The sequence below is a fragment of the Pyrgilauda ruficollis genome, unplaced genomic scaffold (assembly GCF_017590135.1).
Source record: "Pyrgilauda ruficollis isolate IOZ18807 unplaced genomic scaffold, ASM1759013v1 scaffold31, whole genome shotgun sequence".
In the NCBI taxonomy this organism is placed as follows: Eukaryota; Metazoa; Chordata; class Aves; order Passeriformes; family Passeridae; genus Pyrgilauda; species Pyrgilauda ruficollis.
In genome coordinates, this window is record NW_024524489.1 from 3970016 (window position 1) to 4091911 (window position 121896).

General features: G+C 42.7%; 4 protein-coding genes across 9 annotated transcripts; 3 read left to right on the forward strand and 1 right to left on the reverse strand.

Annotated features, from left to right (window-relative positions):
* Positions 1-6150: 6150 nt before the first annotated feature.
* EFEMP1 (EGF containing fibulin extracellular matrix protein 1) lies at positions 6151-51861 on the forward strand. Of its 2 annotated transcripts, none has more exons than XM_041474103.1 (11): positions 6151-6489; positions 6949-7036; positions 9962-10010; positions 10189-10449; positions 39362-39484; positions 42888-43007; positions 45183-45302; positions 46821-46940; positions 48387-48510; positions 48631-48826; positions 50641-51861. In XM_041474103.1, the coding sequence occupies exons 2-11, from the start codon at positions 6956-6958 to the stop codon at positions 50797-50799; spliced, it is 1353 nt and encodes a 450-aa protein (XP_041330037.1). In that variant the 5' UTR covers positions 6151-6489; positions 6949-6955; the 3' UTR covers positions 50800-51861. The 2 variants fall into 2 exon arrangements, with proteins under 2 accessions (XP_041330037.1, XP_041330038.1); XM_041474104.1 differs by lacking the exon at positions 6151-6489 and adding an exon at positions 6768-6832.
* An 18479-nt stretch (positions 51862-70340) lies between these two features.
* Positions 70341-85920, forward strand: PNPT1 (polyribonucleotide nucleotidyltransferase 1). The gene is made up of 29 exons (XM_041474183.1): positions 70341-70551; positions 71933-71993; positions 72310-72384; positions 72823-72928; positions 73272-73321; positions 73784-73847; positions 73933-73980; positions 74663-74776; positions 74971-75157; positions 75329-75380; positions 76146-76203; positions 76352-76448; positions 76544-76646; positions 77450-77520; positions 78136-78172; positions 78931-78997; positions 79100-79189; positions 79497-79550; positions 79657-79763; positions 80336-80407; positions 80504-80567; positions 81125-81208; positions 81677-81760; positions 82399-82505; positions 82597-82652; positions 83188-83266; positions 83638-83685; positions 84039-84197; positions 84921-85920. Exons 1-28 carry the CDS (start codon positions 70361-70363, stop codon positions 84192-84194), a joined length of 2382 nt encoding a protein of 793 aa, XP_041330117.1. The 5' UTR covers positions 70341-70360; the 3' UTR covers positions 84195-84197; positions 84921-85920.
* A 3470-nt stretch (positions 85921-89390) lies between these two features.
* PPP4R3B (protein phosphatase 4 regulatory subunit 3B) lies at positions 89391-109221 on the forward strand. 4 transcript variants are annotated; one of them, XM_041474184.1, is made up of 16 exons: positions 89391-89849; positions 91179-91234; positions 97001-97099; positions 97589-98209; positions 101171-101248; positions 101440-101556; positions 102177-102293; positions 102633-102764; positions 103181-103283; positions 103908-103949; positions 104205-104363; positions 104582-104751; positions 105366-105505; positions 105975-106159; positions 106598-106800; positions 107505-109221. In XM_041474184.1, exons 1-16 carry the CDS (start codon positions 89708-89710, stop codon positions 107598-107600), a joined length of 2460 nt encoding a protein of 819 aa, XP_041330118.1. In that variant the 5' UTR covers positions 89391-89707; the 3' UTR covers positions 107601-109221. The 4 variants fall into 4 exon arrangements, with proteins under 4 accessions (XP_041330118.1, XP_041330121.1, XP_041330120.1 ...); XM_041474187.1 differs by having other exon boundaries at positions 106676-106800; XM_041474186.1 differs by having other exon boundaries at positions 105996-106159.
* Positions 109222-110493: 1272 nt separating this feature from the next.
* On the reverse strand, positions 110494-120603 carry CFAP36 (cilia and flagella associated protein 36). 2 transcript variants are annotated; one of them, XR_005955689.1, is made up of 11 exons: positions 120457-120578; positions 116867-116931; positions 115897-115998; positions 115381-115495; positions 114361-114448; positions 113670-113721; positions 112679-112805; positions 112273-112433; positions 111703-111855; positions 110860-111004; positions 110494-110738 (listed from the first exon to the last, which is right to left on the reverse strand). XR_005955689.1 is itself a non-coding variant. In XM_041474189.1 (10 exons), the coding sequence occupies exons 1-10, from the start codon at positions 120569-120571 to the stop codon at positions 110918-110920; spliced, it is 1065 nt and encodes a 354-aa protein (XP_041330123.1). In that variant the 5' UTR covers positions 120572-120603; the 3' UTR covers positions 110494-110917. The 2 variants fall into 2 exon arrangements, 1 of the variants encoding a protein (XP_041330123.1); XM_041474189.1 differs by having other exon boundaries at positions 110494-111004; positions 120457-120603.
* Between the last annotated feature and the right edge of the window lie 1293 nt (positions 120604-121896).

The following is a 121896-nucleotide window of genomic DNA, read 5'->3' on the forward strand; positions in this document are numbered from 1 at the left end:
ATTAACGTGCAGATATTGAGCAGAAAAGTTGTGTCTCTGGACAATAATTAATAAGTTAACTAGGCAGGTTGTTTGCCAAGTTCACCCCCACACAATATAAACAAGAAATGTTCCTGCTCTTCCCCTATTACTAACTTTTTTTCTCAAAAGAAAGAAAGGAAAATTCAGAAAGTTCAGAAGATGCTTATGGAACCAAATTATTGTTAATATATCTACTGATCCTGATATTCCTGAATTGTAAAAAGTAAAATGGTCCTTAGCAAGAGCTCTGCCTCACAAATCAGTTCCTCTAAGGCTCTTCTTCACCACAGCTTTTCTGAGAGGTATCAGTTTGGTTGTGCTGAAAGATCACAGCACTGTCACACTCGGGTTTAGGCCACGAGGCTCTGCAGAAAGCTTTGGGTTAAGGGTTTCAAACATGAATGTATGCCTTGAAGGTCTTTGGCACTTTCTGACCATCAGGAATACTCTAAATCCTCTTAAGAAAGTTTAAATTATTCAAATTAATTCCCAAAATCTGGAGCTAAATACAATGCTGGGAAATTGCAAAAAATGAAAACTAGGGCTTGAACAAGCTGATGGATTTGAGCTGCCAGTCAGAAATCCATGCTGGTCACACAAAGGTATTCCATTCATATCAACACACACCCTTCTCAGAACTGAGAGAGGAAGGGAAATGGATTTCCTACATGGAGGGAGGATGAAGAGAGGGCACAGTTTTTATTTATCCACACCCATGAATGTTGCAGTAAATGAGTTCTGCCCGATTCTCCTTTCAGCTGAGGGGTTGCTGAGATGCCCACAGCAGGCCTGAAGGCAGCCTCACAGACAAGCATCCAAACTCCTGGACTTGGAATGGGATCTGAGCATCCAAGACAATCAACTGTTTTTGGAAATCCCAGAGAGGTAAGTGAATGCACCCACCCCACTCTCATGGGCAAGAGTCACATCTTTTCCTCATTTCAGAGAGAGTATACCAAGAAATAGATTAAATGATTTGCACAAAGCTTCACAGAAAGCCAAAGCTAGAGTTGAAAGCTGTGTCCAGCAAATTCTGGGTGATGCTGGATTTGAATTCTGGCATTTCTATGTTGCCTCTTAGCCAGAGCAAGGAACTGCACTGACACAGTTTAATCAGAACAACAGTATATATTCAAGCTAGGATTTTGAATATCAGAAAGGCTGTCTGCTCCTCAGCTGGGTTATATTTCTGGGTAAAAGTTCTCATTTTAACCAAATTGATTGAAACCTAGTACAGCATCAGACTTCAACTCCTATGCACAGCAATGCTGGTTTTCCAGAAGAAAAAGGAGAAGGAAGGAGAAGGAATGAGAACTCCAGTGCTACAAAAACCATACATTGACACTGATGAATGCTGTTTCTCTTATCTGGCATGAGAAAGACAAAAAAAAATAAAAAGAAAATTACTGCTACAGAATGGAAAAGAGTTAAAAATGCACAGTATAAAAATGGAAGAAGTCAGAAATACAAGCTAAAGAGAGGAGGAATATTTAAACTGCAGATTGTCACAGTGCAATTTAAGCTACAGCCCCGATTTGCCATATCTGAAATTCTTACCACATCGAAGAGTCTTTACCTGTATGGTTAACCCATAAAAACAGATATTCTGGGGTCGTCAGTAAACTTGTGTAAGACAGACCTCAAAGTTACAGCCTTGAAAACACTGAGAAAACACCCACTAACCATATCACCAGGAGAGATTTGCAGTCCTGGAAAATCCTCATTCCCTGAGATGCAAGAAGTGATGAACCACACATGGAAAATGAAATGGGCTCATCCTTCCCACACACCATCACCCCCTCATTTCTTGTGTTGTTTTCAGCTGCATCTGCAAATCACTCATCTTTCCAAAGCCCTTCAATTCCCAGTTTATTAGGGCTGCACAATTGCCCCAACAGAAAAGATGGACAACCTCTGGGAAATGCCTTTCCCACTCACTCACTCTCTCCCTCATGTTTTTTTTTTACTGACAAAGGACTCCAGTGGGAATAGTCACCACCTTATCTGGGCATCCAGATTTCTGCTGGAGTCCACATAAACACACAAAACACAGGATCACATCCCCATAAAATGCAGCAGACAAGCAAATTGCATGCTTGACAAATTGTATGCAGACCACAAGCTTGATCTTTAGCAAAAATCAAAATAAAAAATGGCAACAACATTATACTTTCATATCCTCAGAGCATTGTTAGACATTTAAAAATGAAAGCACCGGTTTGCCCAAGCTAGCCAGAGGCCTCAGCAAAAAAAAAAACTCATGCAAGATCTCTCATACAGGAAATAACTTGAAGAAAATAAAGGCTGAAATTCTACTACTAGATTTTTCTAATCCAGCTCTCATATCCTTTCTTTGTCAGTTTTCTCTAATTCTGTGTTTGCATCATCTGTCACCTATGAACTCTACTGCAAAGCAATAAACAAAGAACAGCAATAAATATATGTTTAGATTGAATGGGAGGATTAAGCAGAAGGAGAGAATTTGTTTTCTGTCCCTTGCTACTGACATTTTGGTCCTTATTAATTTTTTGTCATTTCAACACCTGTGATAAGAAACTGATATGGTGAATTTTTACCTCCATGTCACCTTTCTATGAAAAGTGAGAGTAATTTCCTGACACAGACCTTCTTTCAAATCAAGTTTAGAGTTCAGTAACACTTCATGGCACATACAATATACTCAGGATACCTCCCTTGAAGATAAATAAACTTGTAAAATATTACCTCAAATAAAAGTTTAACATTTGTCATGTTTAATCGGCAATAAAAAATCAGACACCTAATTCTTCACAGTTTATCCTTCACCAACATTATGTCACTTCCAAGTTGAAACATGGAAAAAAAATTTGACATTTGCAGGCAGCGTGGCAGAAAGGCAGCCTGCCATGTTATCAAAATAATTTATGTTCTGAAATTCCTGTGAGTCCAACATGAAAATAGCATCTCCACCATTCCAGCTCTGAGTTTAGACACCTCCAGGGTTACTCAATGTGACACAGTCAGGGACAGAAACCACCTTAAATTGGCACCGATGGTCCCCCGAGCTGACAAACACGAGTTGCTTAAATTCTCCATGTGCTTCATTTTCTGTCCTAGGGAGTGATGTTTGAAACAGGAAAAGGGGGTCAGATCTGGGAGTAGAAGAGATTAAACTGTAATTTTGTTTTCCTCCTTTTTGGGTTAGCCTCTAGTATCAATCTCAGCCTGCTCTAAATTATGTCCAGCTGTCTGCTGCCCCCAGGGACAATTCTAGCAGCCAGAATTAGTTGGGAGTGCAGTGACATTTTAACCACACACAGTCTTCCTTCAGCCTACCTATCCTTGGGTTTTTGAGGACAATGGGGGGTGGCAACACATCCTGCCAGGAAGAAAAAATGTGAACACTGAAGTTGTAAACACATTTGAGCTGAAGAATTTATGAAAACTGTGGGGTTTAAAGAAAGCAAAAACTGAGATGTGGCAAAGAGTTCACTAAAACTGTAGGGAATAGAGTGCACAATTTTCAGAAGGAGCCAAAAGTAAGGAAAAATAGAAAAATTAGGGACCAGCCTGACAGGGCTTCTCCAATTGTTGTAGGGGTTGGCCTCAGCAGTGCCAAGCTGCTCATGGTCAGCATGGAAGGAGGGATGGTTTGACCACAGGGACATCTTCAGACACCCCAGATATGTAAATAAGTTGTCCTTCAGCTCGTTCACATACCTCACACTCCCATCAGCATTTCCAAGCGTTTAAGTTCTGCTCTCCCACACCAGGCAAGCTTCCAGTTGTCTCAGCAGGGAATATCTGAACTACCAAATCATGGACTGAGTCTCCTACCTCCATTTAAAGGACTGACAACCATCCTTGGCAGCACGAGGCATTTCAGTAAATGTGTAGCGCTGGCTGAAGCCAAGGGAAGGGGTCCCTGCTCAGCCAGTGCTCAGACACACTCCAAAACAGTGTTCCTGCTCTTCTCTGCTTTGCAGAACATCTTTACAGGGGGAAAAAAACCAACTGCAGTCCTGTAAAACAGGCAGTCTTTTCCTATGTGGTAGCTTAAGGCAAGAATTTTAAAATTTTTACTTAATCCAGAACCAACAACTTAAATTTTGTTCTCCTTGCGTGGCATGGATGACAATGCCACAATTCAAATGGCAATTCAATAGTCACTAAGTAGTGTTGCCAAGTAGATAAAAGCAATTATGATGTTATTTTGCATTCATTAGATTATTAGAAACACCTTTCTATTCTTCTATTCTTTCTGCATTTCTTTCTATAAGCAAGAAACAGTAAAGTTTGAAATACATGAGGGACCACATCACAAACAGGAATCCAATTTACACCAACAGAAGCGAACAACTCCGAGTCAATCTAACACTGGGAAGCTGTATTCCTAAATAATGGAATGTAGGCTTTAAAGGAATCATTTTGGAGCAGGAGAACACATATCAAAAGACAGCCTGTTAAATATGAAATTAATATGCATACAAAAGTACATGCAAAATGTCCTATCATGTAGTCAACTTAGATTTTCTTCATTACACCATGTTGTTGCTTCTGTTCTTTATTTACCAGTGAGGTGTGTGGATTGCAAGTACATTTTCAGGAGTCCCACTTATCTGTAAGCACAGAAAATGCAAAGAGGGAGAGAAAATCCTACCTTCTCTCACCTAAAAAATAAAAGATAGGCAACATATGGTTACAGCTACAAGTATTCTAAAACTACCAGCTTGCTGATTCTAGAACAGATAAGAAGTGATTTGATTCAGAGACAAAATTAATGAGCACTGTATGGCTGTCCAAAAAAGAACTCATGCTTTATGTAAGATCAACTATAATTTAATGTTAAGAATTATGGGGTTGTATAGGAAAGCCATTCTCTAGGCCAGCAGTGTCAGAGGTCTGCAGCATAGTAAGACATTTTTTTCAGATTTCTAGTTCTCCAGGCCCTTCAAGGTCTACATTAAGGAGGCAAAAACTTATTTCAAAACTAAAGACCTCTTGTTGAACTACAGGAACAGAACAGAGCTGCTCTACTGTGTCCCCCAGAAGCAAAACTGGGGAATTAAATAAAGATCCAGTGAACAGGTTCCTGGACACCTTCTCCTCACCCAAACCCACCAAAGCTTCTAAACCCCTGCAAAACCTCCTCATCCTTCTTTCTGTTCGTGAGCTTTCCCCCTGGGTGGGGAAATAACAGCATTTCATAGCCTGGGAAGGTTTTTAGAAGTGATGATTGCTGAACTTAGGTGGTGTCTGAGGAACAGGCATTGCCCTGTGGAGGGCTCCTCACGGCTTTTAACTACTGACTTTTGAACAGCCACAACACATCAATAGTCCTGCTATTTTAAATTTCCATGGGACATTTAGATCAGATATTACCGAAAAAAAATTCAAGGAAGGAGTTGCAAAGCACTGAAAGGGACTACCCAAAGCAGTGGTGGAATCACCACCCAGGGAAACGTCCAAAAATGCGTGGATGTGGGACGTGAGGGCAAGAATATTGGAAGTTCTGTTTGCAACCAAGTGAAGGGCAAGAGATCTAAAGGCCTTCTTGGGAGTTTATTTTCTTTTAGAATCTGCTTGTGTTCAGTGTTTGGCTTACATAATGTATGTCATGGAAGGAGAGGAAATTAAACAAGCTTGGACTGGGGAAAAACCCAGTTTTCCATTCTCATTTCCACATCTGCTTACGGTTGTAATTGAGAACACGGTAGCGATGGACTCGATAGTCTCAAAGCCCTTTTTCCCCAACATTAAGGATTCTACAGTCGCATGACTCACGACAGACGCCAAAACGATGGCCGTGCTGCTCTTCCTCGAAGATCCCAACCGGGACACCGCCGCCGCGGGGCTGGGGCACCCGACGGGCGTGAGGGAGCGGCTCCCGGGGCTGCGGCCGCCCTCCCCTCACGGCTCCCGGGGCTGCGGCCGCCCTCCCCTCACGGCTCCCGGGCTGCGGCCGCCCTCCCCTCACGGCTCCCGGGGCTGCGGCCGCCCTCCCCTCACGGCTCCCGCCGCCCCTGCCCGGGGCTGCCCTCACGGCCCCAACATGGCGGCGGGGCCGCACCTGCCCCGCGCGCTCCCGCGGGGCCGGCAGGGGGCGCGCGCGGCGCCGGCGGGACAGGCGCCCGTTCTATTTAGCCCGGGGCCGGCACCGGGCACGCACCGACAGCGGCGGGCGAACGCCGGCCGCCGGGCACGGGCAGACAGCGGCTGACGGCAGCGGGAGAACGGGCACCGCCGGCCCCCGGCGCCGCACGGCACCGGGAAGAAGGATAGCGAGCGGCCGCCGGCACCGCACCGACACCGCGGGAAACGGAACGAGCGGCCGCCGGCACCGCGCCGGCACCGCACAGGCACCGGGGGAAAGGGAACGAGCGGCCGCCGGCACCGCACCGGCAGCGGGGCAAGGGGAGCGAGCGGCCGCCGGCAGCGCAGCGGAGGCGCGGGACGGGAGCAGAGACCGGCGCTCGCCCGGTCCCGCAGGTAGGAGCGGGCACCGCGGGCGGCTCCGTGCCCGCCGCCCCCCGCGCACGGCTCTGCCCGAGCGGGTCCCTGGCAGAGCCCGGCAGGTGGGGGGTGTCCCCCATGCCTTGCTTTGACCGAAAAATTACTTTTCCGCCCCAAAGCGTGCGGCGATCGGGCAGTGCCGCTGCCCGCGCCTTGTCCGGCGCTGCTCCCGGTGAGCGCTGGGGAGTTTTAAACTCCATTGACTGGTTATTTCCGCCCCTCTCTCCCAGCTGGATAAAATCCCCGGGCTGGGAAGCACGGCCAAGCCTCACCCTCTCCTTGCGGGAGCGAGCGGGCAGCGCCGGGCCGCCTCTCCCAGGTAGGGGCTGGGTGGGCTCCCCCGGCAGGAGCCGGTCCCAGGGGGGCTGCAGCCTCCTCCAGCAAAGGAGAGCGCTAAAAGCATTCCTGCTTGATTTGTTTTTCCTTTCTTTCAAGGTTCACGATGTTGACAGCTATGTTCTTGGCTGCGTTCGTTCTTATTACAGTACGTTCGCAGGAAACTGAGGAAACCATAACGTACACGGTAAGGTTTAATAGACTTGGAGATAATTATTGCTTTGCGGGGATTCTTTGCTAAGTGACCCTTAAGAAAAACCGAATTTCTTGCCAATGTGTAGCATGTGCTACAGAGGTCGCTGAGTTCGAATATTAACCATAAAATAAGCTGTTCCTGCACTCAGTGTTTAAAAGTTCAAGATGACAAGACTGAGCAAAATGCATTACAATTGCTTGTTTGGAAAAGTTTATCTGTGTACTCGGTTTGAGGGACTGAACAAAATTAGGAGGTTTTTAATATTTTTTTAATCCATTTTCATAAAGGCAGGGTCCTGGGACCTTCATTTGAAATATATGGAATTTGACAGATAATTAGGTCAAACATTCTTTTGTGTTTTCTTATGGATGTTTCAAGCTGTTTTTAACAAAATGTAAGTCCTTCCAAATTTGGGGCTTTTAATGAAGCATCTGAATCCCGGCGTGATCATGGGACTGTTCTTTTCTGAGCTGGTTTTGAGCAGTGGTTTTGCATGGCTTGATAAAATTGTTCAAGAATACTGGGAATAGGTTCTGCTTGCAGCCAAGTGGCAGGCTAAGAGATTTAAAGGTCTTTTTGTCAGGCTTTTTCTTTTCAATCTGCTTGTGTTCAGTGCTTGGCTTGCATAATGCATGTCATGGAAGGAGTGGCAATTACCCCAGCTTGGGCTGGGGAAAAACCCACATTTTCACATCTGATTACAGCTGTAATCCCTGCAACTTGCTTCATATGGGTGGACCTCTGGATATGTGCACACACATCAGCCCAATGCCACACAAGCAGAAAATTCTGCACACATGCAAAAAGTTAGAGAACCACAGCCAAAGCCCAGGATTGTGTCTTATACAAGTAATCCCACTGAAGTCAGTGGGATGGCTCAAGCAAGTAAATATTGCAGAGTTGGACCTTCTTGTAGAAGTCAGGGCTTAAAGAAGCCTCAAGTGAGCATCAGGAAGTCAGTAATAAAATACTTTAACACTGGGCTTTAGAAGCATTAGGGTTTTGAAGGCTGGGAGTAGTTTTATTTAGAGGCTTCTGTGATTTACTTTTGTTTTAAAGTCCCTGTTTGTAGTGGAAACTGAAGATGTTAAGTACCTTTTGAAAATCTGGACTAAAAACAGGGATCCCACCCTCCTCCTTTCCCACAGTTATTATAGAGGGGAGGTTTAATTATGCAGCATTTCACATAATTCTGTTTATGCCAACTGAACATTTCTAGTAAGCCTATGTGACTTGGGCACCTATGCTCCATTTTCAAGGAGGTCTTAGCCCTTAGGTGCTTCACTGATGGTTAAATGCTGATCCTGTAAAATGAAACAAAAAAACCCAGCTTTGGGAGATTTTGCTCTTGGGATGCTACTGTTTCTCATGCACACATTGTATCCATGGAGGGCCAAATCCTTTGCTATTGTAAAAGCCTTTGGCTGCAGTAATAGATGGACTTGGCTCCTTGCAGTTAAACAGACAGTACTTCTGTTGTGCATTAACAGGAATTGGGTGATTCAGTAAATGCATGAATTAGCCGTTTTCCTTTGGGTTTGCCTTTTCATAGCTACAGTAACTTTGGAGTTGTCAACTCAGCATGTAGTCAATCCTTTAGAGAGTGTCCACTTACCCCTTGGGGAGAAAAACCCTTCCAAGCTACAGCTCGCTGCCACATCTGACAAATCACTGGTGTCACCTGCAAGAGAAGAAAATATTTTCAATCCTCCTGCTGAGTCAGAGTCCGTCAGTAACAAGTCCCTTAAAATAACTTGAGGATAGGACCTGCAACAAGTGGATCTTGGCATCAGAAAGTCAAGTTTGCCACTTGTAAGTCCCTCAGCAGCAGAGGAGTTGCAATAAGATTTAGCTTGCTTGACTGTGACTAATTACATTAGTCAACTCCATTCCTTTTTTGTGTGGGGCCATTAAAGTAGTACCCTGAGCAGCCCAAGATGCACCTACACAGCACAGTCTGGTTGATGCAATGATATTTTCATATTTTAAATGTTCCTGCTGCAGTTGGTAGCACCATGATACTTTGTTAATCAGTCTCTGTAACTGTGACCTGCGATTAAAATTACTGCCCTCTGGATAATTTAATGTTTTTGGGCAGAGAAATAATGAAGATGCAGAGCAGACTATTTAAAATCTTTCCTGAACTTGCTGGTGTGCATTGATATGAATAGCTGCTGAGTATAGCCTTGTTTGAATTCTGCAAAGTCTTGTATAAATAAGTAGTCCTGCTGTTATAAACTCTAACCGTTTATTGTGTGTCTCACAATATAAATTGTCCTTCCTAGACTGCAGTTCCTGGAGTCATATGATTAAAAAGCATGTGAATGAATTTCCAGCTGTCATGGGATCCTTCCCCATTGCTAGAGTGCTAATGGGAGAGAGGATGAAATCCAGGGGCACAGAGTCCTCTTGGTCCCTCTGGCAAACAGAGTCTGAATATGAAAGAGGTTCACCTGTTGGAAGGCAGGGAATGAGATCCAAATTCAGAAAAACTTGCTGCTTTTCATAAAGTGATTTTCATTCTGGTTCAGCTTGGTCACACCAAAGATCATCCAAGGATTCAGCAAGGAGAGATGGTATAACACTGGGACAAGGGAAGGAGAAAGCAATGATTTTGTCACTTTGCTCCCCAGTCTGCTCACAGCAAACAATATCTTGGGAACTTCCCGAGACGGAGGCGCTCTCTGTGTTTCATAGAGCATTCCAAATGGGAATGCTCTATGAGCATTCTTGTGGGAAGGGATCCACAAGTCTTACTGTTCCTGCACAGCAGTGATGTACCAATTGCCATTTTTCTAGCCTACCAAGGTATTGCATTCCCTTTGTGTGACACTTTGAGTTCACTGAATACACTCGACTGTTTTTCCAAAACAAAGAATCCCAAGTAACCAAATTATTATATTTTTTTCTCCACAGCAATGCACAGATGGCTATGAATGGGATCCTGTTAGGCAACGGTGCAAAGGTACAGTAAATAATTTTCAAAGACAGACTTGTCACTGGTATTCTTTAAGTATTCTCACTGCACACCCCTGTTTTGGACACGGAGGTGTGCGTGCATGTCTCGTCGTGTTCTTTGTGTTAATGGCTGTTGCAGAAGGTTCGACTGTTAAAAGCATGACTTGTGTTGTTGCTAACCACAGATATTGATGAATGTGAAATAGTCCCAGATGCATGTAAAGGTGGGATGAAATGTGTTAACCACTATGGAGGATACCTCTGTCTACCCAGAACAGCGCAAATTATTGTAAATGAGCGAGAAGAAGCAGCAGCTGAATCCACAAGTGGTCGAAACAGCGTCATTCGCCGGACCCCGGCCGACCCCCAGCGCGCCCCTCCCAACCCAACCCACCAAATCCAGTGTGCAGCTGGGTATGAGCAAAGTGACCACAACGTGTGCCAAGGTAAGCCGGTGCCTGCCTCGGTTCTGCTCCCGGTGCAGTTGCAGTGTGGGTGACCCCAGAGCCAGGGGATGACAGCCTGTAGCCCTTGCACTGACTGGAAGGGACTGGTGCTCCATTAACACCTTTAAAGATGCAAAAATAAAATACAGAAATGTCGCTGTTGTTGTTCGAGGCATCAGAATGTGAAGTTTGTTGCAACTTTTACAGTCTGTTCCATCTGCTTTTGGGCTAAAAAATTGAATTCATTCCATTGTCTGTAGCTCCTAAAAAAAGTCTTAAAATTACTCTAGTGAAGCATTTTGTGTTGTATTAAGTACGTCTAGGAAAGAAAATGCTCTGAAAAGAGTGGGCAATGCAACAAGGCATAAGCAATTTGGAAAGGTTTGCAGAACTCTGTATTTTTCAGTAAGTGAATGCTGAATGAACAAAAAATAACCACAGGATGAACTTTTGCTTAGAGCAGGCTGCAGTGCACAAGGGTCCTGTATTTTTATTGTGGATAAGGAATATTCCTCCTGCAGTACCAACTCCTGAACAGCCTGTGCTCTTCTGATCTCTCTGGAAGTAGCCCTAGGCAGACCCTGCCAGTTTACTTCCAGTGCTGGCCTGGGCACTCTTGGAAACTATGGCAATGAAGAGCTTTCATCTGAGTGTACATACACCACACACAGTGCCAAAAATTCTCAGGGCATTAGCAATGTTAATTGTATGCATTCAGGAACCAGCCTCACAAGCACTTCTGTAAACTAAGACTGTTTCATTTATTATTTTATATAAACAGTTTACTCTTCTACTTGCTGAAGTAACAAATGTTTTGGCCATTGTTTTGTTTTCTTTCATAGAAATATATTCTAGCCCTTGCTCACAAACTTGCTTTTCAAGCACATTGGAGGGACACCCGTGCAAGGAGAGGGCAAAACTTGACCCCGTGGTTCATCTTTTCCACTTTGTGGCCTGTAGCAGTATAATCACATAAAATAGTACTTTAGGGACTGTAATCAGGGCAGGCTGTAATACACAGTGGTAGTTTCCTTCTCCCTGGTATTCATGTACACAGGACATTATTTATCACTAGTAAGTAAATTCCCTGTCATTCTGGACCACAGTAATCATCATGGAGGCTGGAGGAGTTATTTTTGTAGGCAAAGCCTCAGAGTTGCATTTCTGGCTTATCTGCTCATGTCCAACATTTCTGTCACTCTGATTCAAGAATGTCAAGTACAGAACCTACCACAGAAGGTCAGATCTCCTTAACCCTGGGCGTTCACTGGGGGTCATCAAGGGAAAATCAAAATTTTCCTTAAATGGAAAATTGGCTTTTTCCTTAGTTTAACTTGGCAAAGCAGCAGCAAAACCAGGAGCAGAACTGCTGGGTTTGGCCTGGTACTCCCTCCTTCAGGTGATGCTGCTGGCACTACTCTTCACTGGTGAACTGTAATAAACTGTTCCAACTTCAGCACATAACATTTTTATTTTGATAAAAAACGCAAGTTATGCTAGAAAATGTCAAAACATGACTATCCCTTTTGCTATGCTGGCTTTAGATGTATAAATTTGGGATACAGTATGACAGTTTGACAGCATTTAGTACCCATAGTTTGTGCTCCAAACAAAGGTCGAGGGTTAGGTTTAACTGAGAGACTGACAACTGGTTAAGGTTTCTGTTTTGTTGAGGAGAAATTGGTGGTGATAGATTACTATTACTCCATGCTCTTGCTTCCTGGAACTTGCAACTAATTGTTTCTATTAAATTCCCAAATCTTTGGTTAATTTATAATGACAACAAGTGTTGTTACAGTACCAGAAGTTTTAACCAGCAGGCACAAAATCTGTGGTGAAATCTTGGGCTTGACTGCATCAAGCTACTCATTTCCTCATGCCAACATTTCAATCTAAATGCAGAAAGCATGGAAATATTAGTGTTTAAAAGCTGAAATGTATTGAATGCATTCCAGCTGGAAAAAGGGTAGTGGACAGTGTGCTTGAAATGAAGGATAAAAGAGTTTTGGAGCACTTAAAGCATGCATTCAGCTTCATGATCTTCATGCTTTTCGCTGCTGAAAATATCTTATAAAAGATAATCTTGATCAGCAATGGTCCCGCTGCGGATTTATTTAATTATGGTTAAAAGACTTTGCTATGATAACTGCTCGAGGCTCCTAGGGAGTGTAACTTACAGATATAGTCACACTTAAGCTTGTTTTATTGTTTAGTAAATCAAATATGAAGTCCAGCTCCTTCTAATTGTTTGCAGATGTATGACATTTTCCTTCCAGTCCAGCAGCACTAAGTATTTTATAACCAATGTGAAAGTGTGGAGACCTCTGTTTCAAACAATAACATGCTCCAAGGAGCTGAATTGCTGACATCATGCTGCAGTGTGAGGGGCCTTCTGTTTTAACACAAGTGTCCACTCCCTTTTTAAGCATGGAGCAGTGTGGGAATGACAGGCCAAGCACACTCCTGTGGTTCCTGTGCTTGGAATAAATGCCCATAAACGACACTGGTCCTGGTGGATTTCACTCCAGTGATGTGCTGATACATATTTTTATAACTACTAGTGAGCAGAAATGTTCTAGTGTGAATGTGAACCACATTGCTGTTAGAAGTGGGGGTAGCAAACATTTCCTGGGACATTCTTAAGATGCTCCTTATGAGCAGTGATGCCAGGAACCCCCAAACTGAAGCAAGGATGAGGGAGGTTGTTCTGGAGAAAGGTCTCTGTTGTGGAAGAAGTTGTGCTTCAACATAAACACTTGAACTTTAAATTCTGAGTTTATGACTTTGCCTAATCCCCTCCATCCCCATCCCAAGCAGTTCCCACTCCACTGTCTCTCCTAAATTTGGTCCCTAAGGGAGATTCCCATATGTGGCACCTGGTCACACTTTCAGGAAGCCACTTGGATGTTCAGCCCTGTCCCTGTGAGGGTATCACTAATAGGGAAGAGCAAAAAATTGAATAAGAAATAATTTGAAACAAATTACTGAGTTAACTCAGGTTCCCAGGCATTTTTTTCCTCATAAAAACAATGAATAGCTGCACTCTGTGCCTGCACTCAGGCCTGAGTTTTATTTTACTTTGTTGTTAGGCTCTCTGTGATTTGAGTCTGCTCCTATTGAATTCAAAAGAAAATCACCCAATTAATTCAATTTTGTCAAACCTAGTCTGCAAGGTTTGTACCTTGCAGAAAGTACTGACTTCTCCTAGAATGTTAATGACATTTGAATGAAAAAAGGGACCAAAAAAGGTACCAATAACCTGTAAACTTGAGAAAGGAAAAGAACTTATTTTCCTTAATTCCTATCATGTTGGCAATGCAAGAAATAAAGTAAGCAAACATTTTTGCTCCTCAGCTAGATTAGCTTTTGATATTTCTCCAACCTGTTTATAACCCTTTGTGCTGCTGCAATGTCGAGTACAGGAGGGAGACATTGCAATACAAGGGATCACTGCTTGCTTCTGTGGGAGAAAGACATTTTTCCAGAGTTCTGTCCAGACTTGGTGGACATTGGTTGCTTTTATCCTCCTCTGTGGAAAGAGGAAAAAAACGAATTTGTTTTCTGTGCTGTGGTTATTCTTCCTCCTGCAAAATCACTTGAGGTATCCTTATGCTGGTAAAGGTTAAGGGTTTTTTTTGTTTTGTTTTTGGTACTTTTCAAAGTAACTTATCATACTCGAGCTATGCTTTTGACTCAAGTTAATTGTGAATAAGTCAAGGCTAAATTTTGCATCTGGAGAATCCTTTTTGTTGTTGTCCTGTTATAGAGGAAGGGACAAGGGGGAGCAGTTCATGATGTTTTCCATAGAAAAATCACTTTGTATAATATATATTTACAAATGTCAGGGATGTGCAGCTGGCATGCAAAGAACATTAAAGGTGTGTGAGTGCAGGTGCACTTGGCTGCCCTTGGCAGAGCCTGGCAGGAGGCTCCTCCTTGGCATTTTGGCTGGGGCACTGCAGCTCCTAATGAGCTCCACTCACTGTGCTTTGATTCCCCTCCCTGAGAGCTCCTGGAACGTGCAGCCACATCCAGCCCAGCTGAAACTCAACCTGAAATGCACCCCAGGGGTGCCACTAATGTGCCACAACCACTAACGAGCACTCAGCCCTCAGGGCCAGACGCCAGGGAACTTCAGAAGTGCATGGACTGGGATTTTGGAGACTCTGCACGAAGCTGGGATCTGCTCCTATGGGCCCAACCCATTTTCTAAGACACACACAACCTAAAATACAGCTATAGATGTTCCTTAGCCATGGGAATGTTTTTGAGAGCTTTTTGTAAAATATTGTACCATCCCAAGTTTTTCCCCTTCCTGTAGGTAAGGAGTACTTTTAAAAATGCTTCAAGGCTACTTGTGGCTGCCTTATCCCTGGAAGTGTCCAGGGCCAGGTTGGATGGGGCTTGGAGCAACCTGGGACAGTGGAAAGTGTCCCTGCCCATGGCAGGGGTGCAACAAGGTGATCCTCAAGGTCCCCTTCCAACCCAAACTATTTTGTGATTCTGTGAACAGCACTAGGCCTGTTGAGTTTGAGGACAGGGTGAGGACAGAGCCAATGGCAGGAAAAATAAGGCCTGGTTAGGTGGTTTAGGATGGCAGTAGCTCCAAGTGCTCCCTCAGGCCATGTGTTTGTGCAGCACTCCAGCGAATGGGGAACACTTGTTGCCAGCTGTAGCCACTCTAAGACACTGACCTGGTTCAATGTGCCACTACAATACTCATTACTGGGACAAGCCATAGGAATTCTGCAGGTCTAAGAGGATCCACAGCAGGTCAGAAGCTGACACTTTCACAGCTCTTTGTTCACAGCCTTCAATTAATTCTGTGTACACTTGGATACATCATGCAGAGATAGATCATCTTTCATCAGCCCATCCTAAACCAACTGTTCAAGCTGTTAATCTGTGAAACTGATGCATTCCGCTGCAAAGCAGCATCTCTTTAGTAACCCTGAGGGTCCACAGGGGCGTTCACAAAAGCCCATCTTGTTCTGAGGGCCTGGTTTTGGGCATTTTTGAAATCAGGCCACTCTGAATCATCTTCCCATCTGTGCTATTTGCACAGCTGTGGGTGTCAAGTCAAGACCTTGGAGAGATATTCTCTGTTCTGTCTGACCATTTTACTGTGAACATCCATCACAAGCATAAATACTAGCAGCTGCTTTCCTTTCCTTTCCTGAGTTAGTTACTACTTTCCCATTGTCCTGACCCCTGCAGGAATACGCTCAGTGTGTTGCAGTTAAAGATTCCTCCCATTTGCTCATCGTGCTAAGTGTGCTAGAGGCAAGCAAGCTTCCCCGAGTTGTATTTACCTTAGCTTCCTGAATTGGGATTATGCAGGCAAGCACTGGACTTCAAGTTTAAGTAAACTCATTAGCAGTTCTCATGGCTTCTTGCAGCAGAAGAATGGGATCACACAGTAGTCACCTCAGCTGTCATCCTTGTGGGCTGCATTTGTTGATTTTAAAGCCTGTTGCCTTAGTAGCTCGGAGGAGGCTCATGTTTTGACAGACAAAACACAGCAAATGGATTCAGAAGGCACATGGCCTGAAGAAAGTCCAAGCTCCAGCCATCTGTCCTCCTTCAGGATTCCTCTCTCTAAGCCGGAGGTCTTTTTCACAATGCAATCAGGAATAACACCAGATAGCAAAGGGGAAGAATGTGCTCATGCCTGGTCCTGACTTGGCATCCCACAGTACTTGGCACCCCTTTAAACAGCTCAGAGCACTTATTTCTCTGTTGAGGAATCCCCTGTACCTGTTGCAGACACTCAGATCTGTGCATCCTACAAGTCAGGAAAACCACACCAGGAGCGAGGGCTGTCACCTGCTGCACCCAGAGGGCACGAAACAGGACTTGGAGCAGCACGGGCTGTGCTCCCTGTGCCAAAACCTGCTCTCAAAGGAATATATTCCACAGCGTCACAGTGATACAGGCACTTCCCCCACCAGGGCCAAAGCACCCTGCAGCTTTTAACGCCTGCCTCAGGTAATTTTATAGTGACACTACTGCCACTGGGATGTTCTCATTGTGCTTGCTCTGAGCAGTTGTTTCCTCCCAGTCTCTTGCACTGTCACTCCTCAGCCTCCTGAGAAAGATTCTCTGCTCCTTTTCTCCCCAGTTTTTTGCTCAGGATGATTTTCTCTCAACCACCACTTTTTTTCCTCCATTTTCAAACCTGATTCCTACTTCAGATTAATTAGTGAATAAAAGAAGTGCCCTTACCTGTGTTTTATTTTCACTCTTGTAGTCTGGGTTACTGAGTCACGTTTGTTAGAACATTTCTGAAGGATCTCAGCATTACAGACACATTTTTCAAAGGTCCAATATCTTTCTTGAGCATCTCCAGTGATGGGACACAGATTCAGGAAGCTGGAAAACTAGTTCAAGAGCTGAAATTTGAAACGTATTTTCCTCATTTTATTCTCTTTCCAAGTGATATCTCCCTTCCCATTCTGGCCAGGGAAGATGATAGCTGCTGATTCTGTGTGCCAAAACAGCCCTACAGGAAGAACAAAGCTTCCTGCAAAGGCAGCAGAGGCCTGTTTGATTCCCTGCACCACCCAGGGATGTCTGTGTTGCTCTCCCTGTCCTTTGCAAGGGAATCCCATCTGCTGCCCTACAGCCAAGCACACCAGCACTGCAGGAATTCATTCAGAGTGGTGGTTAGGCTTGCTGCTTTGCCATTTTCCTACTGTCAAAACCAGTGGGAGTGTTACAGGACTCCCTTCTAGTGAGATATTTTTGGTCTGGTAGAAACCACAAGGAGAGTGTAATTTTTGAGTTCACCTACCAGGTTGCATCTTAAACATTCCACATTTTTTGTGGTGTAGTCAACTTCTCTTGTGCAGCACTTTGTCATGGCAACCCCTTTGTGCTGTGTCTGTGTTAACTGGGATTAATGTAAGCTGAGCTTGACCACCTCCTTTCATTACACTTCAAGAATATTTATTCTTTTCTTCCCCTCTGTGATGCTTTTGAGCTCCTTTTTCTGGGCTATCATCATTTATGCATGGTCTAGAATAAGTCATGTGAAATGTAAGCCTCCCTTGGGCTGAAGGGTTCTTATCAAAGGGAATTTTGCCACATACCTGTCAAAGGGTTTAGATGCTTCTAGCCACAAGGTTGGAAGATCTGAACTAGACTTGTAAGATCTCTGTTCTCTGTATGACAAGACTACAGGGGACAGGTAATCAGACATATAAAGTTCATGAGTAAAAAGTACAAAATTTCACAAAGAAATATCTGTTTCATCTTTAATTTGCTAAATTTTGTTTTCACACCAGCCAGATAGCAACAGTTTTGGAAAGTTATTTGCCATAATTCAATGGAAAGCAAAATGTAACCTGAAAAAAAACTATACTAAATACAGAGGAATGCTGCATGTACCTTCTTTCATCTACCTTTTAACTTTCCTAAAAATACAAGAGGGACTTGCAAATCACAGAGCTCTGAACTATTTTAACACACATATAGTTATTATAAAATACTTTAATGCTCAGTCCCATTTGTGTCTCATTTGTTAATCTGAAACCATGTTAAAGGTTGGTCCTGTTGTAAGCAGAGCAGAGAAATGTCTAATTTTTGTTAGGTATAATTATATGATCAAAGCTGAAAAAGTGACTAAGAAAACATTTGTTACACACACTTTTATAAGCTACAGGGCTAAGAAAAAGTTCTTGAGGCTCAGAAATGAATTAGACCTTTCCTGGCAAAATATATCCCAAGCTCTTAATTAAGCATTTTTAAAATTAGATATTCAGTAGCCCTTTGCCTGTTGCTGTTACTGAATGGCTTAAATAAATAACTCCAAAGGAAAATTCTTCAATGGAAAGACAAAGGAGTCAGTGTGTGAAGGTCTATCTCCTGGGAAGAGATGTTTCCTTTGGGAAACTCTCAATTTGGCTTTATTAACTCCTGCTTTTAAAAATTCATGCCTTTGAGTGGACATTAATTAATTAAGCCTGTTTTGATCAGCTCTGAGAAGGAGAAGATATTGTTGAGCCTTCCTTTATGAGCTGGATTTAACCAGAAGGAAACTCCTGGTCTGGTGCGTGACCCGGTGTGTGAGATGGTTTAAGTAAATCTGACCCTGCACTTGAGCATGTTCAGCCCATGCCTGAACAGCTGCTCCATGGAGATTCCTGGGGACAAGCAGAGCTTGTTCCAGGGATTTTTTGTGCATCTGCCTGCACAGGTGGGATTCCTGTGACCAGGTAACTGGGCAGAATGCGTGCAATCCAACCAATCCCGCTCTCAGATGGAACCCAGAGACAAGCTCTCACCAGGTAGATTGCTGTGCAAAACTGGGGCTTATACCAAGAGTTAAGTTTGGGTTTCAATTTCAATTAAAATTCACCAGAGTTAAAGAAATTCAAGGAGAGAAAAAAACCCAAAAAACCAAAAAAAGGGTATCCTATGGGATATAAAGCCCCATAATTCCAGAAAAGCAGTAATTTGGACAACTGATTCCTGAATATCTTCTAGCTTTATAAATTTAGAAATAAATCCTTATCAATACTGTAACTGCCTAGTGTTGTCAGAAGTACTTAGAATTGGGAAATACAAGAATTTTTGACAGGTAACAATGTTCTGTGTGGTTTTAAAGAGGTTGCCAACAAGTTAACATTTAATAACAATCTTACACAGAGCAAAGGAATCAAACCTGGCAAAGTGAGCAGAAATGTAAGCGTGATTTTTAGCTGACATGACCTATCTTATAAAAATAAAAACCAGGAGAAACAATCTCTCTCCTATCTAAACTTACTCTGGGGAGAATTTTGAGTGTCTGATATACAGAGTAGGTAGAATTAAATACACTTTTAGAGGCAACAAATACTTGCCTGTAGTTTTTAAAGCACTTTCTTCATAAATGAATTTGCTCTCAAGGGACTTTCTTATCAGGAGCCAGTTCTCCACAGAACTTGGAGATGATAAAACAAGGACTGGATAAAACAAGGACCTGTGTGTCATGCCTGGGGTGAGTTAAATAAGGAATATAGGAGTATTTCACAGGGCAGTGAGCACAGAATCACATCAGAAATAAGCAGGGCTTCGGAGCAACCCCTGCTTTGCCCCTGTGGGCTGTGGATGACACCTGACTTCATTCCTCCCAGAAGTTGTTGGAGTCTAAATCAGGAAAGAGTGCAGAATCCAAAAGTCATTCCCACTTCCCAAGGGGAAAGAAAAAATATGTTCTTCTCTGACATCATCCTGCCTGTATGTACTCTGCATCCAGACCTTCCTCAGTCTTATCTGGCTTAACTTGAAGCATCAAGACAGATTTTCTTTCCCACTCTCTCCTTATGTGTTACTGGAGTAGAAAATAATTTGGGAATGGTTGCAATACCCAAAGATATTGCTGATATTTCCAGCACTTTTTCCCTGGAGCAGAAAGCACTGCGAGCAGATAAAAATTATAGACTTAACACCACTGAGCACCTCTTGGGTTTTTAGTGTTTGCAGGAGCAGCAGAACTTTCCAGCTTGAATTAGCTGGAAGAGAGTTAGAACTACACTCCTGAGAGCATTTGTGCAGGAAAAGTTGGGTGCAGGAAAATTTGGGTGAAGGAAAAACACCCACCCATTTTCTCCATTGCAAACACTGACCATTATTTAAACAATCCAGAAAATCTATTAATAGATTTTAATCTATTAATCAGCATGTGAAAAAGGATGATTTTGGAGAAGCAAAAACTTTTTTGTGTGTGTTCCAAGGCAAAGTATTCCTCTCTTAGAAACTGTGGCTCTCTATGCCTATAAAAAGGAAAATTCCCCATTTCTAGACAAGACATTTTTACGAAAATGTTGCTTCATTATGTATTTAAATCAAAACATTCTCTCCATTCTGGTTACACTCAGAGTTCAGTATCCACTGTGAGGAGAATCTCTTCCTTACTATGTATGCAGATTTATAAGGCTCCAGGCACCTTTGAAATAAATTGAAAGCACAGCCATGTAATAGAGCCAAACCCCAAAACCAGCCAAGGAGATCCACCCAGCAACACCCTCGAACACCCTCTGCTCTTCCCCTGAGCACAGCTTTAGAGCGCTGGTCTTGATCTTGTCTCTGCTTTCTCCACCCTCCTAAAAGCTTCCTGGGGGATTCCCCAGCTCCAGAGCCATGCAAGGGCTGTTTGGGATGCAGGAATAGTTCACTTGCTTGGTTTCCTTCCCTCTCAAACAGCTCAGGAGCAGGGCAGCTGTTTGCAGAGCCTGAGACAGGGGGATACTGAAAAACAGGAGCAGCAGAAGAAATCAGCAGCTTGGGGATGAAGAGAGGTTTTAACATAGATCAAAGTGTAGCAAAACCGTGCAGAAATAATCAAGGCAGGTTTGTAGCTGCTTTTTCCCACTTTGAAATTCACAGTTTGAGTATTTGTGATGCTGGAAGGTGGCATGGTTGGAGAAGCCCCTCAAAAGGAAACACTTCCCAAAATCTCTGCCATGGCATAGGAGTGAGGCCAACAGTTTAGGAACTTGATCAAACAAAGGTCTGGACATTTTATACAGTGAGAGTAGAAGTTAAAAAGCAGCAACTTTTGAAAAGGTTAACAAACCTAATTTATGCTTAGGGCAGTCCTCAATCCTTAACTAATGTCAGGATGAAGTTGGTTGTTGAAAAGCAGACTGGTGATTTTCTGAGTATCTCTCAGTGCCCAGTTTGAGAAAGCAGAGCCAGTATGTTTTCCATCTTTCTGGATTTGGTGGCTGTTATCTGTGGTTTGAGCACAAAGCCAATTCCCCAAAGCTTTGGCTAATCAGCCTGGTGGACATCAGATGTTCAGTCCCATAATGGAATCACTTCTGGCCCTACAGGCTGCAGAAGGCTGAGTCTGTTTTGGGAGAGCAGAGACCAGTGTAGTTTTGTTAAAAATTAAAACCATTGAGAAATTCAGACAGAAGTTTCTGTAATTCTGACAAAGTGGTATGTAAATCTGATTGTTAGCTGTCAAATGCTATTTCTATATCAAAAAGAAATCAGGTATTGATATCAGAACATTGTCATCATAGGAATCAGTGTTTGTTATTGTGGGGCAGACCAAGCAATACTGAAATTCAGTGACACTGAGTACTGGCACAGCTTCCAGGGACCCTCCAAGGTCCCATTCTCCTGAACAACATGTGCATGGAGAAGGAACTGTCCACTGAAAACAGCCTCATGGGGCATGCACCTCCCTACCTAAGGGCTGGACTCAATGGCCCCTTTTAACTCAGAATATTCCATGGTGTGTGACTTAGCCAGCACATCACGCCCCACAGTTGCTGTGTTCAGTGGTGCATTTGGGACAAAAGCAGCAGCAGGAGCAGCTTATATCATTCCTTGCATTTGATTCTTTGTTTTAGTATCTGTCATGTCCAAGCCAGCCAAAAAGTGGCCTCAGCACATTCTGGCTGGTGGAGGCTGAGGGAGCCCCGGGGGCTCCATTCACATGCCTCGTGTGTGACCAAGCAGGGGCTGAGGAGCCACTGCACAGCCTGGTCCTCAGGGTGGGGTCCCTCTCCTGCTACGGCCCCGAGCAGGAAGCTGGAAGCAAAGCATTAAAGACACCAAAGGGACTGGTTGGGATTTTCACATACTCATTGGCCATTGGGGGGTTCAGCCAGCAAGAAAAACCCCAAGTGTGTAAGAACAGCAAAAAGGCAGCAGGAACCAAAAAAGGGTTTTTCATCTGGCTGTAACATTCCGTGGGATGTGCCTGGATGGAGCCCATCCCCATGGAATGCACCATCACACACAGAGCCCAGAGCTCCAGAGCTGCCTCTGTCACACAAAGCCAGCTTCAAGACAGCATTACTGTCCCGTTGGGATGCACTTGGGATGGGCTGCACAGACAACAGCCCTTAAAAACTGGAATGATAATATGCAGGTTTTTCCATCCCTATCATTTGTCCTTAATTTGAAAAATTAAATGCTTATGTCCCATCGTTAACTGTTCTTAGCACTAATTTCACAGTTTAGCCCAGTGGTGATCAACTGGTTTCCTTACAGTTCTTCTCTTAATTCACAGCTGGGCTGAACTTACTTGGTTTGAACTTACTTACTTAGGTTGCATTAAAAAAAAGAAGTTGTGTGACAATCTCCACATGATTTAATCAGAAACCTCACTGCACTCAATTCCTGCCTGAAAAACACTATAAAAAGTCAGAGGAAAGAAAGGTAGCAAAGTTTTCCTTTCTGGTTAGTAGCTTAGAGTATGTTTACTGCAGCCCAATTCAGGTGAGAGGGAGCCTTGGAAGGTCTCCAGCCTGACATCCTGCTTTGCTCTGAGATCAGACCTGGGAGACTTATCCAGTCAGGGCTTGAAAAACCCCATGGAAGTAGAGCACAGAATTTTTCTGGGCGCCTGTTCCACACCTTGACTGCACTAATGTGAAAAAAGTTTTCCCTGTACCTAGAATCCCTCCTTACAATTCACCCTGGATTGACACACACAGAAGAGATGTGCTAAAATTGCAGACTTGGGGGGAAAACAGGTTTGTTTCCTTACAAATGTGTAAGTGAAAAGTGAGTGTTCTCCATAAGGGGAGGTAACAATTCTGGGCAGCCCTAGGTTTGAATGAAAACATTTTCCTGAGGAGAAGACTGGCTGAATGTCATTCCCAACTTCCATGACCCAACTCCCACTACAAGTGAATCTCTGCAGCTTTTTAATTTCCAGTTAAAAACAAAAAACAAACAAAAAAAAAAAATCAATGTGTATCCACAAACAATGAAAGAAGGGAAGTTTTACTGATCTGTGACTGTGCTTACTTGAACTCTGAATAACTGCAGATATTTTCATAGCTAGTGCCCATCAAGCTTCTCAAAGTGCTGAGAGAATATCAAGACTGATTTTAATAAACAAAACCACTGTTTATACTTTGAAGTGTCATATTAAGACACCTTCAGTTGCTTCCAGCATTTAAAGCACACATTTAGATCCCAGTATTTTCCCTGACACCTCTGCACATGCCTCAGTTTACACAACTGCTCACTGCTGGCTTCAATCAGTTTGTTGCTAGGAACTTTTATTTTAAAACCCCTCACTAAAAACTTGCCAGAGCAAGCCTGCAATACCAGGCACACGCTGATCCTACTCATGGGTGGGTAGGAAATGCTTGAGAGTATCGGAGGGAGTAGCCTTGATCTGGAGGAATTGGCTGTTTACTCAGCTTGCAGTTCCATTGCTGGGACAGTTTTCAGATCCCTCTGCTGAATATCCCAGTTTGTCTCACATCGACCAATGCTGCCCCTTTTAGATACCCTTCAATTCTTGTTTCTCTTTAATTCCTTACTCTCCCCTCTTTATTAAACTCTTGGCAACGAGGGCCAAAACCTGACTGAAAACAGCAGTTCACACTGTGGTCCTGGATAAATTACGGTACAATTAGCAACGTCACTTTCAAAAAGTTAATGAAATAAAGCTGTTCCTTTAGGAAACCAGATACTTTACAGTTGATGATTTATGGTGACTCCAAGCAGGACTGTGAATTTGCAGTGCCAGATGAGGCCATGCTGTCACTTCTGCTCACTAAATACGTTCTGCCACTTCTCTAGGAAATGAGGCCTGGCTTGGTTACAAGAACCAGCTCCTCAGTATCTTCTCTGTAAAATCTTATCCTTTCTGGAAGCTGAATTTCCAACTTGTTGATGATCTGCAAACCAGATCAGTTTTGTCCCTTCTGAGGAACAGATGGATGCAGGGGCTGGTTTGGGACACCATGACACGTAACTCTGCATCCACAGAGATCTTTCCAGGAACCTCTCAGATTGCTTTTCTGGCTCAAGGGGCCTTGCTCTCCACCACTGAACATTTTGGGCAAGTACATGTAGATGTAATAAGTGTGGAGCCTTGTGGGGTAAATAAAAATTCCTGCACAAATAAGGGGAATAATAAATCAAGCCCAAGAGTTTTAAGCAATATGAAGAATTAACCTGTTTGCTGAACCTTCTCTAGATAAGAGGTCATTGTTCTTTGCTCTGAAAAGATTTTTGTTTTCAATATGTATTTAGCCTTACTTATCTATTATACTTTGCTTCCTTTTTATTTTCCTTTCATTGAAAACAAGACCTAACTCCTTAAAAATTGTTTGGACTTGATCCTAAAACACACTGAACACTTCCCAGTCAAGAAAAAAACAGGGTACAAGAGCCTTCATGACTTGGATTTCATTTGTCAGAGGTGTTTTTGAACCTCTGAAATCCCTTCAGAAGACCCTGTGGTTATTAGCTGAGACATTTTTTCTTTTGTGCTGATTTTTTTGCCTGTCCATGAAACCTCCAAAGCAAACTAACAGTCTGTTAGAGCCTAAATAAATTTAGATACAGATCTCACTACAGAGGATGTTCAATTAACTGCTAGAAACCAGTCTTGTAATTAGTCTTCCACTGGTGCTTTGCATATTTATTGGGAGCATCTGATTAATTAAACCCAGCCTCTAAATCAGGGCAGTTGGTTAAATGCTATCTATGAAAGTTTTCAAGCTACTGAAGCCCACATGTTTTGAGTCTGCTAAAAAACTTCCCCTCCTCTTTGGTAGTCCCTGTCTGGAAACCTTGTATCTTGAAAAAGCTGTTAAAAAAAAAAAATCTTTACAACCCACAACTTTCATTACCTGGTTTTGCTGTCCCCTGAAATGCCCCCTCTTTCCTCTGTTTTCTGCTTGTACATTGTCCTGGGTTTTGGTTCAGGGCTTGGAACAGCACAACAAGGGAATCCTTCTCCACAGCCAGAGCTCCTGAAAGCCAAGAGCAGAGAGAAATCCAGGCTGAACCTCCCAAACTCACACAACAAATTTGAGGTTGATTAGCCTGGGAGAAGGCTGAATGTTGCACACATTGGTTTGGGTTATTCCAGCTAACAACTAAAATTGCACAAATAATAGGATTAGTAAATTACTTTTAAAAGTTATTTTAAATCACTCCAACTTTAAAATTTTAAGCAATCCCTCCCATTATCCTATAGGTAAGAAATGAATGTGCTCATAGATCATTTATTCTTTCTCCACTATAAACAGACTATCTTCCTAGTACTCAGCTACATGTCTCTTTCCTTCACCTTTTCAATCTATTCCTTGCTCTTGGCATTAATTACTTGGATATAATTAGCCTGCCCTAGATTCATGTTTTGCCAGTTCACCTCTTGCCTCATCAGTTCCTGGAAGGTTGCACTTCCATGAGGAAAGAGCCACCAGTCAATTCTGTTGCCATCCAGCAGCTCAATGAGGATGGCATGGACCTGCCTTTACCTGCTGCACTGCAAAGCTGAGTGGACAATCAATGCACTGGAATTAAATCCATCTGGAAGGCATTTGAGGCAGGCAGGCATCTCTGGGAACCCTAAGTGTGATTGACTGCTTTTTCCAATAGCTTTGATGAAAGTCTAAATTGAGAAATCTCTTCTCCCATCCTGCAAGAATTTATGAGCAGAATTTCTTTTTGACCAACCACCATTGGCCTGTGTTCAGCAGCATCTGAGGCCCTCATGTTTCCCTGTGGATCCTGCCCAGCCATTAACCTCTGCAGTGGATTTTAATCACACATTCATGGTTGTCTCCTTAAAGCTCCAGACAGCAGGCAGTGCCAAACAATGTACTGACAATGTCCTGGGCATCCCTCAGATGTGCCAGGATGCAGACAGGCATCCCTGGCACTTGGCTCATACATTCCATTTGCAAGAGCATAACGATCTGGGATCTCATGCCTTTTAAAGATGGGAACAGAACACACAGAGAACCGAGCAAAAAACTTTTGGGGGGGGAAAAAAGAAGGACTAAAAAGGTCCTCAATGCTTTTTCAGGAAGGATGGCTACAAGAAAGATGGAGAGGAGCTTTCTGCAATTTATTTCTTTGCATTGAGAGAGTAGGTTTACATCAGATATCAGGAAAAAAACTCTTGGCTTGAGGTGAAGCCTGGCACAGGTTGCCCAGAGAAATTGTGGCTGCCCCATCCCTGGAAGTGTCCAAGGCCAGGATGGGCTTGGAGCAACCTGGGATAGCGGAAGGTGTCCCTGCCCATGACATGGGGTTGGAATTGGATGAGCTTTAAGACTCCTTCCAACCCCAGTCATTCTATGATTCTAAAGCTTCCCACTCATCTTTCTTCCTGGGGCCAAAAGCAAGAGAAGCATCTCAAGCCACAAACTATTAAAAAAACTTGTCCAGTGAATCTGTCAAGGCTTGTTCCTTCCCTTCCCCCGGTAGCTGCAAAGCCAATTCCTTTTATTCCTGCTGTTCTCCGGAGGCAAAAAGCTCAGTTTGGACAAGCATCAGCACTAATGATTGTCCCACAGATCTTCTCCTTGTGTCCTGGACTCTGTGCTGCTGGAGCTTTCCAACCCCTGCCAGAGTTCCAGGACTCTCCTGAGGTGGAGCAATGGCCCAGGCCAATGTTCCCTCCTTGGAGCCTGTCCTTGGCTCTGCTGCTCACAGAGCATCAACACGTTCTGGGGAGCACCCACACTTGGTCACAACCGCAAATGGCTTCAAAAGCAACAATTTTCTTTCATTTGGTTCTAAAGTGCTCTTTCAGGAATTTCATCAACTTACAGGGAGTAGCAGAGATTGTTGGAAGAGCTGCTTTTCCTCTCACAACCACTTTGCAAAGGCTGATTTTCTCACCATGCTGTATCCTGACAAAGCCTGGTTGTCTCTCTCTGCTCCCTTACCTGTGTTCTGTACATTTTAAGATCATCTGGAGACTTGCACAGGGCTGTATCTATTTTAGAGTGTTTTTATTGGCAGCTGGTGTATACTACCATGCACCCACGTGAACAAAATTACAGAGCCCGGACAACTTTTGTACAGAATTCCTTTGGCCACAGTTTCTCTGCGGGTTTCATTTGGCAGAAGTGATATCAAGCAGAAGTCTTTCCCTCAGCTTCTGATGTAAACTAAAATACACCTTATAAATAGAAAACACAGGCATTAGGAGCAGTGCCTTTGGGCAATCAGCCACCTTTGGGCTATGGGAAAAATTCAGCTAGATATGATTCATAAATATAATGAATAGGGTGCCATAAACTCGCCTTGCTCTTCACAAACAAAGGCACATCCTCTGCCTTGAAAAATTAGAAGGGCAGAACCCAAAGGAACAGGGAAAGAAAAACAGGAGAAGAGTGGGAGATCTAAGGGGGAGAAGGAAAAATGGGGCTTCAGTTGTCAGTGGAAAGTATAATTTTGAAGCCCACCAAGCAATGTGTGGAGCAAAACTCCACTGCATCCCTCCATGCCCCGCTCCTGCTGAGCTCCAGCCTTGCTTACAGAGCTCACCGTGTAAGACATTTCAAAAAGCACTCAGTTTGTTCTTCAGGCTCTGGTTTAGCTGAAGGCTCCTATTGATTACAGCTGGAGCTGGATCAAGCTGGGGCTGCCTGTGTTCTGCTGGCAGCCTCTGGTTTGTAAATACCTTTCATCTCATCCAGCAGTGATGATGATGTGCTGGGATGATGTGGCAGCAATTATTTATCTGCTGCGTTGGGTTTTCTCCTCCACGCTTGCCAAGAGCCCTAAAGTCAGGCCATAGAGAGGGATGCTGACATCTTTACATTTCCATTAAATCTTCCTGCTTCTTCTGCAGGAATTCTAACAGCTCTATTGTCGTTTCAGCAGTCATTTCTTTCCTCACTCTCACACTGATAGATTTGGAAGCACTGAATCTATTCCACCAAATTTAGCAAGTTTAAACTTGTCACAAATAACCTTGTTATCTGATAGCACTCCCCAAAGGAAAACCCCTCCAAGCCTCCCTTTTCCTAGGTTTCTGAGCATCCTGTCTATATCCAAAGATGAATCAGGAAAAGCAGGCAGGATAGGCCTTGGTTACCCTCTGAATGGATTTACACACTTGCTTAATACCACATAAATACTGACAAATAAAGCATGGATCTTGTCAAACTTAAGAACTTAGCAAATAAGGAGCATTAGAAACAGCAAATAGAGCTGAAGTATCTACTGCCAAGTCAGTGAGAGATCCCACGTCCTGCCTGGCAATCACTCTAAATACATCCTTTCTCCCACTTCATGTGACCTTTCCAGGTCAGCAATGTTGTGTGTTAGTTTAATATTTTAAAACTGGAACTTTACTGGTATTTGGCCTACTTTTTGCTATTTATTTTCTAAACAAATGATAGCCACTCCCTTCTCAAACTAACCTTTTAAGCTTCGCCAGGAGTCTGTGAAGATCACAAGGTATTTAAAAAAAAAAAAAGAAAAAGAAAAAAAAAAATCACATGCTCAGGCAAACAAAGCAGGTTACTGCACTTCCCCCTCCCGCCAGCCCTGCAGCTGGATGTTCAGAATGCTTCAGGAGTTCTCCACTTACTCTAGGAAACACTGCTGAAATCTCATTTGCAGTGAAAAGTGCCAGGATTATGGTAGCACAGCATCTATTCTGAGGCAAACCCATGCAGCTTCCCAGCCAAACACCAGGGGGAAAAAAAAAAAAGAAGAAAGAAAGGAGCAAAGCTGTCCCAATTGCTACTTCTACTCGATTGCTTAAAGGCAGCTGGGAAGGCAGATCCTCAGCCTGAGAGCAGAGCACATCCCAATTTTAAGGCAAAGGAAATTTGGAAGAAGAAATAGCTCTCTCTTCCCAAGGAAACTTCTGGTTTTTAGAATGTTCATTTTTATTTATTACTGACTCATTGAAAGAACAAAGTATTTTTGGTGTCTTTTTTTCTTTTTTTATGTTCCCGAACACAGAAAAAAAAAATGTGGCTAAACCCCAGAAAAATTTTAGAGTGGGGCCAAAAATAATAATAATTTTCAGTTTTCAGAATTTTTTTGTCAGGTTTTTGAAAGAACAACAAATACTTCCCAAGCACTGTTGTAACTTACTAACTCCAGTGGACTGCACACCCTCAGCTTATTTCAGTTACCCTTCTCATCCATCTCCCCTTTTCCAAAACCTCCCCTGGGCTCCTGTCTTGCTTTTCCCATGTTCATTTTCCTTCTTTCATTAGTATCCATACTGCCTTTTCTTTTTTTTTTTTTTTTTTTTTTTTTAAATCTTACCTTCAAAGGATTGATTTCTTTTCCCCTGGTGCTTCTGCCTCACTTTTGATCCTGCCTGGCTTCACCTCTTGTATCTATTCTCTTGCAAACAAAGCATTTTTAAAACTTCAAACTTAATGTTAAGCCCTCTTCATGTGAAGAATTACATGGAAAATTAAATTTTCCACTTAAGTTCTAAGGAGGAGGCAGTTAATAAGAATTCTTAGGGAAAAACAGACAAACAAAAATTTATAAGATCCAGTTCCTGATGGTTTTGTTAGATCAGAACTAACACTGCTTGTTTTTGGCATAGTCAAATTTCTATTGCCACAGAAACCTTAACTTCTGCACACCCTTTCACTTCACTTGAACTGTGCAACCTGAACATTGTGTTTTTCTATCCCAGCTCTTCCAGTCCCCTCCCATCCCTAGAGTATATTTTGGACCAAATCAACTGATGTGTCTTTTTTTAAGTACTATTTCCATAGCTTGCTTTTATTCTTCTATCATTCAGGAGTTGTAGGAGGCGTGAAAGTGAGAATTTCTTTTAACCATTTCTATTTCACAGCCCAGTGCCTGCCAGTAACACTTTAAATAGGTTTTAGGTACATTCCTTCAAAACAAGGCATCTGTGGGTGCATCCAGCCACATGCTAAAAGTATCACATAACCACATAGGAAAAATTCAGAACTAAATAATGCCTTCAAAGGCATTTCTGAAGCTGGAACAGCATCAGGAATCTGCTTATTTACGTGGGGAGCTGTGGAGATTGCAGCGTGTTGGTACTGCCAACAGATAGGGTGATTAGTGCTAAAAACAATATCATCATTTAGATAAGCCCTCTCCTTTGGAGAGTTGCTATTGAACTCAGCTTGAACTTAAATGTTCTCAGCTTGGAAACTGGAATTCCTAAAAAGGCTCATTCAGCCTGCAAAAGCTGAAGGGGAATGAGATGGTATTGATAAAATTGGGCTCGTATCAAATATTCTAAGTCACTTGTCCTACATCTGAAGTTCCTTCTAAAGGTCCCTTGTTTCTTGTGTCAGCAGAGCTGCTCTGATCAGCGACACATCCACTACCAAAAAACCCCCAAAATCAGGTTCCTGTACTTCTGACTGGGACTAAACCAGTGGAAGGCATGCCAGCATACAAGATAAGCAACATTTTTTGCAGGAGCTGTTTTCTGAGCTCTCTCAGAATGAAAGTTGATTTTTGAAGTGTGCCCTGAACTCACTTTTTGGGTAGATATTTATATTTTCCTTTGCAGGGATCCAGCAGCTGCCAGTGTCAGTGCTGTGAAAATGCTTGCAAAGCTTTAATGAGCTTCAACTTCCTAATTAAAAACCACAATGAGCTTCCAGGCCTTGATTTCCCCAATATTACAGGTTGTAGCAGTGATATTTTGTTCAGTCAAGCCTAGCTAAAGGAAAATGCTTACGAGGTTTCCAAGGAGAGAAATAAACAAAATGGAAATGAAGAGGGAACTTGGAACTTTCAAGTGTACGTAATTAAGAAAAAAATACATCCTTCAGATAATTCTGGAAAGTATTAGGAGATATTCATAATTCATAAGCAGTTGTTTGGTTTTCTTTCAAGCAAGGGGGCAGCTTTACATCAAACACTGACTAGCTTTTCCATTAACTTAAGTAAACAAACCAGTATGTTTCAAGTTAAGTGAACATCCTTTTTTATTTTTTACTTTTTTAATAACTGTGTGAATTAGAAATAAGAACAAGACATTTACTTTCAAATAGGAAATTAGTTTGCATGCTATTTCTTCATGTTAAAAATACTTTGGAACACTCACAAAAACAACGTTAAGCTGAATTTATGGAAATGTTCCATATCAGTTTTGAAGATGATATGCCAGATGTCGGGGAGAACTCTTTCATCTGCAATAATGGAATAGTTTAATCCACCCTTGTTGTTTTTGAGCACAGTCCAAGTGTATTGGTCATCATGGGTGGGTGATCCCCACTTGGGCAGGCATGAACCAAAAAGCACAAGTTGTTAGACCTCTAGCATAAAATCACAAGAAAGCAACAGCAGGAAATACTCTACTGAAAGTAAAAATAAGCTATTGCAAAATGTAAATCAAAAAGTTTACCATTATGACAACTCATGTTCTGAAGCACTCAGGGACTCACAGATACATTGCTCTGAACTAGTGCATTGTAGTGACTCTATTTATGGCTCCTGCAAAAATAAAGCCAAAAATACAAATTTTAAATTGATCTAGATCCATCAAAAGCATGGAATACTTTTCTTTTTCATGAGTGGGAAGACTAATAGTTAAAAATGTGGTCTTCTAATGGGGGATTAAAGTGCTCTTCCCTTTGAGAAACTTTAAACACAAGGACACATTATTGTCCAGGTTCTTATTTTAACAACACACGTTGGAGTAACATTGGATAGGAAATCCTTTTGGGAGCACTTTGTGGCCTCACACTAACACCATATCAGCCATACCACTCTCACTTGCAGTGATCATTTTCATTCCTGTGTTACCAATGTTTTACGTGTCACATTCATTTAATTCGCTGTGGCTGTGGTTGGATAATGAGGTATCCATCTAATATCCATCTAATTCCAAAGGATCTTGGAATTAGGAGCCATTTCCCATGTGCAGTGCACCTCCCAGAGTACTTAGTGTGTGCTGGAGAGGGAAGGAGCATCTCACACAGAGGAAAAGAGCAGGAGAAAGGAAGAAAAGCTTTTTCAAATGCATCAGTTCAAAGCTTCATTCATTTTTTTCTCCCTTCTCAGCTGCCTGCCTCTCACAAGCATGTGGGAGATGTTCTAGTGCTGAAAGCCATGGTTCACTCCTTTATTGAGCTGTTCTGGGTGATAAGTCAATTTGCTTTGGACATACCAGAGACAATAGATAATTGTGACAGAAAACTGCAGGGCAGGCTCGCTTAGGCCAGCTTGTTAACTCTGGCCTGTTAACAGAAGGATGCTTTTCCTGTACCTTCCTATTCCTGGAATCTCTGTGCTTGAGTAACTTGCCCAAAGCCACAGAGGTTGCTCTGGACACTTTTTCGGTCCAAATACAAAAATCACACAATGAGTTGTGGTGCATTCAATTCTCTTTTTGCACATTTACCACACCAATGCTTTGCTTTGCTTGTGTTCTGCCACGACACCCAGGAGCAGGAGGAGATGAATCCACAAGGAACTTGCTTTGCTGCACTCTCAAATGGGAGAGGGGAAATGTTTCAGCACACCAAACGGAGCGCAGTTTTTCAGGAAAATCTCATTAATTTAAACATTCTACCTCATCTATTTGCTTTAAATGTAGGTCTTGGCTCTCACATCTCTTTTTCCTGTGCAAACAAGTATTTGTGCAGGTTACCTTTGCTCAACTGTGAAAACTTGTTACCAGGGCAATCAGGCCAATATACCTCACATGAAAGGGCGAAGGAAAATTTAAAAGGGAAAAAACAGCAAAAAAATGGGAGGTTTTGGGCTGCTGCAGAGCTATGTAGAATTAGAGAGGGTCCCTCATGACACCACTGGAAATTGACAGCACTTGGAGTGAAGGTCTCTGCATTAGCAGGTTTTGCCACTCCAGGAATGGGAAATTTCTCAAGATATTTCATCTCCTGCTGCCTCCTGCCCTGATGTTATGTAACAGATCTTATGCTGGGCTCTGCCACCACAAAGCACAACCTCCCAACACCAATGAGTTAAAAGCTGTCTGGGCATCCAGCCCAGATGAATAACATTGCAAATGTTGAAGGAAGTAGCAAGGGAAATAGAAAAGCCTTTGACAGAAATTGTTGATAGCTTGCTAAGGCTGGGGAGGGAACCAGGGAATTTGGAAGTTGCTAATGTTGTTCCTATGTGTAAGAAAGGATCAGGGAGGATCCAGGAAACGACATAGCAGTGAGCCTGGCTTCAGTTGCAAGAACAATATAAGAAACATAAATAAGGGACAGAATACTTAATTTGGTCAAATAAAATAAGCCCATACTCATGGATGAAGTATAGAAGTCTAATTCCTCCAAGTATGTTATCTTCAGGTGGTTCTTTCTGAAAGATGCCAGTATAAAACATCTTACAGACAGAATAGAAGTTAATGAAGTGGTCAGAAAGGGAAAGTTTTGACAGAGCCCTGAGGTTAAGTAAATTGTCAGTGATGCTGCAGCCCCGTGCAGATCACTCTGTGTCTGATATCAGACTGTCTGGTGCCATTGCTGACGTGGGAGCTGATGTTTGCTCTTCAGATGAATCCATTAGAAAAATAGACCAAGTCATTTTCTGGCCTCACTCACACTGAGAACTCAAAAAATTTAAACCCATTAAGTAAAATATTTATGGTTTACATTCAAAACAAATTGAGAACAGGTTCACTGCAGCCCATAACAAGTGGAATGCTGACATCAGTGAGACCATCATGGATATGGATTTATATGAACCATTCAGGAGCTGCTCCACTGATGCTCCTCAGTGGGGACAGAAATAAGAATTTCAATCCTATAAAATATTTTAAGAGCTTTCTTTTTTTATATCGTGGAATATTAAGATTGCTATGGACAGGATAGAGAAAAGCAACCTGGAAACATTTTGTTTGGACAGAGGAGGATGTACACAGAGAGCAAGAGGATGCTGTAATATATTGCAATATTTTGAGAGCCAGTGAGCAGCAAGAATCTGAACACTTCAGTCACAGGAGCAAGACACACTCGAGTTAGTTAAGAAAACATTTCTCCAGCTCTGAGCACAACATACAGGTATGTGCTGGAAAGGAGGAGAAAAGCTTCAAGTGCCCTAAATAAGATGAAGGTGGATGTGGATAGCATTTTTCCTCTCAAAGTCCGAAGCCTTGGTGAAATGCATCTCCTGGTTTTATGTGCTGCTTCAAATGATACGAAGCAAATTGCAGAGATTAAGCTGTTGCATAAGTGAGCGAGCAGCATGAGTCAGGGGGTTTGGGAAAAGTGAGTCACAGCGGGAAGGAAACGGAGCCAGGGCTGGAGCTGAGAAAGAGAGACTAGCAAGAAAATTTTAAGGATCTAGATAAGAGCCTGAGAGAATGAAGTGCAGGAGAGAAGCAGAAAAACTGTCTCTAAAAGAGGGAGCCATACACGAGGGTTAGGGTAAGCTATAGCTAAAAAGCAGGTCAGGCAAAATTTTTGTACTCAACTGGTGGTTGAAATACAGAGCAGGCTGCCAAAGTCAGCAGTGGAGGGACAGAATTGTGCAAATCACTTCAAGAGGCAGTGCGGGCACATTTTTGGAAAATGAGGGAATCACTGGGTATAGCCATTAGTGAGGCTTGTGGAATTAAAAATATGAAATGCCAGTTGATTTATATTTTGAAGGAATACAGGAGCGAGCTCTGCTGCCCTCCATGGTTCTCACACCATGGCTGTAGCACCCTGCAAACGTCAGACACTCGCCTGTGCAACTCAGAGCATCCTCTTAACTCACAGAGAGTTATGGATGGCACAGTCTTCCAAAAGGAGCTTTCTAGAACAGCCCTGGAAATTGCTGCAAAAGGCAGCATTTACATCAGGGTGACTCACTGGGGTCTGAAGGCCCCTATATGCATCAATACAGCACAGTTGAGGACTTCCATTCACATTTCTGGAGGAGCAGTGGAGCTCACACGTCACTTAATTGACTTAATTGAGACATGGTGTCCCTAATTGTTGTGTTTCTGCCCCACTTCTCCTTAGACTGACCTTGACTTTAATTTAAGGCTTTTATTCAGCAACTTGATAAAGGCTCACACCACCCAACCCATTCTGGGCACAGCAAGGTTTGACCAAGCACAAGCCTGCAGGAAAAACAGAGTGAGATTAGAGACTCTGTTATGATGCTTTATGGATGTGAATTCAAAGTGTTCAGAGAACCTGAATTCTGTGCTTTGCAAATCCTGAACTTCAGAACTGTCACATCCTTCCAGTGCAGTGTTCTGGATGTAACACTTGCAACAGAAAGAAATTGAAGTACTCAATCTGAACCCATTTTGCAAATAGCTTTTTTAACCAAAGTACAAATAAATCCCTTAATAAGTTTGATTTTGGGTGGTCTAATGAAAGACTACATAATTCCCTCAGTTCAGTTATTACAGTGATCAAGACACTGAAGGTAACCCAGCTCCATTTTTAAGTAAGATTGATCTGCAAAAGGATTGTTAGAGACACCCAGACTATTTCAAAGGAATTTTTCCACCTACACAGGATGTAACTGTCCAGAGGAAAACTGTCTGGGAATAAAAAAATCTGAGAAAGTCATCAATCAGACTCAGACACAGTGAGTTTAAGAACTAACCTGTGTTTCACAGGATGCATGCATCAATAATCAAACACCCTTCAGGTTTTTTAACTAACTAATACAAACTTACAGCCCTTGCTTATGTGTAGTGAACAGCATAACCTTGAGAAATATATTAGCTGAGATTAGAAAACAAAGAAAAAACAGCAGATCACTTTCATTAGTAGTTACTGGTGTAATTCATATGGATTACCTAGACAAACAAATGCTTGTACAACAACTAGAAATGAAATTTAAACAAAGTTGATGAGGAATGATTTGGGAGTGTTTTCAGGTGTTTTCTTATCAGGCAAGATATTTGCCTAAGGCAGAAGCCTCAGTTATGGAATGAGCTGCTGAAACAGTTCTGGAGATGAACTTTATCATTATGACACTAAATTTGGAAAAGAGGATGTAGAGGAAAGATGCTCAAGAATGAGCTTGTAAAAGCCCCATATTTTCTTTCTAGATCTGTTTCTTATACTGCACTCATCACTGTGGTATCTTGAGTGCTTTCCAGTAGTGCATTAAGCATCATGACAAACATCTGTCACATGTTTGTTCTCTCACCCACTCTCCAGAGGGACAAGTGTGTGCAGTGGAGAGCCTTGTTTTAATTTTTTTTAATTATTATAAATACACATGCACGTAACACATTATTAAACATTCATGCTAGAGAGGAAAGGTCAAATAAATTTATCTTGCTCTCAGGATTAGAGCTGGTGAGCTCTGTGGTGTTCATGCATCACACCCTTGCCCCAGATTGCAGTGTCTTCTCAGAGAAAAATCATTTCTATGGGTGTCTGCACCAGGCAGAAACCAAAAGTTTGGATTCCCAATGCCCCATTTACTGTTCCCACTTAAGCCCAGGGATTCTGTCAAGAAACATTGAATGGAATGAGGTAGTAGAACTTAGGGAGGATGATGGGCTTCCCATATTTGATCTAGACTAGAAGCAGGATTTGACAGAACCTCAAAATCACTGTTAGGTCAGAGGGCACTGTGAGAGTCATGGTAAACCTGGGAATTTCATGGATTGCAAAAGTCTGATTTCAACAATGGAATGAAGACCTGGGAGTGAATGATTTCCCTACAGGGGGACATAACTGGGAAAACAATCTGGGAAACTTGAGTTTGGTCAGACCCTGAAGAACTGCAGATAGACAACCTACTCACTCAAGAGCCACAGACTCATTGTGGGAATCCAAAATCAATCCCCAGTCCCCAGTGTGTTGTGGTGCCATTTCCCACGGGTAGAGAAGTAGGTGTGCATCAGTAAATAAATTACTCTGCCTCTACCACCTCAGAGAGAAATGGAGCCTCTCTGCCACATGCCAAGGAAACTCCAGTGCTGCTGTTGCTTCCCTCTGATGACTCCCACACCTCTATTTCTCCAGTAACTCTCTGGACAGTTAGGAAACAGACTATTTCTGTAATGGACAGTGATCTGGGTCATGCTGAGTGCCAAGAGCTGGAGCCTCCTCTCTGGCCTTGCTCACAGGCAGAGCTGCAGCATCACTGCTAAATCCACCAGTGCTCCTTCCCATAGTCCACGAGGGCTGGGCTGCTCTGGGATTGCACCAACCCAATCCACATTTGGCACTGCTTTCAGCACGGAAATCCTCGCTCACTTCCTCACCCCTCTATCAGTCACAAGAGTAGGACACATCTGTAACCACTGCAATACTGGAGATGCCAGCACTGAAACCTTCCCAGGTGCCTGCTGTTCTCCTCCCAACCTATTTCCCTCAAACACAACCTTTAGGCCACCTGCCTTGCTCTACCAGCACAGATTCCCCTGCCAGGTGGGAGCAGACCCACTCCAAGCATGGCAACCTTACCACCCTTCCCTAGGGGAGGCAGGAGGCTGCCTCACTTTCCACACCTTTTACAAACCCAGATCTTGGCCAGAACATCAAAACCCTCCAAGGGTTTCCAGATGGGGAAGCAGCAAGCAGGCAATAATAGTTTTTCTGTCCAGCTGAACTTACCATCAGGAACAGCCAAAAACCATGAGTACATAAGTAAATCTATGAATCATTTTAGCTGGAGTAGCTCATTATTCAATACATTTTAACTAATCCATCTTAAAAGGCAACTTCATGTTTACTCATATACGAAGCTCCTAAAGATCAACTAAATCTTCTTTGTTCTGGCACAGTCTGCAACAAAAAGGATTGGAATTGTACAAGTATTTTATTTCCAGCTTTTGTAGGAACTGGGAGTGCAAAGCTCATGAGGTCCCCGCAAAGACTTGCCTTGAGCTGCCTGATGTTGGGGTGGCAGGAGGTAGCCAGCTGTAGTCCCAAAAAGTCTTCTTCACACCTGGGAATTTGCTTTGCAGTGTCAGGACAAAACAGTGAGCTCAGCAAATCCTGCACCAGCACAGCAGCTTCAGGACTGACACTGTGAGAAATGCAAAGAGCAGCCTAACATAAGAGGCTTTTAGCTTCTCTGTAGAATAAAGGGAAGATGTATGTAAAATATTTGGACATTTGGGGAGAGGGTAAACGTTGAGAATTAATTCAAACTGTTGATGGTTTATTTTTTATTGAATCTTGTGGTTGAAATTGTTTTCATTTGTTATGAGAAAGAATCCATCATTTTTTCCAAAGCACCACCCAGAATCTGCCACTGGTGATGTTCTAACATCCCCAGTGCCTATACAAATAGAGAGGTCAGCTGAGATTTGTAAACTAGAGATCATAAGTTTTAAGGAATTTGTTTATTCAGCCTAGAGTCTCCAAATTGTGTACGATGCCAAAATTAAAAATTCATCTCACTGTACTGTGTCATGTTACAATAAAAAGCTCTCCAACATTTTGGATGTTCAGATGAGAAAGCAAATTGTAATTCATTTGTCAGCACATGCAGTTTAATTATAATTAAGTACCTCCAGCAGTCATAATAAGCAGGCAAAATGAAAATGCTGTTTTTATACTTGTATAAACCTGCAGTGAGTGCAAACTAAAAACTGCCTGAATTACTCTGAAAAGTATCGGGCTAGAACTTGCAGTTTGAGCTGTACTGTGCAAATACAAACACACATAAACTGTTTCCAGAGACTTGAACAGATTGACTGAATTAGGAGAATTTTCATGGGAATGACAAGGGGCAGATCTCTTCCTGATGAGAAGGCCACCACGTACCAAGTTCCAAGTCCCTGTCCAAAGCATGGAGCACAGGAACCATGCAAGAGATCAGCAGAGTCCTTTTAGTACCAGCAAAACAACATATTTCTAACTCCTCTCCTTGAGAAAGAGCTGAACTACATTTGCTGAAATTTTCTGGAGTAATTCAGCATGAAACATCCAACCAGCGTGGGAAAAAAACCAAAGCAAAACAAAACAGGCAAATGATTCAAATATGATGAAGCTGCAAGAAGTTCACAGAAAACTCTAGACTGACAAGTACAAAATATTAATGGTATTTGACAAACAAATGTTTAAAATAACCTTATCTGAAAATATCTACAAAGGCAGTGTATGAGAATTAAAACATTACCAGATTTCTGATAGCTGCAAACATTGAGATGACATCTTGGGAGTGCATCTGAACTTTTCTGTCTGCACTCATAGGTAGCTTAAAGCTACCTATGTAAAGCGTTTCCACAGGCTAAATACTTTAAGTAAATGTATTGACTAATTTTGCACTTGTTTTCTTTTTTATAAAGATATAGATGAATGTGCAACTGGAACCCACAGTTGTAGAGCTGACCAAGTGTGTGTCAATTTAAGAGGCGCCTTCAGCTGCCAGTGCCTTCCAGGCTACCAGAAACGAGGGGAGCAGTGTGTTGGTAAGTGCTGCTTTCCATCCAATGGTTTTCTTTCATTATCTACAGTTGCAAACTTCATATTAGTCATAAAGCAGAAGGGTATGTGTGGTGTGAAACAGCTGTTTCACTTTGGAATGCAATGGAATAGTCACTCCACCACAGTAATTAATCACTAAAACGTGGGAAGAGGAGCTATTTTAAGGATAATCAACACTTGGAGTTCAAGCGCTGAGTTCTGCTAATAGTTCCCATTGTGTGATTGTTTGTGTTGGGGCATTGCCCAGTGTCCCAGAGACTGCCACGGGTCCCTGATGGCAGCAAAGCACACCTTTCCCCTGAGATTCAGCTCCAGGTCCGTGGGGCACAGCACTCCCGCTCCAGGACTCGGCTTCCTGAGCACAAATTAAAGACATGGAAACTCTGAATGCAGGTACAGGAGAGCTGCAGCCTCTAAAACCCACCAGGGCTTTATTCCCCATGCCAAGATAAGCTGTTGGCACCCTTGGGAGCCATGCAAGCATAGCATGGAATTAAATCCAAGTGCAGGGCAAGCATCACATCTCTCCTGTCCCATCCTCAGGCCGGTGAGGCCATCATGCCAAAGTGTCATCCCCCTGTTCCTGCATTTGACACCTCTTTAATCACCATTTCAATGGATAAATTGATTCTAGAACCACTCCAGCCATAAGCCTTGGGTTTGTCAGATAATAAAAACAACTATGAAGGAAGAGAGTCACATCTACACATCAGGAGGTGATATTCAAGACAGCCTCTTCTAAGACACTGCACTGGTTTTATGCAGCTTGGGAGAAAAGCATTTGAGGTTGGGATTTTTTCCTCTTTCAGGGATCCTGCATTTCAAAGTGTATAAGTATGTTTAAATTTTTATTCTTAATTTGTTTTTATTTTATTCTTAATCTCTTCTCTTCTCGCTAAGGCTCCAGGTATAAAAGTGGGAAGATTTTAGCACAGACCTAGAATAAGTTCAATTTCTGGGCATGGCTCTTTCTTCAGGATTCCAGTCCAAGGACTGTAGAAATAATAAGAATAAAAATTCTTATCTCTTTCCTAAGAGACATAGATCAGGCCTCAAACTGTCAAATTGGTGTAAACACAGGTGCATCTGATTTTTCTCAGTTCTCTGTGCAGGAGTAGGATGACTAATTTGGAATGTAGGTAAATGAATAGTTTCAAAAGGTCAGGCTTTTTTTTTTAATATCTGAGGTTTATTTGGATTTTTTATATAGCAGGTAAATTATATTACTGCCATGCAATAGCACTTCTGATATCAAGACCCATGGTCCTAAATGATAGTCAGGAAACAGGACAGAAGTGAGAAGAAATGGGAGTGATAGACCCTTACACCTAAATGTGAACATATTTATGCATCTAAATCTATCCATGAAGAGGTCTGGAAAGTAAAATTTCCCTTCTCCTATTTAGGTCAAAACCAAGAATAACACCTGTGTTACATATTACACACTGACCTAAATTACAAGTACATCCCAACAGTTAGTACTGTCAGCATTTCAGAATAAAGCCTGTCTTTAGGGATTTTATAACAGCTTAGCCAGAAAATGTTCTTGGGGCCAGATCTTGATAGAGGTTCTCCATATGGGAGGAAATGTTTCTCAAATTTGAAAGAAATTTTTCCAGACTATTTTGGCTTGAAGGTAGAAAGAGAAAAAGAGACATTTTTAACAATTGGTTGATTTTAATCTAAATTCACTAACAATTTCTGACTTTTTTTCTATTTTTTTTTTATTTGCTTGTTCACATACTGCCAAATGAGTCTTTTCTGAAATGCAGTACAGCAGGGAGAATTAATTGTTTTCCAGCATCACTTCAAACAGATTTGGCCCAATTGATCAGATGAATCTCAGCCCTTAGATCTGCCCAGAGCTGATGTGCCTAATCCCACAAGGAAAATTCCCACTGAATAAGAGCCAGATCCTGAAAGCATTTATGTGTATAAATGTACCAAAGCATTGCTCATATGTATAATCCTATTTTTTTAAAGTTACTTATAGGAGCTTAGTCCTGTAAAAGTCAAGGATGGAAATCTACTGTGCCTCCTTAATTTATTCCATTTCAACTTCCAAATTTCTCTCTGCAACAAGAGTTACAGTGACAATTGCTACTGTATGGATTAGCCAGGAATTTTCCAGCATAAGCCTTTTCATTCAGAATCATCCAAAACACTCCACTAAATTCAGCCCTAAATTTGACAAAGAAATGGTTAACTTCTAAAGATTAGTTTTTCACTTGATATTAAAACAAACACTTTCCTCATTATTAAAAAAAAAAAAAAAAAAAAAAAAAGCCTTGGCCCCTTTTTAAACACATCTATGGTGGAAACAGCTGGAGGTAGGAAATGCAAGATCTGGCATGGATGTGGGAAGTGCCTTTCTTTGTTCCAGTGAATACTGGTCTGATTTGTGTGAGTGTTGATCCTTTGAAATGTCCCATTGTGTACAAGCCCAGAGCACAGCGCTGGATTTCTTCACCGAGCTGCAGCCGCCACGGCTCAAGGCAGCCACTGCACTCACACACACGATTATGGAATAATCAAACATGTTTTCCAGGCAAAGCCAGAGCCACTGTCTCCTCCAGAATACAGGGAAGCCTTTTGAAATGCAGAGGGGTAAGGGAACGGGGTGGTGCACGTTTTGTGTGGCAGGCAGGTGAAAGCCCTGCTCCGATGCACACCAGGAATGCTGACTCTTGGAAAGGCAGACTGCTCCACCTCAAAAGCAGGGCTGACCTGCAAGGAGAGGCTATGGAAGGCTCTCAGTGCCCGAGATGCACAGCCAGGGGTGGTGCTGCTGGGTGGGAAGGGATCCAGGACAGGCAGCCAGGGGAATGGGAGCAATGGAAAACCCTTGGGGAGAAAGGCAGTCTGGGGATCCCTGTGGAAGCACAACCACCTGTTTCCTTTTCAGGCTCATTAATTCTCTATCCTTGCCTTTCCCCTGTACTTGCATAGAAAATCTGGACTGTTCCTAATGGAGCTGAAAAGATTTAGTATGTGCCAGAAGTGCTGCATGCGAGTTTTTGGGAAAATGAGCTCCAAGCCACATTGGCTGTGTTGGTCAGCACCGTGTCTGACCCTGAGGGATCAGGGAAAGCTGAACAAAACACTGAGTTTTACCTACACAAAATAAACCAGAACAAGCACTACTGCAGGACTGAGTCAATAAAATAAAGTTGGAATGCACAGAGAAGACAAGGAGCATAAAACTTGTTACAAACCAGTCACAGGAAAAGTTCAAGTGTATCTTGTAATATCCAGGGAAGCAGTGCCCAGCTCACATAAGCTTTCCTCCTGCTTTTAACCAAGTGCAACTAACTCTCCTCAGAGATGAGAGCAGCAGGGAAGTGCTGTGCTTCCATGTGAACTAACTGGTGTTTCTTGGTGCCCCAGACATCGACGAGTGCACCCTGCCCCCGTACTGCCACCACCGCTGCGTGAACACGCCCGGCTCCTACTACTGCCAGTGCAACGCTGGCTTCCAGCTGGCATCCAACAACCACACCTGCGTAGGTAAGGACTGCTGAGGACTCCCCTGCAGCCCCCCAGGCACCAGCACACGACTGCCGTGCACAAACTGAAAGGAAATCAGCTCCAACCAGGAAAAGACTGCACTGAGAGGCTCTCTCAGAGAGTTACAGGAGGGTTGGAGAAGAATTTAGAGCTTTCTCAAATGTCTGTTATTTTGTTGGCATAGCAGATTTCCAAGTAACATCTCAAGCCTTATAATCAGTATTTAATCCTAGATTGAATTATTCTTTCAGTTCTGCTTAATTATTTCCTGATATTATTCCCAGTTCATACAACACAGAACTGGGAATCAAAGGAATCAGTACTGTACCTCTGCAGTTAAGGGTAATTACCCTCAGCACATGGTAAAGAAAGTCTTTAGGTCACATTTGAATATCTAGAAAAAGTTAAAAATTGAAACAAGGGTCGCTAAGAGCGACCTTTCAGCAGTGATGCTGCCCTTAGAAATAAAACATTAAGGGAAGCTGCACAGTAAAACTTTAAGACTGATGTCCAGTTTGAAATCATAACATCTGTTCTAGAAGGATGAGAGGAATAATAAAAGGTAACTCTGTCTGCAGAAGCACAGAGAGAATGGCTATAAAATCAAGAGACTGGTGATGGAGATGGTCAGCTCTTTAAAGATGTAATTTGTGTATATAAAATGTATATTATATACATAGAAAAATCAGGCTGTGTTTTCCAGCTTCCACCATCCTTTCCAAGCACTGCCAACCCTCATCAAGCACCCTGGCACACTGCACAGCTCTGCACTGAGACAGGAATTTCTTGGTTCTGTGATTTTTAAAATCATAGGTTTTTAAAAATTGCCCACGGACACAACAGAACCACGTGACAAAAGTCACTGACTTGTCCCTTTCCATGGCTCAAATGGAAGGTAGATTCTTTCAGCACTTCACCAAACACCCCCTTCCTGCCTTTCCAGCCTCCCAGCCTCGTCAGGCACATTTCTACCAGGTAAAGGGGAGGAAAGCTTAAGGAGAAGATTTATGAATGGATGGTTGCTGCATCAAGACAAACTCTCCCATCTGCCACAGCAGCACTTGACAGCTGTAGCTATTACATTTGTGTCACAACTTCTGCCTGTATTGAAAATGGGTCAATATTTCTTGGAAAATGAACAGAACTGGGGCTTTGGCCACCGAATTCATTCCTCCTGGTAGTATTGGAGGAGGAATGATGTACATCCTTTGCACTGTTGCCAGAAATGAACTCAGAGGGAAAAAAAGACTTTGTGATGAGTTTTCCCTGTTATCATTCATTTTCAGGACTAGGAGGTTGATTATGCAGAGAATTCATATCCTCTTCATTGGTTTCATTTTTCTGAGTGCCTCATCTCTGTCAGTTTTTAGGTGTATCTGTAAATTTACAGTGTTGCTGACATTTATAAGCCACGAACTCAAAGGTTTTTCTCCAAGCACAGCTCTCTGCTCATGGAGATATCTGATAAACACAAACATGAATTGAAAACATGCAGGATGGAACTATAAGGGAAAACACTAAAATCCACAGACTGACAGGAGCAGCAGTTAATCAACAGTCTGTGCCAAACAAGGGCTATAGATTCCAGAGGTGATTAGACTTATATAAACTTCCCATTAAAAATTGCTTCTCTTCTCATACCAGTGTCCTCAACATGTTCTTGGGATGGGCAACACCATGGAAAATGTAGCACAGAAAAATACCTTCCCCCAATATGGTCTAGGCCTTAGAGCTCTGCAGAACTCTACTGGCCTCAAAGGCTCATGTTATAATTGCAATGGAATTTAAAAGAACAAATTTTCAGAGTAATAAATAGCTCAAATAAATCTTAACCACTGCATGCTGAGAGGTCTTATCAGTATGTGTTCCTTATATCAATTATTTATAGAGACTTGGCATTTCATACCTGAAAAAAAGGCGCTGGAATGTGGAGCTTAATAGCCACATTAAACATTTTTGGGAGAATTCATCACACATTAGAATAACTCTCATTCCTGGAAAAATACTGATTTTTACATGGAATGTAAAGCACAGATCTAACATTGCTCCAGTGTCTGCCGATCTACATTGACTGAGCCAGCTGAGCTTCTGCTGAGCAACAGGCCCAGCCTAAGGTCTAATCCACCAAGCCTAATTACCACCTACACAAGAAAAACATCTCATTTTTCCTTTCAGACATAAATGAATGTGATGCCAACAACCCATGTGCACAGCAGTGCTACAATATCCTGGGTTCTTTCATTTGCCAGTGTAACCCAGGCTTTGAGCTAAGCAGTGACAGAATCAACTGTGAAGGTGAGACTTTTTATTTGTCTTGAAAAAGCAAATTTTTTTGGTTTTGTTTGCCCTGAAGCCTTTCTGTGAACTAAGGGACAGAATAGAAGTGAAGACACTCTGTGGGTAGAGTTTGTAGCCAAAACCCTTAATATATTTATTTTTTATGGTACAAAGGAGGCTAATTCATACCTGAGTAGCTGCAGCTGCTTTCGGGTACAGGTAGGAACGGGTCTCTCTATAGCAAGTGCAAAACAAGACAGATTGCTGCAATTCAGATCCCAAGTGGGAAGAAAGAGTTTCTGAACCCTGATTGCACAAACTCCCTGGAATTGTGGGTGGTCTAATGCTGATGATCATTAAATGAATTGGAAAGGAATGCACACCAAAAACAAGGGCAATTTTGTGTGTTGTTAGGCTCCTCTGAAAACAAAACCTCCAATTCCTGATTTTAAGGGGGCCACCAGTGTGCTTTTGAGGTGCTTTGCAGCCTGTGTACACAAACAGCATGCCTCCTGTGCTATTATACAATCAACACTATTTCCCCTGCCAGAGGCTCCACAGGGGTGCCTTAATCTCCTTTTGGACACATGATGACCTCACCCTTAGAGCCCACATCCTTTCTACCAGCCTTGAAGGCAGAGAGGTCCCTGCTTCAGCGCTGCCCTCCCCAGTGAGCTGGAAGAGCTGTTACAGATGCTCCCTCCGCTAAGCCAAGCTGCTTAACCTAATCCTATTTGAACAGAACAGGGAACAGCAAGCATGCAGCCTCCGAGGACATCCCTGAGCCCAGCCCAAGAGCTGGGCTCAGCTCAGAGGTAGGAGGAGGGAGGTCTGTGCTTTCCAAGCCAACCCCTCCTCTTGATGGGTTTAAATTCATTTCCTGTTGATGGCATACACTGCTCAGTTCTGTTTCACACCAGGCTTCCCTCACAAGGGACTGATGGATGCACAAGGATAAAGAAGCAGGAGAATGGTATCCACTGCTTATTATTAGAAGAAAAAAAAAAAAAGATCTTTCCCTCTTTCCCAGAGAGCTATTCCATGAGTATAGGGCACAAGCACAAAGGCAACATTTTTGCCTTACTAACTAATCTCACAGCTGTGGCTTATTATTAGAAGAAAAAAAAAAAAAAAAAAATCTTTCCCAGAGAGCTATTCCATGAGTGTAGGGCACAAGTACAAAGGCAACATTTTTGCCTTACTAACTAATCTCACAGCTGTGGGTTTTTTCCTCAAAGTCATCACATTTTGGAATACTGCAAGTATACACAATTTCAAGAGTTATTTTCCCAAACCTGTTCTGAAGTCTAATTTAGCTTCTACTTCCTCAAATCCAAACTTCTTTTGGAGGATTACTAACGAAATCCCAGCAGAGCTCACCCTTCCATTCTCAAGGTGTTAAGCAGCACTTTTCAGGTTTTGGATAGTTCTCTTTAGATTTTTTTTTTTCCCCTCAAGCATTTAGCTATTATATTTAGTTCTGTAACAAGGTACACTTTAAAAGCCAATAACACAAAGCTCTTTTGCTCTCTGCAGACACTGACGAGTGCAGAACCTCAAGTTACCTATGTCAGTACCAGTGTGTGAACGAGCCAGGGAAGTTCTCCTGCGTGTGCCCTGAAGGATACCAGGTAGTAGGAGGCAGGACATGCCAAGGTAAGTGCCCTCCCCTTGGCAGGCTCAGCCCTGCATTATTTACACCACTTCAGGCTAAGGGTGATTGCTAGCTAAATGGTTGTATTGCATGACAGGATTACTGTGCTGATAGCACAAGATATGTTGATAAAGCACTTGATGATTCATTAAATATCTTCTAATCTCATTTGAATCCTTCAGCTCAAACACCAAGTCCTTTGGATTCCTAGGACAAAATTTCAGTTTTTGCAGCTCTCAGGTAAAACTTGCATTGGATGTCAAGGTAGTGGCTCTAAATTCGAGATCAACGTCCCTGAATAAATCCAGGTCATTTTTTTACAGACATGAAACGTGGCTTTATATCATGTTTCTTTTCAGAGAGATTCCTAAATCCTGTCACAGTAAAAATTAAAGATATGTTTCTTCTGATAAAGGAGAAAAAAAAATGCAAGCCTTCAGCAGCTTAGATAATTCGTGTGTAGAAAAATAAATGTTCTGGCCAGGTGCCATCAAATGCCAGGATTTTCAAGTTTGTGTTTTTTTTCTCAGTGGTGCTAAAAGTCTCTGCATCTTACTAGAGAATATTGCAGAACAATATATTAAGTGCAAGAACTATTGCTTCTGTAATGCAGAACTGGATTGAACAGAACATATTTTTAGAAATAAAGAGGTGTGATAATTAGGGCCAGGAAGCATGAGAAAAATAACTCTTCTTTAGCAGTATTTTGTCTAACAAAATCCTGGTTAACTTCTTTCCCTTTTGAAGAACAGCAGCTGACACTGAGCATTGCAGGATGGTTGATTTAAGCATCTAAAAACCTGTTTGTGCCTTCCAAGAGATTACATTTGGACAAAGCCTTTCTGTGCCTGTATGAAATTTAGGAGACCATGTGGGTAGACAGTGGGGCTCTGGCACTGACAAGAAATAGAGCATTAAAACAGTGCAAGGCTCACAGTCTCCACCTCCCTTCAGGGTTCTTTTCGCAGGCAAAAGAAGCTCTACTTTGAACAATAAACCAGTTTTCACTATTCCTTCTAAAGCTATTTTGGTGAAAATGTAGCCATTAATGAAGCACTTTAGACCATGAAACCCAAGTTATAACAACTGAGAAGCTGCAAAAGGCAGGTAATCACAATTCTTCCTTGAGACTTTTTTTCTGTCTCCAGGACACCTTTGGCTGTAAAATCATTCTTTGCTAATTATAAACTTGACAGCACTTCCACAGTTGCATTATATATGATTAATGTGCATCTCCACTCAGCTAAAAACATTCAGTCTTGTTTAACACCCAATAAGCAAGTTTATTCCACTTCTGCACAGAGAAACCCTTTATAGCCAGGTCCCAGAAAACAAGGCAAGGACAAGGAAAGCTGATGGGTTTCAACAGACAAGCAGGTTTTTTGAAGTACCTTTGTAGCAACCCTGTTTCCATCTCCTTTGATACAGTCTTTCCTCCTTCCTCCTAGATATAAATGAGTGTGAGACCACTAATGAATGCAGAGAGGATGAAATCTGCTGGAATTACCACGGAGGGTTCCGTTGTTACCCCAGAAATCCTTGTCAAGAGCCCTACGTCCTTACCTCGGAGAAGTAAGGGGAAAATTAAATCTTGTGTTTTAGGCTCATCTTCAAGAAGGGGCACGATGGAATGAGCCAGAACATTGTATTTTAATGCCTTTTCCTGTGCTCCTCCCCCTGTTTGTGTGGCAGCCGCTGCGTGTGCCCGGTGTCCAACGCCATTTGCCGGGAGCTGCCCTACTCGGTGGTGTACAAGTACATGAGCATCCGCTCCGACCGCACCGTGCCCTCCGACATCTTCCAGATCCAGGCCACCACCATCTACCCCAATACCATCAACACCTTCAGGATCAAGTCTGGCAATGAGAACGGAGAGTTCTACCTGAGGGTGAGTACTGGGGGCACTCAGACCCTGCCTCCACACCAACCCCAAAGGTCCCCATAAGGCTTCCACAACACCCCAAAGTTCAGCAGCTTTTTGGTGTTTCCTTACCAAGTTTTTAACAAGGCTTTTACTTTCCTACCTGAAAACCCTAAACTGTGACTCCAACTGTTTCTTTCAACTCAGGAATATTTAGCAATCCTGGGACACCTATGTCAGATCCACACAAAATAACTCCCTGCCTTCTCCTCTCTGTACCAACACCTCAGATAAATTTATTTAGGACACAATTATAGAAAGATTCCTTGTACAACTACATTAATTACATTTATCATTTTGCAAAAGAAGAAATCAATAACAGCATTCTAGAAATCATTGCCCCATCCCAAGCTAAGCTCAGGCCAACTTAGAGTGGTGTTGAGACATAACTAAACCTTGATTTCCCACAGGAAAAAACAAGGAAGTTCAAAATACTTGGGATAGTAGTATTAGTGGGATACATTCAAGTAGATACATATGAATGGGAGTGTCTAGAACATCTGCTTTTTAAGGGTTGTTTTGGGAAGAAATCTCATTTTCTTGAACCCCTATAATATTTACAAATTCCTGGGAAATCCTTCCTTCATATGTGGCTTGACACTCAGTAGAACAGATTCAGCACAAAAATCTTCTATCAGAAATACAGTAATTGGGAGATTTTAATGTTCCATTATTTTCCTTCAAATCAGGAGATTATGGGCATTTGATAGCACAACAAGTGTACCAAGCTGTGATATTGCTGTTTACACCATGTTTACCCAAGGTGGGAACAGGGAACTACTCATCCATATATCATTTGTTGTGACATAACAAATCCAGGGGAAACACTGGATTACAGGTTACACATCAAAACCCCCTAACTATCCCCAGAATACAAACATCTATTCACTTAAAAGCAAGATCACTGCAGGTCCTACTTGGGTTAGACCTCAGTGTGGCCCTCAGACTGACCCTTGGAGTAACAATTCCCACCTCTTGTTGCCACCTAACAAGAAATCACAGGCCTTAAATGAGGAAGCACGTGTGTATTTCTGCCAGGGGACTGTGGTAAACAAAAGCTTACTTGGAAGTTATTCCTACTGTTTACTGTATTTACTACTATTTTACTGTAGTAAAATGCTGAGCTGGATGCAGCAGATGGATTGGATTCATCTGTGCACCCAACTCACGTGACATGGGGAGAAAATATTTGTAGTAGGCAAAAGGAGAAATGGAGTTGACCCTTTTATCAGCATCTGGAAAAGACAAAGCTGTTTGACAAAGCAGCAGCATAACCCCAGACTGGGAAAAGAGCTTTGAAGCAAAACAAGATGGGGATAGCAATAGGCACACACCAGTAACAAAAATTCCCAGCATTTACAAGGACAGCACAACTTCTGGAGTATGAGCCACAAGACAGATTTTCAAATTTCCTTCCACTGAACAAACTACCTCACTGTTAAAGACATTAGGGCTCTTGTTTTACTTGTTCTCTCTCTATTTTAAAACCTGGTAGATGGGGGTTAAAACAAAGACCGTCTTGGGATAGATTACCACTTCCCACATCCTCTGGGGGAGTCAGCATAATCGGGAACAGATTCTGCAGCACAGTTTATTCCTGTGGGCCTCGGTCAGGTGGGGTTCTCCCTGCAGCACAGCCAGGTGTGAGATTAGTCATGGCCCTTTGGAAGTGTTAAAAGCAGCCTGTGCTGAGACACAGCAGTGCCAGAGCAGCAGGGACGCCGCTGGGAGTTGCTGCGGGCTGCACTGAGCCGGGCTCCGCTGTGCCGTTGTTGTTGCAGCAAACCAGCGCGGTGAGCGCCATGCTGGTGCTGGTGAAGTCCCTGTCGGGCCCCAGGGAGCACATCGTGGACCTGGAGATGCTGACGGTGAACAGCCTGAACTACCGCACGAGCTCGGTGCTGAGGCTAACGATCATCGTGGGACCCTACGCCTTCTAGTGCCTGCGACAGCGCCGCTGGCACCCGCCGCAGCCAAAGAATATTACCGGAAAGAAAGCACTTACTATTTTTATTTATAGATTTTGCTCTCTTTTTTAAAAGAATTTGTTTAGTAAGTTGATCTCTCTTATTCACACATTACACCTGTAATTCCAAATTAGTAGATGTGTTCCATAGTATAACATGGGCATTGTCACTTTCTGTATAAAGATTTAAATCTTTTTTTTATTACCTTCCTTGGACTAGATACATACTATGCTTTTATATGAGAACTGTATGTTCATACTATCCTGTAAAGCTTCACACACCCTTCCTAGCCAAATAGGTAATGCAATTTCCAAGTGATCTTCTGTTTTGTTTTTATTTTAAATTCTAATGCAGCTACACTGAATCTCAAAAAAAGAAAAAAATTACGTAGTATGAATGATACACAAAGTAACGGTTATCTGATAAGCTAAAATATATTTCTCATTTTTAACTGCTTTGTAACAAAAGGTAACAGTAAAAAATCTATTTCTGTAGACATTTATGTGCTATCACAGTTGGTTTTTCTAATCTGGGTTGGAGGTAAAGTAACATTGTGAGAAATGCTTTGCATCAGGTTTTTGTATGCAGATTGTGTTAACCATACCATGGAATAACATTATGCTCTCTCCAAGAAAAACAGACCATAGGAAGAAAAAGTCTCCAACAAAGACAGAAATTCCAAATGGGAAATCACCAGGCAGGGCACAAATGTCCATGAGAACACTGTTGGTAGTTACTGCTCAAAGGGAGGCAGCATTTCTCAGACTGAAGTTAACATACTATTTTCCAGAAATATTATGTTGTATACTAAGAATTGAGTGCATTTTCTTATTAAGTTATATCACTTTCAGGCACTCAGTCCTGTTCTTGCTCTTACAACTCAGATGTATCATGTACAGTGTTCATAAAATTTATTTCTAATTCAAGAACTAATAGCATCTTTTGTAATATGTAAAATCTTATTTCTTGTTTAAAATGTAGTAGTTAATCCTTTGATGTACAAAATTTTTAATAAAGATCTCTTACCATATTGTATTTGGTCTCTTTTGAGGTAGTTTGTTACTACTGCTGTTATTGTCACGTACTGTGGGAGATGGCAAAGCAGCGTTGAGGTCTGAACAGTCAGAGGGATCCAGATCTCAGCCTGTACAGGATGAGTTCTTGGAAGACTCACAACACAATTCCTTTGTAGGAGAACAAGCCTGCTGCCTATTAAGATTTAGTTTTACTGACAATAAAAGTTCACTCCAGAACAAAACTTAGAGCAGGCTACAACCACTGTGGTTGAGGGCAACACATCCCCCTGCCCGGGCAGACTGCAGAGCAGGACCCCATTATCCAATGATCATTCCTTCAGGAAGTCATTTGTGGCTTTAAACAAACACTTCATCTGCCAAAAGGCTCTGAGCACGTGGCTGCAGCACCGGCCAGGAAATGGTGCTGGTGCTGGGTCACGTTCTCTTTGCCTGGGGCCCAAAGCAGTGGGGTGAGACCCCCAGCACTCCACACTCCTCCCAGCAGGGAGGGGCTCACCAGGACAAAAGTTGCTCTGTAGTGGGATCTAACTAGGGTGTGCCATGGTGAAAAGTCTCTGCTACAGAGTTTGGCTTGTAGGGAGCTCCTTTCTCCCCCATTCATCGCTGCAAATCCACTCGGTCTGAAAGGCATGCTCACCTCTACACATCCTTTAATTAACTTTGCCTCTCAATGTAGAGCTCACGAGCTCTGCCGCCCCTCAGGCACCCCCCTCCACCCCCAACATCAGCACTGTTCTTTTACACCAACTTTTAACTTCCAAATTGTGTGATTCAGCATTGCCCACACTCCAAGAAAATCCATTTTGATGCTTTTATGGGCAAATCTCTCTTGAGAGGTACCCAGAGGAGGCTCAAGTGGCTTTGCCTCCTTAAGACCCCAGACTTGAAGGGCATCAGGCTGGTCCCTGGAGCAAATAAAGGAATCACAAATCATCCCTGAAGTCTCCAAGCCACTAGGCTCTGCCCCAAGGATTTACTCTACCAGTTTTTATATCAGTTTCACCAACAGCCCTTTTAAGCCTTCCTTTTAAAACTCTGCTTATCTGTAACTCAAAATTGACCATTATGTATATAAATATTTATACACCTCTCAAGGGCAGAAGCAGCAGAGGCAGCTGCACCTCACACACGTGCCCAGGTCATCCTCAGCCTGCACACCTCACTGTGCAGGATACTTGGCTCAATCCACTTTTACACACAACTGCCCTGCCCCCTGTCTGTTTGCAATATCCAGGTGTCCAGCAGACCACTGAGAGCCCAAAGTGGCAGAGGTTTTCACACAGCTCAGGAGTGCAGATCCAGCCACGTGTCACTATTCTGCAGGCTGGTTGAGCCTGAAGGAGGTCACAGGGTGTGGGCAGCACTTCCATGAGAGCCAGGAGCTGGAAAAACAGCAGCCCCTCCAAACCAAAACAGGAGCTGAGCAGAAACTGGCAGGGGGTGGCTGGTTTTGTTTTGGGTAGGGGTGGGGTACATGACTGAGCATGAAGGAGCCCACGGTCAGAATGAGAAGACGGTTCAGAGCCTGAACAAGGAGAGCTTTTGTACACCAAAAAACCTGCATGTTTTTAGGAGGGAAATCTACAGGTCCTCTGGTTCTCCAGGCAAGCAGAGCTTCACCTGTTCCCTACAAATTGTACAGAAGTGCAGCAAACATGCAACAAGAGTTTGAAGAGCTACTTGGATTATAAGAGACTCTAGAATCCCAAGAAATTATGAGAGCAGAGTGTTTGTTCAGCCTTCTCTGTGTCCCACTGCCATGACCATTACCAAGAGCACACTCCAGGAAGGATTCTCATATAAATCTGTCAATGTTGGAGAAGAATCTAAATCAGGATCACATGCAAAGTTTAGTATCTTCTCAGAAACAGAAAACAGGGAGAAAAAAGAGGGGGAAAAAATGGGACTGAGGAAACAGAACTTAAGGAAATCAAAATGCAAGTTCATTCACTTCCCCAGGACCACCTGAACACAGTGCAGTGGGATTATTTTGCTTGGAAGGCTCACAAATGCAAGTTTGTTGTTGAATCCCGTTTCCATGGCTGCAAAGAGTTGCTTGTGTTTTGAATGATCATCCGTGTTTCTAACTTTATAAGTCTCCTAATAAAATATAGAACAGCTGCTGGCCCAGTCAGCTGTTGAGCATATGGAGCCCACCAGGGACAAAGCCCACTGTTAACACAGAGAATTATTTTTAACGCCCTCACATATCTAAACCTCCCCATCATCTCAGCAAAATGGCACAATTCCACACTTCCCAGCTGGGGGAACACCTGCGTCATGCAAAACTGAACTGGGCTGCATCTGCTACAAAACCCAATTTTATTTCATCTGGCCAGCAGAAAAAAGTGATCAGCCTCAGTGAATAGGGCAAAAAGTTAACTGTGTTCTATATCTGGGGAAAAGCAGATGTCTAGTTAAGATGTTTATACAGCAAACATTTCTGTATATATTAGGAGGAAAGAGAGCTGTTTAATAAAACAGGGTTGGGTTAGAATTGCCAAAGCAAATTTGAAGGGCAGTACAACAGCTTTTGTAATTTTTGCATGGGAAAAGATATGAAATCTTGTTTTGTATTGATATTGATTACGTGCATTGAACAAGTTATTTTTTTGAAGTCCTCTCCAAATTAACTCCTTAAAGTCTCACACTTACTGTGTGTATTTGTTCAGCAGAAAAAACTGCAAATATCATGTCACTGAAATACAAGGTAGCATTGAAGGCACCCCTTATTTGTTCTCTGCTATCTCAGCAATCACCTTGATACTGGCTGAGGGACCAAGACACACAGCAATACTTCCTGCAGACCAAAATACTGGAATCAGGTGAGCTCCAGGTTTTGTTTGCAAACACCTTCACTCTGTCAGTCACATGCTTTCTCAGGAGATCAATTATTTTGTTTTCTGATCCAGAATTGGTCGCAGAAGCAACATGAGCCCTCTGCATCCCTGCTCCTTCACAGAAATGCATCTGAATAATTAATAATTTTTAATGTTAATAATATTTTTGTAACTTTTACCTAACTACAGAGTACATTTATATTCAAACAGGATAAACATTCAAAAGGTGCAGCTCTCAGCTAAGCACTCCAGCAGCCCCTGCCCTGCAAACACACTCTGCTGCACTTCATTGCATTGCTGTAACAAAACATTCTTTATTTTTCTCTCCCCCCAATCCTAAAGACACCCACTAAAGCTTCTGCAAGTCCACAAAAACTCCCAAAGCAAAGACATGGCCCATCCCCATCCATACACCTGAACAAGCATGCAGAAAGGCTTTCAAATGGAGCAGCCTGCCAGCTGGGTTGACAAAAGCAACACATTTATGCTGTTAAACCCTGAAACCACAGCCATGGAAGTTACACAGGCACCTCAAGGTTTAAATCCTGCCAGTGCCACTCCAGAAACATCTGAACCTGTGACCACCTCCTCTGGAGGGTCACATTTTCTTCTTGTGCTGGAGTTTTTCTGAAGTATCTCTGTGCAACATACAGGAATGTTTCCTATACAGAATATATACAACAAACACCCAAGTGGGAAGTCAAAAGAGCAAAATTCCTGCAGGCGGCATGGAAACTAGGAAAACAAACAAATTTTGGAAGCTCGGAGCAAGGGCTGCAGAGGGGAAGCCAACATACCAAAACAGCAGGGTAAAAGGCATTATTAAAATCAATAAGTCATTCTCTGAGAAGCTGAGGCTGTACATGAACACGGCAAATGGAAATGTTCCTGAGCTCTGGAAGGTCAGGGGTGAAAACAAACACGGCAGGCCAAAGGAGCAGCTTGCAAACGCCTGCACTGGCAAATCAAAACTCTCCCAGTCACAGCAAAAGCAACATCCCAGGAGGTTGATGGGGCCAAGGGGGGACCCATACATCAGGGAGACAAGCAGAAAACTGTAATGCCACGGCAAAAAAAATGAAGTGAAACTTTCTGTTGCATGCCTGGAGGAGGAATTTGGCACAACTGCACTGTGCCAGAGCTGCTCTTACAGGCAACATATCAAAGGACCTGCCCCAGACTAAGAAGTGAATAAAAGTAGGGGAACAGAACATTTTGCTAATGATATCCAGTTGTTCAGGTAAAGATGAGCATCCTCTGGAAAACAGAGCCCTTACAGTGCTCTGAATATTGAGCAGGAAATGCCAAATAAAACCAAAGGAGATAAATGCAAAGTGATGCACATGCAGGAATTTATCCCAGCTTTATTTGAACAGCAAAGGCCTGTGGACTGACCACCACCTCCCAGGAGAGCATCAGGGTTATGGCAGACCATGCAAAGAGGAAACCACAACTCCACAAAGCTAATCCAGCATCAGGAGTAACTGGGGATCAGAGCAGGGAACGAAGCTGAACCTTTGCACACTTGTGCAAATGCACTACAGCATAAACACAGCTTGGAGCTTGGGTCCTGTCCCCCTCTTACAGCAGGATGGTGGGAATGTTAAAGCCCAGAGCAGGCTGAGACTTAACTGCACACATCCACAGCAAAGCCTCCCAAGAGCCGTTAAATACGTGGCTGTCCTGGACAGGAGCCGCTCCCCTGGCACCCGCAGGCACAGGGGAAGCATTTCCCGTTTGCCATCGGCAGCTCCGGAGCTGTTGCACGCCCTTGCCAGGAGCTCTGCCGTCAGCACCAGCTCTTATGATGCCAAATGCCCAAAACTTGGAAATGCCACCAAAGGAAGAAGGGAGCAGCCTGCACTGAGCATGTTGGTGCTGCCTCCATGGCCTGCATTAGTGAGGTTTTTATGTAGTTGCTGCCAGCACAGGGTTCGGTGCCCAAATATCACACCCAGCTCAGCAGCGGCCACAACTGCATCAAAGCCAACTCAGCCAGCAGAAAATGCTTGCAAAAAAAAAAAAAAGTCACCTTCAAGGGAGAAAAATTTCTCTTCTGCCCAGTTTAAATGCACTGCCTGGGGGAAGGCAGCAGGAACCAGAGCACTGCAGACAATGGTGTTTCCAGGAAAGCTGTTTCTGCACACACTAATCAGGCATGAATTGATCCTTGGAGTGATTAAAACAGATTTGCATTTGCTGCTTTCTCTCTCCAAAATAAACCTGCTTTCAGACAATTTTGCAACCCAGTATCAGTCCAGAGACTGCACCCCAATATTCAGTAGGACTGTTTTGTTTCAGGAGAGCTCTACAAGTTGGCAGAGGTAGGTAGGCAGAGGAACATGAACCAACATGCCAAGAACTCTCTGCAAGGCCTGTGATTCTGTACTAAAAACCAAATCACAAGGATCAAAATAGTAACATGAAACTTTAATGGAGCCAGGAGATTTCTGCCTCTGCTCTGGTATGCTGAGGAGGAAAGATTTGAATTGTACAGTGAACATGTCCTGTAAAGCACTGACATTCCGTGGACAATCAACCACACCAGGCTGAAAGCTGCTCAGTTCTAACACAAGTAAACATTCCGCAGGAATAGGTTTCCTTACTTGTTTTAAATTTTTTTTACCTGCATTCTCTGGGGTGACAGAACTTAACAGGCCACAGTGCCACTCCTGTGAAGCTTCACCTTGTGCTTTGCACAAAGGCTGTTTGCATGTGAGTGTAAAGAAAAGCTGGAGAGGCATCACACCCACAGCAATCAAAGATGCAGATGAAGCTCTCCTGAAGGATTACTCACATAGCTGCTACAGGTAGGATACAGAAAGAAATGAAGATCCACTCAGTACCAACATCCCACCCAAATCCACCTGCCGCAGGTACCCAGGTAATGGAAACACATCTCTGGCAGCTTGTTGGCACAAAAGAAAGCACATAAGTCACTATTCATCTTGTCAGAATTTGATGCTTGTACCTAGGCCAAAATCCCTAAACCAGGCTATTTGCAAATGTTAAGTTCAGTAGCTTGGTATGTTTCTCTTCCCCAGACTGGGATAAGCATTAACCAGCTCAGCAGAAAAAATAAAACATACTCATAAAATTTCCAGATTCTGGTTTTTAGCCTCTATTACTGAATTTACAAGATTATTTTGAATTTGAGCACTGAGTGTTCAAGCACATTTTGGAAAAGGGTGGAACACCCCCAGCCCTTCTTTACTCTGTCTTTTCAATGGGCTTTGGGCAGCATCACAACACATCCTCCACCACAGCACATTCTTATTTGAATTTAACCCTTCCACTGCTGTTATACTGCTGCAGGGATATTTTTTAGCTCTGCAGAGCAGAATATTTCTTTGCCCCTGGGGTCACCCAGATTTGCACACACTCAGACACTTGGGAGCAAGGCTCTAGGTCTGCTTGCTCCTGACCACCGTCACCCAAAATGAAAATACTGTGCTTCAGGCGGGGGAAAATACTTCCTAGAAATTTACAATGATCACCTGTCCTTGAAAATTAGACAGTGCTTTCGAGCACTAGAAGGTATTTTGTGATGAGAGGGTGTTGCCTCACACCACAGGCCCCAAACCCCCTCTGACTTTAACCTGGGGTATTTCAACAGCTGTCTTCAGCAGAAGCTTGCTGAGGTTGCCTGGAGTCCCCAAAAGGACGTAAAATATTTGTAGTAATTCCCCGAACAAACCCAAGAGGCTTCCTCGAAGCAGAGCCCTCAGCTCTGTTGACTTGAGTTTTTAAAAGGTAATATAAATTCCACTTACGCTGGTTTGTTTTGATGTTGAAAATTGGTCTCCATAGACATGGTTGAAATCATGCCCTGCAGCGCCGAGGCTGGAGCCAACAACCACACAGCCCTTCGCCAGTGCAGAGCTCAGGAGGCTTCAGAGGTGTAAATGCCATCCCACCCAGCACAGCAGCACCAGGAGAGTGCAGGGAAAGGGACAGGGTGCCCCATTCCACAGGGAAAGCCCACAGCTGTGGCCACCCAGGCACTGGGAGAAGTCTGTGGGGTTCCCCCACATCACCCTCGACTCGTGGCTCACACATCTCCTTCACCAGGCACTGACAAGCCTTAAAGAGTGCATGGGAAGCCTAAAATATTAAATTTTATTAATTTTTAAAGCCTCATTGCCCTGTAGGAGATCCCTCAAAGGCTGACACGCAGCTAGGACCACAGCAGTGTTGGCCAAGCAGAAACAGCAATAAAAAGAAATCAGGGTGAGACAAACAGGGGGAATATATGGAGAAACAAGAAGTCGAGGTTTTTATATGGAAATTTATATCGAGGGTAACATTCCTCTCTAACACAAGCATTTTAATACTTCCGGATGCAAGCCCCAAGCCAAAATCCAGTGAGGTCTGATGTTACGATAGTGTTTAAGCTCAGGGATGCTGAATGTTTTGCAAGAGCTACAGGTTTCCCCAGTGCCAAAAACCATGCAGAAGAACAACAAAAAAGCTTTTAATCCTGCCCCAGTGACCCCTCCACACTGTCCCAGCACAGAGCAGAAATGAGTCCTGAGGCACCAAACCGCCCAAGCAGATTTGAACACAGAGGTGCTGCAGAGCCTGCCCACCCCATCCCCAAAAAAGGCAGGGAATGGCCTATATTTGGGAAAGCGTTATTCCCATGACACTGGTTTCTTCCCTTCTCTGAAGCAGCTCTAAGGCTGCTTCAGCCACCTCCTGCACCGCCCTGGGGTGGTTTTGCAGCACTCCCTAACACCACAAATCCCAGGCAGCAAAGAGGAATTCCCTGGAAAGCTGGCTCAGGCTGGGATAAGGCACAGGATGGCCTGGTTGAGGGGGATATCAGGCCAAGATCAAACCAGGAGACATTGCCCAGGTCAGCAGTGCAGCAAGCGTGAGCCCACGAGCGATAAAGTGTTCAGAACAGCTTGTCCCGGAGCTGCCGCTGCTGCTCTGCGGCTGCCAAGGCCCATTTCTGCTTGGTTTATGCACCATGCCAATTCCTGCCCTATAAGATTAAGCTGCCTTGAGGCAATTTCAACTTACACATCTGATATTTGGAGCATTTGCTATGCTCTGCAGCTCAGGAGCCGGCACAGCCCCTGCGCTGCCACTTCCCCTTTTCACCTCACGTCACCCTTCGCAGAGGCACTTGTTCCCATTTAAGGGCTCACACACCTTTTGTGTGATTTTCAGACATCAAGGGAATAACATTTCTCTGAAGAGCAGGACAGAACCATCAGTGCCATAGAGATCAACATTTCAGGGGCATCAACTTGACAGTAAAGAGTGCAGGACCTGCTCACTTGGATATATCCATTATCCTGGAGAAGAGTTTCCCCCTCTTAAGACTGTTCTGAGCTCATGAAATCCATTAATTAATCACAAATACTGAACCTAGAAACAAATAAATGCTGTTTGAAGCCTAAAAGCTTGGTTTCAAGACCATTCCGAGTGGTTCCAAGTTAAAAAGGCAGATACCCTATTAAAAATATTCAGTAATCTTGAAAGTCTCCAAATTCCAAATTTGTTTATTTATCCAACTACACATGAATAATTTTAGTCTAGCACAGGCCTGTTTGGGTGCCAGATCATGTTTGCAAGTCTGCCCTGTGAAAGGCAAATGTACAGTTGAACTTGGATGCTATGCAAGTATCAGCCAGCTATTAGCAGTGATTGCTAAACAATTTTTCCAAAAATTAGATCAAACAAAGCTCAGTGCCTGTGGTTGTTGCTGGTTACCTCTGTGAGGAAAACAGCTACTAATACACAAGTGGTTGGGCTCAAATGATAAATGCAATTAAAATGCTGCATTTATCTTGCTAGAACAGTAACTCTACTTTACGGAGATTTCATTTTCCAGCATTAAATCCAATTTCTGTACACACCAACAAGATGGACAGACCTAAAGGGACACTTGTGTGCACAGGAACCACCATCATCTTGATTCAGCTCACAAAACACCAGAAAATTTTGCAGATGCACCTCCAAAACCATTGGTTAAACCACTCAAATGAAACAGCTGTGTAACAGAGTTATAAAGAAGACCATGGAAAAGCAGAAGAGGAAAGAAACTTCCTGAGGGTTTGGCATTGTTACTATTAGTGATGGCTGAATTCATTTTGCCTCCTTTCCAATGCAGTCAGATCTTCAAATAAAACTTGAACACCATCTGTTTGCCGTGATCCAGAGACAACAAGGGTTGGAGACCAGGAATCATGACGATGGCAATAGTCATACACAGGTTTTGCCTACCAGATCCAGTCTGGGACCTGTGAGAAAGGCTCTACCTGGAACAAGGGAAAAAGTTTCCTCTAAATGCAAACCCATTTCTAACTGAATCAGCATTGGATGTGTGGAAAGAATATACTTACAAGGGAAAAGATTTTACAAGAAAATTTTGCAAATGTAATCAATTCCTGCATGGAAAGAGTCTCTGGAACAGCAGGGCAGAAAGCACTGGCTTTACAGCAACTGGGCAAGAATGGTTTGCAAAACCTCTGCACCTCAGTCTGTGCTATAATTATACAGCTCATTAGTTTAATCACTAACAACTCCAGACTCTTCATGCTGAAATCAAGAGTGTTGTTTCTCTGATCTGGGAAGCTCTCAGAAACCAATTTCTTTAAAGCTGAATTTTTTTAGAAGGTTAACAAAACTAGGAACATTAAAACTCTATACATTCAGGAACTAAAGTAAATCAACTAAATAAACACCCAAAAAAAGCACCAAGAAAAGCCTAGAGCAAACTTAATTGTGATAACTGAGTTTAATGATGTTAAATGGCAAAGCTCATCATAAAAAAATTACAACTGAAACTTCCCCCCAGTATTACTTAGGGCAGGTTTCACTCCACTTAACTCGGACAACAGGAACAGGATTCACAATTCATTTAGTCAAGGAAAACCTGTGGGGAGCAGGAGGGCTGAGGAAGCAAATCCATAATTAACTCCATTTGGAGACCCAGCTATGATATGAGTGTGCACTAATCCTTCATTTTCCTTCCTTCAAATATTTGTGCTCCTAAATTTGTAGCCAAGATTTGCACATTTCCCCGAATGAGAATAAATCTGTGCAAGGCTTTGCTCTGACATTTGCTTAGTGTTAAGCCCACTCTGTCCCAGGCAAAAGCAGCCCAAGTTGGCACACAGGGTGTCCCAGCCCCTCCTGCCAGCAGCAGCACGGGCCAGGGGACACAGGCAGGCACCTCAGGAATTCAGGGATTGCAGCACAGCCATGCCAAGCTCCAAGGGTGAGCTTAGGAGGTGCCATGGGCAGGTTATGGAAGGGAAATACCCTTCAGGAAGCATCCATTAACTCCCACTCAGTTCAAGGCAGGTGCTGAACAGCCCCCAAATTGCCACAAAAGCACCCTCAGCAGTATTGCACTGCAATCCTCAAAAGCATATTCCCTCTTGCATGTAACCAAGGCCACCGGTGCTCAGGGCCAGCCCTGGCCAGGGATCCCAATGCAGAAGCCAACAAACCCCAAACCTTGCAGAGTCAGCCAAGAAATTGGGTTTTATTCCAGCTCAGCCACTCAGGGCCAGAAGCTCACAAACCTCAGAGGCTCCCAAACCTCAGAGGCTTCAAATTCTTCCCAGGGTTAAAAAATCAGCCCTGGCCTGAACATTTTGTGGCATGGCAAGTGAAAAGAGGATTTTCTTGGCATAGTTTTTTTTTTTTCTTTTTTTCACAGCCTCCTTAGAGATTGTGAGTTAGCTGGTGCCCATCAGCATCTTGCACTGTACCCCTGTTATAGCAGAAATTGCTGTGCAAGTCCAGCCATGTGCCACTGCTCTCAAAAGTATCAGGATGAAAATACAAGATTTTTTCCTTCCTTAGATTTTTTTCTGCCCATGGCAGGCTCAGAATTACATCTGCTTGAGGATTTCACAAGTAGAAACTACCCAACAATTGCTTGGAATTGGAAAATAGGTACAATACTAAAGGAAAAAAGTCACTGAGGGAAGATTCAGCACAGAGCTCAGAGTTAATGATACCCTGGGTATTGCTGCCCTGGCTTTGTGTTTCTATTTGCCTGTACACACAACCATTTTTAATATCCTGAAAACACCAATAACAATTTAAAAATCATTTATTAAAAGGTGTTTTTTTCAGAACTGTGTTGGGATCTCTGAAGGCAGAAGGATAGAGTATCACCTGTCCTGGGAATAATATGCTGGGAGTTGTTGATAAAGATCATTCCAGCAACACAGCTAAAGATCAGGGAGTACCACTGTGAAATTCCTGGTTTCCTTCAGATGCTCTTTCCACCCACCACACAAACACTTACAAACAGCTTATAAAGATCAGGCTGGGGATGCTCTGAAGACAACACCTGAAACAAGATCAAGGCCAAACACACAGTATGAAGTTATGAGACAATAAAATAAATCAAAGGTTGCAGCTGAATCACTGAACTGTTACCAGCTGTGGAGCAAATACCTGTTACTGGGAGCAGCTGCTACTACCCTATAAAAATTTTACATGTTCTGAACATTTCAGACTCCAAACAGGGTTGACTATAGTTTTAAAAGGCAGACAGCCCTATTAATATAAACCATTACCACACTTCTGCTGCTTTTACTAACACTGGCATTTTTCAAGCCAGTTGCAACTTGTGCAGGTAACAGTGTGAATTAAACACCACTCTGAATTCTTTACTAACTTTTCTTTCAACAAGGTAGCAACGTGTAAGTATAGCTATAGTAAGTGCTGATGAGATTTATAACTGGGTCCTGACTATAAATCATATTTTTATCATCCCCAGAAACTTTTTATTGCTGTTTTCATCCTTCATTTTATATGTCATATCAGGAGGACCTATATCAAGGTGTAGCTCTTACTTCATACCCCAAAAAATAATACAGATTTTTTTTTTTTTTCCTCCAAGGAAAAAAAAAAAATTCAAACATTTGGGGGTTTCTAATGAGTCATTTTGAGGAAATAAGTATTTGCATTCATGGTAAAATTTCAAACCTCCATACAAAGCTTGACCCAGGCCTGGTGAATCCAGTGACATTTGTCACAGAAAGAGGATGGAGCCAAACACACTGGAAATGGATCAAGGACATGGCATGGTTTGACAAACTGCTTCATCATTGGCTCTTAATTTAAGCTTAGACCTCTTTTACGAGGCAAGTGGGTGAGAACAGCAAAAAAAAAAACCCATATCAATCACCACATCCACACAGTTCCCAACTCCTATTTATAGTTTTGCTTTGAAATTGAGGACAAAAATGCAAAGCACCATGCCAAAGGGGAACAGCCATGATCCACAGGACTTGGAGCTGCAAGGCTGCTGCTTTATTTCAAGTGTGCTGTCCACCACACTCTGCACTGCTGCAAGTTCAGACCTCATCAACATCCAACTTCTAACAAGATTTCAAAGGCTTTTCCCTGGAGTTTCTCAGAGAGCAAAGATAAACAGGATTCAGTGGCTGAGATGCTTTAATGATGGACAAGTTGTGGTCAAACAAACCTCTCCTGTCTTTCTCCACTATCTGGACCTTTCTGCTTGGCACCTCCAGCAGCTTGGAGCTTTCCAGAGCTTTGTTCTTTGTTAGAGAGGCTCTATGAATCACTGCTTTGCTTTTGCTTCTCTTACTTGAAAACACCTCTTAAAATTAACACACTAAGTTAAAAAAAAAAAAAAGCCCAAGTAACCATTAAATAGCTGTTTCAAAATGTCACATCCACAGATAAATAATCACAACTTTTCAACTTGGGGTTTGCAGAGCTCCAAATTCACCTTTTTGGACTGATTTTGTGCCATCACCCAACACACACCACAGACCAATCACATTTTGCCCTTCATTCACTCAAGGAATTCAGGGACTTGGGTCATTTCAGGCCTTCTTGTAGTCCTTGGTATGTACCATAATTCCCATCATATGCATTTAATGTTAGAGCTTTGGCTCTTCACAGCCAACAAAGATCTGCAAGGCCTCTCAGGGTGACACAGAGAAGAGCCCTGAGCAGTGCTGAGCCCTCTAATGGGATTTTTGGAGTGTTTTCTAGACAACAAATCATTTTAACTTGGGCACCCAAAAACTGACTTGGCAGAGAGCAAGCACACATATCAGGAAGTTTTGTGCACTACACATGATTCACTTACATTTTTTACACTACAGATCAAAGTCCTTTGTAGTGCTAGAAGTGGTGCTAGTTCAGTTTAGAAAACAGGAATCTGAACATTATCCCACACATGCAGAGTGCTCTTGCATTTAGCTTTGCTTGCTCCTTTGTTAAAGGTACAACATTGAATGGTCAGAGCTCACAGAAATGCCTGAAAAGGCTTAAAAATTGCACCTCCAGGTGCTCCTCTTTAATCCATGAATCTCTTCATCCCTTCTCCACTCCCATTGCACACAAAAAGGGAAGAGCACTGTCCATAGTAAATTCTGTAAAATTTACTATTTCTATAATCTATCTCTTCGCTTCAAGTAAAAAAATGCTTTCTGTGCCAATCGCTCACCCATGCAAATTAAGAACTGACACGAAAACCAAGCCGTTGTTTTCTATTACTCCACAAATATTCAGGGATCCTCGGAAGTTTCCAAGCGAGCCACGGAGGAGTTGCGTGGGCAGGAGCTGCACCCTGCAGGCAGCACCAGGAAAGAGCCAGAACGGAGCCTGGAGCGCGCCGGGATCAGCGCAGCCCGTGCCCGGCTCACCAGTGCCACCGTATGGCAGAGGGTTATTGTCAATAAAGGCACACCAAATCACGCATTTTGGGGTTTTACTCTGTCCAGGGAGCTTCCTGCCAACGTGGGCACATTATTCTCAATTTCTGCACTACAGAAAAGCCAGAGCATGGTGAAGACCCCCCGAGAAAAGGGCTAGACTCTGGAATTAAAATGTCATGTGGCACACTGCCTTGAACACTTGTTATTCTGTAAAATGGCTAAAAAAACAAAGTAACTCTCACTGTTGTTGTTCATCCTTCTGATTTTCTGGTGCAGCCAGTGCTCCAGGCCCATCTACTGATTTCTTCCCTCTGTCCAGTGCCAGGAGCAGCCCCCAGCACACACCTGACCCCAGCTCAACACCCAGTACCAAAGTATGTTAACCACTCCAAATAAGGCACGTTTACTCCAAAGCCACACTGCAAATAAAAGAAACACTTGCAGAATCTCACATGCTACAACAAACAGGCCTGTATATTTAATAAGTAAATATATACAAGCAGAATCTCCCTGGTACCTGTCCCACTGACCTGGAGCATTCCTGGGGAGGTGGTGAAAGAGAAAGCAGCTCAGTAAAGAGGCATAAAATACAAAGGTAACACCTTTAAAATGACAGAGTTTGTTAGAGGGAAGACTTTTCGTTTCATTAGATAGAAATACACACTAATACAACCGTGCAGCACATGTAGGTAATTATTTCAGCACAATCCAGACTGAGCAAGGAAATTCTAGTGGTTGTAAGTGTCCAAAAACCCAAATCCACAGCTCCCAGAAAGCAGAGTACCAGGTCAAGGACATTTAAAACTCCTGGAAGGAAGAACAACATAGAGTCTCTGTGTCTGAGTAATATGGAGGGGTTTCAGTCAGAATATACAACCACTGCCCACTACCCTGCAGAACTGCCCTTGCCAGCTCACAGAACAGGTTTGAGTCAAATCCCCAGCACAGCTACAAGGTCCCTGCAGCTGAATAAAGAAGTTTCCACTACAGCCCCTCAGTTTCAGAGGCTGCCTCACCCTTTGCATCTCCTGAGCCTGAGAAGTTGCAATTGCCCAGGTCTGGGGTTTTCCTTCACGTGAACCCCCTAAAAGCTGGCTATGGAGCCACATTACATCCCCTACACCAGCAGGAAGGCTTGGTTGAACCCAGTTTATTGATTTATAAGACATTTTAGCTCTCAAGATAATAAATAGGACAAAAGAGAGATTCAGAAAACACAAAAGAGTTGACTCCAGCAGTTCTAGTAAGGAGCTCATATTTTCTTTAGTGTTATGCATCTGTTGTCTCCTACCATAAGGAGGGAAAAAAAAGCAACCACTTTCCTGAAGTCCTTCACTAAGTTTAGGCTGCACAGCAGTAACAATTAGGAATCAAATGGTTTCAAAGTTTGCTGCTGAAAAGAAAAGATCATACCTTACATATCTATATGGTGTGGACATGATACACAGGCTTTATATACACATGCACTTTGACTACTGACACATCCAAATAAATCTGGAAAATAAAAGTTTACTCAGACAATTATTCAACCCTCTGTCTTACTTGCTCCTTATAGAGTGCAAAAATAAAATATTAAAAACCCCAACACACCCAGCTCACTTTAGAAACCACAGCACTGGTTTGGGAAAGGGGATGTGCATTTTCAACTCCTTCTCATGTGTTCAAGCAGTCCCATAAAACAAATGGTTGTAGAAATCTCCAGCTTACTTGGCAGGACAGCACAGCCTGGGATGAGCACAGGCTTTAGTTTACACCTCCTGCTCAAACCCATCCTGCATTCCCAGGGAATGCTGCAATTTCACACCTGCTCAGGGAGCAGAGCTGCACAGAGACCCCAGAACCCGGGAGAAAAAGGAAGGGGGTCTGGTACCACCCTAAAATAGGATGAGATACAGGTGCCCCAAAATATCCAGGAGGCAGATGGGCAATTTGCTAAATGCAATCAGCCCCCCTTTTTATTTCACTCAAATCAAAGATTACACCCCCCTGCCACAGCCATTGTGATTGCAAAGTTCATCCAGGTGAGTTTTCTGAAGGGCACTGAGACACTGGAGTTATACCACCTAAGGAAACCTAGTGGCATCTGAAAGCTATCCCAAGAGATACAGCAGGAAATTAAATCAAAGCAGAGCTAAACAGGACAAGAATAAGGAGAGAAAACCAAGTGAAAATAAGCTGGTTTAAAGTCATGCAATTTCAATGGATTCTGCCAAGGCTTCTTTAGAAAGTCAGGATGAGAGATCTGTATCCTGCCAAAACAAGTCTATCAGTTCCAAAGAAGTTACTTGCTCAGGTGCAGCATCCCAGGGCTCCCAGGACTATTTAATGATGCCATAATTGTTCTTCACAGTTTGCAATAAAACCAGAAGGGGATGTCCCACCTGGGCATGGTGGAATGGCTAGAACACCACTGGGAATCTTTCCTGGAACAACTGCAGGTACAATTCCTTATCAGCAAAGATGGAAAAAAGGGGGAAAGAAATCACTGTCAGGCTGTTTGTTGGGTTTGGTTTTAATTTAAGTTCTATATTGAGCTGCTTTTATAGAGCTAGCTCTGTACAATGGGTTCCTCTTTAAAATAAAATTATAATAAATCAAATAACAAGTGTTTAGAGCTTTATGCCAAAACTATGTAAGGGGCTCAATTTAATCTTTTTTGATATAAAAACTTGAGCCCAGGAAAAAACAGAGCCCTAAGAAGCCATCCAGTGGAGGAGTGCATGGAAAATGGTCACAGCCTCTTCCTAGGGCAGTTGGTTGCATGTTTACCATTCCTTAAAATAGCCACACATCATTTCTTTACAAGTGCCTGTAGCACTTGAAGTGAGAGATTTACTGAGCTGCAGGATGGAGAGAATTGGGTGATCAGCTGCAGATGGACCCTGACCAAAATAAACAAACGGCAAAATAAATAAATGGCTTGAGGCTAAGTGGATCATAACTAATTCTCTCAAGGAACTTGGAAAACTTCAGTGCAGAAGAGTTCTGTGCTGCACCAGCACACCCAGTGAGCTGGAGAGGAGGGGGCACAGGCAAAGTGGCCAAAAGGGAGCTGCTCCTAAATAAAACCCCTACTTTTATTAACAACCACTAGGGCCCATAGAGCATAAAACCCTGAAATAACGTCACAGGGAGATATTAAATGTGTCTCAGTGTGGCAGAGGCTGCTAGAAAAGGCTCAAAAACTACTGCTGCTCTCCTGAAAGCTTTCATGATGACCTTTTTTTCCTTTTTCTTTTTTTTTTTTCTTTTTTCTTGTTTGGGGGGTTTTGTTTGAATTTGCAACAGTGGAAAAAAAAAAACAGAGAAAATTTAATGAAGAGGGAAATGAGATGCAAATCTTTCTTAATAGATGAACCATAGTTTTGCTTTCTTTCATGATGTTAAACATCAATTTTGTTTGCTGCCTGGTATCTTGAATGAAATCCAAGCTCTGGTACCCTTTTCCTGTGGCAGTGGTTCTATGGCCATAGTCTGTTAGTCCATGACAGGGGTGAAATATTAATTTCTCATCCTGGTGAGTGTGAGAACAGCAATTGCAATAATTACATTAAAAATATTCCAAACAATTGTCTGTTTGTCAGCAGCGAAGTGAATGTGAATCCAAGAGAACACGGGGAACGTTTCTGATTTGCCACCCAATACATTCTTGTACCAAATAAAACTGTACCAATAAATTGTAAATCTGGATAAAGTTAACAGCCCTTTTGCCCAGGCCAAATCCCAAGTTTCTGATCATTTTACTTCTCTCTTTTGTGTCTTGCCAAAAAGATAAGAAACATGTTGGCACAAAAGAAAAATTATTGCTTGGACTGTTCTCCCAGTCTTGAATCTGTTTCCTATAAAATCAGCTTGGACAGAAAACTCCAGTTAAGTCAACAAGCAACATCAAAATAGCTTTAGAAATAAAATAGCAGTAAATTATTATGTTTTTAAATTAATTCCTTGCCAAATTTAAATTGTTAAATGCAGGTGGCAGATGAGTTCAAGGTGATGTGTGACAGATACGTGCGGGATTAAATGAATATAAACTATCTCACTGTTGGTGTGATCAGATCTCCACAATCACATCATTGTTCGCTCACCTCAGAGACATAACCAGCACTAATTACCAACCTATTTTGCATTACAGTGAGCAATAATTAATAAAGTAACAAAACCACTGTGCCCTGAGTGACATTCTGATGCACTCTGGGCATGCAAGAGCACGTGAAGTTTGTGACAAGGGATATCTGTGTTCTGTTATTCTTGCACATTGCAGATGATTTTGGTGTTCTTGGCTTAAAAGCATGTTTTGATGGGGGGGGTTGGTGATTTTTTTGGGGGGTGTTTTGGATTTCTTGGTTGATTTTTTTTTTTTGTTTGTTTGTTTTTTGGTTGGTTGGTTTTTTTTGGAGGGGGGTTGTTTGGTGGATTTTTGTTCGTTGTTTTGTTGGTTTCTGGTGTTGGGGTTTTGGTCGGTTGGGTTTTTTTGGATGGGTTGGTTTTTTTCCCTTTGTTTTCTTTCGGGTTTGTTGGGGTTTTTTTGGTGGGTGTATTACAGAGCTAGGTCTGCAGAATAAATTAATTCCAAAGGCAGGTATTTTTCCCCTCACGAACTGAAGCCGGCCGTGGGGCCTGCCCCTCAGGCAGGGTCGGGCCTTTGGGCGGTGACTTTACCAACTCTCCCGGCGCCACCCGGACTCCTGAGGCGGCAGCCCGGTGTCCTCTTCCTCGCTCCGAGCCCCGTTCGAGCGCCTTTTCCTCAGGTTCCAGCCCGAGGTGGCTCCAAGACCTTTTCCTGCCGCTTTTTACCTCAGGATTCCAGAGTGGCGGAGCGGCCGCACTCGCGCGCTCTGCGCTGCCTGACCCTCCTCAGCCGCTGTAGCGCCCGTACGGAACCGAAACCGGCGCGGCATCGTCTCGGCCAATCCGCTCCGCTCTTACTGCGCGGCGCCGCTCCCCCGAGCCAATCGCGCGGCCGCCCTTTCCTGCCAGGGGCGCTATGGCGGCCGCCACGAGCTGCGGCCGCGCCGCTCTGGGCGCGCTGGCCCGGGATGGCGGCGGGGCCGCGGCGCGGTGGCGGCGAGTCCTGCCCCCGGGCCGGCCCGCCCTGCCCTGGGTGCCCGCCCGCGGTGCCGCGGCGGGGCCCGAACCCGGGCCCGGGCCGGCCGTGACGGTGGAGGTGGGCGGCAGGTGAGGGGCTCTGAGGGGTGTGGGGGGGCGGCAGCGCAGAGCGCTGTCCCGGCTGGAGAGTAAGGCAAACGTGAGGGAAAACTGGTGCAAAATGAGGGATGTGTCGAGGTTATCCTCAGTCGGGACGTTCTTTGATGTCGGATCAAGCCCGATCAGCAAGAAGGGAGCCCGGAGCAGTGGGATCAGCCTTGTCATGGCTGAGTCAGGGCCCTCCGGGAACTGAGGAGCCCTAAGGATGTAGCAAATCAAGATGTCGATGGATGTCTATGTGTACATTGCCAACGTAGCAAAATGTTCCAGGCCACCAAGTAGATCCGAGAGATTGAGACCTCTCCGGTGAGGAAAGGCTGAGAGGATTGGGACTGTTCAGCCTGGAGAAGAAAAGCTTTGGGGTGCCCTAATTGTGGCCTTCCAGGAGTGAAGGGAGCTGCCTAGAAAGGTGCAGAGACTGTTTGTGAGGGTGTGCAGTGACAGGACAAGGGGAACGGGTTAAAATTGAAAGTAAGTTTAGATGGGATATTAGGGGGAAAATCTTCCCTCTGAGGTCCTGGCACAGGTTGCCCGGGGGAACTGTGGCTGCCCCATCCCTGGATGTGTTTAAAGCCAGGTTGGATAGGGCTTGGAGCAGCCTGGGGTAGTGGAGGGGTGGAACTCAATGATGTTCAGGGTCCCTTCCCACCCAAAGCATCCTGTGACTCTATAGCTGAACTGTGTTCCTTATAACAATAAAAATCACATCTACAGCTCATAAGGACCCTGCCCAGGTGTTCCCCTGAGCATGTGAACAATTTACCTGGGATAAGTTGTATAGAAATTACTAACTAATCACAATGGAGGGGCTGTGCTTGGAAAGGGAGCAGCTCTGGATTTCTGTGTATAAATAATGGCATGGAAAGTCAGGAGGGTGTGATGGACTTGTTCAGTAGCACCCAGCACAACCCTGGAATAAATCATCCACTCTCACTCTCAAGTGTGTCCTCCTTGCCTTGTTGCTCTCCATTCTCTGCCACGAAGGAGGGAATGTTCTGCAGCTGTGCTGGGAAGCTGTGCAAACAGCTCCCCTCACCCCTGAGGGTGTTTTCCTCTGGCTAAACCCCAGCTGGAACAGGCGATGATTCACCTTTGTAACTCCTAGGGAGAGCTGATGTGCTACAACGTGAAGAAAGCAGGACGCTTGAGGCTAAAGCGCTTGAAATTTAGGTGGATTTGGTCACTTTTGCTCAAAGAGTTTCAATTTTTCTATCTCAGGAGGATTTTTGTATCTCCTGTGAAGCATAGCCTTTATTCTGTGCAGTTCAGGCTACAGATGAATGCAGAAACTGCTGGAAAATGCACATGAATTCACTATAAACTCATGTACCAGGTTGTTTCTTTCCTTTAGAAAGATGGAGCTGTCTTCTGGAAAACTTGCAAAGTTTGCAGACGGATCTGCTGTTGTTCAGGTAAAAAAACAAAAAATAGTCAAAATCTGTGCAGCTTCAAAATTCCTGTGTCTTAAAAATCATTATTTGGGCATCAGAGCTTGTGGGACATAGAGCCTTATGTTGCAATTTCATCCCTAATGAAGGGACAGCTGAATTTTAGAGGAAAAAAAAAAGTTTGAAAAGCGAAACCAGGGCATGAACTGCAGATCTTATGTGGTGGGTTTCTGCAGAGTATAATTCTGAAGAATTACTGATTTGTGAATAAGTTTAGAACATTGGGAGTTCTGGTTTTTTTTCAGGTAACTTCAGTTTTTACCTGTTTTTCTTAACCCAGCTAGGTGACACAGCAGTGATGGTCACAGCAGTCAGCAAAACCAAGCCCTCTCCATCTCAGTTTATGCCATTAGTGGTAAGTACTAATGACAGAATTAGTTTTGTGCTAATCAGTGATCAACTTAGCAGTCATAGTTCCTTAAACAGTGGAGTTCAGATGCTGGGGAGGGTAGGGAGATGACAGACCCTGGACTTGAGAATTGCAGTTGATGATAAGATGCAGGATCCCTGTGTGGTGAGGGATGAGCCCTGGATGTTGCCTGCCTTGGCTTTAGTAGCTTTTGTAGTAGCTTTTGTGAGATTTGCCACCATCCAAGCTCAGATGTTGAGATTTGCTTGTGTGGAAAACTGGTGGGATTGTGAGGCTCAAAGAGCTGTGATTGTTCAGGGTGGGAAGGAGAAGGAGATAATTGGGGTTGGAGCTGGATGATCCCAAGGGTCCCTTGTGAGGGTTTCTGTGGCTCTGCAGTAAATAATCAGTTGTCATTAATAATGCCTGAATTTTCTTTGGAAGGTTGACTACCGGCAGAAAGCTGCTGCAGCAGGAAGAATTCCTACAAACTATCTAAGAAGGGAGCTTGGTTCCACTGATAAAGAAATTCTTACAAGCAGAGTAATAGGTAGGCTGAAACCTTTTATTTACAATGCACTTAAAAAATGTTGTCATTTTCTTGTGAGTGTTTGAAAATACAGCCATGTCTAATGCTGTCAGAAAACTGACATGTAATTTATTTATCAGTTTGATTGAATTTTTAAGATTATATATGTCATGCTAAATACATTTCTGGGTTCTCTACTATTCTCTCTTTTTTTTGGTTTTTTTTTTTTTTTTTGTTTAAAAACCCCATTTTGTCAGTTTCTTGTGGGGTCATTGCAGGACAAACTGAATATTAACTACTGAACCCCAAATTCTTATGAATTCTTACGAACTTCTTATGAAAAGTTTGATTGTCTCCTTTGCAGATCGGTCCATCAGGCCACTCTTCCCAGCAGGCTACTTCTATGATACACAGGTAGGTCATGCTACCTTCAAAAGGGAAAACTTGGATATGGCCAAGGAAAATTTCATGATACAGGCTCTGTTTTAAGAAAAACTATTTTTATTAACATCAACGAGGGGTTTGCACTTAACAAACAAGTGTAATGTTGCTTTTTAGTCTGTCATCTCCTTGTCTTATTTATTATTACATCCTATTTTCCAAATTTTGTTGTCAAGATGCAGGAACAAAATTAAAATCTCCTCTGTATGACAGAGGAAAGATGCTAAGAGTAAATATTTTATCTGTGATGTAATACAATATTATCCATTAATGGGGCTTTATTGTCAGCTTTCTATTTTAAATACCTGAAGAAATTTCCCTGTGAAACATAGACTTGTCTAGATACATGGGGTTTTTTAGTGTCCTTAGCTTTGTATTGACAGCTAATAAAAATGTATAGGTCAAAATTATTCATTGTCTTTTATCTTATGCCAGATCCTTTGTAATCTTTTAGCAGTAGATGGTGTCAATGATCCTGATATTCTGGCAATTAATGGAGGTAAGAAGGCTGTGAGAAATGGGTGCTTTGGTGGGATTTAATGAGATCCACTTTTTCCTAATCCAGATTTTTGTCTTCCTTTCAGCTTCTGCAGCACTTGCCTTATCTGATATCCCCTGGAATGGTCCTATTGGTAAGTAAATATTTTTAAATTATGGGTGATTTTAATGGAATGGAAGGTTTAGACCATAGGTGGCACTTTGTTTTTTTTTAAGTAGAAGCTGAATCTAAACATTAAATTTCAAGCATTGGAAATAATTTTATGATGGATAGGATTATTGCACTTCAAGGGATTATTTTTTCTGGACTAAATGCACTTTTGAGAGGAAATACAATATAGAAATAGTGTACTTTAGAGACCAATAAATTAATTTTCTCTTAAGAGAAACATATTTCTTGAAAAGCATTGTTTGGAAAATAGCTGATTTACAATACTTTTCCTCAAGGAATTATTTCATTATGAGTATTTTCTGGGGAAAAATCTACCCAAGAACAAATATTGGATAAGTATCTTCCTTTCAGCTGCCTTTTTTTTTTTTTAGAAAACATGTGCTAAAATGACAAAAAATTCTCAGTACACTCACAGCATTGTGTGTAATGCTACTTGCATTATTTGCCCAGTACTCAAAATAAAAAACAGAATAGGTAATTTTGTCTTCTAGATTTGTTCTTAATATCCAGTCAATGTGCTGATATTTTAAAATTAGTCTGTAGCTTTAATTATTGTTATTAGCTGTGTAACTTTCAAAGTAAAGTGATGCCTTAAAGAACTTGCTTATTATAATAATAAATGACTTTCTGGAGTTTCTTTGCAGGTGCAGTGAGGGTAGGGCTGGTGGATGGAGAGACTGTTATCAATCCAACTCGGAAAGAGATGGCCTCTAGTGCTCTCAATTTAGTTGTTGCTGGAGCTCCACAAAGTCAAGTTGGTAAGAAGGTTAATTGTTGTCTGTTGAGGGCTTGGAAATCTTTCAAATGTGGATTTTTATACAATAGTAGAAGCAAACAACAGTGATAAGTAACTTTTGGTTAAGTAGATTCCCTCTATTTATGCAGCTTAATGTTAGATTGCTACTGAACAATAAAACAGCAATTAACTGAATTTTTATCTTTCCATTGCCAGTTATGTTGGAGGCAACTGCTGAGAACATCTTGCAGCAAGACTTCTGCCATGCCATCAAAGTGGGGGTGAAGCAGACCCAGCAGATCATCCAGGGCATTCAGCAGCTGGTGAAGGAGCGGGGTGTGGTCAAGAGAACTGTCCAGAAATTATTTGTTGCTCCTGAAGAGATTGTGGAACTTGCAAAGAAGTAAGCTCAGAACAAATAATGCAGATGTAGGAATGTCTGTCAGTCTGGTGCTTTCACCAGACTGGTATTTCATTAAATACTTTTCAAATATTTAGTCCTCAAAAAAAAACCCTAATTATAAAAGTGTTTTTTAAGCTGTGCTTTCAAAAATTTTTCCTTTTCTCCCTAAAGACTTGCTTCTAACAAGATCTATGCAGTGTTCACAGATTCAAGCCATGATAAAGTAAGTAATCAATCATTAGGTAATTATTTTTATTAATAAAATAATTAATGTAATAATTAATTAATATAATTATTAATTAATAAAATCATTAATATCATAATGAAACTGTAGGAGGATTTAGTTCTTTAGGCTTTTAGCTCTGTAAGCTCTGTCCCTGGAGGTGTTTTAAGGAAAGACTGGATGTGCCATGGTCTGGTTGACAAGGTGGTGATCATAGGTTGGACTTTATGATCTCAGGGGTCTTTTCCAACCTCAGTGATACTGTAATTTAAGCTTGTCTCCTCTGCATCTGTTTGTAATAATACTAAATTTTTCTCTAAGTTCTTAACCTGACCAGAATATTTGCTTGTATTATGTGGAGGTGGAGACTCCCTTTTCCCAAGGAGTCACGTGGAAAGGATGAGGGAAAATGGGTGCAGGTTACTCCTGAAAGGTTCTGGTTGGGCACAAGAGCAATGTTCTCCTTGGGAAAAATTATCAGTCACTGGGATAATCTCCCCAGGGAAGCGGTGGATTGCCTGTGTGACATTTTTAGGATTTAGACTGGGAGGGTGCTGGACTATCTTGTCTAGACTGCTTTTGCCAAGAAAGGTTGGACCACACAACCCTTGAGATCCCTTCCAACCTCATTTTTGATTTTTGAATTTGTGTGACAGTTCTGTTTCTTATTCCTTAAATTTTTGCAGATCTTTAAACCAAACAGCCCCAAACCCTTATTGTTGTTCTGCCCTGTAGAGTTAAGTGGTTGCAAATCCTTTGTTCTAGATTTCGAGAGATGAGGCAATCAACAAAATAAGGCTTGAAACAGAAGAGCAGCTGAAAGGTATTATTTTTTGTTAATATTTTGAGAATGCTTCAGTGGAGGTAGCACTGCTTGGAGTTAGAGTATCCTCTTTGTTGGAAGCTATTTTAGTAAAAGTTCTATAAAATTAATTTCCTAACTACAGATGCAATTTCTTTTCTATACCCAGAAAAGTTTCCAGAGGCTGAGCCTTACGAAATCATGGAATCTTTCAATGTGGTTTCAAAGGACATTTTTAGAAATCTTGTGCTAAATGAATATAGAAGGTGGGTGTGTCAAACTCCTACTGATAATATTTCTGTCAGCTTTTAATCCAAGACTATGGTTTAACTGATATCTTAATTTCTCTTTGTCATTTCAGGTGTGATGGGAGAGATTTGACTTCCCTCAGAGACATTAAATGTGAAGTGAACATGTTCAAAATGCTTCATGGATCAGCCTTATTTCAAAGAGGTCAAACACAGGTAGTGTCACTTAAACATCAGAAATGCTCAATGAATTATCAAAAGCTGAAAGATTTGGGTCTTTCATTTAAATGCCAGGTTTCCTTCACATTTAAATAGAAATAAGCAGAAGTGGTGTGTAGGTTGGGAAGTACATTGGTGTGTAGGGCACTGCTAAATTGGGCACCTCATGAGAAATCTTTGAAAGGCAGCTTCATAAGCAACCTGAACCAAATAGGGAAATTTTACCCAAAAAATTGCAATAATGAGAGGATTTTTTTTCTCTTCTTTGCCAAAAGTGTCAGCTGTTGGGTGGATTGAATTAAGATCATACTCGAGATTTGGTCTTCTGTGCTTTTATAGATGCCTTTGCTAGAAGACTGTCAGCCATTGATCTGACTGCTTACTGCACTGCCTTAGGGTGGCAGTTGCAGACAGTGATTTACTCCTCAGTGTTGTCCTCTCTTATCCCACTAAAAATAACACCCACTGCAAGGCCACGTGGGAAACAGGCACAAACTGCATTGTGGCTGCAGCTGGCCCTGTCTCTTACAGGTTTCTTAGGGAGCAAACTGCTCTTGGCTCCTACTTAAGGAGCATTAAATTAGTATTTTTCAATGGGATTGCTTGTAAGAATGTGTGATCTTTACAGATAAGGAGTAAGTTTGTGTGATGGAGAGTAAAAGGTTCTACAAGTGGTAGCTGGTGGCATCTCATGGGCTGCTGGACTCGTTCTTTTTGATTCTTCATAAACAGTAACATTTGTGAAAGCTACAAGGGTTTAAGAGGGGTTTATTTTTTATTTTAGCTCATTTTTATTTTAGGTTCTGTGTACAGTTACATTTGACTCTCTAGAATCCAGTGTAAAGTCAGATGTTATCTCCACAGCAGTGAGGTATGTATGTCTTGGTGCTTTGGCCGTAGTAACAAGAGGGTGAGCCTTTAAGCACATCTGATAAAATTCCCTTGAATTTCCACATAGATACTTTCTTAGGACTGAAAAATGTGTAAAATTAGACTTTGAAGTGGCCTGTTTTCCAGAGATCATAGCATGGGTTTGTGTTAGGGTGACATTAATTCCATAGAACACATTTGAAACTGTAGAGTGTTACAAGTTACATCCAGTCTGGTTTATATATTTAAAATATTTGTGGAGAATTTAGCTTAGGATGTAGCAAGCTGGTCCTTGTGCTTCAAACACTTTATTGCTGAAGTGAAATGGGTTCCCTTTAGAGCCACATTTCAGTGATGTCACCCCAGTGATTTCATCCCAGTGTGGGAGCTTTTACATTTTAATGTCTCAGCTTTACTGTGGTTAAATCTTTGTTACCCTGGGAGAGTTTGCAATATTCTCTAATTTTGGTAACTGTGGGTGATCAGCAAATTGTATTGATTTGTTGGTTTTGGCTGGGTCCATTTGTAAACATAATAATATTAGTTTGAATTATTTGTTTGTGTAAAACATGTTTGGTTGCTCCTGTTTTGACATGGTCTTGTTTTTAATTAATAGTGGAATTAAAGATAAAAACTTCATGCTTCATTATGAGGTGAGACTTTTCCTGTGTTACAGCTTTCTGCATGATTGACAAAAGGCCTTCATGTCTTTCTTTTAAAGGTGCAGTTGATCACTTCCAAGGTTATGAATTAGCTCTAGATTTGCTAAAATGTATTTATGCTAATTCATGCTTGAATTTATATGAGCAGAAGCGCTGGTTTCCTGAAAAGCAGTAGGTAATTTGTAAATTGCTAGTTTATACAGGCTTTTTAATGCCATAGCATTAGGTGAGCTCCTTCAGAACAGGTTCTTACTGAAAGCAGGATTAACCTGTGCTATTATTTTTAGTAAACTCTATTAATATGTTCAGCTGACGTGGCACAGCAATAGTAAATAAATGCTTTTACATCTTGGATCTGTCTCAGCCTTTGGAGCTTGCCCAAAGTATTTCCTACAGGCAACAGGCAGATCTTGTTCCATTATCTCTGTGGCAGAAATAACATTTCTGCTAGGTTGTTTGACCAGTTTCTTTGGAGGAAGCTTCTTCTGTTCTCTTTTAGCTACCTTGCTACTGCTTTATTCTCTTTTGTCTTATGGAAGTAAAACTTTTACTAAACATTACCTGAACTGGTCCTGGTTTGCAAACCAAGTGACTGATAGAAGTCATGTGGTGGTTTGATTATTTTATTTTTAATGTATATTTACTTTGAGGTACACTTAGAAAAAAACATCTTTGAAGTTTTGGTGTATGTTTTAAAATGGAAAAGAAAAGCAGGTTAATTTTCTTTGTACACATTTTTTGCTTCATAGTTTCCACCTTATGCAACCAATGAGATTGGCAAAGTTACTGGGCTGAACAGAAGAGAGCTTGGACATGGTAAGTCCAGACTAAAGAAATCCCATGCTGAAAGTTCCAATATTTTATCTGATTTTTATTTATGGATCACTTAGTGGTTGTTTTGGGTTTTTTTTTAAACAGGTGCACTGGCAGAACGAGCTTTGAAACCAGTTATACCCCAGGATTTCCCATTCACAATCCGAGTTACTTCTGAAGTCCTAGAATCAAATGGTATTTTAGGATTTTCTTGTTTCTAACCTAGTGCTGGAGACTAAATTTGGTTCTTGAAAAGCTTAGTTTTGACAAACTTGATTTATAGGCATGCTAAATAATAGATTTCGGTTTAAATGTTCTTATTAACTGTTACCTGAAATAATTAAAATATAAAACATGGTCATGAAGGATGAACCTTTCTTGGTTTAATAAAATGGCATTTGGGGGCATCTTTATGCTACAGGATGAGGAAAATAACTCTTAACTTGTGTTGAGACCCATTTTTCAATGTTTAATCCATTTTTTTCCTGTATTCCAACTCCAGGGTCCTCCTCAATGGCTTCTGCATGCGGTGGAAGTTTAGCATTAATGGATGCAGGTACAAAATAATGCACTTACAAGGATAAACTGCATGTGATAATGTGCTACAGGATCTGGAAATCACCAAAGGCTTCAAAAATGTATTTTTTTTTTGCCACTCCTAGGAGTTCCAGTGTCAAATGCAGTGGCAGGTGTAGCCATAGGCCTCGTTACCAAGTGCAGTGAGGGAAAGGGGAATATTGAGGATTATCGCTTGCTGACAGACATCCTGGTGAGTGCTCCTCACATTCCTGTTGTTGCTGCTAACTGCTGAAAAACACCTCTTGTGGCCTTCTTCTGGAACCTTTTACACAGTCAATTCTGGAACATCACTTCTGGAAAAATTAGTTGCATCTTTTGTTTCATCTCACAAATTCCTCCCTCATTTTAAAAATTTTGTATGAAATGTCCAGTCATGTTTCTTATTTTTCATGTTATTAGTTATTTAAGCATTCTCCTTAGTTATTAGTTATAAGCTTTCTCCTTCCAATTAATTTTGTCTTTCTTCATGGGAGAAAAAGATGAATAATTTACTGAAAGACACTAGATATTGGGTGGAGAACGAGTATTTGGAAGAGTGGCTGGGGAGGAAAATGTGTAGCCACTGGCAGCACAAGATCAGCTGTGGATGAGGAACTTGTCCACAAAAGCTCTTGATTTCCAAGGAGAGAAAGGAAGGGTGTTAATCTTGAACAGCAAAATAAAGCTGAAGAAAACTTGGAAGTCTCAAAAGTAATTCCTCTGTACTTTTGGTATAGTGGGAGAAAATGGCTCCAACTTGGTTTTGTCTGTCTGTGCTGGCAGGGAATTGAAGATTACTATGGAGATATGGATTTCAAGATGGCAGGCACCAATAAAGGGATAACAGCACTGCAGGTATTGTGACATCTAATTTTCCTCAAATGTAACTCTGAGAGAGTATTAAAAGAGCTTTCCTGACATGCTGATGACATTTAATTCTTCTCATGTCAGGTTGATCTAAAGCTGCCAGGAATACCAATAAAAATTGTGGTGGAAGCTATTCAGCAAGCTACAGGTAGGTCAGTTCTTGGATTTACTCCCATTTCATTATATTAAATTATAAATGGAATTAAGTTGTATGAAACTAAACAATTAACTATTCCTTTTTCATTCTCATTGTGGAAAAAAACAAGCTCCTATTTTTATGAAATGGGTTTGGCTTAATCAATAGGCTCCAAACCAACTTCAAAGTAATTTCAGCCATTGCATGATTTGGACTAACACACGTTACATGCCTTTGTTTAAATTCAGCAGGATAATGTTATAAAAATAACAGCAAACTTCCTCTCATTTCACATAAATTCAGCTATATTTACAAGTGAAACTTGCTGCCATCTGTATTCTGACATGTGCAGCTGAAATATTCTTGAAGCACATGAGAAAATGAAGCTGCGTGGTTTAATAAGGATTTAATGAGTTGGAAAACTTTCAGCCTGACATTCTCCAGCTAGGCAGGAGACAGGTTTTGACAAGGAATGTTTTTCTACTGTATAACAAAAACTTCATATATTTATTTTAATCATATACAAAAATATTGATTTTTTTTTTTTTTTTTGTTATTATTCCCTCTAGCTGCAAAGAGGGAGATTTTACAAATCATGAACCAAACACTGGCAAAACCCAGACCTAACAGAAAAGAAAGTGGACCAGTTGTAGGTAATGTTATTGTGTGAATTCATAGCTTTCATAATTACCTTTTTTTTAACCATAAACTTCTGCTTAAAATACTATTTTTAAAAAATTGTTATATATTTTTGCCCTTGTCCTGTGGGGACAATTTGTGGAGGGGTTTTGGTTATTTTGGGGGGATTTTTATTGCCACGTGGGACAGCAGTCCTATTTCAGTGTACACCAGGAAACAGTTGAAGTGCAGTTATGTGAAGCTCTCACAAAATCAGAATTTATGTAGATGAGAGTATCAGTATGGCTTAAGGTAATTTACAGTCATCAGAGTGTATTCTGTGTCTTCATTTATTTCAGTTCTTGCCTGTAATTACACCCCTGTTCAGCAAATACCACAGGTAGCTGTAAGAGATTAAAAGCTCCAGGAATGTGCCCTTTTGTGTGACAGCTTTCAAGATGATTATATTTAACACTTCAAAGGATTTTTAAATGTTCTTTCAGAAACTATCCACGTTCCATTATCAAAAAGATTAAGATTCGTTGGTCCTGGGGCTTACAATTTGAAAAAACTTCAAGCACAGACTGGTGAGACATTCTTGATTCCTGTGGTAATTTATCCTCACGTGTTTCCCTGTGGCTCAGACTTGTATGTTGAGCTGTTTCAATGCTCAGTGCAAACTGAAAATGAAAAAATTCTGGTATCTGTAGAGTACAGGTAGATGCTCTGCTTTGGACCTGAAATGCTTAATGCTGTGGTGAACTTGATTAATGCTTCTCAGGGGATTTGGGTGGAGAAAAGGAGGAAAAATCCTATTTCCCTTTGGTTGTAAGCCTGTCTGGTCTGGCCACAGAACTCTAGAAGGGCCAAGAATTTTACCATTCTGGCTCCAAAGCACTTTCATTTCCCTCAGCTATTAGTGCAAGTATTATTAAAAATCTCTGGGAAATTGATTCATTACCCTCAACATTTATTCAGGATTTTTTTTCCAGCCTTTAAAGGATTATAAAAATGATTTTGTGTTCTTTTATGGCCCACAAGTTTATCAATGTATTTGCAAGGAGATGGTGTCCACATGCAGTTGTTTAATGCCTAAATTGAACAAGATTAAATAATGATTAGAGGTTTTAATGAGCATGAAAACCATTCTGCTCTGAGCAAGTCTTTTCTGAGTGTGACTTCTCTGCAGTGTGCCCCTGACTGCTGTCCCAAATCTCCTTTTCAGGTGTGACTGTGAGTCAGCTGGATGAAGAGACATATTCTGTGTTTGCCCCCACGCCGGGGGCAATGCACGAAGCCAGGGAGTTCATTGGGGAGATCTGCAAAGATGATGTAAGCACAGACTGCTGCCTTGAGCTTCTTCAGCTTGCTCGTTGTGCCTTCGTGGCTTACTGCTTTCTTTTTTTTTGTTTTTCTTCCACAGCAAGAAGTTAATTTGGAATTTGGGGCAATTTATACAGCCACGATTACTGAAATAAGGTATAAAAAGTGCTTTGGAGTTGAAATTAACTTATTTATATAGCTGTGTTTCTGATACCTAATTATGATGTAAAATAATAATTGATTTTTAAAGAGTGCCAAATTTATGCTGGGGATATTGGCACCTGCATCATTTCTGATACTTTTTCTGGTGAAATTTTTTTGTTTCCTGGTAAAGCTGGGCTTTTTTGCTTTTTAGTTTTTAGAGTGTCTCTAAATTATAAAACTTTTAGGCCTTTTTCATCTTTGAATCTGAAAGGGATGATATGACTTTGCTTTCCGATTTTCATCACAATATTTGTCTTGTAAAGATTACATTTTGGATGGTACCTATTACTGAAATAAGAAAGTCTCATCCATTTTCAGTTAAAAAAATGAGTGGACATGTTATGGTGGATAAAAGATTTTTAAAAAGGGATGAGTAAAATTTTGTTAATGACAAGTTTAGAAGTGCTTGCTTTGGGGACCATATGCAGAGTGAAATGTAGACTTTTCTTGATGTCCTTTGAAATAACTGTGCTGTTTCCTGCTGCAGAGATTCTGGAGTGATGGTAAAACTGTACCCAAACATGACCCCAGTATTACTTCATAATTCACAGCTGGATCAAAGAAAGGTAAGCCATCCTTAAACAGGTATAAAATAGGCAATTAGGTTTATTTTTAATCAGTTGGTATGGCTGTAACACACTTACTGTTGTTCCACAGTCCATTTCCATGTTAAAAGCTGTTAATTAGCAGCACTTTTTTGTTCTAAATTCTTCCTGCCCTGTACTTAAAGCTGCAAAGAATCAACCCTGTGACTCCTGCAGTCGTTTTTACACCAAGTCCTTTGGCTCTGCAATACACTTTTCCATGTAATATTCAGAAACCTGTTGTTCCTAAGGTAGTGCTGAGCCACTGGGCTGAAGTGTAGCATGAAGAGCCCCTGAATGGATTTTTATAACAAACTCTGATCATTTTATTTCTGTAAAACACTGTCTTCTAGATTAAACACCCTAGTGCCCTGGGATTAGAAGTTGGACAAGAAATTCAGGTAATTATTTTTTTAACTTTAAAATGCTAATAAAATACTGTTTGTGTTTTAAAATTTGATTTTTTTTCTAATTACTTATTTAGTGTTTATGAAGAAAATCTTTTTCCATATTGGATTCTCTTTCTGTGCTAGTTAAAGGCTTGATCATTCAAGTTATGTTTATTTAATGTCATCCTCTTGCTATCTAGGCATCACAGTATTTAACAGCCAGATATAGGCTAAAGGATTCCTATTTATTGCTTTTCTAGCATCAAACTGATAAAAACTCAAACCCTACCCCCCATCTTTAAAGGAAAATGTTATTTCTAGTTCCTGAAGTTGTTCAGTGTGAAAGCACTGTGTTTCCTTACCAGGTTAAATACTTTGGCCGTGATCCCACTGATGGCAGAATGAGGCTTTCACGTAAAATTCTGCAGTCCCCAGCCAGCAGCACCCTGAAAACCCTGACAGAAAAAAACAGCATTGTCCTGGGAGGGGCTGTTCCACAGACATCCACCTCATCCCAGTGACAGGTAAGGCCAGCAGAGCAGCTTCAGCTGACTCAGGGCTGCTAAAGGATTGTGCCAGTCTGGGTTTGTACTGAGCAGTTACCCCTCAGTGCTGGCAGGGACTGCTTGCCAGCTGTCTTGGAGTTTGTTGGGAGTTAACAACTGGCCCTTCACACCCTGTAGCTGTAGGAAATTTGATATTATAAAATTGGTTCAAATGGCCTTGATGGTCTCAGGCAGTCTGGACTGGCTCCTCTGTCCAAAACAAATTTACTTGTTCATCTCAAACATCCTTTTTCTCTACCTTTTAAAGAAAAAAACTCAAACAGGGTATTGGAAGAGAAGAAAAAATAAGCTGCTTTCTTGATTAAGTAAACAGTGGAGAGGATTTCAGTCAATTAATGAAATGACCAAAGCTCTTCCTTAGGAGTAGTTTTTTTATGTATTTGACTGTCAGAAGGCTCATGCCTCAACTTTTCCCAAAATTTGTGTGTTTTTTTTTGTTCTTAGAAAGCTGCTAGAACAGGAAAGTGTCTGATGTTAAAATCAGGAGCAGTTACACAGCAAGATTGGCAAATGCACTGTGCACCAGTGGGAACTCAAGGCAATCTGTGGCAGCCCTCTAGGAATGATTGACAGCACAAAAAGAAGGGAAAATTCACTGAAGAAATCTCGGTTTTAAGGAACATTTTTGAATCTCATACCTTGATATAATGAGTTGGTTACAAAGTGTTTTCTCTCTTTCAGGAAAAAGGTGTGATAGCTGGTGAAAATACAAGTGACCTTTGCTAGAACCTCTACATGTCCTCACAAGAATCTGCAGGTGGATGGTAGTGAATCATATTTATAAAATAGACACTATTTATGCTTAAAGGTGATGTAGAACTTCAAAGCCTTCAAATTGATTAAAAACTTTAAAATAAAACCAGGAACAAGCAATGCCCTCATCTTGTGTAGCAAGGTTGAGATGAGAATACAAGAAGGTGGGATTCTGTAGACTGAGAAGATATTTCAATGCTAAAGGTTATTCTCTTTTGAGTTATCCACTCAAAATAAAACTGTGAATATGAGAAGTAAGAGCTGAACAACTCTTTTGTGGGAGAAAGGATTATCCTGTATGCTTGGTCAAGAGTGACACTTGGCCAAAGTTTTACTGGCTTGTCAGTGTACAAGAATGTTGAGCAAGACAGAAAGACTTAGAAGTATCACCTTTAACATGATGGATGCTGGTTTAGATTCATACATCACTCTCAAAATGTTCAGACCTGCTGCAGTATCTGAGCAGAACTTTGCTGAAACATCACCTCTTGCCACCTGGGTTTGTTAGCGCTGACTTTTAAAATACATAATTAAAACATTAAAAGACATTTTTTGGAATGAACAATTGATGTGATAAATCTTTCCTTAAAACACTCTCATTAGGAGTGTCTTAATCCTTCTATTAATTATGTTGCATCAGTGAGTTCACTGATCTCTTTTAGACTTCAAAACATTTCCCAGGGGCACATGAGAATGACTCGTTTTTCTACTGTGAGGTACAGACTTTGAAAATCAAACAGGGTCCTTCTGATGTTCAACAATTTGTATGCAGGACTAATAAGAAAATCAACTTCCCACCTGGTGGCAGGTGGGCCGTGAACCACCTGAAAGAAAAAACAAAGCACTGGGCAGAGGAGAAGTGGGACTGTACAGAAAAAATTACTCCTTTTTTTATTCTAAGGTAAAGTATTAAAGAAGAAAGAAATGACTGGTGTGCTGCTCTGTAGTTGTCTCTGTCTTTCATCATGTAAGATTGAAAAATTGAAAAAAGTTGGGAAAGAGAGCTCAAAGATTTCCTTGGCAATCTTTTCCTCCTCTTTGAGGGCTGTGTCTTACTATTTCTTAGTAAGAATTCAGATGTCACTTCTTACTGTGACAGTTGACTGATACATGATTGTTACATATGAATGATGTTAATAAAATTATGTGGGTCAATGTTAAAGTCCCTGAACAGAAACCCAGATGTTGCTATTTCTGGTAACTCTTCCCAGAAATGGACCTACCTCCCCAATCTAAGTGGTTTTCCAAGGTTTATCTGCCTTTATTTTACACTAATTTTTGAGAGGCTGTGTTGTGGAGCTGGTCTCAGTAAAGCAGCTACTGCAGTGCTGGGGCATTGTCTGTTTGGTGGATGATGATAAAGGAGCAAAATGACTTTAATGTTTCTGTGGCAGAACCTGTACAGTCAGCCTGACTTTCTGCATCTGGAACCAGCTTTAGGCCCCATGGGAAGGGGCGGGGGAAGAGCACACTTGGGAGCTGGCTGGGAGGAGCAGAAAGCAGCTGCTCTTACCTGAGGAGAGAAGCTCAATGGGAGCCAAGAGTTGAGTAAGTGTGTGCTGCTCTGACCCTTCCTGGAGGGAAGGACATCCCGGGCTCGCCGAGAGCCGGCGCGGGGCCGTGGCAGGAGGAGCTTGGCTCAGGTGGGATCAGCCATGATCAGAAACCAGGTGGGTCCAGAGTGCTGGAGAGAACAAGCTCAGTCCTTTTGCAGCAGATGGTTTTTTGTGTTTGAAATAGTGATTTGTTTCTTCTTTCTTACTCCTCAACATAATTAGCTTCTCTACTGACTTGTCTTAAATGAAGCCATGGAAAGAAATTGCCTTGGAGAGTAAAGCTGGGCAGGTGCAGCACTGCAGCAGCTCAGGAGGGCCAGAAATGCCCTCATTTGACAAATCTGAAGTTTTCATGCAGGTGCAAAGATTGAGAGCTGGGGTATCTCTAAATGCCAGCAATAAATATTACAAGTGCTATCATAAAAGTATAAGGGCTGGCCTAATTGTACTTCTGGGATTGCCTGCCAGAGGGAATGATAGTCTCTTAATTTCACTCCAAGAAATTTTAAATTATTTAGGAATGAGTTGCCTGTCTTGCTTGGGAAAACAAGTAAAAAGAGCTCTGTGCTGTTCATGTAGTGACACTTGTGAGTTGCTCTGTCTGCTGTCTACCCTGATGAAATCCTTTGCTTTGATGAAGAACAGAGAATTCTCAACACTGATAACTTGCTGGTGGTGATGGGAAAGGATGAGCTGCTGGCAGGTGCAACACCACCGTGGAAAACTTTGCTTTGGTTTCTGTGCATCTTAAAGAGCAGAGATTCTGATGCTTTCCTGGTCTAAGCCTGGGTTTAAATCCAGTATGTAACATTTTCTGGGGCAAGCATTGTGTGTTTTGTCCAGGCAAAGCCCCCAGAATTGACTTGCTGGTTGTGGATACTGATGGCAGGGTCATGCTGGGCTTTACAGCCCCCTGGATGCTGTTTTGGGCAAAGAGAAGTCCCTCATCTGAGTGAGTGCAGTCCCAGTGTGGTCTGGAGTGATATTTTTCCACAGAGGTCACTGAGTTCATGCCTGGAGAGATCATGGATTTATTTCACAGCTGAAGCATGAGAAATAGTTTTTCATGCCAATTCTAATTCACATATCTCCTTTTTCTAGCTATTCATCATAAGGATTTGCTCCAAAATACTCTGCAGTGGTTTCTTGCTGTTTTATATATCCTGAGAAGTGCTGCATTTAATCATGAGTAGAAGTCATGCTTTTATTTTTGTGCATTTGGTTTGAAGAGCCAAGAAGCATGCACAGAAGTCGTGCAGAGGGGAGAAGGGAGTTCATGAGCAGCAGATGTCCTGAGGCAGAAATATGCTGTGGCCATTGGGGTTTGTGTTCCTTTTTGTGTGTTTGCTTTTTATTGAGCTTTCTCCAAGGTAGAAATATGCTCAGTCTGTAATACCTTGCGAGGAAAGGTCACTAAAACACAGCAGGGAAGGCTTGTTTGGAACCTGACTGTAAACTGGTTCATGCGACTCTCAGTCCAGGGTTTTGAAACCACTTAACGTGGTCTTTTTATACTTACTGACTCACTTATCCATAATGATGCACATGTCCCAAGGTGTGCTCCTATACAGCTGAATAAAAGTGTATAGGATAATTCTCAGAGGTCTAGATTGTATTTTCTCGGTGACTGAATCTTAGAGGCCTGCTACAATGAATATCAGAGCAAAAGCTGAGACTTGAATGTTACTTAGATGCTACCTTTTCCAAATCTGCCCAGAGAATATTTGGAAAAGTTGCAGATAGTTACTTTGAGTGGCAGAGTTTGTTGGAAACACTTTCTTTCCCTTAGTCTGGAACCGCATTTGAACTTGAGAGCGGAGAAATGCCAGGCATGTGAACAGGAGCCATACCGGTGTGACTGCTTTCACCGTGAGGCAAGAGCCAGGAAAGTCTGGCTTTGTCTGGGAATGAGGCACACCCTGGCCTCAGGAGAACTTGTCCTCCCTCCTTCCCCTTCAGAGCCTCAAAAATTGGGTCTGGAGACGCATTCAGGCTTCTCCTCGTCCCCAGGTTCCCGCTGTTGCACGCAGCTTCACTCCCTGAACGCTTTTGGGTCCTTTTCCCCTGTTCCCATGCAAGCACGGAGATGTAACTATTTTTTTATTTGTAATACAGAGGAAACGTGTAGATGGTGTTTAGTGTGGAAAACTTAAGATATAGACTCTACGATGCTTATTTTTTTTTTATTTGTAATACAGAGGAAACGTGTAGATGGTGTTTAGTGTGGAAAACTTAAGATATACAGACTCTACGATGCTTGGCAAGTGGTCTGTCTTAAACTGTACGCTGTGTGTAAGGGCTAGTTAAGCACGTTTCTCTCCTTTTTGAAGCTTCACCTTCAGTTTGGCTTTCGAGCCTTCTGTGGAGATGTACAAAGCAGGCACAGACGCCGTGTTACAGTGTGGCTGCTGCTGTAAGGAGATGCTGCTCACTAACCTTTCTGCCGTTTTCTGATGCAGGGAACACCTTTTCCTCCTGGAAATTCCTGAAAATTGAAACTCTGTTTCAGTTGCGTGTGATGTTTAAATTTACCCTGGCCAGGGTGTGGAGCTCGCCCGTCATTTTGTGTGACGGCGGTGGGCGGCACTTTCTGTGGCTTGAGGGGGCGAGGCGTGTGTTTCGTCAGCTTTCCGTCAGCTTTTAGACAGAATTTAAAAAAAAAAAAGTTTTTTTTGGGGACCATATGAGCCAATTCCCCCTTTAGACGCCTCGGGCGTTCAAAGGCAGCGATGCGCCCACACCCCCCTGTGGCTGAGGGCAGCCGCCATTTTGTTCCCGCCTCCCCGTTCCCGCCTCGGCGCCGTGAGGGAGCGCGCGCGGGCCCCGCCCCGCGGCCCCGCCCCTGTGGCCGCCGTCCCGTCGGCGGCGCGGCGGCAGCGGGCGGCCGCCGTAGCCCCTGCGAGGGGAGCCCGTGCCCGGGCGGGGAGGAAGAGAAAGGCGGCCCGAGCCGGGTTACAAGATGGCGGCGGCGCTGTAGTAGCTGCTGAGGCGGAGCGGCGCCAGCGAGGCCCGGGCCGGGGCGCGGCGGCGCTGACTCGCCATGGGAAGCGGCGCGTTAAAGGCCCCGCGGTGCCCCTGAGCGGCCCGGCGGCCCCGCTTGCTCCCCGCCGCCCTCGCTCCATCGCCCCCGCGGAGGCGGAGCGGGCCCGGGGCTGCACCATGTCGGACACCCGCCGGCGGGTGAAGGTCTACACGCTCAACGAGGATCGGCAATGGGACGACAGGGGCACCGGGCACGTCTCCTCCAGCTACGTGGAGCGGCTGAAGGGGATGTCGCTGCTGGTGCGCGCCGAGTCGGACGGTGAGAGCGTGGCCGGGGCTGCCCAGGCCGCTTCCCCTCGCCCCACGCCCGGCCCCGGGCCCCGAGCGCCGGGGCTGCCCCCCACCACCGCCGGGCTCGGCTGATGGTGCCTTCCCTTGGGACACCCCCGGGGATTATTGTTGTTAGTGCTATTATTTCCACTCCTCCTGCCTTGCCTTATGTTGCGGATCGTGTGAGGTTGCCTCACCACACAAGACACAGCAGCGTTTGCTACTGTGGCCTTAGACTTCTCCCCTCCCAGTTCATAGAATTATGGAATACACTGAGCTGGAGGGGACCCATCATGATCATCAAATCCCAGCTCCTGGCCCTGCACAGAGCTCCCAACAATCCCAGCGTGTCCCTGCGAGCGTTGTCCAGGCGCTCCTGCAGCTCTGGCAGCCTCGGGACCATTTCCTGGGGAGCCTGGGCAGTGCCCGACCACCCTGTGGGGGAAGAACCTTTCCCTGATATCCATCCCGAACCTCCCCAGACCCAGCTCCATGCAGTCACCCCAGCCAGCTGTGGCTCCTCGGCCTGAACAGAACTGAAGCTGTGACACGTGAGGACATTTTGTTCTCTTTCAGAGCAATATCCTTTGCTTCTGAGGTGCTCTTTTCCTCCCTTTCTTACTGCTGTAAAAAAAGTTGTTTGTTTGTTGCTCTTTTTCTCCTCAGGAGTTCCCTGGTTGTGTTCCAGTCGGGTGGCATCCCTTGTGTTTTATTGCACTTTAAAGTCACCTTAAAGGGTCTATTTTAGAGGGGGGAGGTACGTGCTCCCCACGTTGTCAGCCGACAGGTGCTAATGTGCTAAATAAACCACCTAAGACTGGTATAAATTGCTCCGGAGCTGTTGCCAGGAGACATACACTACTTGCATACACAAGATGAAGTCCCTGCGTTTATAGTAGCTGAATGATTCACTTCTGAAGGGCAGCTGAAGGGAATAAAAGCAAGTGGCCCACGTGGCTTCTCTGGACAAAAACATTTTTATGCTGGGCAGCACATTACCTGCTGGAATTTTTACACTTGGCCTAAAAGACCACTAAAAAAGCTGGTTCTTCTGCCAGATCTCAGAAGAAAAGAGTGCTAAAGTGGATTTTGGACTAAAGTAGGAGAGAAAAAATTGTTTTAATAGGGATATTCCTGTTGAATTTTGTTTTACCTAGCTTATTTTAGGAAATTATATTTAAAGGAGGCGGTTCTTGTGGATTTTCCATGAGATTTGGATTAAGCTGAGAGTGTTGGCTGGCACGTGGGCAGTGGTGTGAGATGTGTGGAGATGTTTGTTTTGTTGGATTCAGTAAATCTCTCTTCGTACCTTTTTCAGGTTCACTACTGTTAGAATCGAAGATAAATCCAAATACTGCATATCAAAAACAGCAGGCAAGTATTATTGCTAGGCTTTACTTTCTCTGGTTGCTGGTGCTGAGGAATTGTTTTGTGCTCGGAGTAATTGCATTTTTCAGGAAAAAAGGAAAGGCAAGAGGACCTACAATTGTTGATGGTGTTTTTTAGAGGTGAAAAAATTTATGGGTGTTTTTTAGAGGTGAAAAAATTGCGTAGAAGCCTGTGGATGCTAGACACTTCACATTCTAGAAATTAATATGTGGGTCTTCTAGAAAAATACCTTTTGGAATTCAGGCTTTGAAGATAATATATGCAGTTTGGAGAAATATTGAAATCATTACAGGAAGGATAGTTGAAAACATGTATGTGTAATTTTTGTCTCCTATGCCAGGCCATCTGAAATAATTGTAAAATTAGGGAGGCAAAACTTTGACCAGCTCTGTTGAAGTGTATTTATTTATTTATTGAGTTCTTTTTCTGGAAATAACATGAAGGAATTTGTCTTTGTGGGACTCCTTTCTTTGTTGTTGCTGTTTAGATTTTATTTTGAGCCCTGAAAGCTCCTGTTGTCCTAGGTAAGGCCACAAGCCATGGTGAGAATTATCTTTCCTAGGGGTAAACCTCCTGCAAGACAAAGAAGTAAAACAGTTGGGAGCAGTTAGCAGTTGTTATTAGGTTATTTTTGTTTCATCCACTGAAAAAAATCAGCTTACTGAATTTCTTCTGCTTTTATTGTTTTCCCTTTTTCAGCATGCATTTTTGATGTCTCTGCCTGCATTGTTCTCATGGGTTTTCTGGAGTTTTTTCTGTCTGTTCCTTTGTTCTACAGTGTTCTCTGTTCCTTCAGCGTTTGATACTTGTTCTTTATCGTTATGGTATCCAGAAGTGTTTCAGCACTGCAGAAAACAGTAATTTTGTTCTTCCTGAGTCACAGAGGGACACATCTTTGAGGATTTTGTTATAGTGACAACTTACAGTGTGAGAATTTGAGAAAGAGACTTTGTTATCTTGTGGACTTGGGTTGGCTCGCTTCAGGTTAGCAGTGAGGTGGAGTTTTGGGCCAGCCTTTCCAAGGGGCTCTTTGCTGTGGTTTCTGCTTTTCACGTGTTAGGGGTTGGTGGCTGTAGGCTTTCCTTGGGGGGCCATGCTGAGGAAGGAGCTCTGCAGAGCTCCAGAAGCCAAGAGTCTTGAACTGCTTCCTGTTTACTGGAGGAAACCTCTACATAGTGAAATGCAAATGCAGATTTTGTTGCTGTAAAGTTTTAAAATGCTTCCTTTCACACCCTGTTTCCTGAAACTACAACTGATTAATTGTAGACCTTTTTTACTTACTTGGTAGCAAATTTTCAAGTGATTTAAGTAGCTTTTGTTACCATTTTTCTTGTTTTGCCTGGCTTTTATTTCTGATACTGATGCTTTTGTGTCCGTGTGGCAGAAAGCTTTTTCTTCTCTGTTTGCTCCTTAAGGTTTGTGCAACCTCGTGCAGCTTTCAGTTGACACAGAGCATTGTCCTGGAGTTGATGGTCTTGGATTTGGGGAAAGCTGCAGGGTGGTGCAGCTTGAAGGAAAAGAAACATGCCCTGCCTACGTCTGTCCTTATGTAAATGACTTGACTGGACTTAGAGGGTACTTAACGCTTAATTGTGGTTTGCACGACAGCTCCTGTGAAAGAAGGAAACCGAGCACTGATTTTTCGGTGCTGTGCATCAGTCTGTGACTTCCAGTATTACACTGTTAGTGCCAAGTCGTGCTGTAGCTGTTGACCAACCCCAAACAGGACAGGCCTGTTACCTCCCTGCTCCAGTCCTGTCTGTGGTTCCTGGGGAATTCATTCTGGCCAGGTGTTGGGCACACTGTCATCACGACTTTCCCTTTCTCAAGGGAAATTTGGCTTGGATGGGTCAGACAAAGGTGCCAAACTGCTCAGCATACAACGCAAAATTATCTAGTTAGATGAATGCAAAGAACATGAGAGCCTGAAGAGCTTTAGGTCCCCCTGGATTTTGGGGCATAGGCATTGAGAGTTACACACCTCTGCTGGACACCCCACGTTAGCCAGAGGGCAGGGTCAGATGTGTTCTGAAGGCTCTGGCAGGCGTAGTTTTAAAGGTTGGCACCACACCCATTTGATGTTTCAGCCTCTGCTTGAGGTTACTGTTCCCTGGCAGAACTGGCAGAAGAGCAAGTCCGTGGCTGAAAGACATGGAGCTGCTGCAGAAATCCTTACTGGGAGTGCTGCCTTCTGGTGTTACCTTTGCTTTGGGTGTGCTCTGTTTGCAGCTCTGAGATGAAGATCCTGTGCAAATCCCGTCTTTTGCTCAAAGTTGCCATCGTGTGACAACAGAGCGCTTTGCTCGAGGCAGAATAGGAGTTCCCAGTGGCCAGGATTTAACACATTTGCAGGGGTGCTGTTAAAGGCAGCCAGAGCAGTTGCCAGAGGGCTTTTTCACTGCTGTTTCATCCAGTGGCAGGTTAGATGTAGGACTGAGTCAGTTGAAACATGTCTTCCCTCTGGATTCATTTTTATCCCCACGTGTTCCCCATCTGCTTCCCTGTGCAGCACATTGGTGCTGGCATGGGGACGTGGTGCAGTGCAGGAGCACGGAGGGGTGGAGTAGCAGACACTGTGCACACCAGCACCAGCACTGGAGAAGGGTTTGAACTGCTCTGAGTTTCAGTTTTTGTTGAGAATTAATCTTTTTTGTCTTTATTGGTGCTTGAGTGAATTAAGGAACATTGTTGTTCCTCGTGGATGGAGCAGCATGGCCTCTAAGCAGGTGGAGTGTGGTAGAGCTCGGCCTGGAAGGTGTCTGTCTGCTCTTCGTGGGTTGTCTGAGGTCATGCAGGAAGTGTGTGCCAGATGAGTACGTCTTATATTGGTTTTGGACAATTATTTTCTGTTGAAACCATCTTTCAGTCTTTCTGAAATATTTTTGGAAAAGCTTATATAACTTGTGCTTTGTGTGGGCAGTACAGATTGTAACAAGTACCATTCAGTAACTCGAGAATTTTCACAAATTTTTGACTGCAGTCCCTGGGTGCCTGGAGTCATTTTAAGTTCCTGCGTTAATTCTCTTACTTGAATCATCCTGGGCTATGAATAGGGCTGCTGAATGTGCGTGTCCTTCTTTGTTCAGTGAAGCACCTCTGAGGCTCAGCTTACTTGCAGTGCATTGATTTTGAGTGTCAGGGCATCAGTACTTGCACAGAATGTTTAAGGTAAACGTTTCAGATTTGAAATTCTGTAGCAGTCATAAAATTGTACTTAAGAATTATTTTTTTATTAATCTCTGAACAAGAACCAGGTCAGGGATCTGATGAGGCTTTTCAGTACGTGCAGTTGACAATTATTATTTTTCCCTTGAAGCCCAGTTGAGTTGTTGACTCTGAAATGGCACAAGGTAAATACAGAGATCCAGAGGTCCTGAGCTGGAGATGAGGGGGGACAGCTGTGAATGAAAACCATGTCAGCTCTAAGAGCTTGGACCAGTTGTGATGGAGCCTGGCAGCAGAGAGGCTCCCTATTAATATTTCTCTGTAGGAGAAAAGTGCAAGTGTAGTATAGGACACTGTAATATAAATGAACAACTCACAACAGTGCTGAAACCACAGTGCATTGAACTCTGTTCTTTCCACAACAGGGAAACTTCGTTTCTCTAAAGAAATGTGTAAAAATTAGTAAGAAAGGAAAAAAAATTGTCTGTGCAAATTCCATTGTTTTTAGTGTGGCCTGTGATTATTTTGGGAGAAGGAAATGGATCTATTGATAGGCATTTGCCAACGCTGATGTTGTTCTTAACTTCATTTTCAAAGAGAAGAAAAGGGCAAAGACAAAACTCCCAAGATATACAACTCCCCATGGGTATTGAGGAATTAGGATTACTGTAGAAATGAAGAGTTAATGCTGTACCAGTGCTGCTGCTGTTCATTCATGTTCCAGTGGTAGTTGTAGCAGCGGGGAGGTTGTGTTGAGACAGACGTGTGTTTTCCAAATAACTGCTGATGAAAGAGGGAACCCACTGTCCCATGCCAGCAGTGCTTCCCAAATGTCAGTCCCCTCACACCTGGGAGTAGAGAGTGCTCCCTGACCTGTGTAAGCCCAGATAACTGCATTTACAAAGGTCTGTTTAAACCTTACTGCCCCTGAAGCACCTATGGAATATCATCAGGTGTTTTTTGGGTTTCCTTGCTGAGCTTAAAGATAGCACTCTTAATATTTTGTGTTCACTAAAAGTGGTCTAAAGACCTAACCAGCTTCGATGTGTTGTGTGGTGAATATTGAATGTTGTAAATGTGGGAATTAATTACCTTGCTGACCATTAAGGAAAAGCTTGTTAGTGTTTAAAAAACACTTCAGTATTTAAAAAACTGTAGTAACAGTTCAGGAAGTCAAACTTGGAATGTTGAACAGTTTTGCTGGAGCTCATCAAATATTCTGGAGAGTTAGCAGAGAGCTGCTCAGTTTGGATATTCTTATATGAAGATGAGTTTGCTGTAGGATGGAGAACTGTTCTCCTGCTTTTGTCTGGGACAGAGTTAATTTTCATGCCAGCAGCTGGTGCAGTGCTGTGGTTGGATTTAGGATGAGAATGACACTGATAGCACAGGGATGTTTTAGTTGTTGTGAGCAGTGCTTACCTTGAGTCAAGGACTGATGAGTTCCCCATGCTCTGGCAGTGAGGAGCTGTGAGGGAGCGTGGCCAGGACAGCTGAGCTGAGCTGGCCAGGGGGATGTTCCATACCCTGGGATAAACTGGGGGGTTGGCTGGGAGGGGCTGATTGCTGCTCAGGTGGTGCTGAGCATCACTTATCTGTCAGGATTTATTCCTTTCTTCCCCTTCTTCTTTTTATTTCTTTTTTCTGTAACTATTATAATTGCTCATTATATTTTACTTTATTTCCTTTTTGAAACTGTTCTTACCTCAAGAACAGAACTTTCACCTTGTCCTGATTCTCTTTCCCATCCCAGTGGTGGGAGGAAGTGAGTGAGCAGCTGTGTGGTACTTCCTTGGCAGCTGGGTCAAACCACAGCCACTCTATATTGTCTTGAATATATATTCAACTGAATGTTGAAGTACAGGCTTGCATTCCTTACAGGACAGCAGCAAGTATCCTAATAAAATCTCCTCAAAAACCATTTTAGCCTATTCAGAAATTCCACCGAAACTTCCAGGTCTGCTGTGCAAGTGCACAAATTGAATTGATGGAGACAATAATAACAGAGAAGCAAAACCTGGCTGGAATGAAAATAACTGGCAAGGTGGTTGTAACTTTAGTAAGAACTTGGGAGTTTTGTATTATTCAGGCTGTATGGCTTTTAATTCTGAAAGGAGTATTTGAACATTAACTAGGCATTATATCTTACTTAGCTAGGGCTGTCTTAAACTCTTTCTGAGGGGAAAACTGAAATCTTAGGGGGTTTGTTTCTATCTTACTGAATATGAAAATACTTAACCTGTTATATTGTAGGTTTTCTTAATCTAATGTATGCCTTCCCATTTCAAGACTGTTGGCTCAAGAAATGTATCTTGCAGAAAAATGCCATCATAAGTGGCTTGGATATGAAAAATAGTATCTTTAAATATATGTTGTGTAAGTTAATGGCTATAAAATAACAAGAAAGAAAGTTGATGTATGGCAGAACATGATATAATATTTTAGTGGTTTATGCTTTTTTTTTGACAAGTGTAACTTTAATTAAAATTACTTATTCTTTAGACATTGGCTTTAAAGGAGTGGAGGTTAATACGTAGTGCAGACCTGTTTCAGAAACAATTATTTTCTTGGTTTTATCTCAAACAGGACACCCTGATTGTTTGGTCAGAAGCAGAGAACTATGATTTAGCACTGAGTTTTCAAGAAAAAGCTGGCTGTGATGAAATTTGGGAAAAAATCTGCCAGGTACAGTAAATTGAAAAACGCTGTTTTTTCCAGGTGTTTTAGTGTCTTCTGTGACTTGATGTATTTGTGCATCCTTTTTAAACCTTGTAAAGTAAGTAAACATTTGTTCTTTTCTGTGCAAGGTGTTAAATTGCCCCTGCTTAGAGCACCAGTTGTTCTCATGATTGAATGTCAGGCTTTTGAAAGATCACTGTAATGGTGAGACTCAGGTGGTCAGTGTTCTGGGGCAGTTGGTGTGATTGTGTTTATTAGAAAGGCACCGCCAGAGTTCCATGCTTTAATTGTCCTTCTCCCAGCTGGCCTCAGGAAGCAGCTTGTTGGAGTGCAGTGGAACTGCAAATGTGCTGTAGGAACCAGAGAGCTCAGATCCCATTGCAGCTGCCTTGGGACACACTGGGCAGTTGAGATGTGTTGTTGCTTTGGTTACTGACCTGCTCATTTTTGGTACATTTTGGGATCAGACAGTAACTGTGTGCACTCTTCCCTTAGGTTCAGGGTAAGGATCCTTCAGTGGAAGTCACGCAGGACCTTATTGAGTCAGAAGAGGAGCACATAGAGGAAATGCCTGAAACCAGTCCTCTGATTGACCTTCCTACTTGTGAACTCAACAAACTTGAAGAGATTGCTGACCTAGTTACCTCTGTTCTTTCCTCACCCATCCGTAGGGAAAAGCTGGCGCTGGCCTTGGAGAACGAAGGCTACATTAAAAAACTGCTGCAGCTTTTCCAAGTCTGTGAGAATTTAGAGAACACCGAAGGCTTGCATCATTTGTATGAAATTATTAGAGGGATTTTGTTCCTCAACAAAGCAACTCTGTTTGAGGTGATGTTCTCTGACGAGTGTATTATGGATGTGGTCGGATGCCTCGAGTATGATCCTTCTTTGGCTCAGCCAAAACGGCACAGGGAGTTCTTGACCAAAACGGCAAAATTTAAGGAGGTTATTCCTATTACAGACTCTGAACTCAGGCAAAAAATCCACCAGACTTACAGGGTACAGTATATTCAGGACATCATCTTGCCGACACCATCTGTTTTTGAAGAGAATTTTCTTTCTACCCTCACTTCCTTTATTTTCTTCAACAAAGTTGAGATTGTCAGTATGTTGCAGGTAAGTGGTTCTTCATATGGTCTAGATGGATTGTTTGTAGATACCTGTAGCTGTAGTTTCAAAATGGATTGCAGTTAATCACACACATCATTTGCACAGTGTTTTGAATGCTTGCCCTGCTCTCTGATACTTTGATTTTGTGTTTTGAAAAGGTACATTTCAGGTGAGTATATGAATATTTTTAATGGGTTGTAAAGCTGAAGATATTTCTCCTTGATTCCCAAGCAACACACAACTTTTGGTCAAGTTTATGTAGGTATTTAGAGAACAGGTAACTTGCTGTATTCTGTATTAGGCACATTGTGCTGGTTTTGTAACAAATTCTGGATCTGTGATTCCAAAGAGCATGTTGAGAACCATTCCTGTTACACTGCTGTTACATCATGGTACCAATTTCAAATATTCCTGTTGTCTTAAAGATTAAGTAACTAGTTGCTGGGGGTTTTTTCATACTGATACCCAGAAGTGATAAGAAATAACCAAGCTGTTACTTTATGAAAAACTGTCCTGTACAGTTTGTAGTCAGAAGAGGCTCCAAGGTGGTTGGGACCCTGGAAGGGAGCCTCAGTGAAGAGCTGTGTGAATTCATGGCATTTTGGGGTTGTCAGCTGGTGCTGTGTTGTGCAAACTCATGGGTACCCAGTTGGCTTTATTCTGTTTATCTGTGTCCAAAAATGGTCCATTTGTGTAGGATACATCACATACTCACCCCATACTCCTGGGGTGAGTGTGGAGAGCCTCTGTGAAACACCAAGAGTTGAGGAAAAGAGGAAGGGAGTAAAAATGAAAGGGGCACTGCAGACATAACATATCCATATGGAATATACTGATGAGTTCAGATATGGGTGAAATGTGGTTAGTGGAAAGAAAGGGGTGCTGCAGACATAACATATGGAATATACTGATGAGTTCAGATATGGGTGAAATGTGGTTAAGAGTTTAATAGAGGACTGGCAAATAAGACTGAGTAATTGCAGAGAATTGCATGAATATGCTATGTGGCTTCTTTCTACTATCTTCTTTGTGGCTCAATAGCAGAAAGAAACAAAAAATTAAATCCCTCTTGTGAAATTATGAGCTTTGTGTTAAAAAAAGATTTTCCTTTAAATTCTTTTACATATATTTTCAAAAACTAAAAGTAAATTCAGTATTATGCTCCTGAGGCCACAGCCCTGTTTGCATTTAGAGCTTTTTAAGCTATAGAGTTCTTTTTTTTTTCATTGGGGCTCTTCAATACTGAATATTTAATTATGCAGTAACAGAGAACTCTGATTTGCTGTTACCTCGAGTACTCCTTGCAGAAGGTTCTGAAATTCTCTGACAGTTCTTTGCTGGGTCTGCCATGGCTGTCTTTGCCATCATAGATGGAGTATGTGCACACAGGTTTGCCTGCTGATTCTAAAGCCTGTAGTTGAGATGTGTGGTGATTTACAGATAATGTTGATCCTTGAGAATTACAGGTTGAGAAAAAAGCACACATGGAAAAGATGTTATAGCACACTTGAGGAAAATTCCCACTTGAGGTCGTGGGGACCTGAGGTCCAGGACTGCTTTCGCAGGCCTGTGGTGTAAATCAGCTTGTTGGGCACAAGAACTCCAAAGCTCCTTTGGGTTTGGGGAACACATGGGACGTCCTGTTACCCTAAATACACTGGCAAAGCTCCCTGGGAGAAGGCAGTTTAGAGGAGCAGCAGATTGTGCTTGCCACGGCAGCAAAGCTCCTTTCTACGTGCCACGGAGCACTAGATCCCAGTGCTGCTGCTGCTGGAAGGGCTGCCACGTGGGAAGGGAACCTCCATCCATCCCATGCTTCAGGACACAGGACTGGGCTGAGCAGCAGCCTTAGACAAGCAGGAGATGTTTCTGTGCTTTCTGTGCTCAGGTGTTCTGCAGTGGGGGTGTTATTCTCTACCTGCTGTTGATTGTAGTACGGTTTGGGGGTGGTTTTTTTTGTACCAGGCTTAATTAAGCTGTTTAAGCCAGCAAAGCTTAAAATAAACCACTAAATCTGTGTATGTTGCACTCCCTGTGATGTTGATTCCAGGTATCATTTGTTTGTAAAGCACTTCTATCCCCACATCTTAAAATTGTCAGGAGAAGGTTTGCCAGTCTTTGGTTGGCATTGCTGTAACTGTAAAAATTCTGTATTGTTACTCTAATAAAGCAGACAGATTTTAGTGATAGCACACAGCAAAATAGAGAGGTAAGCACACTGTGTTATGCAATGTAAAGTTCATGTATGTTTATTGGAATGCTGCTGTTGTGTTCATTTTTGTTCAATGCACAAGTTTATTGGGTTAAATTGGTACAGTGGTGCAAAATTTTGTAAAGCTGTAGCATGTTAGTGTTTGCTGTCAGATTTATATTGTCTTTAAAAGGTAACAGAAACATTTGAATTTGAGAGAATGCCTACAGTATTTTCAGTGTGAAAGAGTGCATAATAATCAAAGGGCAGAAAGTGCCTGAACCCTTGAGAGATGCTGATGTTCACCCTGGTTTTTGGGTACCTCTTGATCTTATGGGGTAACTGAAATGCTTTGCAAGAAGTGAGGTGTTCCTGTATATGCTTAAATATCTCTTGGTAACAGAGGATGTGAAAAGCCAGTAATAGTCCATGAAGTTTCCCAGCTAGGCAAAGCAGAGCACGTGCAAGTGGGTGAGGTTGTTTTATTGTGAGTAAGGTAATGGGGACATGGCTGCAAAGTTGTCCCTTGGCTGGCACTTTGTAATTGCAGTTTTAGGGACCGCCACTGAGCTCAGCTTCACCTGGCTCTGCTCTCCTGGAGGAGTGCTGAAACAATGCTCTGGGAAAGATCCCACTGGATGTGTGCTCTGGCATTTGTGTTCTTTGGGATAAATTGGATGGAGAGCTGGACTTTCTGCAGGGTTGGCTCCTGTAGGGGGTGGCAGTTGTTTTCCAGAGGCGCTGTGTAAGGTGTGTTCCTTTTGTGTGTTACACAGGAAGACGAGAAGTTTTTATCAGAAGTTTTTGCACAGTTGACAGACGAAGCTACAGACGACGACAAACGGTGTGAACTGGTGAGTGCCAGCTGCCTGGGGTGCCTGCGGGGCTCTGGGTCAGGGGGATGAAGGAGAAACAGTGAAACTCTTCTGCAGTCACTGGGGGATTTCTGTAGAACCAGCCAGCACACGAACTCTGCCGCAAAATGTAACTGTTTCATCCTTTCAGGGAGTTTTCTGACCCAAATTCCTTTTTCCCTGTGTGACAGGTAAACTTCTTCAAGGAATTTTGCGCCTTTTCTCAGACGTTACAACCTCAGAACAGAGATGCGTTCTTCAAAACTTTGGCAAAGTTGGGAATTCTTCCAGCTCTTGAAATTGTAATGGTGAGTGAAACTTCAAGCTGAAACCACGTGGAAGAGCTACAGCCACTGAGGCAGTTTTGGCTCTGCTGAGCCCCTCTGTGTCAGTTTTGCTGTGCCGGGAGCGGGAGTTGATTGGAGCGTTCCCAATGCAGAGGCTGCCCCCAGCTCTGAAGTGCCTGACCTGGCTGCTCTGGGCATTTTCATTCTGTGTGAGCCTGTGCTCAGCACAGTCCTTGGGACAAGGGGGTGTAGAAACTGGCAGAGGCTCTTCCTGCAGCTGGATTGTTGTTGTGGTTGTTGCTGGCCCAGGGCCCAAGAAGTATTTTTAGATAATCTTGAACTGTTGGCTGGTTCCTCCCAAAAGATCCCGTAATCCTGTCGTTAGCAGATTAATCTGTCCTAATCAGCAGTGGGAAAAGAGAATTTCTTTCACTCCTGTGGTTGAAGCAGCTGTTGCTGCCTGAATGTTGCAATTCATTTTGCTGGTTTATTAATGTTTTCTGTAACACTATTACTGTGTCTCATAGAAACTCTGGTAATGAGATGTTCCCAAAACTTAAAACTACCTATTACTTTCAGCTTTACTTGGTAATAAATACCAGCTTAATTTGTTCTTGCTAATCAATTTCTCTCTTTATTAGGGAATGGATGATCTGCAAGTTAGATCTGCTGCTACAGATATATTTTCTTATCTGGTAGAATTTAGCCCATCCATGGTCCGAGAATTTGTGATGCAAGAGGCCCAGCAGAGTGATGATGTAAGTCACAGTGCTTTGCAGTTTGTTGAGTCTTTGGGCAAGGAAGAGACAAACAAAACAGCAAAACAAACCTCTAGAAGTACAGGAAAAAGTAGGTTTAATATACAAACAGCTCTGAGCATGTTGGTGTTGTATCAGTTCACAGTTTTGGAAATCTGACTAACAAGGGTTGTAGGTGTGGAGGGTTGTGCTTGCCAGAATTTCTGTATCCAAATGCAACTCTCAATTCTTCAGTTTCATTTAAAATTGTCTTCAGAAAATTACAGAGACTATGGAAATTGCTTTCCACTTTTGAAACTGTGTCTAATTGTTTGGTGTTTGTTTGGGATTTTTCTGCAGGACATCCTCCTCATCAATGTGGTCATCGAGCAGATGATCTGCGACACAGATCCGGAGCTCGGGGGAGCTGTTCAGCTAATGGGGCTGCTGAGAACTCTGATTGATCCAGAGAATATGCTAGCCACAGCCAATGTAAGGAGATGGGGGGTACAGATACTGCACTGTCTCAGCAGAGCTGAAAACCTGACATTCTCCGTGTTTGCTCTGATACTGAATTTAAACAAGCCAAAAATAAGATTAACCTTTCCATTTTGGGGCATTGTGCAGGTGTTCATTAAAAAAGTTTTGTCAAGGTTTTTGAGTTGTTGATGTTTTTTCAGTAGATGTTCGCATGGTGGGGATTTTTTGGTGACGGTGAGCTTGGTTATTTGCCCCAAAATGCAAAAACTGATCTTCCTGGAGCAAAGACAGTCCTGCAGGCCCAGCAAATACTCAGGCAGACCTGAAGGAGCCAGTAGAATTCTGTATGGGCTGTTTCCTATGTTACGGCTCTTCTTTAAAAGCCTGTGTACAAATCCCAGTGTTTAATAAAGTTATTTTTGTTTTAGAAAACAGAAAAGAGTGAATTTCTCAATTTCTTCTACAACCATTGTATGCACGTTCTCACTGCTCCGCTTCTGGCCAATACATCAGAAGATAAATGTGAAAAAGGTACAGAATATTTTCATTTTCTTTTTCTTCCTTTCAGGCCTGTAGTGTTTGGCAGTGACTGACAGTGCTGGTCCCAGGGATCAGCCTGGGAATGTGCTTGTGGAAAAGTGCTGCTCCCCCAGGGACAGGGCCTCTGTGGGCAGCAGTTCTCAGCCCTTCCCTGCAGCTCTGGATGCTGCTGTAGCTTTGTGCTGTGCTTTGTGCAAGATGCACTTCCTTGATGTTAATCATGCTAATATACAATTGTTAATTGCATTTAAAATATACTTCCTGTAAAGCAGAGTGTCTGTAATTAAAATGCAGTGTCTGTAAATTAAAACGCACTCATTTTAATGCATTATTTGAAAAATTTAGGATTGGTGCTTTAATTCTATATCATATTCCTAAGTTTAGGTTATACATTTTCACCTAGATGGATTTAAAACTTTGTAAGGTAAATTAAATACAGAAATCTCACCTGGCTGCGTTCTTTCTGCCTGTTTATGTCCCTGTAGCTCACAAACCTTAGATCTGATGAAAAATCTGACCACTTGGTAGAACTGATTGTTTATCCCCATCTTTTAAATCTTGACAGTGCTTTGAAAAGCTTTTTCAGATTTTTTTTTTTTATTTTCTTTTTATCAGATGCAGTAGTTGGATCCACTAAGAGTAATACAATTTGTCCTGGTAAGTCTGAATTGACTTTTGAGTTTTGAAACTTGTCTTGTGTGCTGTGTATGGCACTCTGTTAAAAAAAAAATAGTTAGGCATGCCCATATTTTATTTCTGTTAATCCTTTTTACTGAAATAGATGCAGGAGCTTTGATTCAGTTTAGATGACTGGAAGCTGAAAGAACATTTTCATTTGTTTTTAAGTTAGTGGGGTTTTTTTTTCTTATCAACCTTGCTACTGAAAGCTGAAATTGTTCATTTTTCTTGCAGATAATTACCAAACAGCACAACTACTTGCCTTAATTTTGGAGCTGCTTACTTTTTGTGTGGAACACCACACATATCACATCAAGAATTACATTATGAACAAAGATTTGCTAAGAAGAGTGCTGGTATTGATGAATTCAAAACACACATTTCTGGCCTTGTGTGAGTATGGAGCTGTTGTAATTTCCTTCTTCCAGGCATGGTGGGACTGTGTGGAAGGTGTCCCAGTGTACACTTGGAATTTGTGTGAGTGGGTGTGGATGAGATTGGCACGCTCTGGGTTTGGGGTCCCATCTTCCTCTGGGTAACACGAGGGGTTTCAGTTCTTTCCACAAACCCTGGCACGTGGTTATTAACTCCTTGAATTTTCCTTCCCACAGGTGCTCTCCGCTTTATGAGGAGGATAATCGGGCTGAAAGATGAATTCTATAATCGTTACATCACCAAGGGAAACCTCTTTGAGCCAGTTATCAACGCCCTGCTGGACAACGGCACGCGGTACAACCTGCTCAACTCTGCTGTGATTGAGCTCTTCGAGTTCATCAGAGTGGTGAGTGCAGCTGCAGCTCTTGCAGGAGCACCCAGCTCCTTGGAAAACAAGGACTTGCAGCAGCTCCTGAGCCTCTTGCTGCCAGTGCCTTCATGTGTGGGAGGCTTTGCTGGGAATCTTTGTGGTCTGTGAAAGTGAAGGGCGGTTTTTAGTTATAGGATATGGTGGCTGCTGTCTTTTCCAGCAAGAAGAACATTTGGAATTGTAGGATTTGCCTGATAGGGTGAGAGACTTGATAGAGGGGGACTGACCAAAAGGTTCCTGGAAACACATGAGCTGCTGTAGTTGCTGAGGAGTGGGGAGAGCTGAAGCCTGTGGGGAGGACAGGGCACAGCTCTCCCACCTAAAAGATCTTTGTTTAACAGAAGTGTCACAAATACAACTGGGACACTGCCGGGTCCATTGTCTGTTTCTATGGGAAGCCTAATCATTATTTCTCAATCTCATCTCTTTTATCAAGGATAAATCTGATTTCATGTTTCACATTTGTATGATATTGTACAATAACGCTTTGGCTCTGGGCAAGAAATCAGTTTCTTTCCAAACTAAACTCAAAAGCTTTGTGAGCTTCTTGTGCCCATTTGAGGCTGAAACCCTGTTTTGTTCTTCTGCAGGAAGATATTAAGTCCCTTATTGCACATATAGTTGAAAACTTCTATAATGCACTTGAATCTATTGAGTATGTTCAGACGTTCAAGGGACTGAAGACAAAATATGAGCAGGAGAAGGACCGACAAAGCCAGAAGCTGAACAGGTAGGCCCCGGTTTCTGTGTCCTGAGCCTGGCAGGGGCTGCTGCTGTGCTCTGCTCCTTGCTTTTCTCTTTCCCAGAGGGCAGCAGGAGGCTGGGACTGGGGCTGGGTTTCATTCTTGGTGGAAACTTCTCAGATTAGAGGAAAGCCCCATCTGCCTTTCCTTGTGGCCAAGCGTAGTAGAGCTGATGTTGGCCAGTGGACTAAATGTTATATTTTTGTAAAACTCTAAGAGAAGAGAGAGAACTCTCTAAGAGAAGAGCAAAATGTTGCTCTGTCGCTCTGATTTGGGATTCAGTCTGGCTCGTCATCAGCTGGGGTGTTGGTGAGTCTTGGGGTGAGGGCAGAACCAGAGATGGAGCTGCATTGCCTTCTCAAGTGCACTGAGTTCCCTCTAAGGCTCTGTAGGGCATTTCTGATCCCGAGCCTGAAACAGCAGCCAAGCTGGAATCCCTGTGTGTGTCTCTTACAGTGTCCCATCCATATTGCGTAGCAATAGATTCCGCAGGGATGCCAGAGCCTTGGAGGAGGATGAAGAAATGTGGTTCAATGAAGATGAAGAGGAAGAAGGCGAAGCTGTTGTACCTCCAGTTGAGAAGTCAAAACAGGAGGATGATTTTCCAGATAGCTATGAGAAATTTATGGAAACTAAAAAAGGTATTTACTCTGTTTGAGCTTGTTGGCACTGGAAGTGCTCCATGGCAGATACGTGGAGTATCACCCAAACTACCCCGTGGTTTGTGCTCTGTACCTCAAGCAGCAGTACAGGGTATTCCATGTAATTGTGTCTTGAGATCCAAATGTGTCTTCGCAAGCCAGTTTAGGATTAAAATAACGAGTTTAAATGGTATCCAAAAGCAGGACTTTGAATGTGCCTGTGTGCTCCAGGTGAGCCATGTCCCCGTGCCCTCAGCATCCAGGCCCTGCTCACTTTGCTGCTGATGGGCTCAGGATGGGCTTGGTTGGGGAACCGAGAATTGCAGCAGAATTGGAACCAAAAAACCTGCTGGCTCTCGCCCTGCGATTGCACTGTGATGTGGATTGTACTCCTTGGTGTGCAGCTGATACCTAAGTGTGACAATGTTTGTCCCTCAGCTAAGGAGAGTGAAGACAAAGAGAATCTTCCAAAAAGGACTTCAGCTGGGGGATTCAAATTCACTTTTTCCCACTCAGCCAGCGCAGCCAACGGTGCGAACGGTGCAAACAGCAAATCCGTGGCAGCTCAGACATCACCAGCGAGCTCCAACGGCTCCTCTTCCAAGAACACGGCCCTGAGCCCGGCGGTGCCAGCCCCCAAGGTGGGAGAACTCGTGTGGGGCTGTCCCAGGGTGACAGCAGCAACAGCCTGTGGGCAGCAGGGCTGAGTTGGGCATAAATTCACCTGAGCCCCTCGCTGCTCTGGGGAGGTCTGAGTGGGGCTGGGCTCTGTTGGAATCTGGTGGGTGCAGTCTCATCCCACATCCTCTGCATCGTTTCACTCTTTCCACTTTTTGTTCTGCTCAGTTGCTGCTCTGTACCTGATGTACAAAGGAAAGGGGGTTTTTGGGAACTGTTAGTGCCCCGCTGGCTGGGGAATTGCCCAGTGCTTTTGAGGAGACAAGTGCAGTGAGTGACCCCTGTGTGGTGCCTGACTCAGCCGTGCATTATTGGAATCCTCAGCCACTGAGCTCCTGAGCAGCTGCAGAAAAGTGTGGCAGGGATTGATTGCCCACCCTAAGGCTGAGCAGCCAAAGGGCTGTCAGCCTGCACCTCGGAGTTCGTGTCTGTCCCGCTGGGCTGACAGTGATTCTTAAACAGTTCTCAGTCCAGACCCAGAGGAGTGAGGAAGCTCCAGTACATTTTGCAGCTTGAGGTTCAAACCCATTTTCCAGGCAATTGGGACTTGGAATGCCAAAGGCTGGTGTGCCCTGGACAGGCTGGCTGGAGGTTTTGTTCAAAATTTGCACCTTTCTAGGTACTTCTTCAATATAAAAACTTCCTTTTTCCTTTTTCTAATTGGCAGGGAAGTCTAGTTGGGCTAGTGGATTATCCTGATGATGAAGACGATGACGAAGAGGAGGAGACATCTCCAAGGAAAAGACCTCGTCTGGGTTCATAAAAGAAACCAAAACTTTGGAATAAGAACTTTTATTATGGGGTTTCAAATGCTGCAACTGTTTTAAGAGCTAAAAAGAATCTGAATCAGAAAGCTTTCTCCCATGAGTATATAAGATAATACAAGGAGTAGCAAAAGAAACTCGGTGTATCAGCTAGAAAGGGTTAGTTCTGTAAACACAAATCTTCCAAGGAACTTAATGTCTTTCTAGAAAGTAAGGAGTCTGCCATTCAGGCTGTCAAAAAAAAAAGAAAAATTTTAAAAAAAGGTGGGTTAGTATTCTCAGAACCTGGATGATGGCTTCTCAGCAAGGAAAGTCTCAGGTGTTGGGAGGGAAAGGGGGAGGGAAAGGTATGGTAACACTTTTTAAAAAATATTGCAGGGTTTCCCCATTGTTTAACAGAACTAGGAAAAAAAATTCAAACTTAAATTTTGAACCCAGTAATCTTAATTTTGTAATGGTGCTGTCAGTTGTGTTCTTTTAGCAATGCCTCTTTTAAAAAAATTTTAAGGGAAAACTAACTCTGTTTGCATAAGAACAATCCATATTTTGGGACCATTTATTACCAACTAAACTGCATTTCTCATGATTGGAGGGAGGGACACTGCAGTTGTAGTGCATGTTGAGTTGTTTCAAACAGTTAAAATAAGTTTTAATTTGTATTTTCCAAGAGGAGAGAATGGAAGCTGGATTCAAAATGGAAGGTTTTGCTTGTTTTGTCAGTGAGACGTCCAGAAATATCTATGCCAAGGAGCAGTGGCTTCCCAAGGGTCTGCAGGAGCTGCTTGTGTCATGGTGGGGCTGCGCCTGGCACATCCCTCAGCTGTTGGTTGAGGTTGGGAAGAGCCTGAATTCCAACGTGCTCCACGGTGCTCCAGGGCTGCCTCCTCTTGGAGCAGCTGTTTCCCTGTTTGGGAGCTGCATGGTTGAGGTGGGAATAAGAAACACACAGGTTTTTCATAGAGATGGACTGAGCAGCATTTTAACAGCAAAGGCAGTTTGGACCAAGACAGGGTTATTGCCAGGAGAACACCTTGAGGGCTTGGAGGCAGAATCCACAAGCAGCACCTGAACCTGGGGTGGTACAAAAGCTGCTTTTTTAAAACACAAAAGCACATTCCACATAGGTGAGTGAACTGTGACAGGAACAGGGGAGTTCATGGCAAGGTGACAGAGGCAAACAGTCCAGGTTTTATTTTTAAGAGCAGCACATGAACTGTAAATATTTTAATGTTAGTTTGCCCATATGTGATCTGAGATCATGACTAAGTGAGAGGAGATTTCCCAGCGACTGTGTCAGAGATGTTAAAGATGGAACCAGCTGCAATCCACCACATAGATCACTCTTGTAATACGTGTTATGGGTCCATTTCTCCTGGAATAGTTTAAACTGAAGCAGTTTCTCTGTTTTGGAGATTTTTGTAGTTAGTTTTAATTTTAGCTCTTGTTTGGAAAAGATGGGCTGTCTGTGTAGATATGAAGTATAGTTTTTTCCATAAAACAGAAGTTTATTTTGTATTAAAGATACCACTGTACTTGTTTTACACCATTTGTATACATGTGGTGATATTAATGCTGAACTGTAAAATTCAGGAATTAAAATGTGACCCTGTAATTCCATAATTATTGCTTTTGTTTGGTTTGTTACACATGGTAAGGTGAACTCAGACTTTTCAATGTGGCTGTTGCAGGATATTGTTTCAGGTTAGTTATCCATGCAGGTTTCAGAAGTGACTCCATACCCCTGGATGGAACCCCAGAGGGAATGGGTGAGCTCATCCCGATGTGTGAGCAAGACACAGGTGCTCTGATGGACCTGGGGACAGTGGTGTTGTCCCCAGAGAGCTCCAGGCCAGCCAGCACAGGACTGTGAGGGAACACCCGTCAGCTCCAGAGCCAAGGAGGTGTTTGCTGCTGAAGAAGCTGCAGCTCCATCCTCGTGTGCTCGCTCTCGAGCTGCTTTGCTTCCCCGTGGCTCTGTCTCCATCAGTAAAGAAGATTCACAGGCCATGAAAGCAGCAGGGACCTGGGATGTCCTGGCCTTCACTCACCTGAGGAGCAGAAGTGACATCTCCTGGAGCGTGGACCCCTGTTCCTGGTTCTCTTCAGCAGCCTCCCAAGCCGAGTTCTCCACAGGACTCCGGAGGAGCGTCAGTCCTTGCTCTGCTCCTCACCACTGCTGCAGTACGGCTGGAGCTTTAAAAACACACTCAGACAAACTCGAGCTTGCTTCACAGCAAAACCAAGAATGTAATGAGTTTTTATAGTTCCTAGGAAAGGACTGGGTGAAGTGGCAGCAGATATCCTGTTAAACACCAGCCTGCAATCCCGGGAGAAGGTGACACCCAGCACTCTGGCTTTTCTGGGCTGTGACCCCTTGGTGCTGGTTCCCAGTCTGCCCTCGTGGGCAGCCACGTTTGTTCTCCTGCCAGGGCCCTTCCACTGCCACTTTTGGGGAAAAAATGGAACATCTGCCAACATGTACCAGTTATAAATGCTATTTTAATAAAAATTCCATGAAACTAGAAGGGGTGGGGTTTTGTCTCTTGTTGTGAGAAGCTGTGGCATGTCATGGCCAAGGGTCACCTCTCAGTAAGGCCATGCCATGGGCAAATGGTGACCTCTCCTGGCTTCTTTTTGAGTCTGTGAAAGCCAAACCAGTCAAGGACTTTAGAAGATTTCTGCTACTCTGGCAGTGAATTGCTGGAACAGTCTCAGCTTTGCACTAAAGCAACTCCTTTTATTTAAAGTTGCATTTATTGCAAACTGGGCCCTGGAGCCTGGGAAACTGCCCCAAAAGCCCGTAAACCACCGTAACCTGGAGTTAATTTGTGAATGTCTTGACTCCCAAGGTGCATTGGCTTTCTCACAAATGAGGTGGTCGAGGGCACTTCCTTGTGAAACCAGACTTTATTACTGCACAGCTGAAAAAGAGCCATTGGTTTATGATGGGCTAATGGAAGGAACCACCTTCTGCACTGTTGACATGAAAAAGTTCCAACGTTGAGCTCGGAGCTGTTGCCACAGGAATTCCTTTCCCAGCTCTCCAGCGGTGCCTCTGCTCTCAGGGCTGGAGCGGGGCCGTGCTCTGCAGTGCTGGCACGGCCTCGCTGTGGGACAGTCAGGGACTTTCCAGCACTCTGGAAAACGAGTGTTCATGGTGTGTTTCAGTGGCATTTGCAATAGGGAGTTACCAGGTACTGAGCTGCTTGTCTGAAAGTTCTATAAATCCCAGTGCAAGATTGGAAATCCCTCACTTACTGATAATTTATTCTAAAACATCCTTCTGTTCTTGGGGTCAGCAATGAGCCTCTTAAAACTACCGCTTATTAATTACTTCTTCTTTTAGCTTTTCTGCAAGCATCTTCCTCTTCTGGAGCAGCCTTTGCTTCTCTTCTGACATTTCCTAAAAACAGAGTGGAAACAAAACTGCAATGAGCAACCACCAGCCCCACCATGGATCAGAGGGGTGGATGGGGCTCCTGCCACCACCCTGCCCTCTCCCAATGCCCTGATCTGTGTTTTGGGAACCACAGCTTCAGCTCCTGCTGAGCAATTGTCCTGAAGGCTCCCCAGTCACCAGGATTTGGAGCACCTTCTGAGCATAATAAAATGCACTCTGAAAAGTATTTGAGGCAATAGAAAAGACTAAAGTCTTTGGACTTTAGTTCATGCCCTTAAGTACTTGCTCTATAAAGAAGAATAGTGATTTTTGGCTTAGAAACAGAACAGTTACCACATTGTTTTGTAATTTAAGAAGGGTTTAAGGTCTTCTAGTATTTTCCTCTTAATTTTGAGAGAGTTTTCAAGCATTTGCAAAAGAAAAAGAAAATCCCTGAGATGTGAGGAGCCAAAGAGTAGGTCACAGACTAGGAGCAAACTGGCATTTTCTCCATCCATAAACTGAAGTTAACCAGGAGGCTTTGCTGATGCTGAAGCCAACCACTGCCAACTTCAGCACTGAAACTTCCAGCCTGAAGCTTCTGCAAAGCCAATGACTTGGAAATATTTCCCCCCTTGTTCTTTTAACCCATTCCCACTCTTCGGCAGCACTGAGGACACCTGCAGTGAAAGCACCTGTGGGTTTATGTGAAAGTGCTTCACCTCTTTGGGAGGGGATTCCTCCTCTTTCTGATCAGTGTTGGGTGCTGGTGCATTATTTTTTGACTCTTTCTTCGTAGCCAGCAGCAGGTCTCGTTTTTTCTTTAGGTAATCCTCACGTTGCTTCAGCTGCTGCTTTTCAGTTTCTGATAAATCCTGGGGGAAAAAATTAAAATTTTGAAATTAATTCTTTTGTATCAATGTCCTGTGCAAGAAAAGCACATTTACATCCTATTTGCTTCCAAAATTACCAAGTAAAAGCAAATCCAAGCTGAGGCTTCAAGTCAGAGCTGTCTCCTAAGAAATTACCAAAGGATCGAATGCTGAATTCTACTCTGAAACCAGAAATCATGAGCTGAACTTTGTGCTAATTAAACTGTGAATAACATGAAAGAGTGTTTACATATTTGTTTTTTAAAAAACCCAAAATAACCCAAATCCACTTCATTACAATAACAGAAATACTGTATTTAAATATACTACTATTTTAAATATATATTCTGCATGTAATCCTCTCTTTTTGCATTCTAGTTCTATGTTTGCCTTTTTTTTTTTAATTTGTTTTTAACTTACAGGTCCTTTCACCCCAGCTTTTTGCACTGTGTTCTCTGAACCTTTCCCAGCAGACCTTTTCTTAGTGTCTTCTTTCCCCTTGGTACAAGAGGGCTGAGGTAAGTTTTCAGTTCCTTTTTGTACTGGTTTGGGGTCTTCTTTTGTAGGTTTATGAGATCCCTCTAAGTAATTTTACACAGAAAAAAAATTAGAAAGAATAAATACATGAGATAAAAATAATCAATCAGAACAGAACATCATGGAATAGTGAAGCATCCCATGTTGGAAAGCATTCCTGCAGGGCAAATACACTTTACTCACAGCCTTACCCAGCCAAGTTCTTAAAATCTTGATAAAAGTGGACTCTTGAATCATTTAAAACCAGCATCATGTTGTCCACTCAGCACTGCACTCCCCCTAAAATTACCTAATGGGCATTTTGGACTTTCTTCAGCATCCTCAGCTCCCTCAGTGGATTCCTTAACTTTTACAGCTTCTCTTGAATCTCCTGGGAAATGCTGGGTAACATCTGGAGCTTTGAGTTTAGCATGTGCCTTGAATTAGAAAACAAATAAACCCAAGTGTTACATTTCCTGGCACTGTACCTCGGGTACTGAACTGTCCACACAAAGGAATCTCCCAAAAAACATTCCAATTAAAACTGCATTGTTTACACTACAGACAATCCAGCCCTGCTCTCAGAATTTCTGCCTAGAAATTGCTGTTGATCAACCATGGCATTCATGTCAGAACCCCACACCATTCATTAAAATATGAAATTATTTTGTGTTGAAACATTCTTTTAACAAAAACCATATCACTGAACACTAACTATCACCTTCTCTGGCCAGGTGAACTTGACTGGGGGCTCTGCAATCTGGCTCATTTATCAAGAATACTGATATTCTTGGTGGTCTGTGGGGATTGGGATAAAACCTGCCTGTTTGCCCTGTCAAGGGGAGGTTTATTGCCATGATTCCACAATTTGGACAGTCCCCATTCCCATTCTGTTTCCTTTCTCTGTGGTATACTCTGATGGACACCAAGGGATGGTCTCCTGGAGAGGATTTCTGGTCCTGGTGATTAGTTCTGTCTTGTGAACACTTAATCAGTAACTACACTGTCTATCAAGTCATCCTGAAGGTAATTCCCGTGGGATTATGAGTGCTGTCATCTCCAAGCAGCTTACACTTTGAAGGCTCTTTGATCCTGACAATATCAGCAATTCAGCTGCTCCCTGGATCTGAAGGGTTGACACCCATCAGCAGGATTTCAGGGTTCAGGTGCTGAGCAGGGAATGTGCCTCTTGTGGGATACTGCACTGATGGAACACGGCCTGGAAGGGATCTGGGCAGGACAGAATATCAGGGGATTTCTTAATCAGTCCCATAACTCACATACAAAGGTAAGACACTCACTTCTTCAGTCCTCTTTCTCTCTTGCTCTATTTCATACTCTTCCTTAGATTTTCTGTAACAATAAACAAGAGTAAATACTCAAAACTCATTTAGTGGTAGTGATTTTCAGGGAAATTTAACACTGCTTAAATATTTGGTGACTATCAAAGCAATTACATGGTAATGTGAATTTGTCAGTATCTAAAATATTTCCACGACTTAATTCTTAATAGAAATAAATAATTGGGATAAACACACAAGAGCTCACTGTCCTCAACCACCTTTGTGCTAAAATAATTGTCTAAGAATTTCCAGGACTTACCTATCCCTTTACTTCATTTGCTAATTTAAAGACAGGAAGGGAAGTATTCCCAGAATCCAGAGGGAAAAGAGCATTATCTAATATCACCTGGATGGACTCATCTGCTGTTATTTGTTTGTGTGGCTGTGAACTGGGAGTGGGGCAGAATCTGCAGAAGCTGTACTGGTCTCACACATCTCAGATCACAGCAACAGTTCTCACTCACTACTTCAATATTCCTGAGCACACCCACAGCCCAGCACCACCCATTTTCCCTCAGGCTGGATGCTGACAGGAATACTCCTGTTATCTGTAAGATGAAGGCAGTTTCCTGGAAAAGGCTGGCAGACTTAGGTCCTCCAGACCTGTATTTTAAAATAACATACAAAGTGGGACTGATTGATTTCTTACCTTAAAACCTCCCTGAGTATTTTCATTTCTTCCTGTTCAATTTCACTGAATACATCAGAACCCTCTGTCAAACACTCAGGCAATACACCTGGAAAAAAACCAAGATTTATGCTTTACTCTAAGGAAAATGATTTTGTGCTTCAGTTGGCAGATAAGAAAAGAAAATTTAAAAAAAACCCAAACAAAAGAAAATCACATTCACAAAACCAAAGTCATGTAAACTGTTTCCACAAAGATCCTAGAGGAAAACGTTCTAAATCCTGTTAGGAAAAGGGTGAAGATTTCTGGCAATGCAAGTTTTGACATCAAAGGTTAAGCCAAGCTCTGCATTGACCATTGTGTGGCATTTCCTGTAGGCTGCAATCCAGCCATGGCCACCTGAACCACTCCCAAATTTAGCTGTTATATGAAAGGTGAAATTTAAAATTTATTCTCTGAAAAACACTCATACAGTAAAAAGTAAAACGAAAAACATGGAAGGAAGGAGTGGGATAAAAATCCTTTTAGAAGCATCAACAGAGCAGCAAAGTTGGGTGTGGATTATTTTCTGTTCATCTTCTTTCTCATGCATGTATGAGCATGAGGAAGGCCTTAACTTGTGCTTCCTGAATGGATTTTTCAGTGTGAATTGCACAGTAAGCACAGCAGACACTACAACATCCTTGCCATGCAGGAGCAGAATCCCAGCTATTGATATTGCTCCTTTTGAGGAACTGCTCTAACTGCCTCAACTCAGAAATGCCACCAAAATTCTGCACCAGAAAACTCAATTAAGTTTCACAGAGAAATTCAGACAAACAGACCTGAAAAATCTGTTACCTTACAGTACAGACAGCTGTCACTGAGAGTGCAAGCCAAGGACTAAGTAATAAATCCCTGTCCCAGTATCACCAGCTGGGTGTTTTCCTGTAACTTGAACTGGAGCAGAACCAGCATTCCACACTCATTTATGAATGGCTTAAAGAGTCATCAAAAGAACATAAAAACCTTCAGAGAGCCCCCACATTCCCCACTTCTCACCATTTCTTTCTTTGATGATTCGAATTGCTTGCAGTTGCATTTCAACATTTTTCTGTACCATCATTTTTTTAAATAGTCTAAAATCTTCTGCAGCCAACACTGTTTGCAGAATGGCCTGTGGGAGGAAAGATATGCACAAAATTAAACCCCCACAGAAATCCTAACCAGCTCTGTCTGTTTGAAATTAGCTTCATTTTTCAATTCTGGGGAGCATGTTTTTAATAATTATATTTCATTCTCCTATCTGTCTGTTTTTCCAGATATACAAGAAGAGCTCATGGTCAGGAAAATAATTTGGTGGGTTATGTCTTTAGTAACATGTCTGCAGTAACATTCTGACAGTATTATAACATTATCACAAAATTGGGTTTCCCAGTGTCAGTTTACAGCTGCAGTTCAATTGAAAATTACAGTTTCACCATGAAAACTTTTCCAAGTTTCATCTCCTGCCAGCTGTGTCAGGGAAATCATCAAGCTAAGAATGAAATCCATACATTCCTAAATGAAGGCAAATACCTGGGAGGTGTGGGTCTTTGCAAGAGGAGAAGAAAAAGCTTCTTGAAATTTCTCCTCATTAATTCCAACTTCTTTAAGGTAGTCCTCTAGTAATCTCTCCACCTGTAAGAAAGTATGAGCCTTACTTTCTAAGGTTTTTCCCTGAGAATCAGAGGAGGTTTTGTCATGATTGTTCTTTTCTGCTGATGTGGTTTATAAACTCAAAGGAAAATTGCTACAATAGCATAACTGACTATTCTGATTTCAAGCTTTATTTGCTTTCATGAACTGTTCAAAATGAGCATTTTTATTGCTAAATTTGATGACTCCTTAATGTATCTTCTCCAATTTCCAGGACTCTCACTTGTGCACCTTTTCCCCAGACTCCTGGCTAGTATTCCTCATGGTTTTTTGATGAAAGTAAAAGGCTTTTGCCAGTCTGTGTCAGAGCAGAAATAAATGCTGGTTTGTATTTATTCAGTCAAAGCTTTTTAGTACCATGTACTTCCCAGCCTCATTACAGGAAGTGTTAGAAACCTGCATGTACTATTTTATAGGTATTTAAGCTCCAAAAATCTCCTGTAGTTTTTTCTGATACTTGAAAGATAATTCAAAAGATTTCCCAGTCTCATTAGTGAACAGAATACAAGTTGTGAGTGTTCTCAGACATCCTGCTGGTTGTCATTTTCACTTGACAGAAAATAACATTATCAAGCTTATAAATACAATCTCGAAGGTAGTGGATATATTAATTTTAGTGATGAATATGTAAAACAGCCTAAGAGCTATGCCTGTGTCACAGTTTCTTTTCTATGTCCTTGGTCTTTAGGCATATAAATGCACATGACAACTGCAACTCACAGGATTTCTAAATAACATGGAAAAATACTGAATAACAATAATAACCCAATCAGAAGTTCATCTAAATACTCATTTAACACTTTAAATTCTTTTGCTTAGAAATTTACCACAGATAGTGAATAATGCTCACCAGAGCTTGGTACTCCTGATAAATTTCTGTGTAAGACAACTTGCTTTCTTCTTCATCATCAAAAACTGAGGAGGGGGAAGAAGAAACATTTTGCAGTCAGTGTACAAACCACCACAAATTAACTGACACCCTAAACAGCAAGATTAACCTTTAGAGGATAATATATTTAATCAATGAAAAGATAGGCCATTTATAAATTTATAAACATTAATTTATTAATGTTTTTAATAAATTTATAAATTTATTAAATATTTATAAAAGGTCTGTGTTTTGCCACACACTCAGGCTAAGGGTGTGCTTTTGATAATTGAAAGTAATTAAGCAGCATAATTTAATATTGGGAAAATGTATCTTCATAATAGACTTGTAAGCAAGTTGAGGATTCAGCAGATACATTCACTAAAAAGTAAGTTTTAATATAAGAACTACCCCATGATTCTGTGTAAGGTTGTTCTGTGACACATCAAGCAGAAAATTTCTCACTCTCCATGTATCTACATGGAAGATGCAATTATTAATGCCTTAAATAATTTTTTAAATGTCATTCATGTAGTGAGAAGCCAAGGTGATGCAGGAAAATGAGTCCCTGCCTGCACAACCAGATAAACCCAAAGAGGAAATGTGGTGCAGTTAAGTTATATTTTAATTATATCTATCCTGATTTGGGAAAAATGGACATTCCTATAGTACAGGCCATATTAATCATGTAATTCATATTAAAATCCCTGACTGGAACTACCCAAGCTTATGATCTCTATGCTGCAGAATATGTGGAAGAAGCAGAAAATAAGAGGAACTGGAAACTAAGGGTTGGGGGAAGGGGTTAATTTACATTTTTTCATGCCAGCAACTAAGAGAGGTAATGTAAAACCTGGCAATTAAAGCAGAGGCTTAGAAATAAGTCAGCCTCAATCCCCTTCAAGATTAGGCACTTGGACAAGTCACTTGCCAGGAACATCCTTTGAAGTCATTTGAAGAATGGGAATTCTGCTTAAATTGGTGAACGAGTGTGATTTATTCTTCGTGTACGTGTGACATCTCTGATGGGGGTGATGCCTCTGGAACCAGTGCAACCTTCACACAAATTCAGAGTGACTTCTTGAAGGCATCCAACATCCTTCCCAGCTGTGACAGCCCTGAGGCCACAGCACTCCAGACCTGGACACAGCGTGAGCTGAGGTGGCACTTCCTAAAGCAGCATCACTTCCTAACACAGAAGTGCAATGACAAAAATCCAGTGACACATTTCGGGTCCCCAAAAATCAGAGGAAAATCTGGTTTTTAATCGTACTTTGGAAAACCGACATTGCTTGTGGGCTTTGCACAAGGCAAAACTTTTAATGAAGAAATGAAAATAAAAGGCTTACAAATATCTAGGATTAAATCCAAATGGTAGGGAAGGATTTCATAGGTATCAGTTCTGTGCAACCACCATATCACCAAACTCGGGAGAGTGAAGACAGCCTCTGCTGTCTCCTCCTGCCTGGGGATCTCTCCCAGCTCTTGCAGACCACAACTTTCACCTTGGCTTCTCTGTCCCCTGTTTCCCCCCCCTTCCTGCCCTGGGGATCCCAAGCACAGGGATGTCACCCCTCGGTGACAGCTGGCCTGGCACTGCCAAGGGGATGTTCCTCCTGCAGAGCAGAGCGGGAAGCTGGCACACCCCGTGCTCTGTCCCCGGGCTGGGGACACAAGGGGATGAGGTTCAGTGCCAAGTAAAGCAAGCTGCAGTCAGCATCTCCTCTCAGCTAAGTGGCTTTAAGGAGTACTTGGAACAGAGAGCTTGGATTTTCTTGAGTCAGGGCTTCTGAATCACGTAGTCATTATTCCTTAAGGTTTTGGCACAGTCTTTGGTCACCCAAGAGGAATAAAGATCTGAAGAACCACAGTATGAAGACAAGCCAGGGGACACAGATGTCCTGGGAGACACTCATTATCTTCTTGTTAAACTGAGAGTCTTGGCTAGGACCCCTCAAATGGGACGATACACACCCATCTATTTAATTTCAGTTTGATGTAAAAGGAAATTAATCAAGCTATAAAAAATGAATCAAGTTCCCAGAAAGAGGGAGAGAGAGAAAGCAAACACTTACTAACAGACAGAAAACCATTACAATAAGTTTACAAGTTGAAGTGCAAGGACTTGGCCGAAGTAACTACAGTTCTAAAATGAATTCCTCACATACCTATTACCAAAATCCAAACTGTATTTTCGAGGAGTCACAAATTATTCTCAGTTAATCAGAGTGTTGCTAGTTTGCTTGTCCAGCCCAAAGATCAAATATTTTGGGAGTGCAAAGGACTCTGTCCTGACAAAGTATGTCAGTAAAAGCCAGCAGTGGAATCAGCAGAGCAGGAAGTGACCATCACGAGCCTGCCTCACACTAGGTGGAAATTTACAGCGGTTCCACAAATCTTCTTACTGTCAGTAAATTCCCTCAACCTCCTAAGGAGAAGGGATCATTGCTCCTGAGAGGGATAAATCAATTCCCTCGATAGCTAAACCCAGACCCTTTGCAAGATAACCAGAATGTTTGGCTCACCCCGTGTTTAGGCAGACTTCCCAGGACAAACCTTCCAGTCTAGGTTTCTCTAGCCCTTCCTAGCTTTCCCTTCCAGGAGCTTTCCCTCCAGGAGCTTTCCCTTCCTCTTTTCCCAGTTTTAAGAGGGAAAGATGTATGGATTCATGACAATCATGCTTCATGCAAAGTTTGGGGGAGAAGAAACGATTCAGGAAGAAAATGAGAAGCAATTTTTTTTTTTTCAAGAATCACAAGCAAAAGCTGCCTTTGTTTTTCCAAAGGGCTTAGGCACTGCTTTCAGACTTGCCCAAATTGTCATTACTTTGCTACTGTAAGGATCCAGGTGTTTTCTGGCAGCAGAAGTTGCTCTGCAAGCAGAAGTGATTTAGCCAAATCTCTGCATCAGAAAGTCCATTTCCTCCTTCACCCTCTGCAGATACAAACCTGCACAGGCCTCCCCTGGCTACAGGGCAATCCCGGCCCCTCCTCTCTGCCTGTACTTCCACTTCACCCAGGCTGCTCCCCAGATTATGCATGGATGGTCTCAAGAAGGCAAAGGAAGAAATGGAAGTTGGAACTGGAGTTGTTTCCGAGCCGAACTCACACACAGGATCACCCACACCACTGACAGCGCTGACTAGCATCTTTGCGAGGTACTAAAACTCAGGGGTTTTCACCTCTTAACTGACAACATTCACGTAATGGCAGGAATTTAACTTTGGGCCTTCTCCTCTGCCTCACTGACCGGATGGCGCTTTCGGTTGTCCAGACCAATTTCCTAAGGAAAACTCCCGGCTCTGGGAGAGCTTTGGAGGCCGTGCAGGGGTGCAGCGCTCGCCGGGTGTCAGCCGTAAGCTCACGCCATAATCCCAGGACGAGCTAATGGCTGCAAACGGATGCAAACGGCACCTCCCGACACATGGCTCGCCCGGGGCACACGGCGGCTCCCGGGGAGCGCCCGCGGGGAGCGCGGCCGGCAGAGCCCCGGGCCCGCAGGGACCCGCACCGGGACAGGCCCCGGCCGCGGCCTCGGGACACCCGCCCCGCCCCGCCCGGGGCCCCGCTCACCCTCGCAGTTGTGCTCCATGAACTCCAGGATGGGGATGGACCAGGCGGGCCCCCGCAGGAAGCCGGCGATGGTGTCCACCACCCACTCCACGTCGTCCTCCTCCCCGGCCGCCATGGCCAGCGGCGCGGCCGCTATGGCAACCGGCGTCACGGGGCGGGACCTGCGGGCCGGGAGCCGCCCTCACGGCATTCCCGGGAATCGCGGCGCGGCGGGAAGCGGGGCTGAGGGGGGCAGCCGGGGCAGGAGCAGCGGGAAGCGGGGCTGGGGGGGTGACGGGAGCCGGGGGAGGGCGGCTGGCAGCGGCCGCAGCAGCCCCGGCCGCCTGGCGAGAGGGTCCTGCACAACAATGGAAAGAGAAGAAATTAGCACCTACGGTGATGGTTAGTCGCCAGCGTTGAGGGAAATGGAGCACGGGAGCTGGCGGTGCAGCCAGGCTTCCCTGTGCTTGGGGATAGCCGGGATATGGGGGACACGGCCCGGAGAAGCCGCCCTGTGCCCTCCGGAGGGCCGCGGCTGCTCCAGCGCCTCCATCACCCTCTCACACTCTCACAGTACAGTCCAGGTTGGGCTCATATATTTAAATGTCTTTAAAAATTTATCGCAGATGATGGAAAATTCCTGTTAGCCCCTATTTTACCATGTTCAGAATGCAGTGACATTGTGGAGCAAACCCTGCAGTGCTGGAATTAGGAAATCATTTACAAGGCAATGGGTAAGAAGGTTTACATTAACATTTAATCATTTGGGCATTTCTTAGGGCTGGTGGTTGTGGTGTATTCCTTTTCTCCACTAAAATTAAGGTAATTTCTCTCACTGGCCTCACCTCTTGACACTGCTGTCAAATTGAAAAGTTTTCCCCAATGTTTAAATGTATGTTCTTCCTAATACTGGATGATTGCTTGCCTTACTGGTGCATGTCACTGGTAAGTAAAAATAAAATAAGAAAATTTAAAAAAAAAATACCAACCAAACAAAAAGAACATCTTGATCCTTTTAAAAAAATTTTAATGACCACAAACAGTGGCAGTTCCAGTTTGTTACATCAGGATCGGGCTTGGTCTTGCTCAAGAACTCTTGTAGCCCTTACTGAGATTTTACCTGCACAAATTTTCAGTGCTTGGATGAAGGCTAATTTATTTTCTATTTTTTCTCAAAGGTAACAATTCTATGCTCTCAGAACTGCAGAGAAGTACCTGATCATCATTTAAATAAGAATCTGCACTGGAAAAACTTCAAATTTTCCTTTTGCAGGCCACTTTTTTTCACCATCAGCATTTCCATTTCTACAGCCAGTTTTGTGGTCTGAGAGCATCAGCCGTATGACAGGATATTCACCTCCTATTTGTTACATAAAAATTTAAAGTATTTCATCAAAGTTACAAGAAAAATTGCTGCAGTAATGAATATGAGGAAATTCTGTCCTCTGTAATCAAATCCGT

Bases quoted from the DNA above. Each gene is read 5' to 3' on its own strand.
- CFAP36 (XM_041474189.1), bottom strand. From the start codon at position 120,571: ATGGCGGCCGGGGAGGAGGACGACGTGGAGTGGGTGGTGGACACCATC. The intron at 116,932-120,456 runs GTGAGCGGGGCC...CCCCCTCCTCAG, and splicing joins CATGGAGCACAACTGCGAGG to TTTTTGATGATGAAGAAGAA. The intron at 112,434-112,678 runs GTAATTTTAGGG...AAAATTACTTAG, and splicing joins AAGTCCAAAATGCCCATTAG to AGGGATCTCATAAACCTACA.
- PNPT1 (XM_041474183.1), top strand. From the start codon at position 70,361: ATGGCGGCCGCCACGAGCTGCGGCCGCGCCGCTCTGGGCGCGCTGGCC. The intron at 73,322-73,783 runs GTAGGTCATGCT...ATCTTATGCCAG, and splicing joins GCTACTTCTATGATACACAG to ATCCTTTGTAATCTTTTAGC. The intron at 79,551-79,656 runs GTACAAAATAAT...TGCCACTCCTAG, and splicing joins TTTAGCATTAATGGATGCAG to GAGTTCCAGTGTCAAATGCA.
- PPP4R3B (XM_041474184.1), top strand. From the start codon at position 89,708: ATGTCGGACACCCGCCGGCGGGTGAAGGTCTACACGCTCAACGAGGAT. The intron at 97,100-97,588 runs GTACAGTAAATT...CTCTTCCCTTAG, and splicing joins TTTGGGAAAAAATCTGCCAG to GTTCAGGGTAAGGATCCTTC. The intron at 104,364-104,581 runs GTGAGTATGGAG...TCCTTCCCACAG, and splicing joins ACACACATTTCTGGCCTTGT to GTGCTCTCCGCTTTATGAGG.
- EFEMP1 (XM_041474103.1), top strand. From the start codon at position 6,956: ATGTTGACAGCTATGTTCTTGGCTGCGTTCGTTCTTATTACAGTACGT. The intron at 10,011-10,188 runs GTACAGTAAATA...TGCTAACCACAG, and splicing joins TGTTAGGCAACGGTGCAAAG to ATATTGATGAATGTGAAATA. The intron at 48,511-48,630 runs GTAAGGGGAAAA...TTTGTGTGGCAG, and splicing joins TACGTCCTTACCTCGGAGAA to CCGCTGCGTGTGCCCGGTGT.